Below are 114,635 nucleotides of genomic sequence, written 5' to 3'. Positions count from 1 at the left end.
CAGACCACACTGGGGACAGGATTTATTTAACAAAGTTTTCCTGTGTGCCAAGAAGCACCTGATCTCTCTGAAGGTGGGGAAACCACACAGCAGCTTGCATGGTTAAGGCAGAAGCATAAATGGACTGAGCTGTAGTAAAGGCAAAAGGCACCTTCACACCAGCGTCTGGCAGCGTGGTCCCCGTTGTACTTTGAATTCACAGACCTGCTGCTTTTCTAGATAGAGGAGGAGAAGAATCAAACAGTAGCTTTGTTTTTCCAAGCTAAAGGATGAGCTTCGTGCTTTGCTACCACGCAAATGTGTAGGTACAGAAGTGTAACTTAAGAGCACTGTCGGAAAGGTCATCTCCAGTCAGAGTGGTGAATACACAGCCAATATCTCGGGTATGTTTGCAGTTCGCTGATGTTACCAGTGGGTAACATGTAAACGAGTCTATCTTTTCACTGAGGCCTGATCCAAACTAATGCGAGTTGCTTCCTGAGAACCAAAAGATTATGAGTTTCAATTGAAAGTGTCATAAAAGAAAGTTGTATTCATTTTCTGTTTATCTAAAGTCCATATGAATGAGGGAAACAGTGATCTGGTTGGTCATTAAAATTGTGGACATGACTGAATGCAACTTTTTTTTTTTAAGCAAATAACTATGCCATATTTCATAGTTCTGTGTAAACTAATAATTGATAATTTTACATTTCTTTTGTCTTGGGTAGGAATTTTGTCATAATTCCCACACAGATGTCTTATGCCCCTGCAGCAGTCAGGTCACAGGCTTCTCCATGGAGATTTTGAAAGTTGCGAAGGACATCTGAGGCAACAGTCATTTTAGATTTTTTTGTTCCTTCAGGGATTAGCACTTTGAATCTAGTAAAAATTAACTGGTGGATTTTTTTACTGTGAGTATTTTACCACAGCAGAGACTTTTGTAACAGAAGAGCCTACATAGGGACTATACTAGGCCCTTTGCATATGGGCAACAGTTGTTAAAGCTTGGTCTGTTTGACCAGGATCTGTCCCTGGTGCGTAAGCTGGCTTTTTGGAACCATTCCCTATGGTGAGTTGCTTTGCTCAGCCTTGATGCAGTGGGGAGGGGCTTGGCCCTGCCTCTAACGTTCCAGGGTTTGCTGACTCCCCATGGGAGGGAGGGAGGCCTTACCTTACCCTTTCTGAGGAGTGAATGGGAAGGGGGCGGGAGGGAGAACTGGGGTTGGTATGTACAATGAGTAAAGGAATCTTTAATGTAAAAAATAAATTACCCCCAACATACAGAAAGTCCAATTGATATGACAGAAGGAAGTTTTGTCATGAAAATCCACTGGGGGAGATGGCAGCACAGGGTGTGGACTCATGTCTTAAAACTTTGCTCGGAAAGTGTGATACTCAGAAATAACATTTTACGTGCATTGATGTTTTGCCTGTATCTCTGTGCCATAAGCATGAGGCATGGACATTGAACCACCATATATGTGCTGGGAATTGAACCTGGGTCCTCTGGAAAAGCAGTGTTTTTAACCACTGAACCATCTCTCGAGCTCCACTACTGGGCTTTTAATGGATATTTCTTTGGTGGAAACAATTGATTTGATTTAACATAGAATAAATAGACCCAATATGAATCCTAGAAATTCCTTCCTTAGTAGTTTATAACATTTAACAAAGTTCTGTCTTTGCACATTCTCTAACGTGGCATGAAAGAAGGGTTGTTTTATCATCCCCACCATTTAGCAGGAAGTGTGGAAACAAATTCTTTGGCTTAATCCCAAGACAAGTGAACCAGAAAATGTAGTATCAATAGTAACAGTTATCTAGTCCAGTCTAACAGTACACTAATCATGTGTATATTTAGAAATTCCAAAAGAGAAAAATTGGCACCATATTACAGAAAGTAATTATTGTAGATTATACTCTAGAGAGTTTTAGATCAAATTCTATGTGTAAAACTATTAGATTCTGACATACTATTTCTACTATACTTTATTATTCTTTAGTACCTCAACCAATAATGATTCAGTCTTTAGGATCTGTGAAACAAGCCCAATAAGTTATAAGAAATGACTTGAAGTTCGTCTCTACTAATCAGTGTGCTATACAGACCTCCACAGACAGCTTGCAATTTGTGCAGTAGAAGCTGCCTAATCAAGCCGGCCATCGAGGGTTCTATTAAAATCATGCTAATAGCTTGTTATAGGCTTGATTTGCTGTTGTCTCAGAAGCCTGGATGCTAGGCAGCCCTGTAAAGTTCCTTAAGCCTGAGTATCCCACAGACACTGAGAATTATGAAATCTTAAGAGGGTGCTGGGGCATGAGCTTTGTCCTTGGTTTTCCACCACTGCTAGCCTTTGATTTAACAAGTGTCTTCAAACTTCAACTTTGGGATTTTCAGTTATAAGTTACACTAGGTTGCTTGTCTTGTCCCTGCAAGTGTAGCCAGCATAGTTTTCCATCAAATATATTTGGCCTGAAATAATAACTAGGCTTTAAGGTTTATTGTTTGCCTGTTAGCCAGATTAATCACTGCACTTTTCGTATAGCTTAGACATATTTCTAGGCTTGTAAGAAAGCCCATGTGTATAGCTTGAAAAGCCTATAATACAGTTGGTCTTTCAAATTTATGTTTTGTTGTTTTGCTTTGGTTTGCTTTTTTGAGATGGAGTCTTTCTACATAACATGTAGCCCTGGCTATCCTGGAAGCCTATATAGGCCAGGTGCATGTCTTTAAACCCAGCACTTGAGTAGACAGATTTCTATGAGTTTGAGGCCAGTCTAGTCTGCAGAGTGAGTTCCAGGACAGCCAGGGCTACACAGAGAAACCAAAAAGGAAAGTGTTCATCATAAATATGCACAAATAGCTTTGTCTTTATTTTGTACACGTTGTTGCTATAATAGTCTGAGATGACAGAAGTGTCAGGAAGGTTGTCCACATACTGTACAATTCTATATAAGATGGGCTGTTTGGTCTCCAATCTTCTGAACTACTCAGTTGATAAGAAACTGTCTGGTTGTAAGGCATTCATAGATGAATTTGAATAGAGGCTGTTTGCTCCCTAAGCGGGGTTTATGCCTCTTGTATGCAGTGTGCTAATACAGCATTTCATTGTGGTTGCAGCTGTAGTCTTTTTCCACTGTTAGTGGAGGCGGGGGAATCCTGAACCATCCTGGTGGTCTGAAACTGTAGTGGGCCTCCAAAATAAGCCTGAACAGCAATACAAGATAAAATATAAATGCAGAAGCTTTATATGATTTTTCAAAGCATGCCTTTCCCAGTAGAACTTGGAGTGCATAACAACACCCACACACAGTAAGTAGTTACATGTTATAGGAAAGCTGCTCATGCATCATGAGAACCAATGGTTAAGATTAAAGGAGTTAACTGTATGGAAAAAACTAACTTCGTTCCCAACTTCTTGGTAGTTACATACCAAATAAAGTAGTGGTTCTTTTTTAAGCTACCAAGGCCATATTTTAAATTTGGTGATACCAGCCTGGTTCTTGCCAGCATCTCTGTCCTTTCGGCACAGACCACGTGGAGCAATACCAAGTGTTTTGCCTAAGGTTTAGTTGTTGATGCCAAGTAAGAAAAGGTATATTCTCCACCCATCACCTTCTCCTATTCCCTTTCAATCTCTCTGGGTTTATTGGTTTCTTTGGGAGTGGGGTGTGTCTGTATAAGTGGTGGTAGGTTGTTGAGTTTGGTTTTAGACACCCAAGCTGGCCTCAGACTCACTTTATTTGAGGATAACCTTGAACTCCTGATCCCCCTGCCCCTTCCCATGTGCTGGGCCTTGTAACATGCACTTCCATGTGGGAAAGTTTGTCCTAGAGAGGTTTCTATATATCGTTTCCTAAGAAAGAGGTCCCCACTGCATTGTTGTGTGTGTGCGCCTTGTTTGTCTTAAAATACACGTTTTTCAATTACCGCATGCAGAAATAAAACAGTTAAAAAAAATAGTAACACAGTGAAGATCAAATATTCATTTTCCTCTGGTAACTGTAGTATTGTAGGTCCTCATTTCATTTGCTGTAAGAGAAAAGAAGAAATTAGTTGGTTAAGATCTATCATTTACCCTTATTTATGAAATGGCAATGCTAGCTAGTTGATGCAATACAGACATGATATAAAGAAATTCATACTATAAACAAAAAAAATACTTTTTTGGTTTTTGATTTATTGAGACAGGGTCTCTATGTAGTCTTGGCTGGCCTCGACCTCACAGAAGTCTATCTTCTGCCTCCAGAGTGCTGGGACTAAAGGTGTGCACGGCCACTATCACCCGGCCTAATGATTGGACTTTTTTTTTTTTTTTTTTTTTTTTTTTTAGTTTATTGACTCAATACTACCTTTAAGTTAGTGAGCAAGTTGGTTTTTCCAGTCAGATGACTGCTATGCTGTTTTCTTGTTTCTGAAAAAAAATGTGCGTATGATCATAGAAGTGAGGTGTGTATGTGTGTATGTGTGGGTTTAATTATTGTGAAAACGCCACCACTCAGTGGGCAGGGTGTGTTCATATGTGTGTGTGTGTGTGGCACGATGTTAACAGTCTCCAGGGCCCCCACCCCGTTCCTGGGTCATGCCCCAGCAACATTTGTAAAAACTACTTTTAAAATTGTGAGCCGGTTGTGGTAGCCCACACCTAATAACCAAAGCACTTAAAAGACTGAGGCAGGAAGGTCACCATAAATGTAAGAAATGGAAATTTTGGAAGAGAATGGAAAATTAGCATAAGACTTGGTATTTACATTGGTGTAAAAATTTGTCCAACTTGTACCCTAGTAATCCTCTGTGTAAGGGGTATGGTAGTCCTTTGTCTGATGCAAGTACTCAGTGATGGCACGACTGCTGTGAGGTAGAAAAGTCCCCAGACCCTCCTTTTATGTCTGGCTCCTTTCTCAGTGATAGCCAGGTCTAGATTGGCCTCTGTGCCCCATATTGAAAACCACAGTCCCACGTTCCTAGGGGCTACGCACAGAGAGGAATGTTAAGGACCCTGTACCCTGCCCTCAAACACAGCCTCCAGGGAAATTAATAAGGAGCCTAGACACAGAGCTCAGGGCCATTTCATTTCATAGGTCAAAACACTGCCTGCCTAATCCTTAATGTTAAGTAGACCAATCATCAAAGATGAGAAAGAGAAAAAGCCAGCCCTTTGCAGCAGAACTCATTGGGGGGGGGGGAGTTAGAGGTCATCAGGCTGGATGAATGGTCCCTTCCCTAGTCAGTGCCATGGGGATCTGGTAAGGAGTTTGCTCAGGCAGGCTTCGTTTTAGATAGATGAGCTTAATGCAGCTCTGGAACTACCCAGATGCAGGGAACTCGAGATCAATTTACTTGTGGCAGATGGAAATTACAGTCTGTAGGTGTCCAAAGCTCACATTGCAACCTGTTTCTAGATGAGGAAACCACCGGGACATGATGTCTGAAGTAAAGCCTCCCAAAGCTGCAGCCTACACTGCAGCCGTTTGCCACTCACAGTGAGTACTGGGGAAAGGAGGCTAGTCTGCTGCTTCCAGGCCATGTGATCCTAAAGGCTCTGCAGTAATGATTCAGCCCAGCCCCCCATTTGTCACACTGTAGCTTTTACAGGAAAATATATGAAGTGAATTCTTAGTTAACTTCACCTTTGTTGCTGCTCAAAACTATGTATGAGACACTGGGGAACCAGAATTTCAATTAGGACACTGTAATAGAGATTTCATTTCCTGGTTAAGTAAAGCCTACCCATATCCCAAACTTCTGCTTGGCCACAACTTTTTGACCCAAGAGATGTTCTGAGTTCAGTTCTTAGATATCTCCAAAACACCAGTAACTCCAAGGGATCTGCACTCATTCACATGTCCACACTCGGACGCATGCATCAAATAGTTAAAAATAGTTTCTAAGTGGTGATTGTAAGAAAATCCACGAGCTTCCTGAGTTACTTACCTGCAAGGCACGTCCTTTGGTCTCAATGGGGAGAGTAAATGCAGAAATGGCGCACACAACACAGACAGATGAGAAGAGACATAGGGCTCCCAGGAATGAGGCACTCATTAGGACCTGGGTCAAAACAGAATGACTTACTCACTGTGCCCCAAGGGGTTTGCACTACCCAGTACATACATAAATGGTCATTTGTAGCCAGTTCTGTACATGGTGCTCTTGGAACATTGGTTTGATTAGACCAAGCTGGTACAAGCATCCTGAGTGACTGGCATTAATTCACACTGGCCAGCTTCCATCCCTTTGCAGCCACCTATTACATCTGGCAGAACAGCAAAGCTTGCTGTTCTCCCAGCCACTCCTAACGTGAGTCAGCCTGCTCAGTCCTCACCTCCTCCCTTTGCAATAGACTTTCTACAGTGTCCACTGCCGCCTCCACATCTATTGGGACAAAACAGCAGAACATTTTTTTTCTTTCAGAACAGACATGATCTTCAGAGTCCCTGAAATGCTAATTCATCTTGTCTCTTATAGTGTTTTGTGTGACTGTCAGAACTTTGTTTTGTTGTTCGAGACAGGGTTTTTCTGTGTAGCCCTGACCATCCTGGAACTCGCTCTAGACCAGGCTGGCCTCACACTCAGAGATCTGCCTGCCTCTGCCTCTGCCTCCAGAATGCCAATGTTTGGTGTCCTTTTTCCATTTAAGAAAGGCTTTCTGGCCAGGTGTTGGTGGCACACGCCTTTAGTCCCACCACTCGGGAGGCAGAGGCAGGTGGATCTCTGAGTTTGAGACCAGCCTGGTCTACAAGAGCTAGTTCCAGGACAGCCTCCAAAGCCATGGAGAAACCCTGTCTCCAAAAATAAAAATTAAAAAAAAAAAAAAATGGCATTCTTTCGGTCTGTGTGCATCTTTTGGCTGGATCTTTTCACTTTGCTAACACTAAAGACTCCGTGCACCCATTTCTCCAGGATAGTGCCCAAAGTTGGCAGATAGTCAGGACTTGATAACTAAAAGCTAGTTTTAACAGGATAGTTGCCTAGACAGTGAAAAAGTAACAAGAAGTCCCATTAGAATCAGACTATGTACAATTTAGAAAGACCAACCCCGTCATTTTACAGATGAGCTTTCCCTGGCTCATCACAATAACTATTGTCTCAATGTCTTGGGCTCCGGGAATTAGAGACTAGTGATAATACCACCACGTATGTTCCTTTGAGATAGCAACTCAGAAATCCAGCTCCAGTATATAAACAGAACCCAGCCTATTAACATCTCTAATTAGAGTTGACCTAGCAAATGATAATATTCTGATTTGGGAAGGTTTGGGGGGTTCTTAGGAGTAGAGCGTGGGAGTGACAAGGTGGCATGGGTTGGCCTTGTACTCTAATTCTTATCTGCTTCCAAATGCAGATTATAGGCACGATTCACCTAGCTCTCAGCTCTGATTTTTATCACTAAAGTAAAATTTTTTGAAGCAGGAGGCTGGGGAAACAAAAGGAACAGAAACTAGAAGAGACTAGCTAGCGTGTCCAAGGCTTGATGAGATTGCCATACAACAGTACATGTCTAGAATCTACCACTTCGGTTACTATATATCAAAATTGTCACCACTGCCAGGATAGACTCCAAGTTGTCCCTACCTTTACCCCCCCCCCATTTCAAAGTACTAAGTTGGATAAGAGCCTGAAGGGTTGAGTTTAAATCACATAACTATTCTAACCAAGGTCAGAGCACAACTGTCTAGTCTTTGCTTCCCTAGAGAGATGCAAGGCCCTCTTCGTAGCTATTCAGTGTATAGCTATCACTGCACATTCTTACACAACCTAAGCTAGCCTAAGTAATTTTCTGTTTGTAAGCAAGAAGTCTATTTAGTAATCAGCTTATAGAAGTCACCTGGGGACCTAGGGATGTAGCTCAGTGTATGAGCCCTGAGTATAGTCAGCATAATTTAAAAAAAAAAAGTAAAATGCATCGTCCCGGAGTTCAAAAACTAGGGACAGCTTGCCTAGCCTTTGGATGGGCCTAGGTTTAATCAGTGCAAAACCCTAAAAACTAAAAAGCAGGGCTGGGGTGTAGCTCCGTATGAACAAGGACTAGGGTTCAATCCTCAACAGGAAGGAAAAACCCTAAAAAGCAAAACGTAGATCAAAGGGTCAGTCTATCAAATCGTAGGTTAATACACAAGATAAAAGAGCTCAGACACAGCCAGCTGAGAGGAGTGGAGATGCCCATGAAGGCCAGCTCCAGGGCAGGTGGGGTGGGGTCCACCACCTCCTTTGGACCTAGAGTTAGAGGCAGTTTTGAGAGGCCCCATGTGGGTGGTAGATACTCCGGTCTTCTGGAAGACCAACAAGAGCTCTTAACTGCTGAGTCCCTTTCTTAGTAGAAGGACTAGAGGAGTCAAAACTTCATGACATTTTTAAAACAAGGTCTTATTACAGCCCACTTATTATCAACAGAAAGCCTATCCTAACTAAAATGCATCAAGTTATAAAGACTAGTAACATCTCCATTTCTAAGCTATCAAGAATCTCAAAATCTAAAGTGAATATAATGGAAATACAACATTAAATTTGTGAGACAGCTATCAGTGAAAAATAATTAAGAATAAATAAGCATGAAGAAGCTCAGTGGAGTGCGGCCTGTGCACGCTGGTATGCACTTGTAATCTTAGCAGGGGGGTCATCCATCCTTAGATACATAACAGTCTGAGGAGAGATGTGCTTCATAAATCCTAGCCTCAAATAAGCATGAGAAAATAGAAAAATGCATACTCAGACATTAAATGAACAGCACATGAATGAATATTAGTTCTTAAAGTTACATAATTCTCACCAAGGTAATTTGTAATTCTAATGGAAATAAAACTTTCCAGTAGGAACTTGCAATCAAATCGAAAAGTGAAATGTTCTTTAAAATGAATTTGAAAGAACATGTAGGACAAAAAAAAAAAAAAAAAAATCAGGAAACCTGAAAACTGTCAGGGAGCCTGTGGGAAGTTATTAGCCTCAGGTATTAAACATGAGGCTACAGAGTAGAGCGATAAAGTGGTGAGTCACAAAATATCATTAGTGAGTGCCTATGGAAAATTACTTTTACTATAAATCATTTGGGAGGAAGCTAATGGTTAACGGCCATTAGTCTTTGGATCTGTTAGGCAGGTTCTCTACTGCTGATCCCAAATCTTGTGGCTCTTTGACAGCTAGATTGTTACTCTCAGGCCTTAAACATGAAGTAGAAACCAGAGCTTAATTGGATGGATGAAGCTGGGCACTGTGGCACAGGCCTTTAATCCCAGCATTGGGAAGCAGAGACACAGGGCTGTCAGTGAGGTGGAGGCCAGTCTGCTCTATGTAAAGAGCTCCAGGACAGCCAGGACCACAGAGAGAGGCCCTGTCTTTAAATAAATAAATGAAGCAAGCAAACAGGCAGATGAATATGATGGAAAGATATTTAAACATGACAAAACACCATTCCATTTAACCATGGTTTAAAATAACTGGTTCATTGACTACATAAACATTTTAAAGTTTATAGGCCAAAAAGTTTTGACAGTAAAATCAAAAGACAAACTGTAAAATTACCTGTATAGTAGGGCCTGGAGAAATGGCTCAGTGGTTAAGAGCAGTAATTTACCACTCTTGCAGAGAACCTGAGTTCCTTTACCAGCACCCATATCAGGCCGTTCACAGCTGCCCATGGGTCCAGAGATATACAACATGCACCCATGTGCACATACCTACCCCCCATACAGATACATGTGCATGTATATAATTTAACATAATAAAAACTATCTTTTTGTTTAGTCTGTTGCAATGGTAAAAGGGAGTTCTGCCATGGCAAAATCAATGCCCTTCCACACAGAGGAGACATCAAACATTTCATGATGGGAGACACCTGCAAGCCAGAAGAGGGCTTTGGCCAGACCTTAATTTATTCCCAAACAGCCCATGGTACCTTGTTTACATCAACTAAATAGTGAAGCAACTGACAGAAAGTGTAGGAAGGAATTTGGGGGGGGGGGGAATGTCTGAAGTTGAATCAGAAATGCTGGAATTAAGATTTCTTTTGAGACTGTCAAATGGAAATGCTGAGAAGGTAATTAGATGAATCTGGAGCTCAGAAGCAGGGCCTGATGCAGAGATGGAAATTTAGGAGTCATGAATTTGAGCATGGCAGCACAGCTGTAACCCCAGCACTTGGGATTAAAAGCAGGAGGGCCAGGATTTCAAGGTCATTCTCTGCTACATGGGGCCTTTGGGGCCAATGTGGACTATATGAGACCCTGCCTGTCTCAAAGGGTCAGGAGTGGGGGCAAGTAGCAAAGCCAGATGCCGCCAAACCTAAATTCCATCCCTATGATGGATCCACGTGATAGACACTGTCACCCTTAGACATCATGGCATACCCATGCCCATGTGCACACACACATTTAAAGCTGGAAAGATGGCTCAGAGACTAAGAGCACTGGCTGCTCTTCCAGAAGCCCTGGGTTCAGTTCCTAGCACCCACATGGTGACTCACAACTATCCATAACTCCAGTTCCAAGGGAGCCAATGCCTCCTCCTGGCCTCAGACACTGCATACACCGTGTACAAACAATATACACATAAGTTCTTTTTAAATTAAGACACCGCCCCCTTTGAAAAAAAAAAAAGGTCCTGGGCATACAGTTGGTAATTTAAACCATAAAAGTGATGGTATATGTAAGCACAGAAAGATCAGAGACTAATATTAAGCAGTAAGAAATTTCCAACAAGAAGAATAAAGATAAGCCTTAAAGCAACTGAGATGTACGTACCAGGGACTTAGGAAAAACAAGAAGGTAAGAGGATAGAAGCTACCAGAAGGGAGTAAACTCCTTAATATGGCTGGGAGCTCAAGTCACCTTTGACTTTAGGACTCTGCATAGGGATAGAGGAGGGGTTACTGCAGGAGTCCGTGAAGGAATAGTTGGGGGAAGAAACTCTTCTTGGTGGATTGGAGAGTCCAGAGGACTTAGATTACATTCTGTGGTGGGAATCCGAAACACATTAAAATGCTGACAAAGTATTCAGCATGGATGGGATTACAAACCTGAAAACTCAGGAGATTTCATGAGCAACCATTCAGAATCAGGTCAGTCAGCTGGCGTCTTTAAAACAATAAAATAAAAACCATAGCCAGTGGTTGGGAAAATGGTGTGGGATAAAACACTTCAGATTCCCACTGGCAGACTCAGCAAGAGACCTCCAGCCTCAGAGAATAGGGATAAAGGCACTTGATATCATTGTCTTATCTATACATGTATATACATGCTTACACATGTATATATGTGAACATGTGTTCAAAGAAGTTAAAACGGAAGTTAATCTTAAGACAAAAGTACAAAATGTCTCTGAGTGAACTTAACGTAAATCTATCACATGTTATTGAAAACCAAGTCCCAGTAAAGGCGCACAGACGGAAAATAAATAGACACAAATTTAATTCTCAGGAAGGTAGAGATTTTTTTGAAGTGTAACTCTAAATTAGTACCTTTAACCATCAAAAGCCTTGTGATGGGCTATATGTATGTATTTGTGTGCTTTGTATCAGTGGTAGAGCATTTGCCTAGCATATATGAGATCTTGAGTTCAATCCCCAATACCACGTCAAAAAGAAAAAAAAAATGGATTTGGGCAAATCCAGGAGGTAGAATGTAAGTGAATAATTCTTGTGTATATCTAAGAAAGTAGAGGTGCTTTAAACAGCCAGAGTGGTGAAAACATGATAGTGAGTTAGCAATGCACCAAGATCCTGGAAACATGAGCAGACAGCAAAAGACATTGTTCAGGAGTGTTGTGACAACTGGCCTGCCACCTGAAAAAAAAAAAACAAACAAACAAAAAAAAAAAACACAGAGCTGTGTGCTGCATGAGACTCAATGAAGTTCCAATGGACTTGAAGAGGGCATATCAGGAATTTCTAGTCAGAATCTGGGCTACTTTTATAAAAAGTAGTTTGGGTTGAGAAGATGGCTTAGTGGTTAAGATCACTTGCTGCAAAAGCCTGAGGACCTGAGTTTGAATCCCCCAGAACCCAGGTAAAAGCCTAGGTGTGGGTCGTGCATACCTGTAGCCTCAGTGCTGGAAGAGCTGGAGCATCACTGGGCTTCTTATTTGTGAGCCTACCAGAAACTCCCAGATCTTATGAGACTCTACATCAAAGGGAAAAGGCAAAGTACAACAGGACATCTGACCTCTTTCTCTGCACACACAACAAAAGTTTATTAAATTGGACATGATTTGGGCATCTGTAGGTTTATATCCACCTACACCAAAGTAAGGCCATGGAGAGCCTATAGCAATGGAAAAGCATCTATTTGCACAGTCTTAAACACAGAGTCTAGCAAATTAAGCCCTCACGGTGCTTGGCAGACACAATCTGCCGTATTCTGTCACTGTGGTGTAAACACTATCCGTGAATAACTTTGAATGACAGTGTATTAAATAGCTGTATACTTTCCTGAAAACATAACAGCCAGCTTTCCCTAGTCAGCACAAGTGGACTCTGGCAAACTACTAGAACTTTGTCCAGCTTATTTGCTGTTACAAGATGGAAACAGCTGCCATCGTTTTATTTTCTCCCCCAAGAGCCTATTCATTGGGAGCCTGGTCCTTGGAAAGGTGAAGCCAAGAAGTGCAGTCTAGTGGAAGGATGGTCCTGAGGTCAGTTGGAGATGTGGCCTCAGAGGGGACTGTGGGACCCCAGCTTCTTGCACTCCCTGCATCTCCCATGCCCATGCTGACCATGAGAGGCTGAACTAATGGAGACACTTGATCTTTGACTTTGTAAGTACTCATGGAATGTTAGCAGAGGGAGTAGAGACAGTAGCTTGACAATTGAATGTGCTTGCTGTTCCTTCTGAGAACCATAGTTCAGTTCTCAGCACCCATGTCAACTGGCTTATAAGTACCTATAACTCCAGCTCCAAGGGCACCGCCATAGACAACTGCATTCATGTGCACATGGCCACACACATAATTGAACCTGTCTTCCCACACCATCCTGTCCCACCACACACCTAGGCCTAACTCTAGGTGAGTCCTCCATACTAGTCCTTACCATCCCACAGGTGTACCAGTGTGCACACAGCTTGTGCAACGGTTTTCCATAGTGAGTCTGGCCAGACCAAGCCTGCCCACATCCCCAAGTCTAACTCTGGTCACACAGGCCCTGCATTACCCCAGCCTGAGGCAGGCTAGTGTCACATATCAGATATACAACCAAGGAAAGAAGACCACATACCTAAGTCACATCCCCCAAAGCACAAACAATATGAATGGCAAAGACTGTATTCCCCAAACCCAAACTCTCCAATGAGAATTACCTAGATGAATCCCAGGATGTAAAAATTTAAAAGAATTGTCAACTTCATCAAAAACTTGAAAAGATTAAAGAAGAAATGAACAAATAACTCAGTGATTTTAAAGGAGGTAGCAATAAATGCCTGAGTGATGCTCAAGAAAGACACATGGCAAATTGAAATCAAAAGCAAACCAAATTCAGTAAAGAAAAGTAGTGAAAACTCAAGCTGGAATGAATATACAACTGGAAAACTCAGGAAACAAACTACAAAACGTATGGAAAGCCTTACAAACATCAAGTTGAAGTTAAGTTGGAAGAAGTAGACCACACAAGCAAAGAATATGGAAAAGTTTAAAACACATGAAAGAAGCATGCAGGAATTATGGGACACCATAAAAAACACAAATCTTTGAATTTTAGGCATAGATGAAGAGTTGCAGGTCAGTATCATAGACTAGATCTTCAACAAGATCATAGAAGAAATTACCCAAATCGAGGAGTGGCATATTCAATATACAAAAAGTACACTGAACAACTCCAGAAAAACTCCCCATGGTGTTTTATAATTAAAACATTAGATATACAGAACAAATAGAGGGTATTGAAAGCCGCAAGAGAAAAATCACAAGTTACATATAAAGGAAAACCCATGAGATTAGTAGCTGTCCTGTTGATGGTGGAAGTGCTTCTGTGTCTATGTTTGTCTTATTGGTTGATAAAGTACTGTTGGCCAATAGGAAAGCAAGATAGGTGGGACTAGGAGTTGAGGATTCTGGGAAATGTAGTAAAGAAGTGTTATGATCCAGGCATGAAGTGACTCATACAAGCAAGGGCAAGAAGGAATTCGTCCCTTTTTCTCTTCCTCCTGCTCTCTGGAGTCGCCATGTGATCCACAGGCAAGAGAGGGCGCCAGTGGAAGGCATCCTCAATAAGTCTTATAAAACATATAGATTTATGATAATTAAGACTGAGCTAGCAGATGAGAAATCCTAGTCATTGGCCAAGCAGCATTTGTACCTAATATGTCTCTGTGTGTTACTTGGGACCGTAACATGGCAGCAGGCTGAACTCGGGCAACTGGCAGAAAAAGCACCCACGTCGCAGCAGGGCTCCGGCAGCCTTGGTGGAAAGACTTATTGTTACATCCTGTCATGAAAAAAAATAGCTGATTCTTCAATGGAAAATTTAAAAGCCAGAAGAGCCTGGAGTTACGTACTTTAATTTCTAAAAGACCATGCTTGCCAACCTAGATTACTATACCTATCAAAACCATCTACTACGGTTGAAGAAGAGAAACTTTCCATGATACAAACACACTAAAAGGATTATGTGTACCTAACCAGCCCTACACAGAATGGACACGATACTTCAGACTGAAAAGAGGAATAAGCAGAATCAAGAAACTATAAAAGGAAAACAAATGAGGCTATAATTATTGAAACAAAATAGGACAGTAACCAACACATGCTTTTTAATAATCTTTAAATATTAATGGCCTCAATTTATCAACCAAAAGTCACAAAGTAGTTGAACCATCATCAACTGAACAGTGGGTAGCACATGCCTTTGATCCCAGCATTTGGGAGGCAGAGGCATGCAGATCTATGGATGTTCGAGGCTAGCCTGGTCTACAAAGCAAGTTCCTGGGCAGGTACACAGAGAAACCCTGTCTGGAAAAAACAAAATTAAAAAAAAAAAAAAAAAACTCATCATACTTTGATAGTCACAAGCTGAAAGTGAAAGGATGAAAGAAAGGACATTCCAAGCAGATGTCAACAGATATTCTAACATCCAGCAAAACAACTTCAAATTAAAATTAATCAAAAAGATAAAAAGATATTGTTCCCTTGTTCTACTAAGGGAACAATAGCCAAGAATACATTAAAATCATAAGCATATTTTTCAATATAAAAGATAAAATATATACATCAAAATTAAAATATAGAATACATCAAATGAACCTAACATGTACAGAATATTCCACCGAAATACTAAAGAATATACATTCTACTCAGGAGAGGAGGGAGGGGGAACTTGGATTGGAATGTAAAAAAAAAAAAAAAAAGTGGCTGGGCGGGCTGCCACACACCTTTGATCCCAGCACTCAGGTGGCAAGAAGCAGGTAGATCTCCAAATTTGAGACTAACCTGGTCTGCAAGAGGGAGTTCCAGGATAGCCAAGGCTACACAGAGAACCCCTGTCTCAAAAAAAAAAAAAAAAAAAGGGGGGTGGGGGAGCACAAATAACTAAATGATGCAACTCAAGAATTTGGAAAAGCAACAAATCCAGTAGACAGCAAGGAATAATTAAAAATCAGAGCAGAAGTACAAACTAAGAAAACAATACAAAGAATCAGCAAACCTAAGAGCTGGTTCTTTGAAAACATAAACAAGATTGACAAACCCTTGGCCAACTGACCAAAAGAAAGAGATGCCCAACTTAGCATAATCAATAATGAGCAGGAAAACATTACAACAGACACACATAAAAATTAGAATGTTACAAGGGAATACTTTAAAATCTGTAATCCATTAAATTATAAAATCTAAAAGAAATGGATAAATTTATACATTCATCTTAACTCCTAAAGTTAAACAAGAGCAACAAAAATAGACCCATAACAAATGTGATTGGAACCATAATAAAAAAAAAACAAAAACAAAAACAAAACCCTTCCAGTTTAAAAACAATTTAGGGCCACATGGATTTACATCAGAATTCTACTAGACTTTCAACGATCTACAGTGTATATTTCTTAAACTATTAAAGAGAGAGGGGAAGGGGGAAGGGGGAGGGAGGGAAGGAGCACTCCCAAACTCTATAAATCCTGTATTACTCTATTTCCAAAGAGCAGATAAAGACAACCAAAAATGGAAAACTACAGGCCAATCATCCCCAGTGAACGTCCATGTAAAAATCCTTAGTCAAATACTTACAAGCTAAAAATACAGGCATATACCAAAAAGATCATGTACCATGATCAAGTGGGCATTACTACAGAGATGCAGAGATGGCTCAACATAAATAAGTCAGTAAGTGTAAGAAATCATAAATCATTTCAATAAGTGCAGGAAAAGCCCTTGACAAACTCCAATGTGCCTTCATGATAAAAGTCCTAGAGAGTAGTACTGGAGGGAACATACTTCAATATAAGACCTATCTATGACAGACCCAGACAACATCATCCTTTTAAATGGAGAAAAACTCAAAGCAATTCCACTAAAATAAGGAATGAGACAAGACTGTCCATTATCCTTTTGCCTTTTTGATATGTGCTTGAAACATTAGCTAGAGCAATAAGAAGGAGATTAATGGGATACAAGCAGGAAAAGTCAAATTATCCCTGTTTGCAAATGACTTGATTTTATACATAATATCCAAAAAAATCCCCCAGAAAACTATGAATGATAATAATTCTAGCATAGTTGCAGAACACAAAGTCAAAAATCAATAGCCTCTCTATATATCAATCAACATGCTGAGAAAGAAATCATGAACACACTTCTCATGTTGTAAGATATTTGATCAAACTGTGAAACTCTTCAACCTTGGATCAAGGGGTGGAGCCAGTGACTAGTTGACAGAAACTAGCCATAGAGAGGATGGAGGAACCAGGAATACAGATAGAGAGATGCACAGGAAGGAGTAGGGAGGGACTTAGATCCACAGTCTTTTGGGTTTGGGGTGAACAAAGAGACACTTCTCGCTGGGCGGTGGTGGCACACGCCTTTAATCCCAGCACTCGGGAGGCAGAGGCAGGCGGATCTCTGTGAGTTCGAGACCAGCCTAGTCTACAAGAGCTAGTTCCAGTTCCAGGACAGGCTCCAAAGCTACACAGAGAAACCCTGTCTCAAAAAAAAAAAAAAAAAACACTTCTCTTGCTGGGTCTTGGCCAAAAAAAGGTCAGCTGGTTCCTTCTTGGCTTCTCTGATCTAGCAGGTTTTCACCCCAACATCCGACTCCCGAGTCTTTATCAGTAAATAGAACAGTAGAGACTTAATTAAAACCTGCATTTGGCAGCCATTACCAAGTCACCAAAATTTCTGCCTGGCCTTGGTCTTAATGTCAGGGCACTGACTGCAGGGTCCTAGAGATCCCAAGGCCAGACAGTAGTTAAAGTAGATCCATGTGTGACCACTCAGCCCACAGCAAGACATTCTCATTCATAATAGCCAATTGTTTTAAATCTAGGAATACATCTAAAGAGGTAAACAATCTCCATAATGAAATCTTTCCATTTCTGAAGAAAAAGAATGAGGAAAACACTAGAAAATGGAAAGACTTCCCATACCCACGGGTTAGCAGAACTAAGATTGTGAAAATTACCACTTTGCCAAAGGCAATTTATAGATTCAATGCAATAGCAATCCGAATCTGAATGCTATTCCCCACAGAAACGAAAAATATTCCTAAAATTTATTTGGAACCACAAATGATCCAAGACAGCCAAAGCAATCCTAAGCAAAAAGATGAATGCCACAGCAGATTTCAAGCTATAATACAGAGATGTACTCATCAAACAGCGTAGTATTAGCACAAAAACAGACACATGAATCAATGGGACAAAATAGGAGACCCAAATATGAGTACATGTCACTAGAGCTATCGGATACTGGACAAAAATGCCTGAAACACACGGATAAAAGACAGCATCTTCAACAAATGCTGCTGGGGAAACATTGTGTCCATATGTAGAGGAATAAAACTGGATCCATATCTATCACCCAGCACAAAAATGAATGCCAAATGGATCAAAGACCTCAAGGCAAACCTGAAATACTGAAACTGCTAGAAGAAAACACAGGCAATACAAGACAGAGTGTAGGAAAGACTTTCTGAATAGGACTCCATTTGCTTCAGGGATGAATACTGACAGCTGGCAAATGGGACCTCATAAAACTAACAAGTCTGTACAGTAAAGGAGACAAGTGAAGAGGAAGCCCACAGAGCGGGAGAGAACCTTTGCCAGCTTTATATCTAATGGAAGATTAATATCCAGAATATATAAAGAGCTAAAACAAAAAGAATCAAACAAGTGATGGGGGGGGTGGCTGCAGAGATGGCTCAGCTGTTAAGAGCACTGGCTGTTCTTCCAGAGGTCCTGAGTTCAATTCCCAGCAACCACCTGGTGGCTCACAGCCATCTGTAATGAGATCTGGTGCCCTCTTCTGGCATGTAAGCAGAATGTTATATACATAATAAATAAATCAAGAAGAAGAAGAAGAAGAAGAAGAAGAGGAGGAGGAGGAGGAGGAGGAGGAGGAGGAGGAGGAGGAGGAGGAGGGAGGAGGAGGAGGAAGGAAGGAAGGAAGGAAGGAAGGAAAGAAAGAAAGAAAGAAAGAAAGAAAGAAAGAAAGAAAGAAAGAAAGAAAGAAAGAAAGAAAGAAAGTAGTGATGGTTCAGCAGTTAAGAGTACTTGCTGTTCCAGAGGACCCAGGTGGTTCCCAGCACATACATCAAATGACTCACAACCAACTCCAGCTCCAGAGGACCCATAGCCTCTGGCCTTTGTGGACACCTGTATTGATGTACGTACACACACACACACACACACACACACACACACACACACACACTTTAAAAAATAAAGTTTGTGGATTTAGCTCAGTGATGGAGCACTTGTCTAGGAAGCTCAAGACCCTGGGTTTGGTCCTCGGCTCAAAACAAAACAAAAGACAATAAAAATAAGTAATTTTAAAAAATTAATCCAATTTTAAAATGGGCTACAGCAAGTTCTCAAAGAAATAGGTAAATTGCTAAGAAATTTCTCAAAGGGTGTTCACCATCCTTAGCAATTAGGAAAACATAAATTAAAGCTACTTTGAGATCTCAAACAGTCAGAATGGCTAAGATCAGTAAGACAACTGACACTAAATGCTGGAGAAGATGTGGGGAAGGGAACCGCCATGTCCGATTGGTGGAAGCTGGTGTAGAGAATCCTCAAAAAGCTAAAAATGGGTCTGCCATATGGCCTGGCCACTCCTTGGCATAAGCACCCAACATCCTACTCCACAGATAGGTGTTCATTGCCAAGTTACTCAGTAGCTAAGAAATGGGAACCACCTTGTCCCTCTGTTGATGAATGGGTAATGAAAATGTAATAAACACAATGGAATACTGTTCAACCATAAAGAAAAATCGAAGCATGAAATCTGCAAGTAAATGGATGGAATTTGAAAACATTAAGCCAGGCAGATCTCTGAGTTCAAGGTCAGCCTGGTCGAACGGAGCTCTAGGACAGCCACGGTTACACAGAGAGACCTAGTCTCACTGAGTTATTATAGTAACCCAGACCCAGGAAAACAAAGGCTGCAAGTTTTTAGATCTGAGTCAGGAGTCAGCACAGAAACCAGGAAGGGACCATGGGGGAAGAGAGAAGGAGATCCAGAAAGGGGACTAACAGGACATAGGCACTATGGAGGGGAGATGACAGCGTGGGGATTTAAATGGGAAGGCAGAAGTTGTCGGTGCTGACAGGGAGTGGGGAGAGGGATAAATAAGTGTTTGAAAAGCCATGGGGAAATATATTGGTTTATGTTTACTTAAACCACACATTTGGATATAGAGAACAGGGAGCTATGGCACTCGAGGCCTTACCCCAAGATCCATATACTAACAAAAGCCCCAATAACAAGTTTGGCAAAGCTTTTGAGTTGTTGGCCAGGGGAGTCAAAGAGATTCCTAAGATAATATATAGGTTATTGTTGTTGCCCTTGGTTACCTCCCCAAACTTGAAGGTGGTACCTATCGCTGATGACACCACACACTTTGGACACAGGGCTTGGAGGGACTGTGGCAGCACTGACATGGGAGCCTCCTCCCAGAGGACTAGCTCTCGGTATCTAATGATGCAAGGCAAGCTACCAATCAAGAAAAGTAGTCAACAGTCCTCACTAGTAATAAAACATAAGAGTGACACCAGTCCCCAGCATGGCGAGATATTCCCAATGGTGCCACAGTGGCACTTCTCCCTTAGGGATAATCTGCAAGTGTCTCATAGGGCCCAAGGCTGGCACTGTAAACCTAGTCACCTACCTGTAGACAGTGAAGTCTCCCTGAAGAAGAGCCTATACTACCATTTCCCTAAACCAACATATTTTCTGTTTTCTAAATAGTTACCCTTATAACCACAAATGAATGCAGCTCCTACCCCTCATTTTGTATCAGAAGGAAACCACTACAGAAATGCACAATTGAAAAGAACAGCTGACCTCAGGGTGCCGAGCTGCAACTGATGTACTACAACCCCCCACTCAGGCTCAGAGAACATGAAGATGAAGCAGAAAGACTAAGATCCAGGGGACTAGGATGCCTGCTATAAAATAGTATCTTCTGTATTACCATGGGTAGCTGTACCCGTGATATTGCAACAATACAAACATGTCCCAAGACCCCGCCCCTAGATGAAAAGCTACCGGCAATTAAGAGCCGATGAAAGGGAGAAACAGGCTTTTTCCTAGGTACAAGCCTGCTGGTAGGTTATCCAATCCTCAGCAGTCAGCTCCAAACACATATGTATACGAGCAATATTAAATGGACTCAGTATGCTATATTCATGTGTGCGTGTAACAATAATTAAGAGATCACACATTTTCCAGGCAGTAGTGCACACCTTTAATCCCAGCACTTGAGAGGCAGAGGCAGGCTGCTGGGTTTGGATATGGGAACTAGCTATGACTACCTTGTGCTCACTATTTATTACTATTACCTTTAAGTAACAGGGTTGGAGGAGGGAATGGAGAGGGGAAGAGGGAACATGAAAATAAGAGACACAAAAGTACTTTAAATCCAGTCCAATGGAGTCAGCCACTGTTCAATGCATGTATGTTGCTTCCTCAGCCAGTTTGGATCAGGAGAATTCAAGTCTGGGAAGCTTCATGCCCACTGCTAAGGTGTTGCCTAGCTTTCTCATGGAGTGAGCGGTCTCCAGGCTTTCCTTGTTGATAGCTTCAGTGCTTATCAAGATTACTTCGGGTGGCACTGCGATGTAAACTTCCCCGGGTTCTACCCAGAGATTCAGATGGTAGAGACAGAGACCCACAGCAAAACCCCAGTCAGCTGCTCTGCGAGCCTTCCTGAGAGAGGCTGTCCCTTCCACTGGGAGGGTGCTGATTAGGAGCTGCTTTCTTCTTATTTCCATAAAACATGCTACACTAGATATGTTAAAGTGAAGACTTTACAGGGCAGGGAGGGGGTGGGGGATTGGGTAGCTTAGTGCTTAGAATGCCTGCTGCTCTTCCATAGGACTGGAGTTCAGTTCCAGCACCTGACACCCATGTCAGGTGGTTGACAACTGTCTGTAACCACAGCCCTGTGATAGCTGATGTCCTTTTTTGGACTCCTCAGGTTCTGCATACCTATAGCAACCCCATCTCCCACACATGTATACACACACACACACACACACACACACACACACACACACTAAAGTTCAATTCAAATGCATCCCCCTACCCCAAGAAAGGGTTTCTCTGTGTAGCAGCTCTGGCTGTCCTGGAACTCACTCTGTAGACGAGGCTGGCTCCCAAGTGCTGGGAGTAAAGACCTGCATCACCACCACTGCCCAGCCCTCCCCCCTCCTTTTAAATGCATCATTTAAAGCAAATGTTTTGAGGTATCTAGTTAACAAATTAACTTAAATAAAAGGAAACTCCCGTTATATATAGTCCAAGCAAAGAGGAAAGGAGAATTTTGCTGTAGAATTACTATAGGCTTACTATGGTGCAGAAGAGATCAGGACAAGGCTCCGTGGAGCTAGACCAGGGGCTGTTCTCCTTTATTCTGGGAGCACCAGGAGTCAGGTGTCCAGGGGTCTAGTTCATGTTCTTATAACATTATGCCATAGACTGACGAACTAGGGGTGTAGCTCAGTTGGAAGAGAGTGTGCCTAGCATACAAGAAGCCCTGTGTCCCAGCGCCTGCAACCCCTTTGGGAGGTGCAGGCAGGAGGATCAGAAGTTCAAGGTCATCCTCTCCTACCTAGTAAGTTTGGAGCCCATGTGGGCTACATGAGACCTGCCTCAGAAACAAAAAGAAAAGCATGGACTGGGTAGTTTGTAGACAGAAACTCCTGACCGCTCCATGGACTGGAAGTTCAAGGTCAGGTTCCCGTATGGCTGTGTACTGGTGAGGTTCCTCTGTCCAGCTGGCAGATGGCCACCTTCTAATTGTATCTGCACTTGTGAAAAAGCCCTGTGTGTGTGGCCTGTTTCATAAGGGCGCAAATCCCAATGGAAGACCTCCACTCTTTCAACCCTATTGCCTCCCAAAGGACACTCTCCAAACAGAGCAGGCTCCCGTGTGAGGTTGGGATCTCAACACAGGAATCCCAGAGGGTGTGGAGACCTAGTGTCAACGACACTGCAAGTTCCCTGGTTCAGCAACGTATAATACATTGGTTCCTTCTTTGGACGGGCGGTCAAGTCCCTCTAGTGTATGAATGACCTTCACCGAAGTCAGTTGCACAGCCCGAGATGTGCAACAGCTGGGCAAAGTAGAAAGGTATGCTAAAGCAGTGAAGACTGCCCCCTGGTGGATGAACCTAAACATGGCATCTCATCAAGAGAGTCGTGCAAATAAATGAAGGCTTGTGTGACACACACACACAGAGCATCTCTAAGAGATGTCAGTGAGAAAGTTCACTCATAACCCCAGCAAGACAAACTTTTTTTTCTTTTCTCCACTACTTCTGTTGTCATCAGTAGCATAGTAGTGATTCTCCATTTCACTCTAACTCCATCACCCCCTCAAAGCTAGCACGGCTCTCAGGTAACCTTCTGAAATGTCTGGTCTTTCCTGAGCAGCTGTCTGCTCACCTTGTTGAAATAACAGGCTGTCAGGACAGACAAACAGCCTTTGTTAGGAGGCCGGATGTCTCTTTAGAATCCCTTTTCAGTGACTAATTTAAGAACTGGCTTTTGGAGTAATAGTCCCCCCCCCCATTATTTCTTTGTAGAGGTATTATGTAGCTCACAAGTTAGAACAATAAAAAGAACTCTACTAGCTACCGTCTTTATGAAATAAAATTGTTACTCTATTAACATTAGTATATGTAGAATTATTTTATCCCAATTAAATGTTCAGTTAGTATTTTTTTAGTTTTACTTTTTAGGTAAAATATTGACCTTATGTAGTTTTCTTGTTGCTTTGGGTTTTTCTTTGTTTTGTGGCAGAGTCTTACTATATGTACCCCTGGAACTCATTATTTAGATAAAATTTGTATCACTCTGGAGATGTCTCCTAGCTTTTTTTCTTTTAAAAAAAATCTTTTTAAAAGATTTTTTAAAAATTTGAGGATTTTATACGTGAGTACTGTAATTACATCATTTCCTCCCTTTCTTCTGCTGCAGCTTCTCCAAAGTCCCCCCCCCTCTCTCTCTCTCTCATTTGTCCTTTCGAGACAGGATTGCCCCGTAGACCAGGTTGGCCTTGAAGTGAATTAAAGTATTTCCTCTCCAGGAATATCACTCCAAACAAAGAGAGTGAAAGATGCTCCTATAGACAAAGAAATGGGAGATCCCAGCACACAGGGAAAGAACCCCAAGTCAAGCAGTCCCCTTCATGCTCCTCCACCAACTGATCTGTCTTGGAAAGCTGGCACTGACACCTGGTGTCCACTAAAGGCGGTGTTCTCAGCAGTAACAATGCTGTCTCCTTGGCTTCCAAGCTTCAGATCTCATCTTGTCTAGACTATTAAGCATTTGCAGACATTATTTGCTTTAACAATGAAGGATTCCTCTGTGGTCACAAAAGTATTTGCTTAATGAGAAATACTCATCTGAGTAGCATTTGGCCTCGGTTATTATTGTTATTATATAATGTCTCCCCAAAGCTGTGCCATGCATGTTTAAATGCTTTGCATTGAAATAGTCTCATCTTCAGAGTCACCTATGCAAATGTGCTATTATTCATCTCTATTTTAGAATGTGGGGGCACAGGAAAGATAAGCTACAGTCTCCCAGAGTTAGGAGCCACTCTGGGCCCAACATGCCAAGCACAGCAGAAAACTCTGGCCTCGGGACTCAGTTCAAATTGTGATCTGTTCTGACCATTGCCAAGGCCCCTAGAAGCAATGGGATGTGGCCTGTCACATAAATAGTCCATAGAGAGAGTGCAACAGGTGACTAAGAAACAAGACTCCATCCCCTCAATGCCAGGGAGTGTAACCTGGCCCGCTTACAAGGGACAGGCTGGGTGTTTTACTCCTCCCTTTCCCTGGTAGGCTCCTCCCTGAAACAGATGAAATAGGTAAAAAAGAATGTTTTAAAAAGCAGCAATGCAATACAAAGTAGCACCCATTTTTAAGACAGGAAACACTTTCAGAGAGGTTTAAAAAAAAAAAAAGTAGTGCCCATCGTTTGGTGGCACATGCCTTTAATTCCAGCACTCAGGAGGCAGAAGCAGTGAGTTCAAGGCCAGCCTGGTCTATAAAGTGAGTTCCAGGACAGCCAAGGCTACACAGAGAAACCCTGTCTCGAAAACAAAAACAAAACAAACAACAAATAAAACCCCAACCTTTGTAGCCACAAAAATCCCGCAGAATTTTATCCCAGCCTGTACCAGACTTCCGCCCAACCCCACCTCCCCATGTCTAGGCTCTGCCTTGTTGGTCTTCCTTCTACTCCCCACCCTTCCCACCCTACTGCCACCCGATACTCTCATGTTTTTCAATAGTCCATCCCAGCTGACAAGCCCCGTAAAAGGTGCAACTCCAAATTACAGCCTATAGGCTGTTAAACATTCATGCCCCCCAAATAAAGCAGAAACCCTCGTTATACCCTCACTCTGATGGCACCGGGGTCCCCATCTCCCTCCCCACTCAGGTTCGGTCTCCCTGCACACCCTTCTTGGGTACCTGGGATATAAATGGCGCCACCATGGCTCCAATGCGGCACAGGGAACCGCTGGTTCCCATCCCCAGAGCGCGCATCGGAGTAGGGTAGACCTGTGGAGGAGAGGCGCAGACAGAGACAACCCATTAGTGACAGATCCTCCCAGGGTTCTGCTCCCCTCCCTCCCTAGCCCCTCCCCTCCCTCCCTAGCTCAGGCTTTGCCCCTGAAGGATACAGAGTGGATTTCAGGGCAGAAGGTGCTCATTGTCTTTGGCATACAGTTTTGAATTCTAAAAAGTTAGTTATTGATTTCTGGTGTGTCTGGATATGCAGGTATGTCGTGATACATGTGTGGAGGTCAGAGGACAACCTGAAGGAGTTGGCACTGTCCTTGCATGTGAATTTCAGGGACTCAACTCTGATTGTCATGTTTGGCAGCAAGTGCCTTTCCCCAATGAGCCATCTCACCAGTCCCATGGCGATTAATGTTGCCGTCAACATATTTGGATTGAGAGCTGCTTAAATTAGTAAATGGCAGAAAGATGAGACCCGCCCTAATCAATTTTTTAATCCATTAATGAATTCAACATTTACATAGACTATTGGAAGGAAGAACTTCAGAAGCCTGGTTAGAGGGGGTGGTCACTGGGCATGTGCTTTTGAGGGTTATCTTAGCCCAGGTCCCTTCTGGTTACTCCTCTGTGCCTTCTGGCTGCTACATGGTGGCAGCCTCCCCCAAACCTTTCAACCATGGTGTCTCTGCTACAGACCAAAGGGTAAACCAGCCAGTCATGGGCCAGAACAACTGAAACTGAACTAAACTAGATCTTCCCTTCCCTAAATTATTTCAGGCTTTTGTCATGGTGACACGTTAGACTAACAACCTGATTTCATTTTAAAAGAAGGAGGCCCTCTCTCTTTCAGAAACTGGATCTCAATAGACTGGAAAAGGCAAAATCCATATCAAGCTCCTAATGCCATTTTCTTAGAATTTCACAGTTTAAGAAACTTGTCAAAGGTTACAGAAGTAGGGGATGCATTAACCCCAGATTGGAAGCTCACCTGACATGCCCTGATTCCCCAATGCTCACCTCAGCAGTGTAAATGTAGATGGTGTTGAAGTTTGCTGCCACCAGGGCCCTCAGCATGAAGAGGAAGCCAATGAGGCCGGCACTAAGGAGGAAGCAGAGGGAGTTGTAGCAGGAGACACAGGCCTTGAGGCATAGCCTCACAAAGCTCAGCCTCAACAGGTGCCGCTTCTCACCTGGCCTAACCGTGATGTCCTAGAGCCAGTTTCCACACAACCCATTCATTTAAGAAGGGTGGCTCAGGCCTGATGCTCCCTGATGAGAACATCTTAGAAAAGGTATTTTATGAATGTGATTGCTTTGCCAGCATGCATGTATGTATGTATGCCATGTGTGTGCCTGGAAGGTCAGAATAGGACATCAGATGTCTTTGGAACTAGAATTCAGGTGGTTGTGAAACACCCAATCTGGATCCTCTAGAAGAGCAACACATGCTCTTATCTGCCAAGCCAGCTCCCTAGCCTCCTCTGATGTGTTCTTTAAATCACTAGATTGCCTGCAATCCCTAGTAAAATGTAAATGCCATGTGTAAACAGTTTAAGGAGCAATGACATGCAGAGAACAAGAGATTGTGTGCTTTCCACACCCAACTGACACACCTACAACACAACCCTATACGTATGGCTCCTTGTAGAAAGAGGGGTCAGAAAGACTGTCAGGAGCTGGCTGCGAGAGTGTGTCTCCTAGAAATGTCAGGGAGGCTACACACATGCTGTCTCATCACCATGGCTACTTGAACAATAACACTAATGGACATGCTAACATGGAAGAAAGCTCACAGGGCTTTGTCAATCCTAGACAACTGGGGAATACTGAGAGCAGGAGAAATGGTCTTCCCCAAGGAAAAGCCCCCCACTTCGTCAATATCCCATACTGAATGATCATAAACCCTGTGATCATAAACATACAGGTGACACTATGAGAGGCTGGATTTATGTATCTAGGAAAGTGTGTGTGTGTGTGTGTGTGTGTAACAGCAATGAAAGAAAAAAGGCCATGAAGTTAAGAAAATTAAGAGAGCAAGGGGGCACATGGGAAAGATTTGAGGAAGGAAAATGAAGGGGAAATGATCTAATTATAATTAAAAAAATAAAAAATTATAATAAAAGAAAAACATTCACAAATCTAAAAGAGAGAACAAAGACAGGCTGTCTTAGGGTTTCTATTGCTGTGATGAAACACCATGGCCAAAAGCAACGTGGGGAAGAAACAGTTTATTTGGCCTATACTTCCACCTCGCTGCTCTTCATTGAAGGAAGTCGGGACAGGAACTCAAAAGCAGAGCAGGACCCTGGAGGCAGGAGCTGATGCAGAGGCCATGGAGGATGCTACTGACTGGCTTGCTCAGCCTGCTGTCTTTTAGACCAGCAGTCCTGGGATGGCACCACCTACAATGAGCTGGGCCCTCCCCCATCAATCACTAGGAACATGCCCTACAGCCAGATCTTATGGAAGCATTTTTTCAACTGAGGCTCCCTCTTTTCAGATAACTCTAGTTTGTATCCAGTTGACATAAAACTAGCCAGTGCAAAGGCTCTATACACCTATAAGATGTAGTTTGTTTTCATTGTCTGGGGTGAAACTTTTTTAAAAATTTCAGTCTATGGTTGGTTGCCCTGTCAACCATATTATTGCTCAGAGTACTGTAGGAAGGCAAATTTGGGGCAAGTACTCTACCACTGAACTGTTTTTCCAGCCTTCAGACACATGTTGTCTGTGTCACCAAACTAGCTCATATTGGTCCAGATAATTTGGCTAAAAACGAATTAGGGCTGTTTTCCAGTTCTCCAAGAAGCTTTGCATAAAGTTAACATCCAGTGCTATACCCACATCCCATAATAGCTGAAGGAGGCAGGCAGAGGAGAGGGAAGGGCCTTTGAATAGACAGCCTGTTTTCTACTCTGCCAGTGTGAGATGACATGTTTCAGACTCCACTGATCCCAGGAGTCAGGAAGTCCCCTTTGATAACCAGTAGAAGCAACCAAAGAGTTAAGTACCTCGAAGTGCAGATATTGAGGAGAAGAAAAAACAAAGCCGTGCACCCCATGGTGATGGACAGGCTCAGTCGTCTGCCCAGGAAATTGATGCCCAGGATATTTAAAGGGTTCACTAGGAAGCAAACAAACACAAGTGCTGACACCTTGGAGCAAGAGTGGTATCCATAGACACCAACGGGACACCTATCCTGTCATCTCATAAGGAAGCAGCTCCATCCTGAACCTAGGCACACGGTCATCGAATCTGTGACTTCTTCAATATACTCCTTCCTTATGGGCCCATGAGTGACTAACACCAGTTACCACAAAGTCCCTTTTCCTTCTTTTTAGTTTTTGATACAGTCCAGGCCTGCCTCTGCCTCCCCAGTGCTGGGATTAAAGGCGTGTGCTACCACCGCCTAGCTTTATTTTATTTTATTTTGCTGCTTACCCTACCACTTTGTAAACTACCAGTTTGCCAGAACTAAATACCATATACCATTGTCCACTGAATTCAAGGCTCCACTGATTATTTTGAGAGAGACTGTGTGTGTCTCGCTATGTAGGCTTGTTTCACCACACTTGGCCCTGGATCTTTGACTATTTATGAGAGACAGGATCTCATATATCCCTGGCCTCAAGTTCACTAAGGATGACCTTGGATTTCTGATCCTTTTGCATCCACTTCCCAAGCACTGGGATACAGGCACATACCACACACACCACTATACCCCGTTCATAAAGCCCTGGGGATTCTGTGCATGTGTATAGACAAGCATACTAACAACTTGGTTACATCCCCAGTCACACGGGCTTTTTTTTTTTTTTAAATGGGCCATCATTTTTCTTGTGGGGGGGGGACCAAAAAACAGTGCTGCCAAATGAAATCTAACAAGTCCTTGTAAAATTATGTATCTTGACATCCTGCTCCAGGGTTTATCCAGGTAAATGGATGGAACTAGGGAAGATCATTGAGTGAGGCAACCCAGACCCAGAAAGGCAAACATGTTCTTTCTCATCTGATGTTCCAAGCTCCAAATCATCAGATGTGAGTATATGGCCTGAAGCAACTGCAGGAACCAAGAAAGTGAAAAGGAACTATTGGAGGGGGGTGGAGAATAGAAGGGAATTACAAGTGACCTGAAGGGGAGAGGAGAAAATGGGGGACTCGTGGGGGAAGCAGGCTAGAGAGATGGCTCAGCAATTAAGAGCACTTGCTGCTTTTGCAGAGGATGGCCTGGGTTCTATTCCCAGCACCCAGCCACATGGTGGCACAAACCATCCATAACTGCAGCTGCAGAGGATCGGAACCCTCTTCTAACTCTGAGGGCACCAGGCATGCACATGGTGCATATACATACAGGCAGGCAGAATATTCATACACATGAAATAAATATCTAAAAAACCATATTAAAATGAAATAATTAGGGAGGGGGATATTAAATACAGAATGAGGGGAAAGGGTAAAATAACAGTAAGAATATCTGAAAAAAGTCATAAAAAGCACACTATTATCTACCTAAAAAAACCTTTAATAATGCAAGTCAGTATAAAAATATACATACACAGTTTAAGTGAAATGTCTCCATCTGGGCGGACAACGCTTCTCCAAGACCTGTAGACTATCTAACCAAAACCCTAACACCAGGCACGAGAAACCCTCTTTTGAGTTGTTGGTCAGAATCACACAAGAGACTATCAAATCGCACAAAAGAGATCAGACCATACAAAAACTAGACAGGACAAACATTACAGGCTATATCGTTGCCCTTGGTTGCCACCCAGCAGCAGAATGTGAGTTCCTATTGCCGAAGACATCATGCACTTTAGACACCTGCCCCTGAGGACTCAAGCTGGCTCTGACCTGACAGCTTTCTTCCTGAACTTTCACAGTGCCAGAGGTGCCATGCGAGCTTCCAAAGGAGGGAGGCAGCCAATAGTCCTGAGAAGCCGTGATGACTATGAGCTACAGCAATGACCAATGATGGGATAACCCTAATGGTGCTGTAGGGGCATGGGTACCTTGGCACTAACCAAAAGCTCTCTACTTAACAAGAGGGAAACCGTGGCTGGCACTGGACATTGCCAACTATCCAAGGTTGTTGAGGTCATGGATCTTGGATGAGAACCTACAACCACCACTTCACTAAGCCAACATAATCCCTAACCACACCACAAATATTTATCCTTATAGCCACAGATAAATGTAATCTTCATCTCCCATCAAGGAAACTTCTCTGCAACAGATGGTGCCAACCACCAAAAACCACATCCAATCAAAATGCAGAGTTGTGGAGCCAGGTTTAAATACTATATCTACAAAACAACTCCTGCAATGTAAGGTTCACTTAGAGATCACTGTAGAAGAGGGCAGAAAGAGCCAGAAAATAAAGGAAGTTTGCTGTTAAAAGAATAAAAATTTTAAAAAGGCCATGAATTTGAGTGTGGGAATTTGGGGGAGAAAAGGAAATTATATTATAATCTCAAAAATAGATGTATCTTTTCATTTGAGACAGGGTCTCACTGTGGATGTAGCCCTGGCTGGCCTAGAACTCATTGTAGATCAGGCTGGACTAGAATTCACAGAGGTCTGCCTAGCACGCACAAAGGTGCACCCGTCTCTGCTACCCGAGCTCTGGAGTTAAAGGTGTGAGCCACCACTCCAGACTAAAAATGTATTTGGAATTGATGGAATGGAACAGTTCAAAGCTTTACTCTTTCTGGCCCTCCTCCCCACAACTGAAGGGGTTGCCATGTGATCTGAAGACCGGTGAAGTTCTACTCGGCAGGAGCCTCACTTAGGGGTCAGACTTCTCTTTGTCCCTGAGCTTCTGGAACCCTGCCTGAAACAGGGAAGGCACATGACAGTCTTACAAGCAATTTCCCCAAGGGTGCTGATGATCATGGTCCTATAGTCAGAGGGTGCAAACAGGTGGCAATAGCAGGGACTTCGGCTCCCCTCTGTTTCCCCGGTGGTCACCACCACCTCTGGTTCCGACCCCGACTTCGAACCACAGACCAGATCCCGCTCCAACAACTCAGCGCTGGCCAGGATAACCCCATAGTAGGCAAAAGAAATTCCCAACCTGGAAGTGAGAAGAGAATATTATCAGCACTTAGGAGGCAGAGGCAGGTGGATCTGAGTTTGAGGCCAGCCTGGTCTACAGAGTGAGTTCCAGGACAGCCGGAGCTACACAGAGAATCCTTGTCTTGAAAAACCAAAACATAAAAATAAAAAAAGAATATCATTAGCAAAAGCTTTCACCAGACTTAGGGGACAGGAAGAACCATGACAGGCAGGGATAAGGAGGAGAGTGGTCTCTATGGAAGGCACAGAGCAAGAGAAACAGAATCCAGAACCCAACACAGCATCCAGGCATCTGAAGACAACTTCAGAGAGATGGATGGATGGATGGATGGATGGATGGATGGATGGATGGATGGATGGATGGACAGACGGACAGACGGATGGATATAGATGCATTTCTGTTGGATGTAAACTTTGGAATAGAATGACTGACTCCTAAAATGTATATTTTTAACACTAATAGATAACCCTTAAAAAGGTTTCCAATTACAAACAGGCAACTGTGTGTGGAATGTTATAGTTACTTTGCATCCTTGCAAACCCTTGGTGCAGGCAGTCTTTTTAAAAGTTTTTATTTTATTTGTGTTTTGCCTGCATGCATATATATGCACTATGTGTATCCAGTGCCCATGGACGCAAGAAGAGGGTTTGGATCCCCTGGAGCTGGAGTTAAATGGCTGAGCTACCATGTGAGTGCTGGGAACTGAGCTGGGGTCCTCTGAAAGAGCAGCCAGTGCACCTAACTGGTGAGCCATGTCTCCAGCCTGTGGTCTTTTTCAGTGTAGCTGTTCTTACACATTGCTGGGTCTGTAAAAACTTGTAGGGATTTCATTTGCCTCCTTTTGGTGACTATGGTTGAGCATGTTTTGACATGTGCTTCAGATTCACAGTTTGGGTGACATACCTATTCAAGCCTTTTGCCCATTTTAAACTCGGTTGTCAGGGCTGGAGAGAGAGCTCAATTGTTAACAGGATTTGCTGCTCTTCTAAAGGAACCAGACTTGAGTTCCCAGCACCCATGTTGGAGGGCTCACAGCCACCTATGACTCTAATTCCAGGAGACCTGACACCCTCTCTGGCCTCTTCAGCCAACCACTCACATGTGAAGTACAGAGAAATACACAATGCACACAAATTAAAAAAATAAAAATCAGAAGTTTAATTACCTAATGTAACTATTGAAGGACAATTACATATATAGCATGTGTTTTATATGTATATTATATACTGCATTATATAGGTATATATCAAAAATGTGATACACCTGTGTGTATATATATGTATATATTTCAAATTTCTTCTTAGTTGATAGCTTGCCATTTAGGTTTCTCCTGATAGTCTATGGCACAGAGACACAGATTTGTTTGAGACGGGGTCTTGTGTAGCCTGGGCTGGCTTCCAAATGGTCGCAGTAGACGACCTTGATCTTGTGTTCCCCCTACTTCACTTTCCAAGTGCTGGCATTTCAGGAAGGTGCCACCAAGCCCAGCTCCGGAGATGCTAATTTAGTGCAGTAGAAGTCATCAGTCCTTCCCTGTGTATTGAGTACTTTTTTTTGAGTCCTGTTTTGGAATCCTTCACTCACTTGAGGTGAGTGCGGCAAAGACATGAAGCACAGAGAGGCCCTCAGAAGTCTGTGCCACCAATCTGTCATTGGTAAGTTTAAAGGATCAGTCCCTGCCGGAGGCTACACAGAAAGCCCAGACCACAAAAGGTCAGGAAAAGACGTGTATGGTCAGGGAAGAGCTGGAAAACTATTGTAAAATATGAAGGTTTCCTTTCTCGGTTTACAATTTTATCATTTGGGAGACGAGGGTAGGGTGGCTGGTATTAGAAAGACAAGACATTGTGGGAGGAACTTTTTGATGACTTCCTGTGTGTTTCTAATACTCCGGAGAGCGGATTTCCAGTGGTCCCTCTTTATCCATAGAGGATCCATTCTAAGAACCCCAGTGGACACCACAGATCATACCACGCCTTACGCGCAAGTTCCTAAACAGACTCAACAAAATAAAACAATTTACAATACACCATAAACGTTAGATGTAAATGTGCCCCTCTCTGTTGAAGTTAAGACAAATCTAATTTTGGACTTTGGTTGGCAATGGGTAACGGAAATCATGAGAGGCAAAGAAAAGAATACGGTGTGTTTGTAGGACTACTCTACCTGCATGGATTTCCTTCTAATACTTATTAACTTTGGCCTTGCAGGAATTGTGTTCTTACCATATGACCCAGATCTGTAGTGTGGTCCGGAGATATTTAGAATCCAGCAGATCTGCAAATCTTCCTCTTTTCTCCTAGGAGAATGGAAAGGAGGGGACAGAATACACATGGAGGGATGAGGACATACTTCTATGGTATTCTTGATCATGCAAATCAAGAGTTGCCCAGGGAATATGGTGTGGTGACATCATCCTTGTGTGACTCAGTTATGAAGCAACACCCCCCCCCCGCCCCCGGATCCAAAGGCTGATGTGTTAAAAACCAGGATCTAGGGGCTGAAGGACAGCTCCTTGTTTAAGAGTACTGGCTGCTCTTGCAGATTGGTTAGATCCTGGCACTCACAAGGCAACTCACAACCATTTCTAACTCCAGTTCCAGGGGATCCAACACCCCTCTTCTGGCCTCTGGGGGCCACTGCAGGTATGTGAAATGCAGATAGATAAAAGTAAAACACCCAACACAAAATATTTAAAAACAAAAACAAAACTGGCCCCGGCTGGCAGATCCAGAGTTGACTTGATCATGAGCATTCTGCTTAGCTGATAGATTAACCCACAGAAGTATTCACAATTAGAGGGCATTTGGACACTGGTGAAAACTTTGAGAGGTCCCTGGGTCCCTGACCCGTTTCATCACACTTGGCTTCTCAGCTGCCACGAGGTGGGCGGTTCTACTCCGACATGCCCTTCGGCCATGATGCTCTGCCGTCAGCGCAGAACAATGAAACCACTGGCTACTGACTGTAACCTCTGAGACAGAGTCAGATGCAACTTTCCCCTTTGTAGGTTATGTCAATGTCTTAGTTACTGTTCTACTAATGTAACAAAACGTAACAAAACACTAGGTGACTTACAGAAGGAAGCTTTTAATTGGGCTTATGGTTTCAGAGGGTTAGAATTCAATGACCCTTTGACATCAATCTAAATGCCTGGACTCGTTCCAGTGTGGCCCCTCCTTAGTGCTTGTCCTCTTTTTGCACCTTCAGGATGAAGTTTCTATAACTGTGCATGCCCACGGCACTAAGGGTAGCCTCCTGGCTCAGCCTTCTTTGTGCTGGCCCCTGTACACACCTACCTCCATCTCAACTCCATCTCTCGTCTGCACGAGTCTTTCCTCCACTGAAACGCCCTCTCCTTTCTGTGCTATTTTCCATCTCCTCATGCCCTGTGGGGATGGCTCAGGCAGCAGTGGCTCAGCTACCCCTGGCTCCTGCATGCACTGTGGACACAGGTACCAACTTTGCAACCAACGCTTCAGGTGTTACCGGCTTACTTCGATTTAAATATACTTCCTTTCTACTCTGGTCTAGAGAGTGAATTCTTGAGCCAAACCTCTATTTCCCTATCTCCCAGGACTTTAATTTCTGAAAAATAAAAAGGGGGAATGTGGGGAGCTAGAAATAGGACTCAGACATTAAGAGTGATTGTCACTCTTCTGAAGAACAGCAGTTTGATTCCCAGAACCATGTCAGATGGCTCACAACTGCCTATAACTCTAGCTCCAAGAGACCCAATGCCTTTTTTATATCCACTGGTGCCTTCACACTTCACCACACACACACACACACACACACACACAACCTTTAAAAAACAAAAGGGGGCCTACTAAGATGTCACACAGTAGGTAAAGGCGCTTGCTGTCAAACCTCATGAGTTCAACTTCCAGAACCCACAAAGTAGAATAAGAGAATTGATACCCACAAGCTGTTCTGATTCCCCCATGCATACTGTGGCATGTACATCAACACCCATACACACAAACACACACATAAGTAGATGTTATAAAAATACTTCAAGCAATAAAACTAATCCACCAACAAAATATGTGAACCATACATATACTAATGTACCACAAGATGTCCCCAAATAGGTGATGGTGGCACACACCTTTAATCCCAGCACTTGGGAGGCAGAGCAGACAGATCGCCGAGTTGGAGGCCAGCCTGGTTTATAGAATGAGTCCCAGGACAGCCAGGGCTACAAAGAGAAACCCTGTATTGAAACCAGATAAAACAAAAAGATAACCCCAAACATTGAAGAAAACTGGCAGGCTTTATAGAAATAAACCTTATCAAAATGAGACAATGCCAATAAAAAAACAAATAACATGATTATTTAAAAGACCACATATTAGAGGCTACAAAGGCAAATGGTGTGATTAGTTCTGCAAGGTAGGAAGCATCATTTAAGGTCTATAGAAGACACAAAATGAAGTCCAGTAATTTACAAGCATTACGGGGCAGTATGGCAGAGAGGAGCGAACTTAAGCCCCACCTCTACTCTGCTCTTTCTAGACCATCACTCTGCCTCTGGGAGCCTGACCAGAGGGTCCTAGTCCTCTTTCTACTGGACTCACCAGGATGGGCTCCACCAGCTGCCCCTCCGGCATGACTGAGCGGTTCATCCTGGCAATGCTCTCCAGGGTATCCAGAGCAGCCTGTGTGTTTCCAGTGGAGACGTTGAAACGAGCAGACTCGGGGATAAACTGGGCACAGATTACAAAGAGCATCAGAGCTGCAGGTACCATAGACTGCAAAGGTGGTGTTGTGACTACTTCACACCTCACTCAGTCCTGACAGCCTCCCACACTCGGGAGGGGTGGCAAGCTCAAAGACACACAACATATCAGACATTCTGATAAATTCATTGCTGACTTGAAAATTTGCTTCTAGGGAGGAAAATCTAGAGAATATGAGACTCTGAACTAAAACCAAAGGACCAACTTTAGATATTTGAATATAATATAGATTTTTTACAGATACATCAGTTATACAAGGTGTTGGATTCTGGGCTTGAGAGCAATTCATATACAACAAATTCTAGGCTGCACTTGAACCTAAGCCTTAAGAACACCCAATGGTGGGATGCAGTTGGCCAAGAAGGCAATGAAGTCTTAGTCTACAACCACAGAGATGGGGCCTTCCCACAGGAAGAAACGGGCCTGAAAGCCACCGGTCCCAGAGGACCTGAGGGGTCTAGCTGTGGTTCTTGGTGTCTTGGTGTGTGTGTGTGTGTGTGTGTGTGTGTGTGTGTGTGTGTGTGTGTGTTGTGGGGGGTGCATACTGGAGATTGAACCCAAGGCCTTGTGCAAGTGAGGGAAGAATTACATCACCAAGCCACAGACCCAGGGGCCAGAGATGGAGGGTGGTGACTTTGAGCAACAACTGTAAACAATGGTCCTATGAGCTTGTACGGAGGAGAAAGGGGGACCGTGGGCCCAGCCAGGGCACAGATGTGGAGGCAATGATATTGCTTAGTGTGGAGGAGGAAGGCTTGGGAGATTGTTTTCTTAAAAAATGCTTTAAAGCCAGGTGGTGATAGCACAAGCCTTTAATCCCAGTCAGCACTCAGGAGGCAGAGGCAGGCAGATCTCTGCGAGTTCGAGGCCAGCCTGGTCTACAGAGCAAGAGTTCTGTGATAGCCAGAGCTACATAGAGAAGACAGCCCTCCATGACCCAGTCATAGGCTTTCTAAAGCTGGGCGTGTTCCTGTGGAGACCCAAATTGGGTTGAGGTTTGGAATAAATGACCACTCAGGAGCCTCTCTTCCCCTATTCTCTACCTCTCTGCTCCTTTGTCTCTCCTCTCCCTTCCCTTCTCCTTTTCCTATTCTCCTCCCCTCCTTTTCCCTTCCTTTTTCTCAGGTACCGCAGGATGGTAAATCACGATGTAGCCGACGATGGCCTTGAACTTCTGATCTTTCTGCCTCTGTCTCCTGAGGATTACATCAAGCATGTATTACCACACCCAATTGATGCTGTGCTAACCCAGGGCAGCATCAAGTATGCTAGGCAAGCACTTGACCAACTGAGCTACATACATCCCCACAACTGAACGTTACTACAGCTCCAGAGGATCGGACACTAGCATGCACATCACACTTAAATTAAAAACAAAATAAATCTTTAAAAGAAGAAGAAGGGGACTAACATAGATATATTTGTGGGAAAAAGAGATCAGTGGTCCAGCAGGAAGGGAGCACAGAGGCAGTTTCAAAAGCATCACCTTGAAGGCCATGATGAGGATGATGCCAGGGATGGAGGCAACTCGGATGAGCCAACGCCACCCAATGGTGGGGATGAGCACAGAGGCCAGGCTGATGATGAGCAGGGAGCCAGCAAGCCAGAAAACCTGGGGAGAAAGACCTGAAATATGACAATTCCTTCATTCCTCCCTTCTCTGGAGCCTCAGAACCAGCCCTTGTGTATTGTGTGGGCAAGGTGGGAGTTCTGAGGAGTGAGCATCGGGTTCTACTCCAAGGATGGCGCCTCTGATCTGATGAGTTGCTCTACTTCATGGCTCAGCTTGTGTCTTTAAACTGTTTGTTCTACCTAGTACAGAGAACCCATCAGCAAGAAAAACAGAGTTTAAAAAAAAAAAACAAAAACAAAAACTGCCCTAGAGGTCTTCAACTCGGATTTGTTTCCTTACTCAGATAACACGATGCCCCCGCCGTAAGGGAGCACCAAGAGGAGTAGGGAATGCTCCTGCCTCTCAGTTCCCTGCCATCAGTTTCTTAGAGGAAGTGACAGACAAGCTTACAATCTGCCTCCAAAGTTCTTTTAGACACAGTTCTCAAAAACAGCCCATAGCATATGTGATTCTTCACGTTTTTGCCTTTTGATAGCAAGTAACGTGGGCCCTGATGGTCAAGAATTATTAATAGATGCAGTGTGGTGGTGGCACCCCTTGAATCTGCACACTCAGGAGGCAGAGGCAGAGGCAGGCTGATCTCTGTGTGTTCAAGGCCAGCCTCGTCTGCAAAGTGAGTTCTAGGACAGCCAGGACTGTTACATAGAGAAACCTTGTCTGGAGAAACAAAGCAAACAAAAGATTTACGAATAGAACCACCCCCCATCCCATCCCCTATTAGCCGAAACACTCCTACTCATCTAACAATAAAGAATAATGTTCACTCCATCTCAGAGAGATGGAAAGAAGGCAGCATTTTAGAAGATCCTCCGCAGAGCTAATTAAGGGATTTTTGAAAATGTTTGTCCTTTTATATGTAGGAGTATTTTGCATGCATATATGTTTGTATGCCATATCTGGTGCCCAAGGAACCAGTGGGTGTCAGATCTCCTGGGACTGGAGTCACAGATGGTTGTGAGCTGCCATGTGGGTGCTGGGAATTGAACCCGTATGTTGTAGATCAGCCAGGGCTCTTAACCATGGAGCCATCTCTCCAGCCCCAAGGGATGATAATCTTATCAAAGATAATTACACCAAAAATAGATTATTTAAGACAAGGATAGGGCTATAAAGAAAATAGAACAATGTATGAAGAATGGCTTGAGTGACAAGGGACAGCTTTTCTAAAGAGTCGATAGGTACAGCTGCTGTGTAAGGGTGACAGTTGATGTGGCATTGGGGTGGTTCCCAACAGTAACAGAGCATTTTTTTAAGTGCCCTTGTCACACATTTTTGAAGGTAAAGGTGAAAAGGTTTATTGATGGACACTTGCACTGTGGGTCCATGAATTGGGGATTTTGGGGACGAGCCAGCCCAGCCTGGCAGCTGAGTGGGGGGGGGGGGGAGACAGGGTCCACTGTGGCTCCTGTGTTCAAGCACAGCAGCTGGTGGAAAGTCAGCTGTTTGCTATGACCTGAGATAGAAATGTGGAGATCAGAGGTCCCAGGGGATGGTGGAGAGGTGAGTTTTACAAAGTTGCATTGAGGACACTCGAAGTACTCTAGTGACTCTCAGGTAAATGGCCACCTGGCTCTTGGTTCAGAAAGGTGTTCTTGGTTTTTTAGGCATGTTTCTGGAGATGGAAAGAACACACAGGTAGAGCTGCCCATCTGCAGGATTCACACCCATGAATTCACACCCAGAGTTTCAGCCAGCTGGGTATGGAGGATATTTGAAACAAAAGGTTCTATGCCAGACAATGGTACACCTACAGATCATTGATTAGGCAACTCATCTCTTGTAGTACACAGAATCTAGAGGGTATAGGTGGTACCCAAGGTCGCCAGTGGCTGTCACATCCCCTGGAACCGGAGTTACAGATGGTTGTATACACAAACCTGAATATGACATTTCCTATAAGGAACTTGAGTCTCCAGAGATTTTTGTGTCGTCTAATATCCAAGAGCCAATCCCCCATGGATACAAAGGGATGACCATATGTAGAAAGGCAGCCACTGGAGTGGACTATATGGCCCAAGGAGACACAGACAAGGAGAGGGCATGTGAAGAAGTCTGCCGTGACCCTGGACAGATGGAAGAGTACAACGCTGATCCCTCAGTGTTGAAGTTTCAAGTCCAGACTCTGTGAACTAAGATGCATTCATGGTCATGAAACGCTGAAGACAAAACCTGGAGAGAATGTAGGGTCACCATCGGGTGTTTCCAGTTCTTTTTCGGGGTTTCTGTATAATAGTCCTGGCTGTTCTGGAACTCACTTTGTAGACCAGGCTGGCCTGGAACTCACTGAGATCCTCCTGCCTCTGCCTCCCAAGTGCTGGGATCAAAGGCGTGCGCCACCACTGCCTGGCTTGTTTCTGGTTCTTTTGGGTTATTGTTGTCTACATTCTGAGGACCCTGGAGGAACAGCAGCTGTCAAGACACAATCACAGTGCCTTCCTCCAGGTGGGGACAGTGTGGCCCTGGAGACACCAACATCTTTGGAAGAAAAATGGGGCACCCCAAAAAGGTAGGAGCTGTCTCCCTTCTCTGAAGTCTCAGTGGGGTGAGAAAGACCACCGAGATGCTCTCCTGGATGTCATTCTAGTGACCCCAGTCAGTAGAATATACCCTGCCTTCTGAGGAAGCTGGTGTAGTGTCTTGAGCATCACTTCTGGGTGGTACAAGTCCCCAGCTCAGAAAACCTTCATATTGGGCCTGAGGCACCAGACTTGTTTCATGCTCATTAGTTGGTGCCAAAATAATAGGCAGTGCACTAGCCCAAAGTCAATCAGCTGGCTGGAAGAACCCCACCCCCACTCCCATCCCCGCCCCCAGGTCCTGTCCTGTCAGACACACCAGGCTCCAAAGAGTTCCCACTTCCCCTTACCTGAGACAAGGGCAGCATGTAGCCTCGGTATTTTGTGGGCAAAAATTCTGTCTTTATGATTAACCTGTACAGGGAACGGGGAACACAGGAATTCTGCTTTGAGAAAAGCAAGCAACCTCCCTTTAAACAACCACACATTTTCACCTCAATAAAGACATTGTAAGCATAGAGGGAGGGAGGCTTGAGAGATGGCTCGGCACTTAAGGGCACTTGTGGCTCTTGCATGGGTTCTGGGTGTGGTTCTCAGAACCCACGTGGTAATCACAATCATCCTTAGTTCCAGTTCCGGGGGACAGGACACCCTTTTCTAGCCTCTGTGAGCAGCAGGCACTCCCAGGGTACATACATACATTCGGGAAAGCACTCACACGTAAAGCAGATCTAAAATTGTATTTATCATATACATCTTATTATTTAATTTTTAATTAAAATTAGAAGTTTATTGCATATCAAGCTATAGTTATGGCGATTTTCCACATCAGAAAGCAGTAAGAAGTGGAGGGCAACTGTCCCCCTCTGGTCACTTTGCTGCGACAGTCATTTTAAACTCTGTATCACATTGGACAAGAGAAGCTTTGGAAAACGGCTTTGTCAAATCTAATCCCCTTTTTGAGGTAAAACATGACTGAGAAATTAAAATAATACATCCAAGAGGAGGCAAAGAGTGGTCACTGACGACGGTCACGGTGCAGTTCCCAGTGAAGCACGGTGATGTTGTAAATAGAAGAATAAACGGAGGGAGATCCCGCCAGCTTTAGCATGTTAGCCAGGGCTGGGACTTCTCTCTTTTGGATATTTATTGGGCTCCTTCTTGCAGGAGACTGTAAAGCTCTCTCAGCACCTACTCCTATCAGGCTCTCAGCTCACAGAGAGACTTAACTAAGGCCCAGTCTGTCTTCAGCATACATTAAGAGGTGCTTTAACATCTAACTGATTGAAGGAGAGTGTTGCCTCAAGGCACCCAGGAGAGTTGGCCAGGGGCTCTGTGAATTTCCTAACTGGAGTGTTAACACAGAACTCTCACCCAAACACTGGGGCCCTGTGCATTTTCCCAGCAGCTGCAGACAGGCAGAGGCATTCATTCTATTTCAGGGTTCATCCATCTGCTTTGCAAATTCATTCTGGTGTGGGTTTTTTTGTTTTTGTTTTTTTTTCAAATCCAATATTTTTTCAATTTTACTTTTAATTGTGTGTGCGCATGTGCGTGTGTGTGCGAGCACGCGCGCGCGCGTGCGTGTGTGTGTGTGTGTGTGTGTGTGGTGTGTGTGTGTGTGTGTGTGTGTGTGTGTGTGTGTGTGTGTGTGTGTGTGTGTGGTGTGTGGTGTGTGTGTGTGTGTGTGTGTGTGTGTGTGTGTGTGTGTGTGTGTGTGTGTGTGTGTGTGTGTGTGTGTGTGTGTGTGTGTGTGTGTGTGTGTGTGTGTGTGTGTGTGTGTGTGTGTGTGTGTGTGTGTGTGTGTGTGTGTGTGTGTGTGTGTGTGTGTGTGTGTGTGTGTGTGTGTGTGTGTGTGTGTGTGTGTGTGTGTGTGTGTGTGTGTGTGTGTGTGTGTGTGTGTGTGTGTGGTGTGTGTGTGTGTGGTGTGTGTGTGTGTGGTGTGTGTGTGTGTGTGTGTGTGTGTCTACCTATTAATCTGTGCCCCCCACTCTGTGTGTTGTGTGTACATATGTACATGTGTGTCTGTTTATTTGTGACTGTGTGTACATATGTCTGTTTCTGTGTCTATCTCATGTATGTGTATTTGTGTCTGTTCTCTGTGAATGTGTATCTGTCTCTGTGCATCTGTCTGCGAATGTGTGTGTATACGTCTTTCTTTCTCTGTCTCCGTGTGTGTGTGTGTGTGTGTGTGTGTGTGTGTGTGTGTGTGTGTGTACCTGGGGGAATCCACATTTCTCTCCCACAGACCCTCTGGAGCAAGTCTTACCCTTGTGCATGGCCAGACACTCCACAGCCTACCATGGTCCTCAGAAAGACAAACCAGACGTAGGATGGGGAGAAAGAGGTCAGTAAGGAGAAGTAGGCTCCCCACAGGAATGAGAGCAGCAGAATCTGAAGCAAGAAAAGAGAGTTTGTTACCAGGACCCGCCTGGGGCACCCAGGACCCACCTGGGGAATGAAAGGGTCCCTGACACCTTCTGAGTGGGTGCTCCCTCTATCCAACCCCTCAGCTCCTATGGGAAGCTGGGCCAAAGCACCCACTGCTCTCCCACAGTCTTCAGTGGCACGGTCCAGGCCACTCTCCTGTCTTTAAGTGTCCATCTAGTGTGTTCACCCTGAGAGGTAACAGAAAGCAAAGCCCTGCCCTCCCTCCTCACAGGGAGCACAGGGAGGCTTGTACTGGAAAGAGTAGAAGAAGCAACCTTAAAGCATTGCCTTTTCTTATTTATAAGAAAATCGTGGAGAGGCTTACAGAGTATGGACTAAAGTTCCCAGAAAAAACCACAGCTGTGCTGATGATTCTACAAAACTGGAGACCGATGAAAACTGTGACTTCAGAAGGCTGGCCTATGCAGATCGGAACTGATTTATCTTAGGATAATCTCTAACACTCTGAATAGCCATTTTCCACCCACCTCTGTATCTGATCCAGCGTCCTAATGGTTATAAGGTAAAACCTTTGGATTACATCAACTCAACAGAACACTAGCTTTCACTGTCCCCAGGCTAAGGATGTCATCAGATAGCATCTGGGCCCTATTGCACAGATTCCCCTGCTTTGCTGTAAGCCACCAAGTCTAATGTCCCCAGCCTGGGTACTTGATATTAACTAGCAAGACTAAGTTGGTGTGCTGTCTTAGTTGGCATTACTACTGCTATGTAGAAACATCACAGCCAAAAGCAGCCTGGGAAGGAAAGGGTTTATTCGGCTTACACTGCCACAGCACTGTCCATCACTGGAGGAAGTCAGAACAGGAACAGCAGGATCCTGGAGGCAGGAGCTGTTCAGAGGCCATGGAGGGTGCTGCTTACTCGCTTGCTGTACCTGCTCTCTTGTAGAATTCAGGTCCACCAACCCCAGAGATTTCACCACCCACCATGGGCTGGGCCCTGTCCCATCAGTCACTAAGAAAATGCCCCACAGGCTGGCCTACCCCTGGATCTTGAGGGATTTTCCCACCTGAGGCTCTCTCTTCTCTGATGAGCCTACCTTGTGTCAAGTTGACATAAAACCAGCCAGCCTAAACGCGGCACTTGCGATAACCAGACTCTGTTTCTGTGGGCCACAGTCACTTGTGTTTGACTCCTGAATAAGCTATCTTTTTTCCCCTTTGAGGTAAAAGGTTCATGGAAGGGAAGGATTGGGAGAGAGCCCAAAAGAGTGGTGGTGGGGGCGGGAGGGGCAATTCCTACATGGCCTGACCTACCTTCCAGCGGCCGTATCTGTCAGCCAGGAGACCAAAGAGGATGCTGGATACCATGTAGCCAAAAAACACCATCTAGAGTCAGAGTAAAGACAAACAGTGCTCTAAGCAGAACACACCAGGAAGATGTGCTTTTACTTCATATAGCCATCCTAGCTAAAATCAGGCTGGAGACAGGCTTCCCAAAGCACTGCAGGGCCAGGGAGCACAAGTAGGCTTCTTGTACAAACATACCTTACCAACATGGGAACTAAGTCCATGTGGCATCCATGCCACGACTAAGTCCAAGTATCGGGCAAAAGCCTGACCGCTTGTGCTATGTGGGTCTGTCCGACTTCATTCCAGGGGGGAGAGCAGCCTTATATACACTTACAGCACAGTGGAGAAACCCCAGGTGTAAGAGTTCATGGGGGCGAGGCCAGAGCTGTAAGCCAGGACTAGAAAACAGGATGCACCTGTGGCTCTTGGCGGACCAGCAACTCACAGAGACCCCGTGGGGGCTGGGACCCAACAAGTCCACAGAGCGGGGAACTACTTTCCTTCTCCCATTCACTGGCCTCCCACGATGCTCAGTGTAAAACTGTGACTTTCCCTTGAAACATCTAGTCATACCTGCTATGCCCCTATCCCTACACAAGCTGCTGCCACTAAACCAGTCTTCCTTTGTATTATCACAAACACGGAACTTGAAATGAACACCTGCACCAACTCTACCTAAAAACTTCTCAAGGCCTGGGACCAGGGCTCAGCTGGTAGGATGTTTGCTTAGCATTCACAAAGCCCTGGGTTCCATGCCCAGCTCCACACAAAAGCAGGCATTGGGGTTCATGTCTGTAATCCCAGCACTGCAGAGGTGGAAGAAAGGGGGGTCAGAAATCTGAGGTCATCCTTGGGCACACAGTGTATTGGAGGCCAGCTTGGGCTACATGAATACAGGGAATCAGAGTTGGCCTGGTCTAGCTGCTAACTCGAGAGGCATAAGTAGGTTAGAGTTCATGGCTCCTGGGGCACTGTGAATCTTCCAGTTTCTGAAAAACCAAGGTACCCCCTCATGTGGTGGAGCACTCTGGCCACCTGTGTATCTCTGCATTCCCTAGAAGTCAGCGAAGCATACAGAAGCTTGGCTGCACAATTAGTCTTAGACATTAACCTTGAGTACCTTGGATAGCTTGCAAACATTATTATATCCTGGCAACTACAACTGCATTCTCTTTTCTTTTCTTTTCTTTTTCCAGACAGGGTTTCTCTCTGTAGCCCTGGCTGTCCTGGAACTCACTTTGTAGACCAGGCCTGCTTCTGCCTCCCAAGTACTGGGATTAAAGGTGAGCACCACCACCACACCGCCCCCCTGCCCCAGTATATTCCGTTTCTGAAAGTGTATAAAGTCTGATTGCTTGCAATAAACTTGCCTCAGCCTTATTCTTGCAGAGACCTCCTCTAACACCGGCCTGGTTTTCATTTCCACCGACCACATCAGGAGACCCTGGCTGCATGAAAAAGCGCTGGCACTTACCCACAGAGACCCTGTCTCAATAAACAAACAAAGTCTCTGAGCTATAAGTCATAAGGTGAAGGCGCCTCACTTTCCTCTCTGGCGTAGCGCTTCACCCAGCCCTGGCTCTGTGTGTGCCTGCGCAGCCAGCGTCCACTTCTCTGCCTTCCAGACAATTGCTTTTTCCTTAGGAATCCTCATGGCTGATGCCGCCAGGAAATCAGAGGCACAGTGCCAGCTTTGCTTCCAGCACTCCTCGGGGAAAACGCTGTTCCTCTCTGATGCCTGCTGTGTTTTTGTTCTTTCCTACCTCTCATAAGACTCACACAGAACTACTCCAAATCCATCATACACGCACATACATGCCACGCACATACATGCCGCACATACACGCACATACGCGCACATACGTGCACATTTGCACCACCCCATTTCTGTACTGCAGAGCAAACCCAGGACTTTAGGCTCCCAGATATTCTCCTTTATAAATTATTTTTAATTAGCATACAAGTTGTATGCAATGTGTTTAATTATAGCATGTTCATGTACTTTTAAAAAGCACTCGTGTATAAGTGTGTTGTGCATGGGGGCGTCCAAGGAGCCCATAAGAGAAGAGCAGATACCTGGAGCTAGAGTTACAGGTGGTTGTGAGCTGCCCAACATAGGTTCTGGAATCCAAACTTCTTCTGCAAGAACAGTGGGTCTCCTTATAGCTGAGCCATCTCTCTGGCCCCAGGTATTATTGTTTTATCATCCCTCATTCCCTACTCCTTTCCTTCCTTCCTTCCTTCCCCTGCCTCCTTCTGGACCCTTTGTCCCTCCGTCCTGCTGCCATGTCACAAGTATTCTCTAGTCTTCATTTCTATCTTCCCCAACACTCCTAAGACCTCTCATGGCCCTCATCTTAGCTTCAAGACATACCTGCCCTAAACACATTTAAAACTACAATCTAGAGTGGCTGAGCAGCCACCCTGAAGCTTCAGAGTGGCCCAGAAGCATAGGCAGCAGTGGTTCCCAGAAACTATCTTAACAAGTGCCTCTAGGAAAGAGCACCTGTGTCCCAGCCAGCATCCAGTGCTGTTCTCTATATGCAACGATACCCAGCCGCATCAGCAACCACCAGAGCCTCAGACCTGCCTGCACATGGAGGAGTGATCAACAGAACCACAGCTCCCAACTTCACCACTGGAGGAAGGGAGTCGGGCTCCACCTGTACCGACTGGGGGAAGAGATGGGCAGACAACAGTGTAAGAACACACACAACAACACAAGAGCAACATAGCACCTCCAGAAACTAGTGACTCTACAACAGCAAGATCTGAACATCCCAACACAGATGAAGCAGAAAAAAATGACCTTAAAAATAACTTTATGAAGATGACTGAGGTCCTTAAAAAGGAAGTGAAAAATTCCCTTAAAGAAGATGAAGAAAAGACAAAAAATTGGAAGAAATCAAATCCCTTCAAGAAAACCAAGAAAAAGCAATCAAACAGGTGAAGGAAACCATTCAAGACTTAAAAACTGAAATAGAGGGAATAAAGAAAACACAAACAGAATTCTGGAAATGGAAAATCTGGATGAACGATCAGGAACTGCAGATGCAAGCATAAACAACAGAATGCAGAGATGGAAGAATCTCAGAAGTTGAATTTATTTTCCTCTGTCTTATCTTCACCAGTCAATGACAATGTTAAATCGAACAAATTCTTTTTTAAAAAGATTTATTTATTTATTTATCATGTATACAGTGCGTGCCACAGGAGGGCACCAGATCACATTACAGATGGTTGTGAGCCACCATGTGGCTGGGAACTAAACTCAGGACCTCTGGAAGAACAGTCAGTGCTCTTAACCCCTGAGCCATCTCTCCAGCCCCCAACAAATTCTTAACACAAAATACTCAGGAAATCTGCAACACCATGAATAGACCAAACCTAAGAATAATAGGGATAGAAAGAAAAGCTCAGCTCAAAGGCACAGAAAATATATTCAACAAAAATCACAGAAGCAAACTTTCCCAGCCTTAAGAAGGACATGCCTATGAAAGTACAAGAAGTTTACACAACACCAAATAGACTGAACCAAATAAAAAAAATCCCCTTGCCACATAATAATCAAAATAATCATACAGAATAAAGAATATTAAGAGCTGCAAAGGAAAGGGGCCAAGTAACATATAAAGACAGACCTATCAGAATTACACCTGACTTCTCAATGGAAACAATAAAAGTCAGAAGGTCAGAGTTAAGTAGACATTAAGGGACCATGGATGCCAGCCCAGACTACTATACCCAGCAAAGCTTTCAATAACCATAGAGAAAACAAGATATTCCATGATAAAACCAGATTTAAACAATACCTATTCATAAATCCAGCCCTACAGAAAGTACTAGAAGGGAAACTCCAACCCAAGGAAGTTATTAGCTACACCCACAAAAACACAGGCAAATAATCCCACACCAGCAAATCCCAAAGAAGGGAAATGCACACACAATACCACCACCACCAACAACAAAAACAAAAATAACAGGAACTAGCAATCACTGGTCATTAATATCCCTTAATATCAATTTACTATAAAAAGACACAGGCTAACAGAATGGATACAAAAATAGAATCCATCCTTCTGCTGCATACAAGAAATACACCTCAACTTCAAAGACAGACAGTACCCTCAGAGTAAAGGGTTGGGAAAAGATTTTTTAATCAAATGGACCTAAGAAACAAGGTGGTGTGGCTATCCTAGTATCTAACAAAACAGACTTCAAACTAAAAGTAATCAAGAGATGAACATTTCATATTCATCACAGGAAAAATCCATCAAATTAAAGTCTCAATTCTGAACTTCTACACCCCAAATACAAGGGCACCCACATTTGTAAAAGAAACATTGCCAAAGCTTAAATCACAATCAAGCCCTTCACACTAATAGTGGGAGACTTCAACACTCCACTCTCAAAACTGGACAGGTCTGCCAGACAGAAAATTAACAGAGAAATAAAGCAACTAACAGGTGTGACTTAAAAGGGCTTAAGAGATATCCATAGAACATTCTACCCAAACACAAAAGAATATACCTTCTTCTCAGCACCCCATGGAACCTTCTCTAAAATTGACCACATATACTTGGTAACAAAGCAAACCTCAACAGATAACAAAAAATTGCAATAACACCCTGTATCTTATCAGATCACCATGGCTTTCAGTTAGAATTCAACAGCACTAATTGCAGAAAGCCCATAAACTCATGGAAATTGAACAATGCTCAAATGAATCACCACTGGGTCAAGGAAGAAATAAATTAAAGACTTCCTAAAATTCAATGAAAATGACCACACAACCCAAACTTATGGGACACAATGAAAGCAGTGCTAAGAGGAATGTTCATAGCACTAAGTGCTTACATAAAGAAGCTGGAGAAATTCCACACTAGCAAATTAACAGAACAACTGAAAGCTTTAGAAAAGAAGAAGCAAACTCACCCAGGAGGAGTACATGGCTGGAAATTGAGGGCTGAAATCAACAAAATAGAAACAAAGAAAACAATACAAAGAATCGATACAAAGAATTGGTTCTTTGAAAAAAAATCAGCAAAATAGACAAACCTTTATCTAAACTAACCAAAAGGCAGAGAGAGAACATGCAAATTAACAAAATCAGAAATGAGAAGGGGGACATAACATACACTGAGGGAATCCAGAGAATCATCAGGTCATACTTCAAAAACCTGTGCTCCACAAAATTGGAAAATTTAATGAAAATGGACAATTTTCTGGGTAAATACCACATACAAAAATTAAATCAATACCAATTAAACAAATTAAATAGACCTATAACCCCTAAGGAAATATAAACAGTCATCAAAAGTCTTCCAACCAAAAACAGCCCAGGACTAGACAGCTTCAGTGTAGAATTGTACCAGAATTTCAAAAACGAGCTAATACCAATACTCTTCAAATTGTTGCACACAATAAAAATAGAAGGAAAATTGCCAAACTCTTTTTACAAGGCTACAATTACCCTGACCCTCAAACCACGAAAGGACACAACTAAGATAGATAATTGCAGACCAATATCCCTCAAATATACTCAATAAATACTGGCAAACCGAATCCAAGAACACATCAGAAAAATCATCCACCATGATCAAGTAGGCTTCATCCCAAAGATGCAGGGATGGTTCAACATGAAAATCCATCAATGTAATCCACCATATAAACAAACTGAAAGAAAAAAAAAACACATAATCATATCATTAGATGCTGAAAAAGCTTTCAACAAAATCCACCACCGCTTCATGACAAAGGTCTTGGAGAGAACAGGGATACAAGGGACATACCTAAACGTGGCGTCCATGCCACGAATAAGTCGAGTATCGGGCAAAAGCCTGGAGATTTCATTAAAAGACAGCTGTCTGGCCGCTTGTGCTATGTGCATCTATCCAACTTTAGTCCAGGGGAACAGCAGCCTTATATACACTTACAGCACAGTGGAAAAGCCCAGGTGTAAGAGCTCGAGGGCAAGGCCAGAGCTGAAGCCAGGACTAGAAAACAGGATGCACCTATGGCTATTGGCTGACAAGCAATTCAGAGAGACCCCATGGGGGCTGGGGCCCAAAACCTAAACACAATAAAGGCAATATATAGCGAGCCAACAGTCAACATCAAACTAATAGAGTTCAAAATAATTCCACTAAAATCATGGACAAGACAACATTGTCCATTCTTTCCAAATATCTACTCAATATAGTACTCGAAGTTCTAGCTAGAGCAAGAAGACAACAAAAGGAGATCAATGGGATACAAATTGAAAAGGAAGAAGTCAAACTTTCACTATTTGCTGATGATATGATAGTTTACATAAGTGACCCCAAAAATTCTACCAGGCAACTCCTACAACTTTATTAATGTGCCAGGATACAAGATTAACTAAAAAAAAAAAAAAAAAAAAAAAAAATCAGTAGCCCTCCTATCTACAGATGATGGATGGGCTGAGAAAGAAATCAGAGAATAACACAATAACTAAAACAGCATAAAATATCTTGTGGAAACTCTAAACAAGTGAAAAACCTGTATTACAAAAACTTTAAGTGTTTGAAGAATGAAATTGAAGAAGACATCAGAAAATGGAAAGATCTCCCATGTTCTTGAATAAGTAGAGTTAACATAGTAAAACTGACAATCTTACCAAAATCTATCTACAGATTCAATGGAATCCTCATCAAAATCCAAGCACAATTCAACTTCATATGGAAAAACAAGGAAACCCAGGATAGGCAAAACAACCCTGTACAATAAAGGAACTTCTGGAAGATCACCATCTCTGACTTCAAACTTTATTGTAGAGCTACAGTAATGAAAACAGCTTGGTATTGGCATAAAAACAGACAGGTAGACAAATGGAAAAAAATCAAAGACCCTGATATTAATCCACAGACCTATGAACACCTGATTTTTGACTAAGAAGCTAAAGTTATACAATGGAAAAGAAAAACATCTTTAGCAAATGGTGCTGGCATAACTGGAGGTCAACATGTAGAAGAATGAAAGTAGATCCATAGTACCACCATGCACAAAACTCAAGTCCAAATGGATCAAAGACCTCAACATAAATCCAACCATACTGAGACTCATAGAAGAGAAAGTGGAAGTAGCCTTGAACACATCAGCACAGGAGACCACTTCCTAAATAGAACACCAATAGCACAGACACTGAAATCAACAATTAATAAATGGGACCTTCTAAAACTGAGAAGCTTTTGTAAGGCAAAGGACACTGTCAGCAAGACAAAATGGCAGCCCACAGAATGGGAAAAGATATTCACCAACCCCACATCTGACAGAGGGTCAATCTCCAAAATATACAAAGAACTCAAGTAACTAGACACCAAAATACCAAATAATCCAATTAAAAAAATGGGGCACAGATCTAAATAGAGAATTCTCAACAGAAGAAATTCAAATGGCTGAAAGGCACACAAGGAATTGCTCAACATCTTTAGCCATCAGGGAAATGCAAGTCAAAACAACTCTGAGAGACCACTTTACATCTGTCAGAATGGCTAAGATCAAAAACACTGATGACAGCTTATGGCTGGAGAGAATGTAAAGTAAGAGGAACACTCCTCCACTGCTGGTGGGAATGTAAACTTGTACAGCCTTTTTGGAAATCAGTATGGCAATTTCTCAGAAAATTGGGAATCTATTTCAAGGTCCAGGAATACCACTTTGGGGCATATACCAAAAGGATGCACACTCATACCACAAGGACATTTGCCCAACTATGTTCATAGCAGCATTATTCATAACAGCCAGAACCGCCGGTTGTGGTGGCGCACGCCAGTAGGATTTGCTGAAGGAGGCAGAGACAGGAGGATCACGAGTTCGAGGCCAGCCTGGGCTACATAATAGCCAGAACCTGGAAACAACCTAGATGCCCCTCAACTGAAGAATGGATAAGGAATATGTGGTGCATTTACACAATGGAGTGCTACTCAGTGGTTAAAAACAAAACAAAACAATGACATCTTGTAATTTGAAGGTAAATGGACAGAACTAGAAAAAAAAAAAAAAAACCATCCTGAGTGAGGTAACCCAGATCCAGAAAGACAAATATGGTAATGTACTCACTCATAAGTGGATATTAGGCATAAAGCAAAGGATAACCAGTCTACAGTCCACATCCCCAGAGAAGCCAGGAAACAAGGAGGACCCTAAGAGAGGCATACATGGGTCTGCCTAGGAAGGGGAAATAGACAAGATCTCCTGAGTAAATGGGAGCATGGGAGAGAGGGTGGAGGGGAGAGGGGAGATGGGAGTGTGGGGGTATATTATTTTAACATGTGTGACTTTTGTTTATGCTGCATCTGTTTAACTCAGTGAAGCTGTGATTCTTTGCCTGCCTAAAACACCTGGTGGTCCTAATAAAGAGCTGAATGGCCAGTAGCGAGGAGGGAGCAAGGATGGGCGGGTGCTGGCAGGCAGAGAGAATAAATAGGAGGAAAAAACAAGGAAGAAGGATGTCAGGGGATAGCCACCCAGCCACCCAGCCACCCAGCCACCCAGCCACCCAGCCACCCAGCCACCCAGCCACCCAGCCACCCAGCCACCCAGCCACCCAGCCACCCAGCCACCCAGCCACTCATGGAATAAGAAGGAAAAATACACAGAAGTAAGAAGGTTAAAATCCCAGAGGGGAAAGGTAGACAGGATAATTGAAGATTTTAGAAAAAAGAAAAAACACTAGCTAAAAACCAGTCGAACTAAGACCAGACATTCATAACTAAGAATAAACCTCCATGTGTGATTTATTTAAGAGCTGGGTGATGGGTCCCCAAAAAAAGAACCCAAGAGTCAAAAGAGTAAAACATCACACTATAGAGGAGGAAGGAAGCAGGGTGGGGAGGGAAGAAGGAAGTGGATGGGGAAACCCACGGAAACAGCTGATCTGAGCTAGGGGAAGCTCACTGACTCCAAACTGACAGCTGGGCAACCTGCATAGGACCAATCTAGGTCCTGTAAATGCAGGCGGGTCGACTGGAGGTGGGACCAGGGTCTGTCCCTAGTGCATGAACTGGCTTTCTGGAGCCCATTTCCTATGGAGAGATGGATACCTTGCTCAGCCTAGACACTCAGGGGAGGACCTTGGTCCTGCTTCAACATGGTGGTCATGAGACAATTCGTTGACTCCCAATGGGAGGCCTCATCCTCTCTGAGGAGCAAGTGGGGGTGGGGGGCTCATGGGGAGGCAGGGGGAGCAGGAGGAGGGAGGGAGAGGGAACTGGGATTAGTATGTAAGAAAATAATAAAAACTACAATTTAAGACCCACATATAAGAAAATAATGTTTTGTCTTTCTGAGTCTGGATATTTGGCTTAACTTAATGATTTCCAGTTCCTTATATTTCCATACAATGCCATGACTCTTTTTTTCCTTATGGCTAAATAAAATTTTGTGTGTCACATTTTCCTGTGCATCCGTCTGTTGACGGACATCTAGCATTGTTCCCTCTGTAGCCACTGTGCACAGTTCAGCAGTCATGGACATGCAAGTGTCTCTGCAGTTGAACCAAGGTATTATGAGTATATACCTGGGAGTGGTAGAGCTGGTTTTAGGGTTTTGTTTTTTGGTTTTTTTATTTGTTTGTTTTTGTTTTGTTTTTGAGAACCCTCCATACTGATTTCCATAGTGGCTCCGTTAGTCTTAACGACAGTGAATAAGGTCTCCTTTTCCCTACATCTTTGCCAGCATTTGTGGTCATTTGTGTTCTAGATGACAGCCACTATGGTGTAAAATGACATCTCCAAGTCATTTTAACTTTCATTTCTCTGATGACTAAGGACGCTGAATATTCCAGCCTGGTCTCCAGAGCGAGTGCCAGGATAGGCTCCAAAGCTACACAGAGAAACCCTGTCTCAAAAAAAACAAAACAAAACAAAACAAAACAAACAAAAAAAACAAAAAATAGGATGTGAATATTTTACATGTTTATTGCCTGTTCTGTTTCTTCTGAGAGCTGTCTATTCAGTACACTAGACCACTTACTGAATGGAAGATTTGGGATCTTGGTGTTTTAACTTTTTTCTTCCGTTCTTTACATGCTTTTGGACATTGTCTCGTGTCTGAGCAGGCAAGGATTCCCTCCCATGCTGTATGCTGCCTCTCCACTCTGCTGACTGCTTTCTTTGCTGTAAAGAAGCTTTTTAATTTCACTCCCACTTGTCCTATGCTATTGGAGTCTTTCAGAAATCCTTGCCTATTACTGTGTTGAAGTATTCTTCCTGTTTCCCTCAAGCAATTTCAGTGCTTCAGACTTTACATTAAGGGGGAGTGAAAATGAAAGATGGAGGGCGACCTCAGCCATACAGCGAGAGAGAGCCTGTCGCCACAAAAGAAGCATCGCAGACACCTCTGCTTCTTCAGAAAAGGACACATGTGCCACTGTGACTGGACACAAGCCTGGGCTCCAAGCCTTCCATTCACCAAGACAGAGAAAGAAGCAGCATTTAAACTGACTACATATGAAGAGGTTACAGAGCAGTTCTGAGGGAGACAGTGGGTGTCCAGCACAAATGAAAGTCCACAGGCAGAACTCAGAGAAGGCTGTGAGTGGGAAGGCAACCATCTGTCCCCACCATCCCACCCAAGCAAGGGTGGCTCCTCTGTCCATATCCCTGCAAGCTTGGAAGGATATAAGCCGGGGGGGGGGGGCTGTCAAGGAGAACACTTCTAGAATTTTCCACAACCACTTTCAGACCCTAACATTAACTCTGTCTTTTGGAAACATGCCCTCAAAGCCTCTGCTGTCTGACTGCTATAGGTCACCACCTTCCTGTCTCCCAGGCAGCCCCTCAGTCTGGCCACATCCGGAAGGTCTTTCTTTTTAATGACAAGTAAGTCAACCCTTTCCCATTCCCCTGTGCTCTGGACATCCGAGGTTGATACTAGTGCCTCAGTAATTCCTGAACACACAGCCTCACCTCCAGGCACGGCCATTCACCACCACATACTGTATCTCTGGTAGCTGGCCCTCCGGCCATATTTCCTCAGAGTTCTAATCATGGCCCTCTTCAAAGCCCTTCCGTGACTGCTCACATCTAGCACATGGCGAATAGAGACTATACTTCAATATCCACTTCACCAGAAACATAACGACTATAAAGGCATGGACTCTTCATGGAGGGTTGGTTGCCTTTTGTGGAAGGGAATGGGAAAACTATGATACTTACTGCATCAGGGTCTTTTTCAGAGAGGGCTTACAGCTTTGGCGGATGGTGAGAACCAGTGAAGATCAGCTTGAGGGCCAGAGAGGTGGCATGAGGCTAGCAGGGCCTGGGGGTGAGGCTGTTCTAGAATCACTGGGGAGGTAACATCAGCTAGGAATGCTTGGCTACTCAGGGTTATTCACTAGAAGGAAAGAGACAGACAGACATACATACAGACAGACAGACAGGGAGAGAAACAGAGAGAGGGAGAGATTGAATGCTAACTACTTTGGGGTCTAGAAATTCATGAGCTTTGGAAGCCAGCATGCCTCATTGTGGGTAGGGCTAGGGTTGGCTCTCAGCTCTTAGAGTGCTGGAAGGGAAACCAGGCCTTCAGGTTGTTCATTCTCACAGCACAGGCAGCAGGGACTTACCGTGGTGACAAATGCCACCTGCCAATTCTCCAGGTGCCATTCACAGCGGATAACAGGGGACACAACAGCTATTAACATGATCTCCATGGCCTCCACAACCTTAAAGAGAAAGTTGGAAACAGTGTCACATCTACACATCAGCTCACATCACCTCCACATAGGCCTGTCACCCTCCTAGTCTCAACATCCTCTTTCCCTTTCCCCTAGGTAAATAAAAAAACTACAGTAGCCAGTCAGTGGTTGCACACTCCTTTAATCCCAGTACTCAGGAGGCAGAGACAGGCGGATCTCTGAGTTCGAGGCCAGCCTGGTCTACAGAGAAAGTTCCAGGACAGCCAGGGTTACAAAGAGAAACCCTGTCTTGAAAAAATAAAACAAACAACAAAAACCCCTGTGGTAGAGCCAGGCACAGTAGCATACACTTCTGATCCCACTACTCTGGAGACTGAGGCAGGAACATTGTAGGTTTGAGACCAGCCTGGCTTCATATCAAGACTGGAGAAACCCTAAACTGAATAAAAGAGAAAAAAAAAAAAAAAAAAAAAAAAACTAGATCCCTATAGTAGATCCTCAGCTTTCATAAATGTAATAGTCATAGTTTGTACAACTTGGGAGTATCCCTAAAATTTAGGGCACACACTCCCCTGTGCTTGCTCTCAGTATCACTGACAGAGGGGCCAGTTACTTAGCTAGCGGGTGAGCCTGGCTAGCCATGGCACATTATGAGGAAGGTAGGACACACCTTCACAAGTGAGGTTTTGAAACAGCCTCTTATGTCAGGAAGCTGTGGTCTCAGGGAGATGGGAAGGTTTCTGAAGGCTGGAAAACAAAGAACAAGCTAGGAGTTCACTAACAGGGAAGAGTGTCTATCCACAGATGGTGTAGGGTGTGCTACTAGGTATTTTGAGAAGAGAGTGGACAACTAGTGCTTTCTGTTGTTGTGATAAATACCAGGACCAAAAGCAGCGAGGGGAAGAACAGGTTTATTTAACCCACAGGTTGCAGTCCATCATGGAGAGAAGACAAGGCAGGAGCCTGGAGGCAGGGACTGCAGAGAGACCATGGAGGAGTGATGCTTACAGCCTTGCTTAGCTGCCTGTCTTAAACAGCCCACGCCCACCTGCCAAACAATGGGACCACGCACAGTGGGCTGCATACGCACCCAACCACCCTTGCATCAATCAGCAATCAAGAAAATGCCCCCCAAACATGTCCCCAGGCCAATCTTACGGGATCAATTCTTCAGATGAGGGTCCCTCCTCCCAGGTGTGTCAAGTTAGCTAACACTCACCCACACAATTAACCTTTGTCCATATCCTACACTCCATTTTAGGGTGGGTTTATCTCCCAGGGAAAGGAAGCAGATACCAGAAAGGAATGAGTAGGAACAGTTGAATTAGGTAAAGGACAACAGTGATGTCAGAGCATGGGGACAGGCTCCTCAAGGAGCAATTGCAGAAAGAGACATAACCAAGTGTGGGGATGTCTCCTCCCAAGAGAGTCGCCTCTACCTTATTTATTTTTTTAGTATTTAGTGTGAATGTGTGTGTGTGTGTGTGTGTGTGTGTGTGTGTGTGTTTGCCTGAGTGTATGCATATGTACCACATGTATTCAGGAGCCATTGCAGCCCGAAGGTGGTATTGGGTGCACTGGAACTAGAGCTATAGATGATTGTGAGCTGTCTGCCACGTGAGTGCTAGAGTCAAGCCTGGTCTTTTGCAAGAGCAGCAGGTGCCATCCCTCTAGCTCAACCTTATTTTTTCAGACCGAGTCTCTTACTGAACCTGTGGCTCACCCACTGGGCTTGAATGGATGACCAGCAAGCACCAGGGACCCTCCTATCTCTTCCCTTCCCTGCAGCACTGGGATTGCAAGTGCATACAACACCAAATACAGCCTTTCAGGGCTGCTCTGATCTGACCCAGGTACTCATGGCCTAAGCTTTGTTTTTGAGACAGGGCTGGATTTGAACTCTTAACCTCAGGTGATCCTCCTCCCTCAGTCTCTTGAGTCACTGGGACTATAGTACCTACCACTATGCCTAGGCAAACCCGAGGGCTCACACCTGTAGGACAGGATAAACACCAACACCACAGACAAGGACAAGGAAGTCAGGAAGAGGAAGGAGAACTAAAGGAAGAGAACACATTTGTCTGGGGCTTATCCTCTTGATGGCATTGCTGGGACAGTCATAGTATTGTTTATTATAGTAACATAGAGGTCTGGCAGGAAAAGGAGGAGCAGTGTCCCCAGACTGTGGGGTCTTCTTGTTAGTGTGTGGCTTGTCTCCTCTAGAGGATTGCAACTGTGCTCAGAGTGCAGACACCGGTATGTTTTGGTCCAGGACTGAGACAGCATGGCCATCTCAGAAAGATGCTCTGTGTACTAAACTCATCCTCCTTAGTAATACAGAACATTTGGGCAATGCCCATCAGGACCGAATGTCTAAAGAGTCCCACCAGAAATGCACTAGTTAGGAGCAACACTGTCCCTCTCTGATAATGGGAGGTAGTAAAACCAGGACACGAGGCTTCTATGTGGCTCTGGAGCATGGAACTGTGACAACGCGGACTGAAAGAGTCTGCCCCCTACAGGTAAGGGCGGGATCTGCATAGCACAGGTGTGATACTTCCGACGCACCCCTTTCTATCCCAGCCTCTCTCCCAAGAGCACACGCAACTTCAGAAAGATACAGCAGAACTTATGTCTCAGTGTGGCATGACTCTTTTTCTGACTTTTGGTCTTTGTTTGTTTGTTTTTAAAGAAATTTCACTCTGTAGCCTAGGCTAGCCTCACAGTAATCTCCTTACCTCAGACTTCTAAGTGTTTCTATTACTGTCATAAGCCATGACACCCAAGTTTGGGCTGTCATTTTTTATTTGTTTTTGTTTTTGAGATCATCTTAAGTAGCCCAGGTTGTCATTGAGCTTACGATGTAGCTGAGGCTAGCCTTGAACTCTTAACCTTCCTGTTTTTTCCTCTCAAGTGGCAGAATTATATCTGAATATTATTTGCTGCTTTTAGTTAGTGGCTATTTGGTGAAATTTATTAGAGGATTAAGTATTTAGAAATGGAATCACCAAAACCCACCATACCAAGGACAGCATAACAAGAGCCCATTTCCCAAAAATGAACAGATTTTACCTGATTTGATCTTTATATTGGCAGGGGTGGGGTGTGGTGGGGGCTTGGGGATCTACCCCAGGGCCTTGCTGGGACTTCACATGCTAGGCAAGCTCTCTTTCACCGAGATATACAGATAGCCCTTTCTAAAACTTAAAAGAAAAAAAAATCCTAAACTCACTCTCTCTCTCTCTCCCTCCCCCCCTCTTCCTCTGAGTGTGTGTATGTGTGTGTGTGTGTCCATGTGTGTACATGTGGAGGAAATGGTTCTCTCCTCGAACCTTTACATGAGTTCCAGGAGTTGAACTCAGATCTCATGTATCCCTAGCTGGCCTCAAACTCAATACACAGCAGCAGATGACCTTGAACTCCTGATCTTACAGCTATGTGTCAAATGCTGGGATCATAGGTTTACCCACCATGCCTAGCATACCATGCCTAGACTGTAAAAGAAACACATGCCCTGACAGAAAGAAATGACTGAGCCTTTTAGGGGCTCTAGAATCTTCCTGGCAGCAGGTTCCAGGAGATAACAACGCACACATGCTCAAGAGCCATGTCTACACCACATGAAATAACCCCATGGTCCTCTCCCTTCTCTCCAAGAGCTCGACGGAAACCTCTGAGATGACTCTGGAATCAGCAGAACAGACACATGCATTCAGCTGTTCTCAGCCAACCCAGGCCAAAGGCTGATGAAATGATGTCCACAGGACCCCCCCCCCCCCGCCACTGGAATGGACAGCAGAAGAGGTGGTGTCCAACAGAGAGGTCAGTGTCCCAGGTTCAGAGATTCTCCAAGGGTACTCACCCCGGTGCTGCCCATGATTAGAAAGAGTGCAATGTGGAAGCGTCCAAACCCAATGGTCTCCACGGCATCCTCCACGGTGAATGTCTTTGTCTCTGACAAGAAAGGCAGAATATAAGGCCTACTTGAGTGGGAAGGGTGCCCCTAGGATTGTGGCTCACATTTGCAGGTATTTGCACCATTTTTACTATTTACTAGGGTCTTGTGTGGCCTAGACTGACCTCAAGCCCCTATGTAGCCGAGGGTGACCTCAAACTCCTGATCCTCCGGCTCCCACCTCTCCAGCGTTGGGATTATAGCCATGTGCCACCGTACCAGTGTACGCGGTACTGAGAATCAATCTAGGATTGCATGTAGGCAAACACGCTACCAACTGGCCTACAACCTCGGCCCCTGACTCATTATTTTAACAATCTCAAGATTAGTTTGAAGCCAGGAGTTGGTGGCGCACACCTTTAATCCCAGCACTTGGGAGTCAGAGGCAGGCAGATCTCTGTGAGTTCCAGGCCAGCCTGGTCCCCAGAGTGAGTGCCAGGATAGGCTCCAAAGCTACACAGAGAAACCATTTTGGTTTTCAAAGAAGAAGAAGAAGAAGAAGAAGAAGAAGAAGAAGAAGAAGAGGAGGAGGAGGAGGAGGAGGAGGAGGAGGAGGAGGAGGAGGAGGAGGAGGAGGAGGAGGAGGAGGAGGAGGAGGAAGGAAAGAAGGGAGGGAGGGAAGGAAGGAAGGAAGAAAAAAGAAAGAAAGAAAGAAAGAAGGAAGGAAGGAAGGAAGGAAAGGAAGGAAGGAAGGAAGGAAGGAAGGAAGGAAGGAAGGAAGGAAGAAAGAAAGAAAGAAAGAAGGAAGGAAAAGAGGAAAAAGGATTTGAAAGCCGGCCTTCTATGGTGGTCTTACCTTTCTGCTGCGGCTCTGGGCTTGCCTGGCTCAGCTTCCGAAGGCTAATGATTGTCACAGGTTCTGTCTGCTTGGCTGCCATCTAGGTCACTCCAACTCCTCACACAGCTTCCCTAATGAAGCCAGGATGCGTATCAGAGAGAAAACGTAATGGCAATAGAGCACATACCACATGGCCAGTCCACTCCCTGTGAAATTGCCTTGAGCCCTCAAAAGTCCTAGGAGGTAAGTTGGTAGCTCAGCCAGGAGAGTGCTTGCTGTGCACACACGAGGAGCTCTTTCTATACACAGAACCCAAGTTAAAACCAAAAAAGCTGGGGTGGAGACAAGAAGACTCGGGGCTTTCTGGCCAGCCAGCCTGGCCCAACCTTTAAGTTCCATGCCAATGAGAAACCCTAGCATTTCTTAGGGACCACACCCAAGGCTGACCCCTAGCATATACGTACACATGCACCTACACACATAGATACCTATGGTTGACCTCTGACCTCCATACACATACACACACATACATACAGTACTCACACATGTGCACACACATGACCTAGGAGATAGATATTTTTTCTCTGCCATCCGTTTCCTCTGCAGACTACTCTTGTGTTTAGACTCCCTTCTTCTATTTACTAGGCACCTAGCTTGCGAATTTGTCTTCTTGTGAACCTCCTTGTCCTCAGCCTAAAATGAGGATAATATTATAATTGCACCTAACTCTTAGGCTGCTGTGAGGAGCAAGCAAGTTAGCTCACAGAAAGTGTGTATCCTACACTTGGCATGCCCTGCCTCAGTGAGAGGAAGCTAAGAGCCCCAGTTGTTTCCACTGTGAGGACTGCTTAGAAAGAACACATTTGGTGCCACAAAAAAGAATGACGATTTGATGCTCACATTTAATATCAGCACTCAGGAAGCAGAGGCAGGTGGATCTCTGAGTTCAAAGTTCAAGGCCAGCCTGGGCTACAGAGAGAGTTCCAGGACAACCAGGACCACACAGACAAACTCTGTCTTAATAAACCAAACAGAAGTTCAGGGCAAAGAGTAAAGTAAAATGGAAGCTTGCAGATAATCTGCCGGGAGGAGAATGGGGAAAATAGGCAGGCATGGAGGACAGCCTCCTGGCAGTGGGTAGCTGTGGGATGTGCCTTGAGCTTTAGAAAAGGAACAAGGAGGTGGGGACTATGGCTCAGTGTTTAAGAGCACAGACTGCTCTTGCAGAGGACCTGGTTCAGTTCCCAGGACCCACATAGTGGTCCACAAACTCCTCCAGTTCCATGGAATCTGACACCCTCTTCTGGCGTCCAAGGGTACCATGCACACACATACACTCATATGTACATTTTTTTTAATTTAAAAAAAGTAGAAAAAAAAGAGCAAGGAAAGCCCAAAGCAAGTGTTGGAGTCTAAAAGCATGCTGGCCAACATTCTCAGGGATGGCTATGGCTTCCTGCATTAGGACTTAAGACAGGTAGACAGACACAGCTAAGCCCATGGTGGCTCATAGTACATTATCTTAAAGCAAACCCAGCTTCCTAGGGGTGCTCCCCTTGCCAGGTCACCTGACCTTCACAGTGGATTAACCCATTAGGGAGGAGACACGGGTCTGCCTATATCTGGAGGTAGGTTCTAGTCCAAACATCAGCTGATCTCAGGCCCCTCTGCCATGAAGGCAGGCATTTCTAAAATGACTGTGCTCCTCCAAACACTCAAGATACTTCTTGGATAGGTGTTATTTGGTAATGGGTGTCAATGTACACATGCTTGCTCACGCGCACACACATACATACACACACACACACACGCACACGCACACGCACACGCACACGTATGTAGAGGCCAGAAAATTTTGTGTGCTGTCTTTTTTCCCTACGTATTTGTGTACATGTGAAGTGTGGTGGACAACCTCAGGTGTTATCCTCAGGAATGTCATCCACCACCCTTGAGACAAGGTCTTCCCTTGGCCTGGAGCTCACAGATTAGGCGAGACTGCCCAGTGAGTGGGCCCCAGGGCTCCTTCTGATTCTGCCTCCCCAACACTGGGAATTTCAAGTACAGGCTACCACGCCTGGCTTTTTTACGTATGTGCCAGGCTTCTAAGCTCAGGCCCCATGCTTACATGGACCAACCCTTTATGACAGCCTTCTCTCCAGTCCCTAGTTGATTTTTAATGAAGCAGTGGCAATTGATTATAAAATGAACTTTGCAGCATACAAATACCCTCCTTTCTACCCCACCCCCACCCCCACCAGCCAATTGCTCCTCAGCCAGGTGGGATCTCATGAGGAAAAGGAAAAGGGTGGACCCACACTAACTCATTAAATGAGTTAGCATCCCCAGCCAGTCCTTCCTCCAACGCCAGATAGGATGTGATGCAAGACCCAGCTTCAAACGCCCTGAAAAGTGTACGTGGATGGACACGGACAGGATAAAGACTCACTCTGCCACTCAGAGGCCCAGGTGGAGCCCTGAGTAATCAGACTTCCAAGGGACAGATTGATACTTAAATTGTATTTTGATTTACGAAATTTTTTAGCCAGAAATAATTGGGCCCCTGTAGATCTTTTTCACACTGACTTGTGTGTGTGTGATTTTTTTTATCGTGTCATCAATAAGGGACTAGGAGAGCACTAAAATAAGGTCTTCAATTCCAAATCCTAGAACCCATATAAAAAGCCAGAGTGACTGTGGGTCTCTATAATCAGCACGGGGGGCAGGGGCAGGAGAGTCCTGGGTTTGCTGGCTGCCAGCCGCGCTCCGGGTGCATCAGGAGACTGCCTCGAGGGAATAGGTGGAGTGTGAGAGATGCCACTCAGTATCCTCCTCTGACTTCTGGGAATGTGCACAGGGCACAAACCTGCAACACACATGTGACTGTACCACACACACATACACAAACACACTAACACACACACACATACACAAACACACTAACATACATAATACAGGTGTACCACACACACTAACACACATAATACAGGTGTACCACACACACATACACATACACACACACACACACACACACACACACACACACACTAACACACATAATACAGGTGTACCACACACACATACACATACACACACACACACACACACACACTAACATACATATTACAGGTGTACCACACACACATACACAAACACACTAACACACATAATACAGGTGTACCACACACACATACACAAACACACTAACACACATAATACAGGTGTACCACACACACATACACACACACACACACACACACTAACACACATAATACAGGTGTACCACACACACATACACACACACACTAACACACATAATACAGGTGTACCACACACACATACACACACACATACACACACACACTAACATACATAATACAGGTGTACCACACACACATACACAAACACACTAACATATATAATACAGGTGTACCACACACACACACACATACACACACTAACATACATAATACAGGTGTACCACACACACACATACACAAACACACTAACATACATAATACAGGTGTACCACACACACACACACACACACACACACACACACACACACACACACTAACATACATAATATAGGTGTACCACGCACACACACATACACACTAACATACATAATACAGGTGTACCACACACACACACACACACACACACACACACACACACACTAACATAATACAGGTATACCACACACACTAACATACATAAACAGGTGTACCACACACACACACACACACACACACACTAACATACATAATACAGGTGTACCACACACACACACACACACACATACATAATACAGGTGTACCACACACACAAACACACTAACATACGTAATACAGGCAGAATTCAGAAAGTAATGAAAATTTCACACCCCAATTGCCTCCAGCATCACACAATAGTTGGTTCCCCCACCCCAACAGCAGCAGTAGAAGCCGATACACACCTGTTGCCCTAGAGTTGCTGCCTGTGTATCCCTTGGAAACAATTATTGGGCCGCTGAGCACCGTCTCACCACAGCCCACAGTCTGCAGCTCTGGAGGCCTCTCTGCCTCTAGACTTACCTTCCCGAGAGCCTGGCCCCTACCCTGCCCCTACCCTCCTTTTCACCTTAGTTCTCCAAACAGGATGCATTAAGGAGCCACCTGGAGTTCTGGGTGAGTGACAGGGAGGGCACACCCCCCTCTACACAGCCCTCACCTGATCCCTTGTTAAAGAGACAGAAAGCAGCTGCCAAACCTTGGGGAATGTCAACTTGTCACTCTCAGGTAGGAGAGGCATTCTGAAAGAGCTGGGGTGGGCAGTGCCTTGGAGTCATGAATGCAGGGTACATTCTTTAGATGGATGTCCAGTAGGACACCAGCAAACTGTGAACCTTCACACTCCCTGGCAATCACAGCAGCAGGAGAGTACGGGCTTCCCATAGGCACTTATGGTCTATTCTTCCTGTCAGCTGTCACTGGCTGAGCTCCATCACCCAGGTCTTATGATCTCTTTTCTGCCGTCCAGAGAGGTGGAAAGACTCCTAGGCACTTGGCAGGGGGAATAACTCCATTTCTTGCCCAGTGATACACACACACGATGGAGTCCCACGGCTGGAATTCAAACACAGATACCAATTACCATCCTTTGATCCAACCTTGGTAGGTGAACCCTTTAAAAGACAGGCCTCAAAATTGCTGGGCAGGCTGTACACAGACAGGAAAGGGCCACGACCACTTCCTTTTAGGTTTGAGTACTGCTTTTATCAACACTAGTCAGTCTTGGTAGAAGGCAGCAGGTAGGGTCTGAAAGACTCACAAGCTGGGAAGATGACGAGGGGGTAAAGTGCTTGCCAAGCAAGAGTACCTGAGTGCAAAGCCCCAGAATCTATGTGAAAGCCAGGCACAGTTGCATGAGTCTGTAATCTCATTGTTTCTGCAGAAAGATGGGAGCTCGCAGGGCAGCCAGCCTGGTACACACAGTGACATGGAAAATTGTCTCAAATCTCCGTGTGTCATGGTACTCGTGTACCCTCACTCAAACATGCAAACACATTTGAATCTGATCAGCTCTTCAGGTAGAAAGGACTTAGGCAATTGTAAAGTGCACAAAAACGTGACTTACTCTTAGTCCTACTCCTATAGTGGTGATGGAGACAGCAGTTCACCTGGGTTTGGGTCATTCAGACAAAACAGCCCACAGAATGAATCTCCTCAGGCACTTGGGAGAATCACCAGTCCAGGCACCCTAAGAAATCGGTTCTGGGCTCTCAGACCCAAAGGGTAAGGAACACAGCTATGAAGTAGTCTCCTTCCCATTACACTGGTTTCCAGAACCCTGCCAAGCCTCTGCTCCCCTTTCCCAGTTACTCCAGCACAGTGTGTGGTGACAGTAAACAATGTCCCAAGAATGACGTTCATTTCCCAGGAGTTAGTGATGCAGACAGCCAGGCCAGGGCTGGGCCTCCCTCTACACAGAGGGCATTAGCTGTGCTTTGGTGGGGGTGACAATGTTTGAGGAAGCCCCTAATCTTGTAACATTAAGCCCCTGGCAATGGGGAAATGTAGAGAAAACATAAACCTAATCCTTCCCTGAGATTAGGTTGTGTAACTCCATTGTCCAGGGCTGGCCTCTAACTGTAGATACGAAATGTCATGGATTAATTTTGAATAAAGACATCTTAAAGAAACAGTGAACAAAGCAGACATTTATTTCCATGATTATAACACTTGAAATACTGCAGGAGATCCAGGTATGGTGGCCTGTGTCTGTCATCTCAACATTTGGGAAGTGGAGGCAGAAGGAGCCAGAGTTCAAAGTCACCCTTGGCTATGTAGCTATCTCCAGGACATTTAGAGCTAATGAGACCTTGTCTTAAAACAGATATAAAGTAAAACAAAAAAAACAAACTATTACAAGAAGATGGGGGTTTAGTGTCCCCCTCCCAGTTTCCTAGTTACTATAGTATTTGATCATTTCACTGCACATAAAGTCCAAATGAGAAGCAGACCCCCTGCCAAATCCCACACCTCACACAGCGTCACACTTCAGGTACAGGGCTGCTGTGTGGGACACCAGGCCCGGGCTGACATCAGGGACAAGAGCGCATGAACTCCTGCAGCTGGCACCTGCACCAGAGACGCAGCCTACTCCTCAGGGGCCCCTTCCAGGATGTGCTTGAAGGAGAAGGGGGAGAACTTGGAGCCAGCCCCCTCATAGAACTTGTTCTGGAACTCCACCCTGTGGTGACGGGGAAGGACAAAAAAAAAAAAAAAAAAAAAAAAAAGCAGATTGAAATGTAAGAGGCTGGCAGGTAGGAGCAGGGCACAGAACACCATGGGAACCAGGTGACCTTTTAAGCCTCCCTCTTTCGGCGCCCCCTCCTCCCACCTCTCTTCCTGAAGCTTCACGGGCCACAGCGCACACCTCCCCCACATCATGAACTTGCAGGGCTCCATCCAAGCCAGCATGCTTCCCGTGCACTATCTGATATTCACAGCATACGTGGCTGCAGCTCTTCACGACTTGGGTGCGGTTCCCATCTGCCCCTTGACTCCTAGTTGTGGAGCCCATGCCAGTACAGGAGGAGGCAAGGGCTTGGCCTGTACTTTTTCATTGTTTTGTTTTTGCGAAACAGGGTTTCTCTGTAGCTTTGGAGCCTATCCTGGCACTCGCTCTAGAAACGAGGCTGGCCTCGAACTCACAGAGATCTGCCTGCCTCTGCCTCCCGAGTACTGGGATCAAAGGCTTGCGCCATCACCGCCAGGCTGGCCTGTACTTTTTAAAACCATTTTATAACCAGTCTCACCCATGATCATTTATGTCCCGTGATGATATGGAGGCACATACTTCACACAGTGGAGGGAAATGTTACCACGGAAGCGGATGCTCTAGTTTTCTCCACTCAGTATGTAAACACAAATTTCCTAGGGCTGGAGAGATGGCTGAGCATTTAAGAACACTGGCTGCTCTTCCAGGGGACCTGGGTTTGGCTCCCAGCACCCAAATGGCATCTCACAAGCATGTATAACTCCAGCCCCAGGAGATTTGATGACCTCTTTTGGCCTCCATAGGCACTGCATACATAAGGTGTACAGACACACATGCAGGCAAAACACTCGTATACACAAAATGAAAAAAAAAATCAAGTTTCCTAACAGTGGCAGCCCCACTGTGCGCTGAGGACGTCAACGGCTTGCTGTGGCACTCTCCAGTTCATCTTGTTCTATCGCTGCCACTCCAGCCCTGAGCAACCATAACAGCCAAACACGCCTGTTCACTCTACAAGCCTGCCTCAGATCTGTCACCTGACTTCTTTTGAAGCCAACTGTAACAAGCAAACAGAGAGCCAATGACCATTACAGGGCAGCCAGCGTACCTGCATACATGTAAACACGTGTGCGCCATCATACAAACAGATGACTAAACTGAGGTTCCGAAAACGTAGCTAAGTTGTGACTCGTGTCTGTCAGCCAGCCCTGCAGCTTGCCCTTCCCCGAGCTCCTAAAGGACAAGCAGGCTTACCAATGCAACCGGAGGGCGTGCAGGAAGGCCGAGAGACCCTCCATGATGAGGAGGATGGCGACTGTCAGGATGGCGAAGACGGCAAAAATGATGAAGACCCCAATGAGCCCTCCCCAGCCCCGAAGGCGAAGGCCGATGTTCATCACCATGGTCCAGAGCACCTCGGACAGCTCTGTGGGGGCAAGGGGGACACCCTCAGCCACCATCCTGTCACCTCAAATCCAAAAGTCCCTCTGAAGGCCTCTCAGAAACTTGACTGCCACAGCTTTGCTCATAGTGGGGGGACCTTCCAACAAGAGGAAGCAGACAAATACTCAAGGGCACACTGATCGCTGGGCAGAGCAGCCAACTAGAGGTATCAGCAGGATAAGAAATAATTCTGAATAATAGGAGATAGGCGCAAAAATGCTAAACCTAAAAGAACACATGAAGCCTGGTGTTTGTAGCTCTCCCTGGGGTCTTAGAGAGGGTGATTAGAAATATGAGAGGGGGCCTTTGCCATGGGATTAGGGAATTTAAGGGCTTATTCACTCTCGTGTCCCAGCTCTCACTCCCTTACTCTGCTGAGGGGGACGTTAGAAAGCAGCCTTCCACCCGAGCCCACCACGATGGCACTCTCATGCCAAACTTCCAGCCTCTGGAACTATGAAAGAAAAAAAAATCTGTTTCTGGCTGGAGCCACCCAGTCTGAGGCGTTTTGTCATGCCAGGCTCAAGGTAAGATTCTGTTCACACAAATTCAGAAGCATTGAAAGTTACAGTAAGTTGCCTAAGGACCAGAAAGAACCCAAGAAAAACATTAAATAGTCATTATCAGGGCTGGAGAGATGGCTCAGCAGTTGAGAGCACTGACTGCTCTTCCAGAGGACCCAGGTTCACAACTGTAACTCCAGTTCCAGGGGACCCAACACCCATGGCAAAACACAAATGCAAAAATTAAAAAAATAAAAAATAAAAATAAATAAAAACAAAGTCATTATCTGGCAAACGTGCTACAAATGACTCCGAGAAGGCACTCTTGCTCACGAAGACAGTAAGCCTGTTCTCTGGATGATCTGATTGACAGCTCCGCCACTCCTGGGTTGCACACTCACCCGCATGAGCCAGGCTGAGGGCCCAGAGCCGAAGGTACGAGGCTGTGTTGGAGATGCAGCCCAGGCAGTACTCGATGGTGTGGATGGCCTGGTGGACAAAGATGTCTCCAAAGTTGAACTGCAACAGAGCATATTCTCTTATTTCATTAGATTCTTTCTCTCCCTTCTCTCTTCCCTTCACAGTGGGAACGTTAATTTCCTTTTTTATTACAGTAATAACTACATTTACATGGGTACAATGTATTTCAATGCATGTATGCAGTTAATACTCAGGGTATCAGGGTAATTGGAGATTTTGAGCTTCTGTCTGGCAAGTTTGTTACAAACTATATCATAGATCACTATCAGCCATAGTCACCCTGGGGCAGGATAGAAAGGGGAAGTTATGGAGACACTGGCAGGGAAAGGAGCCCTTCACTCAGGAAGCTAGCTGAAGGCTGAAGACTCTTGCCAGCAAAAGTTGACAATTCTAAGTGCTGGGATTAAAAGTGTGTGCCACCAGCACCTGCCCTGGGCTTTCTTGAACTCGATGACTCAGGGGCCACCAGGCTGAGAGCAGCAGACGCTCTCCAGCTTGTGTCTGAGTTCACTCCACATCCTGTGACTGTAAAGGTTATATCCCAGGTCTAGACTTTATGCAGACTGACAAGTCAGCCTTTGGTGCTCTGGCCTCAGATACCTCCTCCTCGTGGTCACCCTTAGTCCCGTGGGCCCCTGCAGTCTTCTGTGCAGAAGTGCTCGAGTGGCCACCCTCAAGATCGTCCTCGTGGATCGAGAAAGACTGCAGCTGTTGGCAAGCAAGGAGATGGAGAAGGCATCCATTCAAGGTTAGCTATGCAATCTCATCTATCATGTTGTAATTTTTGAGGGTTTTTTTTTAATGTAATTCTCTTTCTCTAGACTCCACAGGAATGACAGTCGAGGTTAATATCCACCTTACATTTTAGGAGTGTAGAGTTTAATGCCTATAGCCATTTAAAGCCTTTGTGATCTCAATTCAGTCAACTGTATCCTCTCCACTGACAGAAGAAAGCAGGGAGTCGTCTCAGTATAGCTGCTCCCCAGTGTTCTCTGGGAGATGTTCATCTCCCTAAATCCTATTTCTTTAGATTAATATGTAAAGCTGAGGCTCAAGGCTTAGACAAAAGAAAAAGGAAGGAAGGAAGGAAGGAAGGAAGGAAGGAAGGAAGGAAGGAAGGAAGGAAGGAAGGAAGGAAAGAGAGAAACCAACTGAAATTGATAATTGGCAATAGGAGATACTATGGGGGCTTCCTAAGATATCCTACAACAACAATATAATGGAATTTACAACTTTAGAAATTACACCCTTAGAAAAATCCACAAAGAGTAACTTTTTTTTTTTTTTTTTTTCTGAGACAGGGTTTCTCTGTGTAGCTTTGGAGCCTGTCCTGGAACTCACTTTGTAGATCAGGCTGGCCTCAAACTCACTGAGATCCACCTGCCTCTGCCTCCCAAGTGCTGGGATTAAAGGCATATGCCACCACTACCTGGCATAACTTTTAATATTCATTTTAAAAGTAGAATTATCTGCCGGGCAGTGGTAGCATGCACCTCCAAAGCTACAGAGAAAAACCCTATCAAACACACACACACACACACACACACACACACACACACACACACACACACACACGCAAATAAATAAATAAATAAATAGAATATTCTGGGGACATGGCAGTTTATGGCTGTAATCCTAGCACTAGGGAAGCAGAGGCAAGAGGATTGCTTTGAGTTAGGCTGGCATGGACTACATAAAGAATGCCAGACCAGCCAAGGCTATAGATATAGATATAGATATAGATTAGATATAGATATCTCAAGACTCTGTCTTTAAAAAAACAAAATATAAAGTGTGAAATCCTCTTGTGTCTAGCCAATAAAACAGCCAAGTCTGGATATTTACAATGCTTATAAGTCTTCAATGACAACTGGGTAGGATACATACACCCTGAGTAGAGTCTGAGGAACTTAAAGCTTATTGCGTCTGGGAAATGGAAGGTCGCGGTGCTGGAAGTACAGTAGTCTACCGAAGGCCCCACACTTGAGGCCAGCCTCGCCCTCCAGACCTCCCCAGGCCTTGTGGGGAAGCCCGCTGCTCTCTCCCCACCCCAGATGTCCATGTGCTGTGACCCAAGGCGGGCAAACTAAAATCCAGCGCTTACCTGAGACTTCTGGTGTTTGGCTCTGAGAATAAATGGTTTAATCAGGAGCATCCACGGCACAGAGGCCAATGCTATAATGACAAAGAAAGTTTGGACTTCTTGCTGCAAGATCAAAATTGACAACAGTCACTAAGATGACCACAGAGTACTCTTTCCCAATTGGGGGGGGGGGAGCAAGGGCAGGTACCTTAGCGGCTCTGTGAGCAATACAAAGCATTCCGCTCTGTCCACCCTCCCTCCTGCTACATTCCTAGTGTGAACAGAGAAATGGCTGCCCTGTGGTGCTCCGTGCCCAAGGAAAGGAGAAACCATTTCTGTGTTGCTTACGAGCTATGAAGCCCTTGTAATACTCTCACGCCATATGGAGTCTTTAAAACAGGAAGTCCCCCTGTGACACCATGAAGACAGCGCTAGGCTTCCCTCACCCTTTAACGCTGCTCCATGGAGAGTTACTCTGGTTCCAGAAGAAAATTGGCAGGTCACATGACTCTAACCATCTCCCCACCAAAACCAACCCTTGGATCATTTTATATTAAATCCGTAGTTTATATTTTATATTTCCAGTGTGAGGTGATTGATTGAGCTCTTGCTCACCTCCCCCCCAACACACACACACACCCCTCCCCCTTCAAGAAATGTGGGGATGTTTTGTTTGTGCGCTAACAAAGTTTGCCTGGAGATCAGAGTGAGGAGCTAGCCACTGGTTAACCAGAAAGGCCAGGCAGTGGTGGCACACACCTTAGATCCCGGCACTTGGGATCTCATGCCTTTGACCCCAGTACTTGGGAGACACATTCCGTTAATCCCACCCAGCACTAGGGAGGAGGAAACAGGAAGTGATATGACAGGGCGAGAGAGGAATAGAAGGTGGGAGGAGACAGGAGCTTGCCCCTTTTGTCAGGATGAGGAGTTGGCTAGGTAAGAAGCAGCTGTGCGTTGCTCCTTTGTCTCTCTGATCTGTCAGCATTTCCTCCTGTATCTTACTCTGAGTTTTCATTATTAAGGCCAATTGGAACTTGTGCTACAAAGAAAGAGACCAGGAGTTCCCAAACTGTCTACCCGGCTTTCTGCCTCATGTCCCCTCATAGGTTGGGAGATCCACTATATATACTCAGAACCAGTTTTCGGTGGTCCCCATTTGCCCAGTGTGGAGGCCCACGAGGAGTCCCCAGCTTGTGTTTCCTGTCGCGTCCCTCCCCACTCCTCATCCACACTTCCCAGTTCCCAGGAGTGGTTCAGCTGCATTGGGAAAGCCGCTACTGGGGAAGGTGTCCTGACTGGAGGCAGAGACAGAGGAAATGCCACCATGTGAGTCTTCCTGTTCTCATTTGTTTGTTTGTTTATTTTTGTTTTTGAGACAGGGTTTCTCTGTAGCTTTGGAGCCTGTCCTGGAACTTGCTCTGTAGACCAGGCTGGCCTTGAACTCACAGAGATCCGCCTGCCTCTGCCTCCCGAGTGCTGGGATTAAAGGCGTGCGCCACCAACACCCATCTTCCTCGGCTTATTGTGTCAGGAGATGTTTGTGAGCAACAGTGGTAAGACATTTTACCCAGCTGGAACATTTTATCTGCTCAACTCCTGCTCTGTTTTACAAGCTCAAAAGAAGGAAGGGCTGGGCTGGAGAGTTGGCTTGGCAGTTAAGAGCAATGGCTGATCTTCCAAATGACCTGGGTTCAATTCCCAGCACCCACATGGCAGCTCACAGCTGTCTGTAACTCCAGTTCCAGGGGATCTGACACCCTCACACAGACATACATGCAGGCAGAACACCCATGCACATGAAATATATCTTAAAAAAAAAAAGAGGGACAAGTGTGTGTCTTTAACCTGTACTTACCCAATGAAGCCACCTCTCTGCCATTTGCTTATTTTTACAGCCAGACCTCCCTCCCCCAGATGACATACAAAGCACCTGTATGTGGCTTGTATACAAAGACAGCCAGAGCAAAGCTGAGGAGACTTTAGTGACTGCCATTTCTTCTAACCACATGACCCCAGACTGAGGTTATGGAAATCCCAAACCATGTCAACAAATTAACCTTCAAAGCAGGCCACAGGGAAAGCAGCCAATTCCCTGTAATGTTTCTCAATACAACAAGAAGTTGGAAAGCCACTCACTCACTGCAACGCCTGCCTGGTGCCTCTTCCAAAGGAAGCGAAGCCTAGGCCTCTCTACAAGCAGTTAACACTGGAAATACTTGGTTACTCTAAGGCCAGTGCTTACAAGAAAGGGTTTGTTTGCGAAACCCAAATAAACACTCATTCTGATGCCAGCATGGTGTAAGTGAACCTTTAAAGCACACTCACTTTGTGCCAGCATTCTCAAGTGAGACACAAAAGGGCCCTCCGAGGTACGTCTCCTCGCTGATTATTATCTGAAACCATCTCTTATAAAAGCCTTGTCGGGTGGCATGTTTTCCTCCTGCTTGATGCCTCTGGACGGCAGGGAAATGTGGCTAGCAGCCAGAGAAAAAGCTCCAAGTCAGCTAGGAATCTAGTGTTTGTAGTCTCTGGCAGATGGTGTGTCCATGGAAGACCCACCTAGATCCTAACCCTAGAACCCTGTCTGGTGGAATTAGCATAGAAGTGGGTCTTCTACTCATAAAATGCCTAAGCTGGCTCATCACTGGGTGAGGCCAGTGTAAAAGAATAGTTTGTGTTGCAAAAGAATGATTCATTGATTTTGCTTTACATCCAGTTCCAAGGGAGTGTTTCTGTTGTTTCCTGATAAAATACGCTGTATGGGGAGAAGGAAGGAACACTCTGGAGGGGGAGCCATGACAGAGAAGAGCAAATGAGAACACAGTATAATGACATATATGTGTGATGATGGCATGATGAAACCCATGCCTTTGTATGTTCACCTAAACACTTTCCAAGACAACAAATAAATGTGTTTAAACACACTGAAAATAGCAAGGTATACTTGACCATCTCTGCAAGTTCTACATCTGCATATCCAGCCAATCAAAACTATCCAAAGAACCTTTATACTGAGTACATGCAGACCCTTTGTCTGGTCATTATTGCCCTAGAACTGGTACGACTATGTTGACTCATGTCTGACCTCAACCAGACCCCCAGGAAGTATGCCCAGTCCAGTGGCCAGTCAGGTCCTCCCCAGCCACAAGCAAGAGCCGTTCTTGCTATCTTCAGTCACATGGACCCCTGGTACAGCAACCACAGTTGCTGAGCAGACGTCATTGGCCAATCACTAAATGCGTCCTATACCAGTGACGGTCTACACCCAATCCTGTCAAGGAATGCCTAACTAAGCTGGAATTCCCCTAAGCTAGCTTAAAAAGGACTGATTGACTCTTCCCAGGGGTCGACACCATTTTTTTGTTTTTTGTTTTTGTTTTTTTTTTGGGTGGACCCCAGCATGCTGGCTTTTCTGTCTGGAGAATAAAGCCACTTTCTGTAATTGCATATCGGGTATCTTCTGGTCATTTGGAGCGATCCCAGGACCCTGTACTTTAACGTTTAAAACTTAAACTGGAGCATTTTACCACCCAAGCCAACTCATCTGAAGGTTATTTTTTCCCGTTTTCCTAGCCAGTTTTCAACTCAACAGTTCCTTGTGCATTACCCCAGCAGGAAGAGTAGGAGCCTCGTAACAGCTGTCTGTCCCGGTCCGCTTACTTATAAGAACATAATGTTCTGTCCTGGGTGCTAAGATGGCTCAGAGAACTAAGATGCAATGAATACTCTCTGCAATACTCACAGAGCATGGGAGAGATCTAACAAAACTGAGTGGGTCGGGGGAGGAACTTTCAAAGCAGAGCTACCTGATGGCTGTACAGGGGCGCGTTGGAGTCATCGTAGTCGAAGAGAAACATGCTGATGAAGTGGATGAGGATGCTGGGAGCCTTCTGGGATGTGTGGGCATCGTACCGACACCACTTGAAAATGATCATGAAAACCAGGTATCCAAACAGACTCAGCATAAAAATCATCTCGGGGATGAACTGCAGAATGATGTTGAGAGTTCTCCTGAAGTAACTAGGGGTGGAAAACACACATAAGACAGAGCATGAACACAACGTTAGAGCTTACGTGCTCTCCCCAGAGCACAGTGCTCATTTCCTTCTTGAGCACTGTTGGCGAACAGCTTGACTCCCCTGGCAAACACAAACATGGACAGATAGAAAAGAAAAGAGAAAGGGAATACGGGGGCGGAGGGAGTGCTTTTGCCTGCACAGATTCGGGGAACCTAGGTCTAGAAGGTACTGTCTGGTGATCTGGCCACAGCTTCTCATGAAGATTTCACTCCCAAGATACATTTGAAGGTGAAATGAAGCATTGACAGACATTGGAAGCTTTTCTCCTACTCTTGCACTAAGACAAGTGTTGCCCGTCTACAGCCTGTCGACCAGATGGAGCCTGGAAATTAAGAATGATTCTAATATGGGGCTGGAGAGGTGGCTCAGTGGTTAAAAGTACTTTGTGCTCTCTCAGAGGACCCAAGTTCCATTCCCAGCCGTCCCATCAGGTGGCTCAGTCGTCTTTAACTTCAGTTCCAGGGGTCTGACACCACTTTCTGGCACCCACACACCTCTCTCTCTCTCTCTCTCTCTCTCTCTCTCTCTCTCTCTCTCTCTCTGCGGCACTCACTTTTTCATGATTGGGAGAAGAACATTAAACATTGTGTCTTGTAGCACAGGCCTGTAAGCACAGGCACTCAAAAGGCTGAGGCAGGAGAATCCCATGTTCTAGCACTGCCTGGGGTACACAGTGAATCACAAGGCAGCCTGTACAACTTAATGAGACTCTGTCTCAAAACTAAAAAGTGAAAAGAAACGGGCACCATGGTTCATGCCTATAATCCCAGAACCTGGGGAGTGGAGGCAGGAAATCAAGGCCATCTTTTGTATATATACTGAGTTCAAGATCAGCCTGGGCTACATGAGAGGAGGGCTGTGGCTGTAGCTCAGTAATAGAACACTTGCTTAGTGTAAGGTAGTTTGAATGAGAGCGCCCCCACCCCACCCCACCTCTCAGGCTCATATATTGGGACACTTAGTCTTGAGTTGGTGGACTGTTTAAGAAGGATTAGAAAGATTAGGAGGTATTACCTTGTGGTCTTGTTGGAGGAAATGTGTCATTAGGTGGCTTTGATGTCTCAAAAGCCCACACCAGACCTCTATCTGTCTCTGTCTCTTTCTGCCTGGGGATCAGGATGTAAAGCTCTCAGATACTGCTCCAGCACCATGCCTGCTTGCCTGCTGCCCACCATAATGATGGACTGTAAGCAACCCCCCCATTAAATGATTTCTTTTATAAGCTTTATCTTGGACTAGTGTCTCTTCACAGCAATAGAACAGCAACTAAGACACTTAGCTTGTTTCAGGCCCTATGCTCAATTCCTTTTGCCAGAAAAGAAAAAAAGGAGAGTATTTTATAATTCTGAAATTCTATAAAAGTCAAAAATTCTCTCTCAAGACAGGGCGCCAAGATAGAGTAATAGAAAGTTCACAGCCTTCTGCTCTAAGACAGAGCCCTAGGAGGCTAAGAGGGGAAGCTCTAGAGATGGACTGCCAGGAAAACCCCTGATACATAAGCTGGGAAACCCCTTCCTCAACACATCTTTAGCTTCTTGCTTACCACATGTCCCAACATCCTTGCTGTTCCAAGCAAAACTATTTCTGTGGCCTCTCAAGTTAAAAGGTCACCCTACAACTGGTTCTTGCCAACAAAACAGAACCAGAAATAGTCCCCTGCCACTTTGGGTAGAAGCTTTAAGACTCACTAACTCTCTACCTTTTCTCTGTCATGGCACCTGCAAGGGTCTGGGTAGTGTCCACCCATCCTCTAAATTCGCTGGATGAAAGGATGACAGACATGGAACCCATGTGGGTCCCGCTGCTATGACTCATGGTCTTAAGCCATTGAAGTTGGAGTTGTTCATTTTGCTTGCTGTTAACCTAATCCATTCTGGTTATGTATTCCCATTCTCTTTTTCTCCATTTCTTTCTTTATTTGTTCTTTTTTGTTTTTCTTTTCTTTTTTTTTTTTTTAAGACAGACTCTCCCAGAGCCCAAGCTGGCCTTGGACTTGCTATGTAGCCAGATCTTGAACTTCTGATTTTTCTGCCTCCACCCAAGTGCAGGAATTTCAGGGGTGCACACCAGCACACCCACTGTATGCAGCACTGGGGGCTGAACGCAGGGCTGTGTGTGTGCCAGGCAGACACTCTACCAACTGAGCGACATCCCCAGCCCCCATTCTGTTTACCATGACAACATTCTCAGCAATGTCAGGCATTGAGGCTACGATCACCTTCACTAGGAGCTGAAGTTGAGACTTAAACTGACTGATCACAAGCTCTCCATCGTTTCTGTGTTCCCCAATGCCCCACTTACTCTAACCTAAGTACCAAGTGAGATTTCTGGGCACTTGACGTCAGCTGCCATGTTCAATAGGCACAGTGAGTGAGCACGTGATGCTGTTAGCATCAATAAGTTTAAGAAGCAGTTTAAGAGGCCTTCCAGTGATGGATGCTGTCAGAGGAGAGAAACAGGGTGCTGACATGACCAGGCAAGAGGAAGAGAGGCTGCTGCCAGCTGGGAGAAAGGACATCCAGGATGATCCAGGATTGAAGGCACCGTGACCAAAATTCATACAAGTCCTCCCTGGCCTTTCCTTCCAGGTAGGAGGAACACAAGGTGCTGAGAGAGGGCATTCCAGCACCCTCATGAACCCTATCGTATTTATTCCCAGGTGAAAAATACACATTTACTTCAACAAACACTGCATGGAGGAACAGAGGTGCTCCTGTTTCTGGCCAATCAGCCTGTCTCAGCTCAAGCCAAGATGCACTGGTGGCTCTGCCTCTTCCTCATCAGTGCCATCAGATGAGCAACAAGACGGTGAATCAAGAAACTCACAGGTCAGGTGGAAGATGGTTCGTCAGGTAAGAGCCCTGTGTTCTTGCAGAGGACCCAAATTTGGTTCTAGAACCCATATGAGGCAGTTCCCAATTACCAGTAACTCCTGCTCAGAGGGCCCATGAGCCTGCACTCATATGCACAGACCCACACTCAAACACACATACACATGTTCACATAATTGAAAATAAACCTTTTGGTTTCTTTTAAGAAGAGACTCACATGTGATTGAAGAGGCTGAGAATAACTCCGAAAGTCATCTGAATGATTCCCAGGATGACTGACATCTTCATCTTATAGGAGTTTAAAAATGTGAGTTTGTTTGAAGCCAGGTTCCAAATCTAAAGAAGAAACATGACAAGAAAAACATGAGGCGGAACTGGGGTGGACTTTAGGACTTTGGGCTACAACACAACAACCCCCCCCCCCCAGGATGCTGTTCTTGGGATGAGAATGTGCACATTTGGCTCAGAAGAGGGAAAAGACAACCCTGTTATACCCACAACTGTAGTGACAAAGTGTTAGCATCACTGATGCCATTGATCAGCTATCCAAGCGCTATGAGGAAAATCAGGGATAAAGACTGCCGAGGTGGCCCATGGTTAAGGACATTTGTTACCAAGTCTGGCTACCTGTGCTGGTCAGTTTTTGTCAACTTGACAAACTAGAAGTCACCTGTTGCCTCCATCAGGCTGGTCTGTGGGCCATTTTCTTGACTAGTTGTTAATGTAGAAGGCCCAGGCCACTGTGAAGGTTTCCATCCCCGGGCAGGTGTTCCTGGGTTGTATATGGAAGCAAACTAAGCAAGCTATGAGGAGCAAGCCAGTAAATAGCTCCCCTCCATAGCCTCTGCTTCTGTTCCTGCCTTAGCTACCCCGCCTCAATAATGGACTGTAATCTGTGAGGCTAAATAAGCCCTTTCCTCTCCAAGTTGTTTGTGGTCATGGTGCTTATCACACAACAGAAAGCAAACTAAAACATGACCTGAATTCTATTCCTGGAACCCATGTAAAATGAGGAGGAGAAAACTAACAAAGCTGTCTTCTAACCTCCACATGCATGCCTCTCCTCCTCTTCCTCTTCCTCTTCCTCTCTCTCTCTCTCTCTCTCTCTCTCTCTCTCTCTCTCTCTCTCACACACACACACACACACACACACACACACACACACACAGAGACACACACACAGAGGAAAACTGATAAAAAGTTACATGGTTTGCCTTGTCCCAAATGGAAAGATATTCTGAAATACTATGGAGAGTTTCGAACTTGCTTCAGTTCCTTTACTAATAGCCCACAGAGAGTTAACTGAAAAATGGGTCCAACTCCTTTTTTATAGTAGCCCATTTTGACTTGAGTTCCTGGATATTCCACAGGGCAAAGCATTTCCCAGAACCTTCTTAAGCCATTTCTACAATCAATTTGTCAGAACTACAGTGGATAAGATATGGTTCCTGCCTTCCGTACAGTCCTGGTCCTGGCACAACTAATGGTGACAGATGTTCCTATCCAGCCCTAAACAAAGATAGAGAGTAGCAACAGGGCTAATCAGGGTCTCACTCTGGTTAATGGTCCCAATATTAATGTTCCTCCTTGTCACAGAAAGTCCACTAACCCTGTGGTCTCCATTCCCATCCAAGCCCTTATTCTGACCCTTGACCTCACGTGAAATCTAAGCACATCCCATAATGCCTGTGAGACATGTCCTCTTAAAGATAACAAATCCACAGAGCCTTCTCACCTTCCATCACAAACAGCTTCCTACTCCCAAATGTTTTCCCTCTCAAAAGCTGCTATCTGTTACTTTTCTGTCTCTGTGATAAATCACCCCGACCAAGGCAACTTACAGAAGAGTTTGACTTGTGGTTCCAGAGGGAAGCATGGTGGCATGAAGGCAGGAGCGGGAACCTGAGAACTCACATCCTCAACCACAAGCATGAAGCAGAGAGACATTTTTATCTCAGAGCCCACCCCCAGTGATGTGATGGACAGAGCCCACCTCCAGTGATGTGATGGACAGAGCCCACCCCCAGTGATGTAATGGACAGAGCCCACCCCCAGTGATGTGATGGACAGAGCCCACCCCCAGTGATGATGGACTTCCTCCAGCAAGCCTGCACTGCCTTCACCTCCACACAGCATCACCAACTAAGGGCCAAGTGTGGCGCCTACGCCACAAGCAAGTCTAATGTATCGGGTGAAAGCCTGGAGATTTAAATGAAAGACAAGACGTCCGGTTGTTTGTGCTAAGAGAATGTGTGTGTGTGTTTATTGCAGGGAGGAAGCAGCCTTATGTACAGACTTACAGCACAGTGGAAAAAACCCAGGTTTAAAAGTTCATGTTTTCACAACTAGATGTTGATGCCAGTGGGCCAGGCCGGGGCTGTAAGCCAGGACTAGAAAACAGAATGCACCTGTGGTTATTGGCTGACAAGCGACTCACAGAGACCCCGTGGGGGGCTGGGGCCCAACACCAAGTACTCAAATGCCTGAGATTATAGGAGACATTCTTATTCAAACCACAACATGGGCCAATATCTAGTTAGGCACAGCCTTAATACACAGCCATCTCGTCCATGCCCATTGTGTGCACATACTCATAGCAGGGGACACAAACAAACATGCTGTTAGAAGCTACAAACAGCTCAGGGTCTCTTTGCAATATTCTGAGCAGCTGTCAGCCAGCCACCAAGAGACCAGTAGGATAGAGGCAGGGGACTGCCATGTCTGAACACTAGAAGCACCTCCTCTACTCTTGGCACAGCTCCTAGCCATCTAAATTATCCTAGACTTGCCCTCTGACCTGCCTTTCTTTGGCCATCAGGGTGGCCCATGTCTACAGCATCACCCAGTGTAGTAAGGGTGGAGTCTCTAACACATTATAGATCTAGCCAATCAGATAAACTACAAATGCTAAGTACCAGACACATACCAACCCCTTTATACATACTTATTTAATTCCAAAAAAGACTCCCTAAGATAGACATAAATATTCAAACTATATAAACTTAGAGAGAATTAATCATAACCTTAGAAGGAATAAGTTAGTGATCATGGTGGTTTGAATAGATATGGCCCCCATAGACTCATGTGTTAAAATGCTTGGCCTATGGGGAGTGGCACTATTAGGAGGTGTGGTCTTGTTGGAGGAAGTGTGTATTGTAGGGGTAGGCTTTGAGGTCTTATATGCTCAAGCTACACCAGTGTGGCACACAGTTCACTTCCTGTTGCCTATGGCTCAGGATGTAGAACTCTCAGCTACCTCTCCAGCACCATGTCTGTCTGCATACTGCCATTTTTCCCATCATGAAGATAATGGACTAAACCTCTGAAACTGAAGCCACCCCCAATTAAGTGTTCTCCTTTATAAGAGTTGTCATGGTCATGGTGTCTCTTTACAAGAATAAAAACCCTAAGACACCAATGTGCCTTGAAAGAAAATATTATAGCAACTAGCACATATCATGTTTATGCAATAGACTGATTAATCTGCTAAGCAATCTCATGGCTAAGGCTGTTAAACCCAGCCTACAGGTGACAAAATAGGCACAGAGATGTCAATTGTTCAAAATGAATGGAAAAAACAAAATTTAGACACAGGTCACCAAAATCTCAGAACATGGGTCCTTAACCACTGTGTCTCTCTATGGGTATGGCTTGTGGCAGAGCACTTGCCTCCCATGCACAAGACACTGGGTTCAGTCCTCTTACCAAAAAAGGAAACTGAAAATGCTGTAAGGCTGTTGCGCCATGATGCAGGCCAGGTATTTTTTGATCCACGTCACAGGAAGATACTCAACACAGTGAATGGATGCACTGAGGGAAATTACGATACGCAATGATTAAACCCTCCATGGGTCTCTGACTCAAACACTGAGAGGCCCAGAAATGTAAGGACCACAGCGCCAGGCCTGATGATCTCTGATTTTCAAACATGCATATATGATTTTAAGACAAGAAGTTGTATTTGTGTGTGTGGCGTGGTGGATAGAATCCAGGGCCTCACACATGCAAGTTCTAAATGTTTCCAGTTTGCCCCTTATTTAGGTGTTCCATATCGCTGACCCGGTCATTCTTTTTCTTCTCTTTCAAAGTCCTGGTCAGGTGGCAAAATTGCACGCAGAACAAGCTCTGACTGCTTGGCTCTTTTTGTGTTGTCCCTCTTTTTAATATTCTTTTTCTATTATATCAAGAGGCTGGTGAGATGGTTCAGTGGTTCAGGGCATCTGGTTGCTCTTCCAAAGGACCCGGGTTCCCAGTAGCCACATGGCAGCCCACAACCATGTGTAGCTAGCTCTCTAGCTCCAGGGGATCTGACACCATCTTCTGGCCTCTGTGGGCAAGTTAGCAGTCAAAGGAATTGGTTTCAAGCTGGCATTTTCCCATGAATACTTAGTTATACTTCGTTCCCCTCAGCCTGTCCTCCCTAGTGTACACCGGTTCCCTTCCTTCTCCCCAGATAGGCCCCCCTTTTATGTCACTCAGATTCCACTACCATCTGTCCTGGTTTTTTGTCAACTTGACACAAACTAGAGTCATTTGAAAAGAACACCAACTGCTGCCACCGGGTTGGGCAGTTGGCATTTTCCTGATTGGTTGATGTTTGAGGATCCAGCCCACTTTGGACACACCATTAAGGGCAGGTGGTCCTGGACACTGTAAGAAAGTGGGCTGAGCAAGCCTTGGGGAACAAGCCAATACACAGCATAACTCCATGGCTTCTGCTTCAGTTCCTGCCTCCAGGTTCCTGCCCTAGCTTCTTTTAATGGTGGACTGTGATGTCAAAGTGTAAGCCAAATGAGCCCTTTCCTCTCCAAGTTAGTTGCTTTAGGATATGGTATTTTAACACAATAGAAAGTCAAGTAAGACACCCTCTCCTGTTCTCCCTTCCCTTAAGATCTGTCTTCTCGTCTCACCCCCACTCCCTCGCACACACTTTAAATCCAGGCTCTGTACAGAGAAAACAAGCAGCATAGGGCTTTCTACAATAAGGCTTATTGAGCCTGATGTAGTAATTTCCAGTTTCACCCGTTTCTCTGCAAATGCCATAATTTCATTTTTCTTTATGACTGAATAAAATCCTATTGTGAACATGTAACACATTTTCTTTATAGTCATTCATGTGTTGATGGACAGCTAGGCAGGTTCCATTTCCTGGCTGTTGGGCATAGAGAAGCAATGAACATGGATGAGCGAGCGTCTCTGTGGTATAGCCGAGGGCAGGCTAGCTGGGACATATAGTTCTATTTTCAGGTTTTTGAGGGACCCCCCCCATACTGACTTCTGTGATGGCCACAGGTTTACACCCTCCTCCCCCTACAGCCTCCCCAGCACTCTTTGGCCCCCTCAGTGTGTAAGTGTAAAGTTCTCCACCCTGGCTGAGTCTGAGGAGCAGAACTGGATAGATGGGGTTTGCTGACAGGAGGTGTGGGCTGTGCAGGAAGAGAGGGTAGGGAACAGTGGGCTTCAAAGCAGAAGAAAGTCACCAGACCCTGACATCTCCTCTAAACTCCCCACTGCCTGCTTCCTGGTCATGCCATCCTGACCAATGAGAAAGCCTTCCACTCTGCGAAGATGGCAGCATGTCATAAGAGCTGGAGAGACGGCTGGTGGTCAGAGCACACAACTGGCCTTCCAGAGCTTGCTCCAGCACCCACATCTGGCTCACAACCACCTGCAGCTACAGCTCCAGGGAATTTGATGCCTCTGGCTTGCTAGGGTACCTGCATTCACATACACATACCCACACAGAGACCCACATCCACAGAACTTAAAAAATAAAATAAAATAAAACCGTCAAAAAATATTAGAGACTCATTTGTCGTTTACACTTTGCAGTTTACAAACTGGCTTTTAAGGATCTTACCTGTCTTGATTAAAAATAAATAAATAAATAAATAAATAAATAAATAAATAAGCCTTAGACTGTCTCTGGAGCTGGGCAGAAGGTCTGAAAATTCCCATGCAATGCTCTTTGCGTTTATTGGGGTGAGAGGAGCTGATGGGGAGAACCCAGGGAAACTGGAGGAGATGACCGCATGAGGGAAGCCACCAAGGAAGGCTACTAGGGAGCCACTGTCAGACCCATGCTGTTTACTTCAGCTGCTGAAGCTGAAACTGGCCAAGCAGGCTCTGTCCCACACAGAACTGGGAAAGACATTCAAGTTCAAGTCTACAGGAGGCATGGTTGACTGAGAGCACAACACTGCCACCTGCTGGCAGTATGCACTGGCTTTCTATGAATGAACGTGCGGATCCATTCACAACTCAGATTTTTTTTTCCTCTACTCAGAGATCACACGGTCTTAAGGCTTTGGGAGGTGTCACATGTCAATTGACTGTGAAACATAACAAACAAATCAGCCGAGTGGAACATGTTTTTTAAATCCTCAAGAGCCTGGGGAGAAATCTCAATCCGTGAAGTGTCTGCCGTGCAAACCTGAGTGAGAATCCCGGTTCCATTCCAGAACTCACGTGAAAATGTGTGGTGATATGAGCTTTTAATCCCAACGCTGGGGAGGCGAACACAGGAGGCTCCCTGGGGCTCACTGGCCAGCCAGCCTAGCATACTGAAAATCCTCCAGTCTCAGTGAGAAAGCTTGTTTCAAAACACAAGGCACCCTGAAGATGACACCCAAGGTTGCCCTCTGGCCTACAAAAAAAGTCATACTATACGGTGTAAAAGTAACATGTTACCCACCAGAAAAACAAAAAGTGGGGGACTAGGTTAGGATGTTAAGTCACTTATTTAATATACTTTCTAGGCAACCTTAGTGAGAGCACATGCATGACTTCAGGGATTGGGCACCAGCTTTTCTTTTTCCTTTTTCGAGGCAGGGTCTCTCACTGGCCAAGCAGGCTAGGGTGGATAACTAGTGAGTGAGCCCAGGGATCCGCCTGTCTCCACCTCCTGATTGTTGCAATTCCAAGCATATGCTACCAAGCCTAGTTTTTTTGTTTTGTTCTTGAGACAGGGTCTCACTGTGGAGACCAGGCTGGCCTCAAACTCAAAGAGATCCTTTGGCCTCTGAGCATTAGCATTAAAGGTGTGCACCAACATGACCAGCCCATATCTGGCTTTTGACATGAGAGTTTTGGAGACCAAACTTGGGTCCTCATGCTGGTAACACCAAGCACTTTGCCAGCTGAGCTTCCGCTGCAGACTGCAAGGGCCTTCAGAAAGCAATTACCAGCCCGCAGTGGGACAGCTGCTGCAGAGAATGCAGGCAGCAGGCTACACAGAAAGTAAGAGTCCAGGGTGCACTGAAGTTCACCAACTGGACCCAGCTCTGCCTGTCACACCAGCCCCTGAGTTAACCCATCTCACTCTCAGTCTGCTGTCCCATCTCTGTTCAGAGATCTCGGACGACATTCTTACCGGATCAATCCCAAATGGGTAGGGATTTCCAGAATACACTCCTGGGACGGCAGGATCCAGCTGCAAATACTGACTCTTTTCCATGACGTGAGCACTAGGAAGACAAAGTGGGAAGACAAAGTAATAGAACAATAATCTGCCCTTGACTGTGCAGAAATACTACAGTGTCATCAGCCATGAGCTTCTGGCCATCCGGAGCCCAGATGCTGGTGAGGTGGTAGTTTTATTTACTCAGTAACTCTATGTTTGGTCACAGAATAGCTACCATGTGTCAGGTACTGTCCTGAGCCCTGAGGTTTCCTAAGTTACCCTCTGGACCACACAGGCTAACAGCCCAAGTTCCCAAAGAGCCTTCGCCCTGACTGGAGTACAGTCAGAAGAACTACATTGTAAAAACATCAGCAAAAGAGTGGGGACTGGGCTGAGGGGAACAAACAGAAAAGGAGGAGGGAGGGTTAGAGCAGGGCCCAGTCATGAGACACCCGGGCCAGTCCCGAAGGTCGGTCCTGAAGGGCAGATGGACTTTTTACACTAGTCCTTGAACTCTTTAAAACTCACCCTCCCCCCCCCCAAAAAAAAAGGATAAAAAAATAAAAAGCTTGGTCTGGCTACCCAGTGAGCATGAGGGATAGATATGTCAGCCTTACCACCTCCCGCACTGTCCCCAGTGCCCAGCTTTTAACCAGATGCTGGGGACCTGGAGCTGGGCCCCCTTATTGGGATAACAAGCACTTTGCCAGGTGAGAAATGTTCCCAGGCCCCCCTTTTTTTTTACTGGCCAGGGAGCATGTGTTTGAAATAAACAGAAGATTGACCACAGTGACAGGGTGCCCAGAAAAGCTCTCTCCCTATACTGCATCGCTGTGCTGTGGTCTCAGGAAGTGGCTTGGGTACCAGTGAAGGAACCGGCTTCCCTTTTGGCAGCCATAATGGTCGAACATGTGCTTCTATGACCTTGACCTAGACACTAGAAAGTCAGATGCCTGTCTCGTGACAGGGAGCCAATCAGAAGTTACCTGGTGGCGCTATGCTTTACGACCCTGGGTGTGCTTTATGGACAAGCGCACGACAATGACGTAGAGAGCATAGCAACCACCCTGGGAGGGCCTATGAGCCATAACAACCAGTTGACCAATCAACACAGGGCAAGTCCTCCAAGCCTGGAAGCACACCAATCGTGAGCCTGTGCGTAAGCCTGTGCGTACCCCTAGACACTCCCCTTACGCTGCCTTATAAGATCTTTTGGGAGCCCGTAGGAGCCGTCTTTTCTAGCCGTCCGCCATGGCATTTGGGTGAAAGACCCGAGCTAACATAGGGTTAGCTCGTTAAATTACAATAAAGCCTCGTGCAGTTTGCGGCAAGCTCTCGAATCCGCCTGGTGATTGGGGTGACCGCGAACCTGGCCTGAGACCCCGGATACTTGAGTTTTCGGGGGTCTAACACCAGGAAGCCTATTTGGGCCACTAGTGTGCTTCCTAACATATTGGGCCACACACCCAAACCCAGTCACCACACAGGAAGTCTCCAGAAAGACACCATCAAGCGTCAGGGAAGCAGGCCCAGGGCCCAGACTCTGCCTGGTGACCAAACTCAGCGTGAGAGCACTTCCCGTCTGTCACAGGATGGAGGACAGCAACTTTCTCCACCTCACTGAGATCGCAGTGAGTTCTGCTTCACACTATCTCCACACTGGGGCATGCTGAGCACTGCCCACCTGGCTCCAGGGTGTCTGGAAGGACCATGTGCAGGTATGTTGTATGTTATGGGCACATTAAAGGCACCCACTCGTCCGCACGTCTGCAGAGTGGCAACCCCACTCTGCAGGCGGAACGAAAATTCGTGTAGTTTTGTGAAATCACGCAGATTTAATACATTTGAAACTAAGTTCTTCTAGGCATCTCTTCAGATGCAAATTCATTATTGGGAAGGGTCAGACCACACACACAGCCATGTTGTGGCTTCCGTCTTAGCTTTCACTTTTCTTCATTACTTTAGCACTGTCATCCTCTACCCCCAGAACTTGCACCTTCCAGAAAAACCAAATGAGATCTGTCAGAATCGCCACATTCAAGCTAAAATTTGTCACCACCTGGGCTGGGGACGCAGTCACTGGTGGCGCACTTGCTTGTACCAGGACCCGATTTTAGTCCTCTCACTAAAAAACAAAACACCTTCCGTTTTTTCCAGAAAGCTTATTTAAGCTTTACAGCAATGGCCCAGCAAATGAAATGCCCTGAAGACAGTTCCCTCAAGCTAATTTCCTCACATGAGACTACTTGTTTTTTCTCTCCCTTCTTTTATGTCCTCTACAGACTTGATTGGACAAATAAGACCCTTGGGTTTCCTTAAATAGAACTGTCATAGGCTGGGCACAGTGAAACAGAGGCCAGAGGTCAGAGGGATCTCAAAGTTCAAGGCCAGGGCTATGTAGTGAGATCTTGTCTCAAAAAACAGGGAGGGAAGGAGGGAGGAGAAGAGAGGGAGGGAATAGTACTTCCAGGATAGGAGGGAGAGGAGGAAGAGGAAGAGGTAGGACTGGAACTGAGGCTGTAACTACACCGTTTCTGTCTTTCTCAAACTCTGAACCCCCTCCCTCCCCAAATCTACAGCCCTGAATGTACTTCCAGTCAGATTATCAGCTAAAACAGCTGTGGAAAGTGCATGGGAGATGCAGGCTGTGGCCTTAGAGAGCTTCAGGTTGCCTGCCTCCATCCAACTATCTGCGTCCACCCCCACCCGCCCTCCTGACTCTGTCAGCCACAAGCAAATTCAGGAAGCTGCCAAGGCAAATTCTCAACCTCCTCTTTGCTCTTAATTGAAGTCTGGCTTTTCTGGGCAGCCTAAGGAAGCGTCTGGCTGCAGGGTGAGGGGCCCAGAACCCTGGAGGTAAGGATCAGCATACTGCACTGTCTGTGCCAGCCTCTTAGAAGGAAGGACTTCACTAAACTTCCGCCTCTGACTGGTGACTTCACTCTCCATCTCCACACAAGAATAAAGTGTACTGTCAACCTCGCTCTCTTCTCTGTGAAGTTCTCTCTCTCTGCAATACAATAACCAGTTCAGTGGCTGGGAAAGTGGGACAGGTCTTACACACAAGATAAAACTGCATCACTGGGGCTGGACAGCTAGCTTGGCAGTTAAGAGCACCTGCTGCTCCTGCAGAAGACCCAAGTCCAAATCCCAGCAACCAGATGGCAGCTCAGAAAAACTAACTTCAGCTCCAAGGGATCCGATGCCCTCTTCTGGCCTCTGCTGTACACACACAGTAGATATACATACATGTAAGCAAAACATTTATTCATGTAAAGTACTAATAAATAAATCTTTAAAAACTGCATTATTGGGCGAAATTTCAGGGGCATCTGGTGCAAATTCTCCCAGCTGCAGAAGTATCACTGAGATCTGTGGATGGCTAACAAGCACGCTCTGGCAGTCTATGAACTTACTTCCACGTGCCGTTTCTGAACATAGGCTGGACGCTCCAAGAGGACCCGAAGATGTTAAAAGATTTGGAGAAGCAGTCATTGTAGATCAGGCCGGTGTAGATGGAGAAAATGCCCATGAGCAGGATCAGGTAACGCCCATTGAAGAAGGTGTTCCAGATCTGGCCCGGGAAAACAGAGGGCGCGTGTCAGTAGGGTCTGCAGAGATGCAGGAGAAGAGAGTGGCATGGGGTATTGCCAGCATCAGTAGTGTGTGGAGAGATGGCATGACCACAAAGACATCCTATCCCCCATGTCGGGGTGGTCCTGAGCTTATATAGGTCACTCAGAGAATCCCTGGCCTGTATCCACTGTGCAAGCAAATGTGTAAGCCTCGTGTTCTTTCTTTCAGCAGATTGGGTTGCTATGCAGGCTGAGGCCTCATCTGCTAAGGAAGGGACTGGAAACTGGCTCTAGTCTCCAGCCCCTCCAGGAGACAAGCTCTGAGCTGACCTCTGCCCCACCATCCCAGGTTAGATCTGCATCCAGTAGGAGCTTTGTCTTCAGAGCCAGGCTTCTGTCTGCCATATCTACTAGGGAAAGCAATTTCCTGGGAGGCTGGATACAGGTATCATTCATTCTAAAGATGCTAGACTCGGGCATCATACATTCTAAGGGTGCTGGATATGGGTATCATTCATTCTAAGAACTGTTGGCATGTCGATTTGCAAATTTAAATGTCTTCCGTAGAAAATGACACTTGTTAAAAGCTTGCCATGGAAGACTGATTTGGTCACAAGACTGGCCTTGCTTATGATTAACTCACAATGACGTCACGGCACTCACACTACCAATCCAGCTTGTGCCAAAGGACTGCCTCCATCTTATAGTTTGGAACATGGCTAAGGGCATGTTTCCACCCTGTTGAGTGTATTACCATGAGCATGTCTGCCATAAACTGACTGGCAGACAAACTCCAACCCTCACAGGTACCGTGGGCTTCTACCTTTGAAACGTGGAAGGGGACCATGCCAAAGGCAGAGAGACTCCAAGCGAAGGATGAGGTCCCAATATCCAGGAACCCTTGTGGCTTCTTAAAAAGAGAGTCTGCCATGAACAAACATTCCTGATATATTTTAAAACAGGTTTTAAAGGAAGCTACAAATAATGTGTAGTTCTTGATAGCAATTTTTGAAAATTATATATCTGTAGATAAGCACAAATACACAAAATGGGCTTATACTCAAAAGCATTTATCATCATCTTTCTCTAGGCAGTTGGACTGTAGTCCAAACTAAGTTCTACAATTAATATGTTTTGTTTTTATAATCAGGGTAAAGAAAGTTTTTTTTTTTAATTAAGAGAAGGGCCAGGTGGTGGTGGGGCATGCCTTTAATCCCAGCACTTGGGAAGCAGAGGCAGGAGGATCTCTGAGAGCTCAAGGCCAGCCTGGTCTACAAAGTGAGTTCCAGGACAGTCTCCAAAGCCACAGAGAAACCCTGTCTCAAAACCACCCCCAAAATAAATTAAGAGAAGGCTAAGTTTAATTCCAGCACTCCAGAAGCAGAAGCAAGCAGATCTCTGTGAGTTTGAGACCCAGTTGGTTTAAATAGTGAGATCCTGTCTCAAAATAATGATGATGATGAGGGCTGGAGGTATAGTGGTGGTGGGACTCTTGCTTAGCATACACAAGTTCCTGGGTTTATTGTTCAATGCTTCCAAACAACAACAAAAAGCAGTGCTTTGAGCTTGCCTAGTATGCATAATCCCCTGCCCAACATTGACCTAGCATAGCAGTGCATGCCCGCAATCCAAGCTTCCAGAGGTAAAGACAGGATGCTCAGAAGTAAAAGGTCAACCTTGGCTAAAAAAGGAGTTTGAAGCTGGGATACATGAGACTCTGTCTTAAAAATAAAGTAAGCCAAAACCCAATGTCTTGTTATGCCACAGGCAAAATCCCAAAAGAGTTGATGAACTTACTGTAGCAAGCCACCCAAAGGAACCACCTTGTTCAAAAGCTTTATGATGAATTAAGCTATTGATTTTCTGAGTCGGGGTTTCTCTGTGTAGCCCTGGCTGTCCTGGAACTCACTCTCTAGACCAGGTTGACCTAGAACTCAGATATCCACCTGCCTCTGCCTCCTGACAGCTGAAATTAAAGACAAGGAGATGAGCACTGGGCAGTGGTGGCACACGCCTTTAGTCCCAGCACTCCAGCCTCCAAAGCCACAGAGAAACCCTGTCTCGAACACCCACGACACCCCACACACACACACACACACACACACACACACAAAGACAAGGACATGAGCCACCACCACTCAACTGAATTGGGCTATTTTTAAACTTTGTATCTTTCTCATTTTTCACAAAACCATGTTATTCCTTATAGTGACAATCACACATTTTTTTAAAAGATTGATTCTTACATTTATTTTTTCTTGTGTGAGTACATGCCACATGTGTTCAGGTGCCTAAGGAGGCCAGAAGAGGGAGTTGGATCCCCTGGTGCCTGACATGGGTGCTGGGAACCAAAGCCAGGTCTTCTACAAGAGCAGTTAGCACTCTTCCCTGCTGAGCCATCTCTCTAGCCCTTTACATAATACATTTTGTTTTTGTTTTTTGTTTAAGATAAGGTATCACTGTCTATTGGTCTGGCTGGCCTGGAACTCACTATATAGGCCAAACTGGCCTGGAACTCACAGAGATCTTCCTGAGTCTTCCTCCCACGTGCTGGAATTAAAGGTGTGAGCCACCATGACCAACACCTCATATCCACATCTTAATGGCTTCCCTCCAGGAACATTGGGCTGACACCCACCTCATTGGTGCTCTTCTGAGCCAGCAAATTCTTCTCGTTTAGGACCATCCACAGGGCTGCCATCAGCATCACCATTCCGTGACCACAGTCTCCAAACATCACAGCGAAGAGGAAGGGGAAGGTGATGATAGTGTAGGGAGCTGTTGGGGTGACATTCATGACAGCTAAGGCCCCTGAATGGATCCCCATCCCTCAACCAAGATTAGCCCAGAGAGGCCCCTCCAGCTGCTGATAGGCTCCCCCCCCCCCCGCCTTCCTGATTGCTTCTCCCCCAACACCACCTCACATTACTGGTGTGTCCCCACGAGCAGATTCTATCTCAGTTTGTGCCAGCACTGAGTCTTATACTGGGGACTCAAGCTTCAAGCTTCCCACGGTCACTAAGGCATTTGCAATGGTTGATTTTGACTGCTTGCTGGACTGGATTGGTGAAGTACCTCTGGGTGTTTCTGTGATGGCATTCCCAGAAAGAATAAGGTCCTTAGGGCTCTGGCCTAAACACTGGATTAGTCCTCTGATGGATTTGTAAGATGGTGGCGTAGGGAGGGGGTGAAAAGTAGAGCATGTGATCCGAGTCCTCATCTGGTAAGTAAGGGATCAGTAACTGGCAGGCTGTGGTCAGGGGCATCTCCGGGGACAAACCCTGAGCTGGCCCTCAACCTCTGCTCTTCCATCATAGATTGGATCTGTATTCATTTGAGGAAGTAGGTCACTGGTTGGGACTTGTGCTAGCTAGATTCTTGGCAACTTGACACAGCTAGAGTCACTCTGGGAAGAAAAACCCTCCATCAGATTGGCTAGCAGGCAAGTCTGTGGGGCATTTTCTTATTAAAGACGTGAGAAGGCCCAGCCCACTGGGAGCAGTGCCACTCTGCTGTGTAAGAAAGTAAACTGAACAAGCCATGAGGAGCAAGGCAGTAAGTAAGCAGCACTCCTCCAGGGCCTCTGCTTCAGTTCCTGCTTCAAGCTCCTGCCCTGGCTTCCCTGCACAATGAGCTACACCCATAAGCTGAAATAAACCCTTTCTTCCCCAAAACTGCTTTTGGTTATAGTGTTTATCGCAGCCATAGAAATCAAACTAAGGTAAGACTCCTACTGTGCCCTGACCCCCCCCCCTTTCCCCTGTTCCCATTTTTCTCAGCTCTCGTTTCTCCTTCCCAGAAATCTTCTACAACTATGATGTTCTGCCCAAGGACCAAGCAACCTTGGACTGAGCCCTCTAAAGCCAAGAGCTAAGGTAAATAAATCTTCCTCTCTGTGGTGGCCTGAAGGACTAACGTCCCCCATAGGCTCACATATTTGAGCACTGGGTTCCCAGTTGGTGGTACTATTTACTTGGGAAGATTATGGAAGGAACCTTTAGGAGGGGGAGCCTTGATGGAAGGAGTATGTCACTGGGGCATAGGCTTTAGATTTTGTAGCCTTGCCCCACTTCCTGGTCTCTTTCTCTGTTTCCTGTGTACAGGTGAAAATGTGGTTCTCCCAGCTTCCTGCTCCTACTGCTATGCCTACTCTGCCTGTTGCCACAATACACTCTTCCTCTGGAACCATGAACTAAAATAAACCCTTGCTTCCCTAAGTTTCTTTTTGTCAGGGCATTTTATTACAGCAAGGGAAAAGTTCTAATAGAATCCCACCTCCCGTAAGTTGCTTATGGAGGTATTTAGCCAGTGTTGTGAAAGTGGCTAAACACAGGACTGAAAGCCTGTCTGACTTCTGTGCTCTTTTCAATACCATCTTTGGTCTGTCTCCCCACAGATACAGCACCAGCAGTTACTCATAGGCATCGTGACCCCCTGAAGCCCAAATTATTGGCCAAGTTAGAGAAGACTCAGGCTGAAGAACTGCCTTGTTCTCTGTATGGATACAGAGCATCTGGTCTACCCATCTATTTTACCAACCAGGCCACCATGGTCACACAGAACAAGGCAGGGTACTGAGGGTCTAGTCTCCTGATCCCAAGTCCTATGCATCCTGTCTTTTTCACACAATAACTTCAGGATTGTAAAGATGCTAGAGTGCCTTGGCTGACTTGGAGAAGAAAATGAAAACTGGGGTTGGCTGCCATTTAAAAGAGTCAGATGTGGTATCACACAGTGATTTGTATACTCAATGCTCAGGGGATGGAAAAATGGGGATCATGAGTTCAAAGCCACCGTGGGAACCTGATTCTAAACAAAAACATACTCAAGGAAGGGTGAAAACAAAAGAGTAAATCTTTTATGCATTAGCATTTACAGAAGAGAATACAGGGCATCAGGAATGAGGTTGTAGAATGTCATGGTGTAATTGGATTCACCTCCTGCCTCTACTGAAAGGCACACCTTAGTAATTTTCAATTTTGCGCTGCCTCGTTGTGCATGACATCAGAGCCTTACCTGGGTTTATCTCTCTGTAGCTACCTACACCATATGCATCGACAATGTTCTGGAAGCCAGCTGTAAATTTATTGGTCCTGTTGAAGGTGGGTGGGTCTGATTTTGTTTCCACTTCTGTCATGATGGGGACCATGGAGGAGCCACTGAGTTCCTGCAGAAAGAACAGGTGACCAGTGAGAGCTAAGTGCTGGCCTACAGATCTAGATGTGAACTTGGGACATCTCTTGACCTCCCTGAGAACCATGACCCCACCTATGAAAGGCGTGGTGTTGAAAAAATACCTACGATCTCTTCAATGAATGTATCACAGGGCAGAGCCTGACCTGGTTCTCTGGCCATCCTCCACCCCCACCACACACACACACACACACACACACTCACACACACACACACACTCACACACACACACATCACACACACACAAAACACTCACACACCACACACACACATACACACTACACACACACATATACATACTCACACACCACACAAACATATACACACCACACACATACTCACAAACCCACACACACACCACGCACATACACCATACACATTCACACACCACACATACTCACACATCACACACACTCACACACCCACTCTCACACTCTTACACTCACACCACACACACACCACACACATACACCATACACACTCACACACCACACACACTCACACATCACACACACACACAGCCACCACACACTCACACACCACACACACACACACATATACACACCACACACACTCATACACCACACACACTCACACATCACACACAGACACACATCACACACACACACAATCACACAGCACCCACACTACACCCACTCAGCTCTAGGCTCTCTATTCTTCTTCCTCTCTTCAGAAGCTCAGCTATGTTGCTAACTCTTCATCTTTCAAGCAGGACCAACTCTCTCGCACATCTCTTTTGTAACCGCCGATGGTTTTCCTGACTCAGCAGCTCTAGAAAGTCCCCACATCTACAACTGAATCCCCAACTTGCCCCTGCTGGACCTTCCTGTCCCCTGCCTCTTCCCAGAGCCTTCACTTTGCCAGATTCTTGAAGTTCTGTCACCACCATTCCAGCCCCTTCTCCTGACTTAGTGGCCACAATTCTAGCTCAATACTTCTCCCTCCTGAGTCCTGGTTCCTATTCTCTAAGTTGCCACCCCAGCCAGGCCTCACCATCTTCCCCAGCCTAGGCCCCATCTGTTGATTCGCTCACCCACCCTGCTCAGCCATGTCTAGAATAAGACAAACCAAAGGCATTGTTCTTCAAAGACTTCCTACAGTCTCCAGAGTAAAGTCAAAACACCTTAGTCTCACAGTAAAGGCTTCTTTTACGAGGTTGATTTAATCCTCCACTGACATCTTCCCAGCCTACTCTTCATGGAAACCAAGACTACAAAAGCCACCTCCTCCATTTGCCCAAGCCTTCACAATTCTCTGCACACTCCATCCACCACTCTGAACCCTCACAGCGATTGGCAGAGGTGCCCTCAGTGGGACTCTACCAACTAAAGGAATCTTTAGTTAGTCTCAGTTCACCTGATGATGCCATGAGGTAGACCTCAAGACAAACCCCAGTTTAGAGATGAGGAAAGAGGCACAGCAGGGTAAAGAAACTGCTCCAGGTCATAGAGCAGGTGGCAGAGTTCCCACTGTATTGTTAAGGGGGAACAGGAACCTCCTCCTCAGGAGCAGGGCCCCGAAACCTCCTCTCCTTCCTGTACACACCCCACAGCATTTGACACAATGGCTGTCAGAGGCTACAAAGGAAGGGACTGTTGATGATGACAGTACCCAACACCTGTTCAATCTTCGCAGTTCCTTCTGCCTCCCGCTCCTGCCTGGGGAAGCACCTGTGACAGTTCAGAGAGGTTGAAGAAGCTGCTTTAGTCAGCCTTGTAGGAAGCCTGGCACGGGATGATGTGGAGATGGGAGACAGGGCCTCCCGTATCCCCCGGCTGGCCTTGGAACACTATTACCCAAGGATGACCTTGGGCTTCAGATCCCTCTGTCTCTAGCTCCTGAGTGCTGGGGTTACAGGCCTGCCCTACCACCACCACTACTCAGCTGTATTCCGAGTTCAATTCTGACCCAAGCGGTGTGGCACTGTCTCCCTGGTGGCCTGCTCTCCCTGTTGTGCAGTGAAAAATGCTTCCAAAACACAGACAGGACCAAGCCACTCTGGCATAGAATAAAACTGTGCCCCTCAGCTGCTAAATTGGCTCAGTAGGTAAAGATGGTTTGCCACCAAACCTGATGACCTGAGTTCAATTCCTGGACTGAACATGGTGGAGAAAGAGAATCGACTCAGACAAGCACAGATGAGGGTCAGAAGACCAGCTGCTCTCCCTTGATGTCCCTCATTCCCCTCACCCACCTTTCAGAGCTGCCTGCGAGCACAGACGCAGGGGTATGTGCAGTGCTCATCTCTCCTTCTCGAAAGTCTACTGCCCGGGGAGCTCTGGATCCACTGTGCCAGTGAAAGCGTAGCAGATGAACGAGGAGGTGACTAAACACCATGCCTGCGCTTGGTGCTGCAGCTGGCATGCTGAACCTTCTGTGCTTTGAGCCCTTAGTACAGGACTTGGGTGTTTTGTCTCTCTAGCTAGCCTGTACCTCTAATAAGGTGATAGGAGGCACCCACAGTCAGACTGTGAAAACTACCATTGCAGCTGGCAGAATGGCAGCTCTCAAAATGTCCTCACTGAAGATGAGCCAGTGTCACCAAGAAATAGTGACAGTTTTCAATTGCTGAAGAAAAAAAAAAAAAAGAAGAAGGAAGTTTCTCTTCTATGCCTCAGCACTTAGTTAAGAATCAGAGGTCCAGGGACGGGGGACGTAGCTCAATCAGTCAAGTACCCGCCTAGCATGCTGTAAGTCTTGGGTTCAGTCCCCAGCACTGGATAAATCAAGTGTAGTGATACATGCCTGGAGTCAGAAGTTCAAGGTCAGCCAGGCAGTGGTGGCACACACTTTTAACCCCAGCTTTCCGGAGACAAAGGCAGGTAGATCTCTATGAGTCCAAGGTTGGCCTAATCTACAGAGCGAGTTCCAGGACAACCAGGGCCACGCAGAGAACTGTCTCAAAAAACCCAAAAGTTTAAGTTCATCTTCAGTTACATAGAGTTTGAGACTCTCTCTATGTACATGAAATACAGCCTCTTTTTTTTTTTTTTTTAACATACTGGAGGTACAAGAGAGAGACAGTTCTACCACAGAGCCACTTATTCAGTTCACAACTCCAGAGATGAGCAGGGGCTGGGGAGGTCGGTTGTGTTTCACCCCCATCCCCAGCTGCCCCACCACTCACCATGCCTTGCTCCAGGGCCTTCTTGATGCTCCTGGTGTCTGCTACTGGGAACCAGATCTCAGCGATGATGCACTGCTGGGTGACGTCGATATTGCACATGTTCAGCACGTGGTAGACGGCCTTCATCTTCTGCACCTTGATGACCCAGGAGTGCCAGTTGGAGGCTGCCTCCTGCAGCAGGCGCTGCCGGTGAGACTCGGTTTGGGTAATGACCTGAGCAAACACAAAAGCAGAGAAACAGTGAACATTCATGGGGGTACTTGACACAATGGCAAAAAATGCAGGTTCATCTGTCATAGCGGCTTCCCTGCCCTGGAAAGAACACATGACCAGTTTGTCTCCCCTACCCAAGGTTAGACCCTACAAACAAAGACCTTTTTTCCTTTTTCTTCCTTTTGCTCTAAGTTGTTTTCTTCCTCGTGCTATTGCTCTAGGTTGTACTGTGTGTCAACCTAAGATGAGACCATCCTGGATTAGTGTGACTAACCCAGAGATGAAGGCACACATGGAGTACCCCTGAGAACTGTGGCAGTGATGGAATCTATACATCCACTAGCCAAGGGCATTGAGTTGCCAGTGGTCACCAGATGCTGGGTAAGACAGGAAGGCCTTCTCAGCAAGAGCTCAGCCCAGGTGGCACCTTGATTTTGGACCTCTGCCTCCAGAAAGAACTGTGTGAGAGAGAAGCAATGTCAATTACTTGAACCTACCCTTTTGTGGTCATATGTTACAATGTCCCCAAGACAGACCAAACAGTCTCCATGATAAACCCTTCAATAAATACCATGTTCATGAACGAGAAACTTGCTGCTTATAAAATTCATTTGATGGAATTACATTTCCTGTTTTGACAAATAAAATAGGGCCTTTTCCAGTCACCTTTCATATGGCCGTTGTGGCTGTTATAAAAGACAGATCATAGTTGGGCGTTGGTGGCACACGCCTTTAATTCCAGCACTCAGGAGGCAGAGGCAGGCGGATCTCTGTGAGTTCGAGGCCAGCCTGGTCTCCAGAGCGAGTGCCAGGATAGGCTCCAAAGCTACACAGAGAAACCCTGTCTCGAAAAAAAAAAAAAAGACAAATCATGAACATAAGGCCTATAATAAATAGGCCTGATCATGTGTCTTGAAGGGTCACTTCAGTGTGTAACACAACCTGGCCTGAGGATTACACCAAGAGATAAGACCACCTTGGCACAGATAAACGTTCACTAACCTTACCACAAAGCTCACCCTAACAAGAACACAGTGCACTCTCCACATGCCATAACACATGTGCTTACACACACACACATACACACACACACACAATGATTTAAAAAAAAAAGTCCTGCTCACAAGTAGGATTGAATCCTAGAATCCTAGCATATAGAAACTCTGAGGATGGACTCCAGGGGAGGCCCTCCTGGTCAGTCAGTCATTTGAGCCCGTACCTACACATGCCTGTCTTCTTGCCCTACAAAATCGCTGCCAGACACTGAGGAAAGCCTCAGATTCATCCTTGGTCATTACTGAAGAGAAGGGAGAGGCGGGTCTGTCAGAACTTCCCTAGATCCCTGAACACAACTGCCCACGTCACACTGTGCACGAACACATCTCCTCAGGAAGCACCCTGAGTTCAGGAGTCACCTGCAGGAAAGAGCAGCTGTGGCTATAAAGGAAGAGAGACCATTAAATAAATCAAATATAGATATTCTGGAACAGAATAGGTATCCTCTAGCCAAAGGCTTTCAAAACACATGTCAGGTGTGGTGGTGTATACCTGTAACTCCAGTACTTAGGAGGCTGAAGCAGGATTGACATGAGTTCAAGACAAGACTGTATTATGTAACAAATAACAACCTAACTAGAACTACACAGCAAGACCCAGTCTCAAAAAAATGAATAAATAAAATCTCATTTCTAAACCCATACACTGAAGATTTAATGTACTAGCCTATCCAGTAGCCTCATGCAGCTTTGGGAATCTAAATTTAATAAAAATTAAATAATGGTCTGGGCAATGGCCTTTACATTTGCCTTACAAACATGACAACATGGGTTCAATCCCCAGAATTCACTTAAAAGTGCAGGCACTTTCCAGGTGGTGGTGGCACACACCTTTAATCCTAGCACTCAGGAAGCAGAGGCAGATCTCTGTGAGTTCGAGGCCAGCCTGGTCTCCAGACTGAGTTCCAGGACAGCTGGAGCTGTTACACAGGGAAACCCTGTCTGGAAAAAAAAAATTGCTAGGCACTGTGGCGTATGCTAGTAATTAATATAAGTCTGAGGAAATAGAAAAACGGATCCCGGGGGCCTGCTGGCCAGTCAACCTACCTGAGGAGCACTGGTAAAAGCAGGGACCCTGTGTCAAAGAAGGTAGGTGGCATCCCTGAAGATAACATCTGAAACTGAAATTGTTCTCTGGCTTTTACACACATGTACACACATATGCATGAAACTGTGCACACACATCAACATACTAGTGTGTGTGTGTGCGTGCACACACACGTGCGTGCGAGCACAATTTAAATAGCAACCAAAACTCAGTCCCTTGGTATCACTCGCCATGTTTCAAGAGCTCAACAGCCACCTGTGGCCCATAACTACACCGCTGGATAGAGTGGGCTGCAGAGCAGTTCTGTGGAATGGAGAGGTACAATGGACAGCCCTGGTCCAGAATATACCATCAGAGTGAGGCCCGGCTGACTGCAACAACTGGTTCCCCAGCTGCTGCCATTCAAGACTGTTCTAATCCCAGACACACTTGATGTCACTGGAGATGATGACAGAACTTTCCAAGGAAGTGGATCTGGGAATGCATCAAGCACTCACAAGGAAAAACCAGACTCGGCACAACAATTCAGTACGGGCAAACTGGTTGCTCCACTCGGCTGATTAGTGGGGTTGCAGACTCATCAGGCAAAGAATGGCCATAAAGGGCTCCTTTCATCAGATTAGGGCGGCTGCCTGAAGGTGAACTAGGGCCATGGTCCATTCTAAACTGAGCGTGTGACAGGCATGCAGAATTGTCAGCCCCGGCTCTCTGAACACTGCTTTCTAATTACGCAATCAGCTGCAGTTCTAACCAGAATTGCAAAGCAAACATCCCAGGCAGGGCCCTGGGGGCTGGACTCACAAGGAAAGGGCAGAGGCCCCCATCAGCTCATGGCCTGAAGCCCTCACTCACAGTGATTAAGTCTTCCAGCCTCACATTGACGCTGGCCAGCATCTCTTTGCGCTCAGCCGCAGGCTCTGGGCAGGGGTAGATGGTGGCGCGAAACCTGTGTTTAACACATTAAAAGAATACACGAGTTACTACAGAGAGGCTTCTATAATCCCTCTCCTACCAGGCCATCACTGACTGACAGATACTGCTCAGATGGCCAAGTCTTTGCTAAAATGGCCTCCCGTGCGGTCATCAGAAAATGATTCAGAACAGCTGGACACAGTACCTCTAGCCTATAATCCCAGCATTTAGAAGGTGGATGAGGCAGGAGGATCACAAGCTCAAAGCTGAGTTGTACTTCAGTAGAAGAGTGTTTTCCTAGCATGAGCTAAAGTCCTGGGTTCAATCTCCAGGACAAAGCACACACATGCATAGCAGGGCACATGAGCCCTGTGTGTGACCTCTGCACACAGAGGTCAAATTAATATTCTACAAAAACAGCTGAACCATGGTGATCACTTTCTCCTTTTCTGCTTATTCTTTTTCAGTGCCAGTGGATCGAACCCAGGGCCTCCCGCATGTCAGGCAAGAGTCCTCCCACAACACTCCAGCTCCCGCCAGCCCGAGGCAGCCCGTTCCACAAGAGTAGAACAAGCTGTAACCTGAAACAGGCTGGGTCTCTACTTTGTATCACCTTCTCCCTGTTCCTATTCTCATAACTATTGATAGTCGGTTGCATTTCCAGCATCATCTTAAAAGGTCTTCAGAAAGTTCTTCTAAAACCCTACTCGTCCTCACAGAGGGCAGCTCTTTACCAGCTCCCAACCCGATCACCACGACAGAGCCTGACAGTCTGTCTCACCCATCACAGATCTTCTTGATTTTCAGTCTGAGCTGTTCTCCTTGATAAAATATGATGAATATATTCTTTTTCATTTCTTCTTTCTGGAATATCAAGGGAAAAATTATTTTCCTGCCTTCCTTCCTTTCCCAGTGCTGGTGATGGAACCCCAGTATAAACACTTTCCCACTGAGCTGTACCCTGGCAAAACATAACCTATAAAAACAGAAGGCCTCAAAGTAACAGCTGCACTGCTTGCTACAGCCGGGGTTTGGATTCTGCTCTCACCCCCACAAGCAAGAGCTCGCTCATAGCTAAGGAAACACCTCCAAGAGGGGCTAGGATCTTTCAGGGTTCAGAACAGCAGCAGCTAGCCTGGGCACCCAAAGCAGCTGTAAACATCTGCATGTCACAAATAAGTCTACCTTGGATACTCAAAGGGAAAGCTATGACTAAGTTTTGACTCACAGCTACTGACTAGGAGCCCTTGTGAGCACCACTTAGGCTGGGTGTGGTGGCACACGCCTTTAATCCAAGCACTCAGTGGAACACAGAGACAGGTGAGTGTCGTAAGTTTCAGGCCAGTTGGGACTAAGTAGTGGGACCCTGCCCTAAAACAAAGGAACAAAGAAACAAAACAAAAAAACAAAAACCACTGCTTAAACTATGTTTCAGGCTAGGAGCCAGAGGGCTTGCTTACCCAGCTAGTGCCCAGCCCCACATTTAATTCTCAGCAATGCAAAAACAAGTATGAACTGAAGCCGTGCTGTTGGTTTGCCATTGGTTTTCATTTGAGGGGTGAAGGAAGACTATCAAACATGCTGTTGAAGGTTATAACCCAATGAGCTCATCACATAGCACTCTGGGCCCCAGAATCAGGTGTCACCTCAGAGGCAAGTCACTTGTCAGGCCCAGGGAGAGTCATGAACATGTCACACACCCTTCAAGCCAGTAAGCCTCCCATCCTTGGGGCTCACATTACAGAACTAATTCATGAAGAAGTAAAACTCCACATATACAATCCCAGGGATCAGGAAAAGGGTATTGAGTTAAAACCAGCCTGGAGATACACTGTCTCAAAACTACCACCACCACAAGGTCCAGCAGTAGAGAGATGCAGATGCCAGGTGAGGTAACTTGAAACAAAGGCCCAGAGATAGGGCCTGAGAATCGCTGATATCCCTCACAGCAAAATGGGTAGACATCATCATAGGAACAGGTTAGCGATATTTCAGGGTGTCTGGAAACACCTGCTTTACACAGTTTCCAAATATCCTCCACATGGAAGCTGTCTGGTCTTTTTCGGAATCTATGAGGTCATCTAGACTCTAGATCCGATAGAATCAGGGATCCATTCTGACTTCTGGCTCCTGCAGGGTGACCCTCCACACGTCCATGATCATCTTCCTCCAGACATTGCCTATATAAATACTTTCTCCCACCAAGATGATTATATGTCAAAACTTGATTGTAAAGTGACAATTCAATGTCACAACTTAAAATAACCATAGAAACCGGGCATGGTTGGCCTATGCCTGTGATTCCAGAACTTGGGCATAACAGGCAAGAATATCAGGACTTCAAGGTCTGCCTCTGCTACGTGGACAGTTCAAAGCCAGTCTAGGCGACATGAGATTTTCATCAAAATAAAAATAAAACAAAACAAAAGCCACACACAAATAAGAAGACTAAAGGACGCACAGGATTATGGGTAGAAATTTCCTTATTAAAAAGTAGAAAAATCATTTCCCTAAAATTATAACTGCCTATGGTTAGAGAAAAGCAATACAAGGATATAGCTACAATATACTGGTTACTTACTGGAGAGTGTGTCTTATACATTTTAAAAATTAGTCACAGGACAGAGGGTTGGTCTCCAAAATATACAAAGAACTCAAGAAGCTAGTCTCCAAAACACCAAACTATCCAATTAAAAAAATGAACTCAACAGAGGAATCTAAAATAGCTGAAAGACACATAAGAAAGTGTTCAACATCCTTAGCCATTAGAGAAATGCAAATCAAAACAACTCTGAGATACCATCTCACTCCTGTCAGAATGACCAAAATCAAAAAACACCAGTGACAGTTCATGCTGGAGAGGATGTGGAGAAAGGGGAACACTTCTCCACTGCTGGTGGGAGTGCCAACTTGTACAGCCACTGTGGAAATCAGTATGGTGATTCCTCAAGAAAATGGGAATGAGTCTACCACAAGATCCAGCAATTCCACTCTTAGGCATATACCCAAAAGAAGAACATTCATACAACAAGGACATCTGCTCAACAATGTTCATAGCAGCACTATTTGTAATAGCCAGAAACTGGAAGCAGCCCAGATGCCCCTCAGCCAAAGAATGGATAGAGAAAATGTGATACATTTACACAATGGAGTTCTACTCATCGGAAAAAAACAACGGAATCTTGAAATTTGCCGGAAAATGGATGGAATTAGAAGATACCATTCTGAGCGAGGTAACCCAATCACAAAAAGACAAACATGGTTTGTACTCACTCATATGTGGATTTTAGACATAGAGTAAAGGATTACCAGCCTATAATCCACACTGCCAGAGAAGCTAGTAAACAAGGAAGACCCTAAGAGAGACATACATGGTCCCCTGGAGAAGGAGAAAGGGTCAAGATCCCTTGAGCAAATTGAGAGCACAGGAAGAGGGGGGAGGGAGCTATGAGAATGAGAAGGGAAGAAGAGGAAGGATGCAGAGGACATGAGGGAGCAGAAAGGTTGAGTCTGGGGAAGAAAAGAAGATAACAAGAAAGGAGATACCATAATAGAGAGAGACATTTAAGGTTTACAGAGAAATCAGGCACTAGGGAAATGTCTGGAGATCTACAAAGATGACACCAGCTAACAATCTAGGCAACAGAGGAGAGGCTACCTTAAATGCCCTCCCCTGATAATGAGATTGATGACTGACTTATATGCCACTCGATAGCCCTCATCCAGCAGCTGGTGGAAGTAGAAGCTGACACCCACAACTAATCACTGAACTGAACTGGAATCCAGATGCAGAGAAGGACGAGTGAAGAGCAAAGGGGTCCAGACCAGGCTGGTGAAACCCCAGAAACAGCTGACCTGAACATCAGGGAACTCTTGCTCCCCAGACTGATAGCTGGGATACCAGCATGGGACTGATCCAGACCCCAGGAACATGGGTTTCAGTGAGGAAACCTTGGAAATCTACGGGACCTCCTGTAGTAGTTCAGTACTTATCCCTAGCATAGGTGTGGACTTTGAGAGCCCATCCACATAGAGGGATACTCCCTGAGCCAAGACACACAGGGGTGGGCCTAGGCCCTATACCAAAGGATATGACAGACTCATATGGAAGGCCTCACCATCCAGGGGAAGCAGAAAGGATATGTGATAGATAGGGTTTTAGTTGGGGGGTGGAGGTAGGGGAGGACGGGAGGGAGAAGGGAACTGGGATTGCCATGTAAAACAATCTTGTTTCTAATTCAAAAGAAAAAAAAATTTAGTCACAGGAAACAGCATAAACACTGTCCCCCAACAATCCCAAATTATGGGGCTGAGTTTTTCACACTGGGGCCAGCACAACCCAGGTAAGCCTTGCCCTGGGAAAACTCTGGCATCTCTTCCCCAGATAAATATGTGTTTCTTTGTTTTTTTTTTTTAACGTATTTTCTATTTTATTTCAATAGTGACTTTTTCTAATCCAATGAAATGTAAGATTAATGTTTTTGAGCATCTAATCTGGAAGATTACAGACTTTTGGCTTCTGGGAGTGAAGGAACGAGCAGATTTAAACATTCATTAGAAGGGTGGAGGAAAGCAATTAGCTTCCAGAATTAACAGCAACAAATGTGTAGCCTTCAGGGCAGAGCCTTCTCATTGGAAGCCTGTGGGCAGCTGGGGTCCATTTATCCCATCAACATCCTCTGGAGGCCCTAAGAACTGAGACCCTCAGACTCCACCCCAGCCCAGCTAGATCCCAGGTGACTCTGCAGCCTGCACATACACTTGAGAAACAGACTCCAGTTGGTTCTGGGTACATTTGTGATGAAAATAGCTTTGCCTCTTGTGGTATTTGTGCAGTCAGTCTCCACAGATTCTCCACACACTTGAGGAATGAACCAATTATGAAGTGTCAAGAAGAACTGGTTCTTAGGTGGACCCTTCACGTGGACTAAGTTTAAAAGGAGGGGGGATGAAATAAAGAGGGGAAAAAAGGGAGAGAGGGAAGAGGGGAGAGGACACACAGATACGAGCAGGTTGTGAATGAGGTGTCATTAGTGCTATGGACTCCAGGAAGCTCACTGAGCCCTCTCTGCAGGCCTGAGCCGCCCACCGTCACGGGATCCTCCAGGAGTGTGTCCATCTCACTGAACTTCAAGTACACGTTTCCCCGGCAAACTCTCCACAGCAGCCTCTCGAAAGAAGCCATCCTCTCTCTGTGAATCACACCAGCTGTGAACCTAGATGGTAGGAAGAGACACCATTGAGGCACAGGGCCTGGAGGAGGGATGATGGGAGCTGCTCACAAACCACACAGCCCAGCTCCAACCTGCCCACATTTTGTTGAATTATCTGTTTTCTTCGATATTCTGTGCCCTCAATCATTGCAATTCTATCTCTACTATAACATTATATATTACATAAATATATATAATATAATAAGACCATTCCTATGGTGGTGTAGCCAATGGCAGTAAATGTTTGATGGTCTCTCCATGCCTTTATTTTTAAAAAGCAATGTATTAAGAAGCACACACTGATGTCCAAGAATCTGTTTTTACAGCTTCCTGATGCTTAGCAGCTAGCTTAAACATCTGACGTGGTCCTCAAAATGTAACTTTTCAATGGTTTATTACTTTAGATGACATTGATCGTTCATTGCCTTCACATAAAATATTTACATAAATATCATCTTCTTTCCATTTCAAGTTTGTTTGTTTGGTTTTGGAGGAAGGGTTTCTCTATGTAGTCCTGACCTGGTGTAAGGACTCAGGCCTGCCCCTGTCACCTGGCAGAATGCACTCAGGTAGTATCCTGGTCAGCCCAGGTGCAAAGGACCGCTTTAAAAGAAAGACCCCCGCCCACTTACGCTCTCTTTCCTGATGTCCTCTGGGCAGACAGGGCTTTTCCTGTCTCCCTCTTTTCTTCTGTCCTCTCTGTGTCTCTGTGTCTCTTTACCTCTTTTCTCTTTCCTTCCCCCTCCCTCCCCTTTCTAATAAAACTTCTCACTTAATATCTGTCTGCCTGTCGTGTTTGTCCCCTGCCTCAGTCAACCTCACCTGCCAAGGAATCTTCCAAGGTTCCCCTCAAACTTTATCATAACACCTGGAGCTATGTAGACCAAGCTGGCCTGGAACTCACAGAGATCCGCCTGCCTCTGCCTCCAGAGTGCTGGGATTAAAGGCAAGAGCCACCACAGCCAGTTCCATTATAAATTTCAATAGGCTCATAAATATCCATTGGATTAAAAAATTAGGGACTTCGAGCCACAATGTTCATAAATGTTTTAAATTTCATCAGTCTCACATAAATACTAAATGCAACCCCATTTTGCTGTCATGAGTATCGCATGTCATTTCTACCACAGTCTGCTGGACTCTGTCATTTCTAGTGACATTTGAAAACTCCAAATACATTTCATCAAACATTAAGGAGGAAAAAAACATACCTACCTCCTAGCTTTGTCCCAAAGCTAGGGAAGAGTCACAAACAAATGGGGCCCATATCTGCCCCACATGGGAGCCCTGTACACAGGCACTCTCCAAGCTGGAGCCATGAATTTAATCATGAACAAGGGGTATTCCCCTGCTCACCTCAGCAGCCTTGTAGACTACCCCTGGGTCTGTCCCTGTGTGGAAGCCTTGTATTCATTCACGGGCAACAGTGCCACACCCAGGAGTTCCTCACTCACTGATTCAGCCTTCAGTTCAGGGAGAGTTATCAAATACCAGGCACCTACCCACACACAACTCTTAGGACATGGAGTTATACTAACCCCAACTTTCCAGTCATGAACGAAGGTATGGCTCTTAACTCCAGGAGACCCGAAGTGTCTTCAACAAAGAAATCGTCAGCTAAGTTGGTTTCTGTCTGGAAGACAAAACACCAGCCCTGTCTTTAAACACAGGGACCTTAGAAACACCAGAACCTCGTGCTTTGCTCTGGTTCTAAGGAAGCTTTAATCTCCCACAATCATCCTCAGAGGTGATCAAGCAAAGAGCTCTGTGTCAGGACAAAAACCCTCAAACCTTCCCACCCAAACCCCAAGTCTGCTCAAACCCCATCCTTCCTTGTTCTGGTTCCCTTTCTCTTGGGCCAACTTTAGTTTTCTTATTGAGACTTATTCTCACTATGTCACCTTGACTGGCCTAGAACCTGATTATAGACCAGGCCTGCCTCTGTGTCCAAAGGGCTGGGATTAAAGGTGAGGACCACCATGCCTGGCCTGAACGCCATTATTTATTTATTTATTTATTTATTTATTTGCATTCACTTGAACGAGAATCACTGCTGGAGTACTCCCCACTTTACTGATAGCCTGGCCGAGGGTCAAGAAGCAAAGTATTTCATTCACAGTCCAGAGCAGCCAGTTTTCAAGACAGAAACTTGGGGTGCTGGGAAAAGGACCCTTCATTAACCCACCCCCAAGAAAACACCTCAAAAAAGTCCTGGGTTTTCTTTAGGAGGTATTTGAGTTCTGTCAGCTCCAAAAAGCTCTTCTTCAACGCCTGATGGTTCTGGTTGGCTTCCTGTAGCTCTCCTTCCAATTTCTCTAGAGTACTCTGTGCAAGGGAGGAAAAATAAGCCAGGTTAGAAGAGCTGTGACCCTTATTCTACACATTAACCATAATTAATAACTAGACACCAAAGAGGCAGTCCCGTGTCAAAATACAGCTGAAGCTAAGCACAGCAGTCAGTTATAAATTAAGTATTCTTGGAGAATGTACTATCGAAAGCCAGGTGTTTGTCCAGAGTGTCATCATCTGACAGGGACAATTCAAAAGTACTGTGAGGGACAGAAGACAGCTCATGAGGAAGTCATGGTGCCTTGCTCCTTTTTAGAACCCCCCAAAATAAAGTTTTTTGTTTTTTGTTTTTTTTCTGAGACAGGGTTTCTCTTTGTAGCTTTGGAGCCTATCCTGGCACTTGCTCTGTAGACCAGGCTGGCCTCGAACTCACAGAGATCTGCCTGCCTCTGCCTCCCAAGTGCTGGGATTAAAAGTGTGCGCCACCAACATCCAGCAAGATAAAGTAACTTTACATGCTGGGAATTCATTCTGCCACAAAACACTGTAATGATGGTTAAAATTAAAAAAAGAAAAAAGAGTATTCTCTCCTCTCCTGCAACCCCCAGCAGTTCTAGAGGAATCTGAAGGGATCTGAAGGGATCTGAAGAGCCAAATTCGAGTAAGAGATAAAAGGTTACAGAGAAAGGTGAGGAAAAAACGGCAAGAAGACAGAACAGAGTCAAAACAACAACAATAACAAAAACAAAACAAAAAAGTAACACACACAAAAGAACAAAGCTTGTGCCAGCGCATGCCTTTAACCCCAGCACTCAGGGGGCAGAAGCAGGTGGATCTTTGTGAGTTTGAGGTCAGCCTAGTCTACAAAGTGAGTCCCAGAATAGCCAGGGCTACACAGAGAAACTGCCACAAAATAAACAAATAAACAGAGTGGACTAGAACTTGGCTAGTGGTTAAGTGCATTTACTGCTCTTTCAGGGGACCAGAGCTCAATCCCAAGCACCCACATAAAGGCTCACAACCATCTGTAACTCCCTCCCAGGAGACCTGATGCCCTCTCTCCTGACCTCCACAGACACTCACAGGGTACATACATATACATATAAAATAAAGATTTTAATTCAATGGAGAAAGCACATTATATTTAAGAAAAACACTGCAACTATGGAAATGAATTGACTTCAGAAACAATATGGACTCTTAAAAGTTAAAACAAGAAGAGAGAGCTGGCGAGATGGCTCAATGGTCAAGAGCACTGACTAGCTTTTGTTTTTAAATGTGGATTATGAGGAATCTACTCAGGTCCCTGTATTTTTGCAGCAAGCGCCTTACCAATCAAGACATCTCCCCAGTCTTCAACTACGTGATGAGTGGTAAACTAGAGAGCGGAGTCGAAACCGTGACTAGTGAAAATAGATTAAGATCCCCCGTCTCCAGAGTGTGTTTTCTCTGCAAACCCTAGACTGGGGAGGCAGAGGCAGGAGGCTCTGCAACTCCAGGTCATATTCCACTTTGTGGCCAAGCTGGAGATCAGCCTATGAGACTCCAATCCCCCAAAAACAACAAAGCACACATAAATAAAAAGATGGTCATTCTAAATATCTGTAAACCGATGCAAGAGAGACGTTTACCAAAGAGAGATTTAAAAGTAAACAATCAGAAAGGATATCCAGGGGCTGAAGAGATGGCTCAATGGTTGACAGCACTTGTTCTTGCAGAGGACCTGGGTTCAGTTCCCAGCACCCACATGGTGGCTCACAACCAACTGTAACTCCAGTTCCAAGTGATCCAAAGCCCTCTGTCCTCCGTGGGCAACAAGCAAACAGCAAATACATACATGCAGGCAAACAATCATACATATAAAACAAATACACCTTTTTTTTAAAAAGAGGGCCTGTCCATACCAATGTTACCTTCCCTTCTACCCCCTGAAAACAAGTGTATAATGTCAGACGAAATCGAATACTTTAAATATGGAACAGTGAGCCTTGGAATTTGCCTGTCTCCGCACAGCTGAAGGTTTTACAGAACAGTCAATTAAACCAATCAGCTCACATTGAGTCCAGCTGGATGAACTGTTTTTTTTTTTTTTTTTTTTTTTTTTTTTTTTTTTTTTTTTTTAAGCTGAAAACAGCCAGTTCACAAACTCTCCCTTCGTGCCAGGCCCGTAACTGGAAAACATCCCATGCCACCCATACTGGCCCATGCAGCCTGTCCTATGGCATCACATAGAGAAGACTTCACTGCCTGTGAGAAACGTCTGTGCACAAAAGAAATCTCTCCTCAAAGTGGGGTGAGCTTGCTCAGAGCTGTGTTGAGAAAGGAAAACAGCCCACCCACCCACCCACCATGGGCATAAGAGGTCCTGGGATTTTCCTAGGACAGCGTCTTCCTTCTTGTTTCTTTTGCTCTGATGAAGCACCAGGACCAAAAGCAACCCAGAAAGGGAAGGGTTTCTTTCAGCTTACAGTTCCATATCACAGTCCCTCACTGAGGAGTCGAGGCCGGAAACTCAAACAGGAGGTCATGGTGCAACGGTGCTCACTTGCTTAGTCCTCATGGCTTGCTCAGCCTGGTGTGTTACAGAACCCGGGACCACTCGCCCACGGATGGCACCACCCACAATGGGCTGGGCCCTCCCCTGTCAATCACTAATCAAGAAGACGTTCTACAGGGTTGCCTACAGTGGAGGCTCCCTCTTCTCAGATGACTCTAGTTCGTGTCAGGTTGGCATGAAACTAGCCAATGCAGACACGACATAACCCAGAAAGGGACTATCACCTACTTGTTCACAGGTAAAGAATGTGGGAGCCGCCTGAGCGTCCTCGGCTGGGGACACGGAAAGCGAGGCTCTTACCTCCAGGGTGATCATTTCTCGCGGGAGAGGAGTCTCCGGGTCCTTCTCAGGCATCTGGACTATAATCTCGTTTTGCATCTCATCTTCCAGAAAACCTTGCAGGAGAGCACAGGTGACCATGACTTCCCCTGTTCTGCTGGAAGTGGGGTCCCAGGGTCCTCCAGCCCGCTGAGCATCTGCGCTGCTCTCGCTCCCGCCCCGCAGCCAGGTCCATCCTCCTCCGGACCCTCTGCCTTGGGAATCACCTCAGAAGGCTTTACAAGGCAGAGAGCTGTGCCAAGCAAGCGTGCTGATTAAGTACTACAAACTAGTTACCTCTTTTGGCTCACATTTAGGCAATAAGGGGAAAGAGGGCTTACGGAGGATTCGCTCCAGGGACTCGCACCTTCGGACTTCATTCACAAACTTCCTCTGGAAGCTGTTCACATTTGCATTTAGCTGCAGGAAAGGGGAACCGCAGGCTCGCATTAGGGATCTGCAGCTACCAGAGTCTCCCCTTCATCGCTGCTGCGTTACCTGCTTGACGCTGGGGGGTCGTTGCTAGGAATGCGTTAGGAGTACGTATAAGCTGTGCAAGAGACACGAGTTACCGGCAAGTTGCACCTTCCATGCACTCCTCAGTGGGGTCGGAATAGGAGGGGACCCTGAACACCGTACCGGTCTACAGAGTGCTTCCTGGTCATCAACAAGAACCCAACCTTTGCAGTGGGTAGCTCTCAGCTTAGCTTCACAAACGGTAGGTCTAGACAGAGGGCTCAGTGGTTAAGAGCCCTCGCTGTTCTTTCCAGTTAGGTTCCCAGCACCCAAGTCAGGCAGCTCACAGTCATGCAGAGCTCCAGCTCCAGAAGATCCGATGCCTCTGACCTCATGAGCACCAGCCCTCACATGCAGACACACACACACACACACACACACACACACACACACACACACACACACACACACACACACCTACTTGTGATAAAAATGTTAGTGAGGACTGGTCTCTCTGGTCAGGTGCTATGCTAACTAGCGATGCAAAGGACAAGATCCGGGCCTCCTACTAGTGAGCCGAGGTTTGACTTTGACCTTGGTGAGGAACTAAAGAGGGACTGATTTTCTAAATTGGACTCCGTAAAAGCTTGGCAAAGAAATAGCTGGTCCATGAGAAGCAACACTGCAGACGGCCCATCCCTAGAGTGCTGTTCCTGAAGCAACTCCAGTCAGCATTGCCTCTAGTCTGACTGAACACAGAAAATGGATTCTGTGTTCGTTTTGAAAACTGGTAATTCTGTGTTCACTGCCAGCACGTGAAGATGCTATAGTCGGACTGAAACACCCGTCATTGAACTGCAGCTTCAAAACACTCCTGGAGAAGAAATGGAGGAGCACGGCGGAGAATGAGCTGCTGAGGGTCAGGAGAGATCTTAGCTGGGAGGTCGGGGCCATGGAATTACACCTCCTCGCTCTGGCCTCCTCCTCCAGCAGAATGTGTTTTGTTGATTACCCAGAAGCACTGTGCTGAAGGCTCTCTATTGCCACCCCCACCTCCCACTTATCTCCAAAGAATGCAGCACCTACATCCTTGAACTGAACCAAGCCAAGCTCTCCCAGCTCAGCTACGCAGCAATACGCAGCCTCCACCTGGAGAAACACTTGGGATAAACACATCTCCTCGCTTCGAAACACAGATGCCATGTTGGCCCAGCCTTAGTCTGTAGGGGGAAAAAAAAGAGAGAGTGATTGAAAGTAATAAATACATGAAAATCTTAACAAGATTTAAGTTAGGGTTATATCTCAGTGATAGAGCACTGACACAGCACGGATGTTCAATGAAGCTGTCTAGTTCAATCCCCAGCATCTATGCGACACTCACACATACGCAGACACACAGACACACAGAGAAAGAGACAAAGACCAATAAATAAACCAACATTAACAAACCCAAATAACCCCAATTGAAACCCGGGAACACCAATATGATGCCACAGCTGGAAAAAGTACCCTGCCCCCTACCTCCAACCTTACCTGCTAGGTCACAGCTACAACGCATGTGCTCTAGGGGGAAAAGTGCAAACTTCCCTCCAGCTCTGTGTGCATAGTGTATAAGTGAAACCTGGATGAGTTTTGCATGTAGACTTGGATTCCATCTCTAAGATAGTATATTGTGTGTGCTTGTGTGTGTGTTGCAAACACGGAAATCTAAAAGTTCTGGTGCCAAGCGTTTCAGACAAGGAATGCTCAGGCTGAGACATCCAAGGCTGGCCAGGTGTGAAAAGCAGCTAAGGCCCTGGCTCTCACAGCTGCCTTCCAACCACTCGGTGTGCACCGTAAGGAGCCTTCCTGATGCTCAGGGACAATGCGTTCCAAAGTATGACATGTGATGTTTGTGATTCAACATTCCCCACCTCCAAACATTGATCATGGGCCTTGGTCGCTCAGTGGAGAAAGTTGCATGCCATCTGCTCTGATTTAATTGAGTTCAATCCCAGAAAACATAAAGCAGAGGGAGAGAGCCGGGTGCTTAGCGAACACCTTTAATCCTAGCACTAGGGTGAGGCAGGTGTCTCTGAGTTTAATGCCATCCTGGTCTACAGAGCCAGGGCTACACAGAAAAACAAAACCCATCCACAAAATACATACTCACATATATGTATATACATACATACATACATGTACACACACACATATACATACACAGACATACATACACACATATACATATACATACATACATACATACATACATACATACACATTCACACACACACATACAGAGAGAGAGAAAAAACTTGCAAAAGAGTTCAATGAGCCCCAAAGTTTTCACTAGGTTCATCAGGTTCAGACCCAGGAGGGTCCCCTCAAGATACACACGCGCACACACGCGCGCACACACACTTTCCTGTCACATTTCTGCCTCATTGCCCACCCATCACCGATACCTCATCTTACCCCATGGCCCACGCCAGGAACTCCTAAGGTTTGTAGGTCCAGGACTCCAACCCTAAGGTCCTCAGCCTCCCTCTCTCCCTGGCAGGCAAATAGTCCTCTCTATTCTTGTTTCCATGTCACCCCAGGGCCTGGGGCCTCAGATCCCTCCCTGACTTCACTGAATAGCTCTGGACCCAACTGCAGAGACTGGGGGATCTACTTCATGGCTTGCCAAACCTTGACCCTTCCCATGGTTCCATTCATGAGAGACACACACACACACACCTCTCTTCCTCCTGGACTCCATGTCCAGGCCTCCCAGGCTGACACCTTGGGCCTGGAGAATCTAGAGGGCTACACCTGTTCTAAACATGACCCCCTCACACAATCTTCTGTGTCCCTAGACCACCCCAGTTCGTCTTCTTTTAGGATTATGTACCCCTTTCCCAACCCCTCCCCGACTCCTTCCCTAGAACTCTTCTCCTGGACCTCTGGGGTCCATTCACCCCCCACCACACACTCTGAGAACAAAAGAGCCACAGTGCCCAAGGCTCTGATTTCCTTTAGTGTCTGTTGGAGCAGAGGGTGAGGGAGGGCACTTTCCTGAGTTAGGAAGGAGGGCCAAGACGCTTTCCAGGCCACAATAGGCTGGTTTCCCATGGCGCCCCCAGAGTGTCCCTATTACTTCTCTTCAGTGTTCTCCTTCAAGTCATCCTAGAAAACCAGCAGTCCTCCCACACAGATTTCACTTCATAACACTCGGTAGATCCACAACCTGCCAGACCGGGGGCCTGTCCCCCAGCAGGAGAAAGTCTAAAGCCTATGAGCAGGCTGAGAAGAGGCCCCAGATGTGGCCTCTGTCTGCTCAGCTTCCTCT

The 114,635-nt window shown here is 45.5% G+C and overlaps 2 protein-coding genes across 3 annotated transcripts; both read right to left on the bottom strand.

The window, feature by feature from the left end:
* Positions 1-4,003: 4,003 nt before the first annotated feature.
* On the bottom strand, positions 4,004-60,360 carry Svopl (SVOP like). The gene is made up of 15 exons (XM_027391469.2): positions 60,279-60,360; positions 59,390-59,481; positions 55,456-55,554; positions 43,830-43,901; positions 42,389-42,513; positions 40,470-40,533; positions 37,457-37,582; positions 35,809-35,937; positions 33,454-33,527; positions 31,014-31,225; positions 28,161-28,272; positions 26,167-26,248; positions 25,099-25,188; positions 5,918-6,031; positions 4,004-4,015 (listed from the first exon to the last, which is right to left on the bottom strand). The coding sequence occupies exons 1-15, from the start codon at positions 60,358-60,360 to the stop codon at positions 4,004-4,006; spliced, it is 1,485 nt and encodes a 494-aa protein (XP_027247270.2).
* A 6,037-nt stretch (positions 60,361-66,397) lies between these two features.
* Atp6v0a4 (ATPase H+ transporting V0 subunit a4) lies at positions 66,398-112,525 on the bottom strand. Of its 2 annotated transcripts, XM_035451071.1 has the most exons (20): positions 112,409-112,525; positions 111,208-111,286; positions 110,849-110,943; positions 107,902-108,027; positions 107,241-107,335; positions 105,579-105,705; positions 101,271-101,353; positions 100,430-100,523; positions 97,262-97,474; positions 93,937-94,087; positions 91,559-91,698; positions 88,762-88,919; positions 85,316-85,409; positions 78,161-78,279; positions 74,840-75,053; positions 71,052-71,153; positions 69,548-69,655; positions 68,869-68,986; positions 67,776-67,947; positions 66,398-66,491 (listed from the first exon to the last, which is right to left on the bottom strand). In XM_035451071.1, the coding sequence occupies exons 1-20, from the start codon at positions 112,523-112,525 to the stop codon at positions 66,398-66,400; spliced, it is 2,499 nt and encodes an 832-aa protein (XP_035306962.1). The 2 variants fall into 2 exon arrangements, with proteins under 2 accessions (XP_035306962.1, XP_035306963.1); XM_035451072.1 differs by lacking the exon at positions 69,548-69,655.
* Positions 112,526-114,635: the final 2,110 nt, after the last annotated feature.

The sequence above is a fragment of the Cricetulus griseus genome (genome assembly GCF_003668045.3).
Source record: "Cricetulus griseus strain 17A/GY chromosome 1 unlocalized genomic scaffold, alternate assembly CriGri-PICRH-1.0 chr1_0, whole genome shotgun sequence".
Classification (NCBI taxonomy): domain Eukaryota; kingdom Metazoa; phylum Chordata; class Mammalia; order Rodentia; family Cricetidae; genus Cricetulus; species Cricetulus griseus.
The sequence above is the reverse complement of the archived record's forward strand: the minus strand, read 5'-3'. Positions and strand labels throughout refer to the sequence as shown.

Coding starts and splice junctions, on each gene's coding strand:
- Svopl (XM_027391469.2), bottom strand. CDS start 60,360: ATGGCAGCCAAGCAGACAGAACCTGTGACAATCATTAGCCTTCGGAAG. Junction 37,583..40,469: donor ACATGCTGCCCTTGTCTCAG/GTAAGGGGAAGT, acceptor CTTTCTCCCCAG/GTTTTCTGGCTTGCTGGCTC. Junction 28,273..31,013: donor CACCCTTGGGGAAATTGCTT/GTAAGACTGTCA, acceptor TTTGCTTCCTAG/TGAACCCTTTAAATATCCTG.
- Atp6v0a4 (XM_035451071.1), bottom strand. CDS start 112,525: ATGGCATCTGTGTTTCGAAGCGAGGAGATGTGTTTATCCCAAGTGTTT. Junction 101,354..105,578: donor TCCTGGAGGATCCCGTGACG/GTGGGCGGCTCA, acceptor TTGATATTCCAG/AAAGAAGAAATGAAAAAGAA. Junction 75,054..78,160: donor CTCAGCCTCTTCAATCACAT/GTGAGTCTCTTC, acceptor TTCCACCCCTAG/TTACTTCAGGAGAACTCTCA.